At 43.9% G+C, this 144,179-nt stretch overlaps 4 protein-coding genes, 1 long non-coding RNA gene and 1 other non-coding gene across 28 annotated transcripts; 3 read left to right on the top strand and 3 right to left on the bottom strand.

The window, feature by feature from the left end:
• Positions 1 to 1,178: 1,178 nt before the first annotated feature.
• LOC103697935 (uncharacterized) lies at positions 1,179 to 3,133 on the bottom strand. The gene is made up of 2 exons (XM_039125273.3): positions 2,419 to 3,133; positions 1,179 to 2,136 (listed from the first exon to the last, which is right to left on the bottom strand). Exons 1-2 carry the CDS (start codon positions 2,566 to 2,568, stop codon positions 1,507 to 1,509), a joined length of 780 nt encoding a protein of 259 aa, XP_038981201.2. The 5' UTR covers positions 2,569 to 3,133; the 3' UTR covers positions 1,179 to 1,506.
• A 33,997-nt stretch (positions 3,134 to 37,130) lies between these two features.
• LOC120105620 (small nucleolar RNA R71) lies at positions 37,131 to 37,237 on the top strand. The gene has a single exon (XR_005507957.2). It is a non-coding gene; the product is annotated as a small nucleolar RNA R71 (small nucleolar RNA).
• Positions 37,238 to 47,456: 10,219 nt separating this feature from the next.
• On the top strand, positions 47,457 to 113,685 carry LOC120110418 (uncharacterized). Of its 5 annotated transcripts, XM_088711189.2 has the most exons (11): positions 47,457 to 47,660; positions 88,750 to 88,824; positions 91,369 to 92,609; positions 103,543 to 103,589; positions 103,715 to 103,883; positions 104,031 to 104,094; positions 105,857 to 105,965; positions 106,067 to 106,162; positions 107,033 to 107,136; positions 107,265 to 107,401; positions 112,828 to 113,290. In XM_088711189.2, exons 7-11 carry the CDS (start codon positions 105,906 to 105,908, stop codon positions 112,908 to 112,910), a joined length of 480 nt encoding a protein of 159 aa, XP_088567315.1. In that variant the 5' UTR covers positions 47,457 to 47,660; positions 88,750 to 88,824; positions 91,369 to 92,609; positions 103,543 to 103,589; positions 103,715 to 103,883; positions 104,031 to 104,094; positions 105,857 to 105,905; the 3' UTR covers positions 112,911 to 113,290. The 5 variants fall into 5 exon arrangements, 4 of the variants coding, with proteins under 4 accessions (XP_088567315.1, XP_088567311.1, XP_088567303.1 ...); XM_088711185.2 differs by having other exon boundaries at positions 47,477 to 47,660; positions 91,369 to 91,405; positions 103,715 to 104,094; XM_088711177.2 differs by lacking the exons at positions 47,457 to 47,660; positions 88,750 to 88,824; positions 91,369 to 92,609; ... (1 more) ...; positions 103,715 to 103,883; positions 104,031 to 104,094 and adding exons at positions 104,698 to 105,139; positions 113,369 to 113,685 and having other exon boundaries at positions 112,828 to 112,940.
• LOC113462322 (uncharacterized) lies at positions 111,065 to 111,837 on the bottom strand. Its single transcript, XR_003384476.4, has 2 exons — positions 111,375 to 111,837; positions 111,065 to 111,307 (listed from the first exon to the last, which is right to left on the bottom strand). It is a non-coding gene; the product is annotated as an uncharacterized LOC113462322 (long non-coding RNA).
• Positions 113,686 to 119,942: 6,257 nt separating the features above from the next.
• On the bottom strand, positions 119,943 to 126,074 carry LOC103720580 (violaxanthin de-epoxidase-like protein). 4 transcript variants are annotated; one of them, XM_088711174.2, is made up of 4 exons: positions 125,691 to 126,074; positions 122,998 to 124,631; positions 120,381 to 120,411; positions 119,943 to 120,290 (listed from the first exon to the last, which is right to left on the bottom strand). In XM_088711174.2, the coding sequence occupies exons 1-2, from the start codon at positions 125,982 to 125,984 to the stop codon at positions 123,330 to 123,332; spliced, it is 1,596 nt and encodes a 531-aa protein (XP_088567300.1). In that variant the 5' UTR covers positions 125,985 to 126,074; the 3' UTR covers positions 119,943 to 120,290; positions 120,381 to 120,411; positions 122,998 to 123,329. The 4 variants fall into 4 exon arrangements, 3 of the variants coding, with proteins under 3 accessions (XP_088567300.1, XP_088567299.1, XP_088567301.1); XM_088711173.2 differs by having other exon boundaries at positions 119,943 to 120,411; XM_088711175.2 differs by lacking the exon at positions 120,381 to 120,411.
• A 900-nt stretch (positions 126,075 to 126,974) lies between these two features.
• Positions 126,975 to 136,539, top strand: LOC103720581 (protein PIGMENT DEFECTIVE 338, chloroplastic). 16 transcript variants are annotated; one of them, XM_088711235.2, is made up of 10 exons: positions 126,975 to 127,802; positions 129,422 to 129,496; positions 129,584 to 129,655; positions 129,846 to 129,960; positions 130,105 to 130,185; positions 132,077 to 132,174; positions 134,965 to 135,046; positions 135,211 to 135,322; positions 135,706 to 135,754; positions 135,880 to 136,539. In XM_088711235.2, the coding sequence occupies exons 1-4, from the start codon at positions 127,764 to 127,766 to the stop codon at positions 129,936 to 129,938; spliced, it is 279 nt and encodes a 92-aa protein (XP_088567361.1). In that variant the 5' UTR covers positions 126,975 to 127,763; the 3' UTR covers positions 129,939 to 129,960; positions 130,105 to 130,185; positions 132,077 to 132,174; positions 134,965 to 135,046; positions 135,211 to 135,322; positions 135,706 to 135,754; positions 135,880 to 136,539. The 16 variants fall into 16 exon arrangements, with proteins under 16 accessions (XP_088567361.1, XP_088567353.1, XP_088567327.1 ...); XM_088711227.2 differs by having other exon boundaries at positions 129,846 to 129,964; XM_088711201.2 differs by lacking the exon at positions 130,105 to 130,185 and having other exon boundaries at positions 129,846 to 129,926.
• The last annotated feature ends 7,640 nt before the right edge of the window (positions 136,540 to 144,179 follow it).

Raw genomic sequence — 144,179 nt, 5'->3', positions numbered from 1 at the left:
TGATTAGCATAATTAGGTGATTAAATTTTTGCATCAAATCTTTGAATCTAGATCAGAATGCTAGACTTAAAAAATTTCCAATATTTCTGGTGTTGTAAAGGGCGTGTGTTTCTTTGTACATATGGGATAAACAAATATTTCTTGTTACTTTCCGCTTTCTATTTTTCAATAACATGCAAGTCTTGTTAAATTAAGCAATCCGCATTTCAACCATTTTGGTAGGGCCGTGGGAGCATCTTCAAAATTTTAAAAAATAAAAAATGCTATTAAGAACTGAAAATGCTATTAGAACTAGTGGTATTTGTGGGCCGGAAATGACAGTTTCAGTCAATAAGCCATCGGGAGGATAGAAAATGGCCAGGATATTTTGCCATGTGAGTAAAAATAATCAAGGTTAAACTGAGATATCGTTATTATTAACCAAGACAATATGTTTCCTTAAATCGGCCGATGTATTAAACACCTCTTAAAAACACTAAGCAGAGATAATTCAACCTAAACAGTGTCCAGCCCCATCACCTGTTTAACATTTGTACGAATCCCTCCTAAACAAGCTTCAACTCCCTCACAGGACGAGTCTCGTTCCATGTCGAGACTCACGGGATCTCCCTCAGAACACAATCCAATGCTCTGTAATGGGACACCCAAAATCTGATTTACTGATTTAAAAAGGTCCTACTAGTTGGCGAGCTGGATTTGCTATTGGCTTTGGCATTGAGGGTTCTGATTTGATGGTCGAGTCCTGGAAATAGGAAGCAAGGATTATCTTCAAAAATGGTATCAGAGAAGAGATTTTTCTTCTGAACCTTTAAAGCTGATGAAGGCAGACTCACAATCCTCCTCTGTTAGAGTTATAATGTAATTTACTCCTCAATTACCAAAACAAATGAGACCTTATCATCATTCCAAAGGGGAAAAAAAAAAGGTTTAAGCAATGGTGAAATAGGACGTGTATTTTTAAGTTTCAAAATTTGCACTCCATTAATCTCACCATAGAAATGCAAACTTGAGCTGCATTTTTTTGCTTTCCGTAGCTATCTTTTGTTTTTTTTTTTTTTGCTAAAAAACCATCTTTTATTTTCATTGTATGATCAGAGAGGCTAATGAGCCACGGAATGAAAGACTTCATATATGGTCAGTCACTTCTGAAATATACTATAAATTTAAAAGAATAAAAATTGTCTAAAGCACTCCATAACTCATTGTTTTTTAATTTTATTAGATACATCCATGTAAAAAAAAAAAAAAAAAAAAGCAGCTCATTTTCCGTGCCATCTCAATGGATCACCAATGGCTTATAATCAAAACAAAAGTGACGTACAGCTTTACTCGACAAGGCATGCATGCCCCCCGATTTATTCCAAATTCAGTCTAGTGACGATGGAGCCAGGACCAGTCTTTTGTGGACCAAAATGGAGCAGAAATCGTATACAAATCCCGACTTTATTCTCACACGGATGGAACCCAAAAAAAAAAAGAAAAGCTTCTAGGGTCAGTCTCACAGCGCTAGCCTTCCAATTTTGGCGTGCCGGCAAGCATGAAAGCCTTGTAAGTTATCTTCCTAATATCAGATCCACCCCAAGCAGTCCGGAGCTCCTTCACCACCTCTTCAGTCAGCAAATCCACTCCACGCTCCTTCGCAGTGGCTACCGCAGACCCCGTCCTCAGCGATTCCACGAAACCATCAAATGATACCTCCAGATCCATGTCGAAACTCGCAGGACTGCCTTCGGTCCCCAGTCCGATGCTTTCAAATGGGAACGGAAGGCTCCGGTACCGTTCAAAGGCGTAGCCAGGTCTCTCATCCATGTAAGGAAGGGTGGAGACGTAGAAGCGCTTCATTACGTCCTCCAAAGGATGGATGTCGTAGTTGTAGCCCCAGACAGCAATCACTCCCCCAGGCTTCCTCAAAACACGGTTCACGATGGCATAGAAGCTCGGGAGATCGAACCAGTGCACGGCCGTGGCCACCGTCACCAGGTCTACCGAGCCTTCGCCTCCGAGCATGGATACGAAATCTTGCTCCGAGTTGGACAGAGGCGTGTGAATGTATTGAACCTTCGGATGCGGGATGGCATGCTTGATCTGGGCCTCACTAACGTCCGTGGCTATCACCTTCTCATAATGTTCTGCAACCTAGTGGTGGAATCAACGTATATAACATGCCAAAGACCGATAAGACTGAAACCAAAGTTATGGATCAAAAACAATGGAAATATGAAATTAAAAACAAAATTGAAGCCCACCGAAGGCTTAGTTTAATTATTACAATAGAACTCGGGTTATTGAGTCACGCAAATACACAAACAACTGGCGTGCGGCCTGATGTTATGAAGAAGAAGCTAGTAATTGAGGCAGAGAACGGTCGCAACATGGTACGTACCATGGGATCCGAGAGAAAGAGAGAGAAAGGCTTACGTTGACGGCGGCCTGGCCGCTACCGGTGCCGGCGTCCCACGCCCGCTTGTGATGGGCGGTGAGCGAGGCGAGCTTCGAGAACCACTCTCTCGGATATTTGGGCCGAGCCTGCGCGTATATTTCCGCCTGCTTCTCGTAAAGCCCTGCCATTGTTCCGCTCTCTCGCTCTCGCCTCTCGCCTCTCGCCTCTCGCCTCGATTTATCCTTCCTCGCTGCCGTTCCCAAACAGCTTTAGCATGATTTTAGGGGAGCGTGGAAGAACACGACTCCACGAGGAAGACTAATTGAGATAATCGCAGCCGCTCGTTTTTTGTATTGATGCATTGAGATATGAGATCTGTAGAAACGACCGGCTGTAATTAGTGGCGTGCACGGCCACGCCTTTGCACATAGTATAGGGTAAAATTCCTTGATCAATATGGGCTCATGTAATGATGCAAATTTTTTTAAAAAAATTCCTACGATGTCCATGTAATGATGCAAATTTTTTTCTAAAAAAATCACTGCTTTTCATCCTCAGATAAATTCACTAAGAAAATTAACTTCGATAAAATAACACGAGCCACAGGCCGGCTTCGTCGAGGCAATGGAAATTTCCAATCTGGTTGTTAAGGTCGCGCGTCTCGTGCGGGAGGGCTGTGACGAGTTGTTAAAGTTCGCACAACCTCCATGCCACTTCATGCCATAAATTTCAAAGAAAAGAAAAGAAAATAGGCAACAAACAGGCCAAACTCGTTCTCTATTTAAACCTCTGTTTCCCCTTACTGATTTCTTCTATATTCTCTTGCCTTTTTTGTCAGCAGCAGCCTGTCGCTTGATTCATGTAGGCTCTATTCTACCATTCAGGTAGCGGAAAGCTTTTTAATATTAAATCAATTTATGGCAGCTGAGGAGGTTTGAATGACTTGAGCAGAGGAAAGAGAATGCAACATGGAGGAGGAAAGTTGGCTTCCCTTCTTCAACGGCAAACTTTGAATTGGCCAGTAAAATCTTTTTTTTAAATTTTGCTGTTGCACTTGCAACCTGCTTGCTATTATATGATGACAGCAAATACATCACCATGAGTAAAAGAGGTAGCAAGATACTCTATCTCAATAATGGACTCCATATGGATACTACACTATTACTGTATCGGTATAGTACAATACGGAGTCGATTTGGTATACTGAATTCCTGTACATCTTTTGTATCATATATCAATACCGCCCCAATATGGTATACTATACTTCGTATCAGTTCGGTATGGTACGGTGAATCTTGAGAAGTGAAATAGTCCTAGTCATTCAAAACTTGTTATCGTTACCATTCGTTGCTTTAAGAAGGTAACAGATGGGCTGTTAATTGGATCTCATCGTAATAATAGAATTCCTTGTCACAACACTCTAAATCAAGTGATCATTATTATCTGAAATAAAGTTAATAATATATTTATTTAACACATAAATATTAATTTATTTTATATTTAATAAAAATAGAAAAATATAGTTGCTAAAGGGAAAAGTGTATATGTGCAAGAGAAGATATAACTAGGGCTGCAAATGGGTCGGGTCGGGTTCTGAGTGACACCGATCCGACCCGATTTTTTGTTCAGGTCCTAATTTTGGACCCAGACCCGACCCGGTTGAAATTCGGGTTGGGTTGGATCAGGTCGATGCCGACCCCGATGGGTCATTTGGGTCGGGTCGGATCCGGGTCCGGGTCCGGGTTCGGGTCCGGTCCATGAGATGAACAAGTTTTAACCCCAGAGTAAGCAAAGTTAAACAGACTACGGATCTGTTGAGAACAATCGTATGTTGATATTTTTAATAGTTCAGCTCCATGAATAATGAAGACTGACAAATGCTATTCTTATTTATTATCAAAAACTCTTAATCACACAATGGAAGAATGGTTTTCTACATGCCGAACCTATTCACACATGCAACCAAAATGGAGCAGCAGAAGAAAGCAAACATTAGATGGGGGTGGCATGAGGGCACACTCAAAATGACATCAGAAGCAACAATCATTTGGTGATAAATGAAAAAATAGCATGCAAGAGTAACAAAAATCCAAGGCACGCTCAAACAAACATCAGAAGCAACTCCTCAGTGTTCATTTACAAATGATTTTGGCGATAAATGATTTACAAATTTCTTCAGTAGGATTTACAAATTTCATTTGCCCAGGAGTCTTACTCTCAGCTCCTCTGCCACTGCATCAATGAACTCCTCAGTGTTCAACCACTGGTCTCGAGTCACCCTGCAAGAGACGAAAAGGCTCGCATAAAATCATCTATTGTTTGATGGTTTATAACAGACGAAAGCTACCATTTTAGAAACAATAATAGTGACATGAGAGTCAGATGGTACTTTGGTCCATGATTGAGGAGAGCAAGATCCTTGGTCATCTTTCCAGACTCCACAGTTCCAATGCAAGCAGCTTCCATTTTCTCGGTAAAATCAAGTAGTCTAGCATTGTCATCTAGCTTTGCTATGTTGAAAAACAAACATTTTGGGATTCAGAATTTTCATCTAATGATGTAGGGGCTGAAACCTAGGCGACCACAGTGCTAATGAAGTAGAACACGGTTATTTAATTGGGTGACTGCTAAAATTATGGATATACAGATCGAGTTTCTCTAGAGCAGACAAAAGAAACATAAAGACCTTACAAATTCTTGAAATACAAATTGTGAAAATAAATAAACAAATTCTTGAAATACATATTAGGAAAAACAAATAAAAAGAAATATTTCCAGTTAGTGCTTGTAGTTAGAACCACTACAATAATCCAAAAGAAAGCCAAAGATACCTGTGTGCAAGCCCTCGTGACCAGGCAAAGATTGAAGCAATGCTATTTGTACTGGTTTCACCTCCTTTTTGGCGAACCCTGTAATGACGGGTTACTTTGCCAGGTGCAATGCTATCTTGCCAATTCATATTCTAAAACTACGAGGCATGCTATTCCTACCATGAATGGATTCTAATAAAACCAATGTTTAATACAGAAATATAAAGACAAATAATTTCCACAGACAAGAAACCAGATTTGCTTTAGAATATGAATACCAAATTCCAACATACCAGTACTGATGTCATCAGACCAAGGGATCCAAAAACTAGAAATACAAGGGGGGGAAATCTGGTGACTGAGACAATGTGTTAGTGGTGCCAATGTGTCATCAATCATCCCGGTAAAATGAAAAAAACTAGGGTTCATTAAAAACTAGACCTGCATGAAGAATAGCTAAGGAGAGTGCTAAAAAAGAAACAATATTTAAAAGAGCTGACAACAAGCTGACATAGTACAAAAAGGGAAAGCAGAAGATATTCATGTAGAAGGATGAAGCTCAAAAGTTGAACTGATGACCCAAAGATTGATTTAAAGATTGATTTTGATGATCACAAAACCTTGAAGTATAAATACTAATGTTTGTGTTGCAAGAAGAAAGATAATTGATTTTGCAAGGAAAAACACAAGAAGGCCTCAAAAGCTCTCAAGAAGAGTTGGAAGAAAGCCACACTTCATTGGCCCAAGTTTCAAGTTTAAAGTATTCAAGTTGGAGGAGCAAACTCTAAAGAAGAAATTCAAAAGAATAGTGCTCGAGTCGACTCCTGTACATTACGAGTCGACTCCGACTGAGGACAGACAGCCGGACAGAAAGAATCATCTCAGAACCTGTCAGCGAGTCGACTCCTGAAGAATTCGAGTCGACTCCGATGCTTGCCGAGTCGACTCCAGCGTTGTACGAGTCGACTCCGATGGTTGGCAGGTCGACTCCTAAGGAAGCAAGAGTCGACTCCCAGAGAAATACAAGGCAAAAAATCAGAGAGCCAATTTCGGACACTGAGAGCCGAGTCGACTCCCGCAAAGTCCGAGTCGACTCCGAGGCAGCGCAACCCCAAAGACAAAAGACGGTATTTTCGTCTCTGAGAGGCGAGTCGACTCCAAGACAGTTCGAGTCGACTCCAAGGCAGCGCAACTCCAAAAGACAGAAGACTGTTTTTCGGATACTGAGAGCCGAGTCGACTCCGAGACAGTTCGAGTCGACTCCGAGACGGCACAAGTCAACAGACAGAAGATCGGAATTTCGGGCTCTGATTGGCGAGTCGACTTCCAGAATATCCGAGTCGACTCGAGTGAGCAAACTTGAAAGAGAGATCTCTGGATTCCTTGGAACGAGTCGTCTCCAAAAATGCCAGGTCAGCTCCAGACATTGGCGAGTCGACTCCAGGTTCAGTCGAGTCGACTCCAAGGCAAGACTACACTTTAATTCAAATCCAGAACAGTTGCCGAACCGTCTCCAGAAAAGCATGAGTCGACTCCTGCAACAGGCGAGTCGACTCCAGATCGCGCGAGTCGACTCCGATCCCAACGAAAATATTGTCAGGAGGTACAGACTGTGTCCAACGGCTCTATTTTTGTCTCTAACGGCTAGATTTTTGTTTCCACGCCATCTAAAGCTATAAAATCAAGAGGAGAGCTAGGAGAGAAGATATGGAAGTGGGAGAGAACATTTAGGGAAGAGATTTAGAAGAGATTACAAGGAAAATCTTCCAAAAGCACAAAAGGGCCATTCAAAGCAAAATAGAGAGAAGAAGAGCATCCAAGTGAATCCCAAAGCTTCCTCTTCAACTGTGTGCTGCCTCGGTGATCCTCTACTTCGTGCAAAATCAGAAGAGGGTCAAGTGAAGAAGAAGCCGAGTTCCCCCATCTACAAATTAGTTTGAGGGCTTCTTCTCTTTACTTTACTTATTTATATTTGCTATATTTGCTTATGTGAGAAGCTTGTATTTGATTTAAACTCTTGTTCTAAGATCTTGTAACTTGATTCAATCAAGGGATTGAATCAAGGGGTTAAGGTTTGTTGGTGAGCCAAAGGAAAAACCAACGTTGTAAGGTTGTGGTTGGTGAGCCTTTGGAAAAACCAACTGGGTTGATTGTGAACCCGGAAAACAATTGTTGTAAGGTTGTGGTTGGTGAGCCTTTGGAAAAACCAACTGGGTTGGATTGTGAGCCCGTGAAAACAATCGGTTGGTTCTAGTCGGTGAGCCTGTAAAAACCGACCGAGTTCGTTGTGATCTCGCAAAACAACAAGTTGGGTTGTGAGCTTGTAAAACAACCGGCTGTAATCTGAGAAATTATAGTGAAATTTCCAAGAGGTCTTGGGGAGTGGATATAGGTGCTGGGATGCACCGAACCACTATACTTTTGTTGTGTCTGTGATGCTCTTTATTATCTAACTTCCTCACTCACTTACTTACTTAGATACATTGCTTGCTTAACTCTTCTCCGTGCATCCTTTAGTTGCAAGCATATTCAATTCACTTAATCAAGTCTCATTCAATATAACAGCATTAAGATTCATTGTATTAAATTGCATACTTGGGCAAACTTAGACTAATCTTTTATTGAGTCCACTGCTTAATAGTTGATTAGATTAGAATCATACTCTTGCTAAGATTAAATTCCACTATGCATCCATACAACTTAGCTTAATTAACTCTAAAAGATTAGAAGTAGTAGAAAAGTTCTTAAGAGACCTAATTCACCCCCCCCCCCTCCCTCTTGGGTTGTCACCTTGGGCAACAAGTGGTATCAAAGCAGGTGCTCTTTTATTAATTATAGTCTTAACCGTCTAGAGCTAAAGATTATGACAACCCCACATAACATATTATTTGCCGAGGGACTTTCCATAAACAGACCTCCACTGTTTGATGGAACTTATTATATTCAATGGAAAGCTAGAATGAAAATTTTTGTTCAATCACAAAACTATAAAATATGGAATATCATTATAGACGGACCTCACACACTCTCTCAAAATGTCAATGAAAAAGACTTAGCATAATTGAATGCTAACGCTATAAACTTTCTATATTGTGCTATCCATGAATCTATATTTCATAAGATTTCTGCATGCTTATCTGCTAAAGAAATCTGGGATACTTTAACAATTATTTATGATAAATCTCAGATTAGCTCACATGTGCTTCAATTGCGTACTAACAATGAGATTGCAGAATCCTCCACATTAGCCGAGTCGACTCCAATAAGGCCCGAGTCGACTCTGAGGCAAATCAGTTCAAAAAACAAAGAGTTCGGTGATGAAAACAAGGATCCATTCCCAAACACCGAAAGATTCAAAAGCTTCCTAAAGACAAAGAAGAAGAGGAAGCAAGAAGAAAGAAAGAAAGAGATAAAAAGGAAGAAAGTTTTGACCAAGGAAGAGTCAAGCAAGAAAATGAAAGCTAGGAGCAACAATGATGATATTAGCTCCAAAGAACTACAAGAGGTAACTAACTTTTGCTTTATGGCACAAGAAGATAAGGTAAAATCTGAATCCACTTTTACATCAACTGATTTTCAAGAAGAATTTTCTTATGATGAACTTTTAAATGCTTTTCATGATTTGTATGGTGAATGTAGAAAATTAGCTATGAAAAATAAAAATCTTAAAAAGCTAAATTTGGAAATTTCAAAAGAAAGAAATTCTATTGCTGAAATACATGACAAACTAAATTCTGAAAATAAAATTTTAAGGTTAAATTCAGAACAATTGATTCAGAAAAATCAGAATTTAATTAAAGAAAATCAAAATTTAAGTGAAGAAATTAACCAATTGAAGTCTTTTATTAACAAATTTACTGTAAGTTCAGAAAGATTAAAAATGATGTTTGAAAGCCAACATGTTGATTTTGATAAATCAAAATTTGGCTTAACTCCTTCACTTAGCAATGAATCCCTAAAGAAAAAGGTTTTAAATTCGTCAAGCAAATCATCAAAAAGGATAACGTATTTCAAACATCAAAAGAATGGACATAACAACCTTACCTATAGTTTTAGTACAATTAAATCAAATGGTAAAGTTATTACTATTAAACAGATTTGGGTTCCAAAAGGAACCATATGTCCTAACTCTCAAGAACCCAAAATGAAAATATGAGGATGTAGATGTAGGTGTGCCAAGATACCCATGAAACAAATAGAACTTTCATACAAATGGGTGTTCTAGACACACGTTAAAGAGTGAAACTTAAAATATAATCAAGAAAAATAATTAAAATAGAAGAAATAAATTCAAAGTCCTTCATCTTTCTATACTTTTCTATATTGAGGGATACTTTGTTAATGATTAATCAATTTTCTTAAATTATCTTTTTGAGTCCTCTATATGCTTGATTGAGAGTTCGTATCCAAGGCATTATCTTCTATTGATCATAGAAATAAGAATATGTACTTAATATGCTCTTAAAAAAATTATGCATTATAACTACTAATATTAAAGAATTATTTTTGGGGGGTATATAAAATTAACTTATGCTAGTATGGACTTAATTTCAAAAGACCTTGCCGTTGGGTTACTTAGATTATCTTCTGAAAGGTCAAAGTTTGCTATGCATGTTAACTAAGGAAATAAACAAAAATCAATTTCTAAATCTAAAGATGTTGTTTCCAACACTAAGTTTTCAAAAGCTTACATTAGCCTTGTTCTTGGCACTTAAATTGAAATATTTTCTGCATTGGCACAAACTCACAAAAAGCGATCAAATGACAAAGGTTTGCAAACTATGAAAGTAAAAGAAGTATCATGGCATAGTTTTGAAAACCAATTTTGTATTAAGTTGTGCACAATTGTTTCTGCACCAAGAACACCATAAGTAAAATAGGATTAATAGAATCCTTGAAGAAATGAAAAAGGCAATATTGTATGATAGTCATTTACTTAAATGATTTTTTTGTTAAAAGCTATCATCATTATTTGTCATATATATGGTTTCTATTAAATCTATTTTTGATGAAAACTCCATTTGATCTTCTGAAAAATAGAAAATGATCTATTGCATATCTTTCATATTTTTCAGTAGTAAATGTTATGCTTGATATGGTCGTTTGAAAATAATGCCAAATCTGATACAGATATTTCTATTTTTTGGATATCATTCATCAAGCAATGCATATGGAACATTTAATCAAAAGATTATAGTTGTAGAAATATCAATTCATTTTATTCTTTATGAGACTAATGATTTTTTATCAAGATACTAAAATCAAATTATATATGTATATGGTTAATCTTTTACATATAACAATCTGAAAACATGTTAATAATTAGAACCAAATTGAGTTTTTCAGAAATGCACTTAATGAAAAAAAATTGATGACTACTAAAAGACTAAATCAAGAAAAGATGAAATAGATCTTGATGAAATTCTTACATGATTAGAAGTAAAGATCACCATTATCATTTGCTTGCTTTATGAGCTTTATATTCTATCAAATGAATGTGTAGAATGCACTCCTATGTGCTTATTTTATTAAAGAAGATATATGTTAAATAACCACCATATTTGAAAACACTCATTATAAATATGATAAAGCAATATATGATTTGGAACAAGCATCAAAAGCATGATATAAAAGCTTGAGTAACCTTTTTGATAGAAAGTAATAGTGATAAATCTATGCATCAAAAAGAAGAATTTGTGATATCTTATTTGCTCAAAGTATACATTGATGACATCATTTTTGGTTCTACTAATGAAGATTTATATGAAGACTTTACTAAGCTCATGCAAGGTGAGTTTGAAATATGTATGATGAATGAATTAACATTTTCTCTCGAACTCCAAATTAAGACAAACAAGAAAGGGGATCTTCATTGACCAAAGTTAGTCCACAAGAAAACTCTTATAGAAGATTGGCATGAAGAAAGTATGTCTATGACCCCATCTTGTAGAATTTGAAAAGGATAAGCAAAGTAGATCTATTGTTTTAAAGCTGTATTGAAGCATGATAGAATAAGTATTTTATCATACAACTAGTAGACCAGATTGTATCCTCATTATGTGCCCTTGTAATGAGTCATATTTTATTGATAACAAATAAATCATAATCTGAATTTTGATAGAAACAACTGTTTAAGATAAGTTGATTAAAACTTAGCTAGCGTGTCTTATTGATAATTATCTTAAGCAAATAAAATCTAAACTAAATTGATTTTGAAAATAAGAAATTGATTTGACCTTGATAAATCTTCCTATTGCCTCACATGCTTGTCCTTGAACCATCTTGGTTAATGAAACTATCTCTTTAGTTCAATTGATATGTGCTTGCTTATATTTAGACAATCTCTTGAGTAAAGTGACTCAATATTCAACTATTGTCAATATTCAACTATTGAGTCATCTAGTTAAAAATATGTTGGATGAATGTTTTGTATCTTGAAGAAACTAATGACTTTCCTTCTAGAAAGAAAAGAATTTTGTTAATAATGCAGGATCCTTGAAAAAGAAAATGAGAGATTTCAACTTAAAGGATATCTCCATGTAAGATACGATAAACATTCGCATGCAAACAAGAGAGAGGACCTTCTTCAGCCAAAAGTTCATACATAAGAAATCTAGTAGGTTTTTGACTTGAAGAATGCAGAATGAATCGGTAATTTTAGATACCTCTCTCAAATTAGTTGAGCAAAGTCAATAACTTAAATCTTATTGTGGCATGGTTAAAATCTTTAATTATTAATTTCTTGATATCATGTCTATATATGTATTTATTGACTTATGCTTTCAGAAATTGATTCATGGTTTGCTCAAATTAAAATGCTCCTTTGCCTATATCATAACCATGAAATACATAAGTATATGCTTAAAATGCTGATTTAAATTAACTTGTGAGAAGCTATGAATTCTTGAGTAAAATGAAAATGTTGTTTGCATGATATACCTCTATATAATACATGAGATTATTTCTTTATTCTGCTCCTTCATGTAAATTACTTGAGCATAACAAAAAGAGAGAGAGATAAAGAAAAGAAAATGGATATTATTCAAGAGAAGTAAAATCTAAGTAAAGGCAAATACTTCAATCTTAAGGAAAAGCAAAACAAGCATAATACATTCGGCACATTTGTGAGACTTGTGAAAGGGATAAAATCCGTAATTAATTACACTTAAACAGGGAGAGTTTGAAGTGAACGTTTTAACCTTTCTATATTGCTCATCATAGGGATGGTGCTAATGGGGAGGCTAGTGGTAGTACCCGGCACTATTTGACCCAACTATTCGGTGTAGGGTATATTAGGGACGGCACAAGAGGGAGGCTAGTGGTAGTACCTCGTGCCCCTTCCAACTCCACCGAATAGGGAGCAAATAGAGTATAGAGCATAAGAAGGTAAAAATGAAAGACAAAGTAAATGAAAGTATATAAGAAGAATCAAGTCAAAGTTTTTAATCACTTGAAAACACACTTTAAGGATGAAATCAGTGCAAGATTATATTTAAATAGGGGGAGTTTATTTGAAATGAATTGATTTTGATCATTGACATGCTTGCTCTTAATATTTTAATGCATGACTTAACACATAATATATTTAGCATGTGGCATGATGTCATGAATTATGGGTTCTCAATATTTTGTAATGCTCCATGCTTGGACAATTTGATTGAATGTTTGAAATACTTTATAAAATTTTTGGTTGGTATTATTGAAAAGAAATTTCAGATTTGTCGTTCAATCATCGTTAAAATCTGAAAGTTGAATAAATTTGTAAAAAGGAGAAGAAAAGGATATCTCTATTTAGGCAAAATGAATTGATTTTGTTTTATCCTTCAACTTGCTTAACTTTGATATATAATGTTTTAATTTATACCAAAACTCAACATAAATACAAATATTCTGAATATGCTCTTATATGTTTGAAATATGTGTTTTTCAATCGTAATGATTTAAGATGAGCTACAATGTGGAAGATACATATCTCAAATTACAACTTTGAAAGCCTCCTTGAGAATCTTTATGAAGTTCAGAATCTGATTTTGTATAAAAGCCATAACTCAATATGATTTTTAAATGAAAATTTTAACATAAGAAAAACAGAATTAATTTTGACGCCTTGGTTGATTGTCTCGATACGCATCCGAAACATATCTTTTCTTATCGTTAAAGTGTACTAATATCGGTCTAAATGATGTGTCTTTCAATGATCTTGATTGCAAACAAATATTTTTAAATATATAATTTTATTTTGATATTAAAAAGATTTATTGTGCTTCATGTATACATTGCTGAAAAACTATGATTAAGAAATTGAGTTCTATAAATATAAATACTTCAATGATCATCTATATGTTTTTTTTTTCTCTCCTACATTATTAAAGACTTCCATCAAAATAAATATATATATTATTAAAAGAGTGAATGATCTTAAGTCTAGAAACATTTCAGCTCACTCAAATAATTTTTTTTTAAAAAAATGTAAATGCTTTTGAAAGAAATTGAGCTTCAAATGAATCATTTTCTGATTAATATTTCAGTACATTTTCTCAAAGATTAAGAGGAAGCATAACTTGTTCTTGAAAGATTAAAAAGAGTGATTACTATAAACTTTGAATAATTCTAGATCACTCTACATTCTTGATATCATAAAGTTTCAGTTTTATTCACATTTATCATTAAAATCTGAAACTCAACAAAAGAAAAGAATGATTAAAGAAGAATGCATCTTTTGAGGGGGAGCTTTAGATATTCAGTATCTTATCCTAAAGTTACTTTAATTTGATGCATACCTTGAATTTTATGGATTGATTTTGATGAACCTCCTTGTATGGACTTTCTAGCCTTAGTTACATAATAAGCCTATACCTTGAGATGAGTTCTATAAAAGTTGTCTTATCTCAAACCTTGAGTCTTATGAAAATAAGCTGAAACTTATAGAAAATATATTTTTTTTGAGATTGACAATTTTATTGAACATTATCTTCAAATTCTAAACTCTTAAATGGAATGATCAATTGAGGGAGAGAAAGAAAATTTCAGAAGGAGAGATCTTATGGAACTTAATCGCATAAATCTATAACTAAAGGAGAGAGAAAGAATACTAAATGAAAAGTGATCCTAATACTCTCCAATATGTATCATCTGAAATTTAAATCTAAAAATCTTTATGATACATCTTGAGGCTTGTTATTTGGTTAATATATCTTATGCATAAATCATGAACCAAATTGCAATTCAAACAGTTGATCTTAAGAGCCTCTAACTTAATAAAAAATGGGAAGAATAATGTGTTGAATTTTCTTGAGTATCTCTCAGAAAATCTATTTTGGAAATACAGTAATGAGTTCTAATTGGCTTGTTCTTTAGAACTTCAATTTTGTGCCAATTCATTATTATATGTACCAAAATGTGCTTCTTCTTAAAGGAATAAAGTCTTTAAAAGAGCTTTAAAAGAACCTTCAAAGTTTTGAATTTTATGTATGCTCTAAGATATATCATAAATTGTATGAATTCATGTTTTGGTATTTATGTCACAATATTTTTACACCATAAAAGAACTTTGCAATCATACCTAATATATTACTCTTATACTCTGAAAACTAGTTAAATTGCTCTCATGTTGTTAAAATACTTAATATATTGGACAAAAGATCTTAAATGAACAAGCTTTCATACTTATTATTGAAGAGAGGTTAGATTTTCATTCGTGCTTTCCTTGAATATTATTTGTGGTACTTCTTGAATTAACTTAAGAAAGATTCCACCTACACTTGAGTTGAAAACTATCCTTGGAATCATATTCGATGCTCATTAATCTTTTTCTAACATTATTGCCTTGAGTTATATGATTCATATTCTTGCAATAATTTGACATGCATTAACTTAGTGTTTCACTATCTTTTTGATGTTGTCAAAAAGGGGGAGAAATATCTAAGTATATGCTCATAATGCTTTATGTGTTGATTATGTTAAGTTGATTAAATCTAAAGCATTATCATGAAGTATATTTTAAAGATATATATTTTCTACTTCAAACAACTTAGCTATGCATTACTTCTAGAACACAATATATTTTATATTGCATATACTCCAAGTTTTGTCATCATCAAAAAGGGGGAGACTGATGACCCAAAGATTGATTTAAATATTGATTTTGATGATCACAAAATCTTAAAGTATAAATACTAATGTTTGTGTTGCAAGAAGAAAGATAATTGATTTGCAAAGAAAAACACAAGAAGGCCTCAAAAGCTCTCAAGAAGAGTTGGAAGAAAGCTACACTTCATTGGCCCAAGTTTCAAGTTTAAAGTATTCAAGTTGGAGGAGCAAACTCTAAAGAAAAATTCAAAAGAATAGTGCTCGAGCCGACTCCTGTACATTACGAGTCGACTCCGACTGAGGACAGACAGCCGGACAGAAAGAATCATCTCAGAACCTGTCAGCGAGTCGACTCCTGAAGAATTCGAGTCGACTCCGATGCTTGCCGAGTCGACTCCAGCGTTGTACGAGTCGACTCCGATGGTTGGCAGGTCGACTCCTAAGGAAGCAAAAGTCGACTCCCAGAGAAATACAAGGCAAAAAATCAGAGAGCCAATTTCGGACACTGAGAGCCGAGTCGACTCCCGCAAAGTCCGAGTCGACTCCGAGGCAGCGCAACCCCAAAGACAGAAGACGGTATTTTCGTCTCTGAGAGGCGAGTCGACTCCAAGACAGTTCGAGTCGACTCCAAGGCAGCGCAACCCCAAAAGACAGAAGACTGTTTTTCGGATACTGAGAGCCGAGTCGACTCCGAGACAGTTCGAGTCGACTCCGAGACGGCACAAGTCAACAGACAGAAGATCGGGATTTCGGGCTCTGATTGGTGAGTCGACTCCCAGAATATCCGAGTCGACTCGAGTGAGCAAACTTGAAAGAGAGATCCCTGGATTCCTTGGAACGAGTCGTCTCCAAAAATGCCAGGTCAGCTCCAGACATTGGCGAGTCGACTCCAGGTTCAGTCGAGTCGACTCCAAGGCAAGACTGCACTTTAATTCAAATCTAGAACAGTTGCCGAGCCATCTCCAGAAAAGCATGAGTCGACTTCTGCAACAGGCGAGTCGACTCCAGATCGCGCGAGTCGACTCCGATCCCAACGGAAATATTGTCAGGAGGTACAGACTGTGTCCAACGGCTCCATTTTTGTCTCTAATGGCTAGATTTTTGTTTCCACGCCATCTAAAGCTATAAAATCAAGAGGAGAGCTAGGGGAGAAGGTATGGAAGTGGGAGAGAACATTTAGGGAAGAGATTTAGAAGAGATTACAAGGAAAATCTCCCAAAAGCACAAAAGGGCCATTCAAAGCAAAATAGAGAGAAGAAGAGCATCCAAGTGAATCCCAAAGCTTCCTCTTCAACTGTGTGCTGCCTCGGTGATCCTCTACTTCGTGCGAAATCAGAAGAGGGTTAAGTGAAGAAGAAGCCGAGTTCCCCCATCTACAAATTAGTTTGAGGGCTTCTTCTCTTTACTTTACTTATTTATATTTGCTATATTTGCTTATGTGAGAAGCTTGTATTTGATTTAAACTCTTATTCTAAGATCTTGTAACTTGATTCAATCAAGGGATTGAATCAAGGGGTTAAGGTTTGTTGGTGAGCGAAAGGGAAAACCAACGTTGTAAGGTTGTGGTTGGTGAGCCTTTGGGAAAACCAACTGGGTTGATTATGAACCCGGAAAACAATCGTTGTAAGGTTGTGGTTGGTGAGCCTTTGAGAAATCCAACTGGGTTGGATTGTGAGCCCGTGAAAACAATCGGTTGGTTCTAGTCGGTGAGCCTGTGAAAACCGACCGAGTTCGTTGTGATCTCGCAAAACAACAAGTTGGGTTGTGAGCTTGTAAAACAACCGGCTGTAATCTGAGGGATTATAGTGAAATTCCCAAGAGGTCTTGGGGAGTGGATATAGGTGCTGGGATGCACCGAACCACTATACTTTTGTTGTGTCTGTGATGCTCTTTGTTATCTAACTTCCTCACTCACTTACTTACTTAGATACATTGCTTGCTTAACTCTTCTCCGTGCATCCTTTAGTTGCAAGCATATTCAATTCACTTAATCAAGTCTCATTCGATATAACAGCATTAAGATTCATTGTATTAAATTGCATACTTGGGCAAACTTAGACTAATCTTTTATTGAGTCCACTGCTTAATAGTTGATTAGATTAGAATCATACTCTTGCTAAGATTAAATTCCACTATGCATCCATACAACTTAGCTTAATTAACTCTAAAAGATTAGAAGTAGTAGAAAAGTTCTTAAGAGACCCAATTCACCCCCCCCCCCCCCCCTCTTGGGTTGTCATCTTGGGCAACATGAACCAATTTTTCATAGGATTTTTCAAAGCAAAATTCAACCTCATATGACAATCCAAAAGGATGCATCATAGCATCAGCATCATATTCAGTGAATTTTAGAATTACATAACTATTAACTAAGAACATGCATAATGAACCACAATTTGCTCCATCCATTCAACCACAGCTAAAGGATCACCCGCACGGCAGAAACAATTAAGAACATCAGTTAAGATAGATTACCACTATCCTGCATAACTGATCGTCCCTAGACTCTACCACAAGTGCATGGGTCATGACAAGTAAAATAGGGCAAAAAGAGTATCGTTTCTACAAGGAGGCAATTCAAGTACCAATTTATAAATTTTCTATATTATTTAGACGATCCAAAATTGATGTGACTGATTGCAATTTCTTAACCTGAAAAATCAAATATGAAAGGTTCCTAAGGCTTGGATTTCATCAATTGAATTCCTTCAATGAATTTAAATCTGATTGTTAATATTCTGCTAATTACAATGACTGAATCCCTTTTTTTTATGTGATATCCTCTTTCAAGGCATAACATCTATACCTATATTAATCCTATGTCTACTTTCGTTATCATAGAAATTAATATAAATTTATTATGATATGTGAAATTCTTGATTGTAGGTCACAAGGGTGTGCATTTATTTCTAAACTACACCACCAATGTTTGATAAATTCACCAACTAATATTGAACTTCAACTTTCGTTACTTCATTCAACATCTTAAGCATGCAATTCATGGCTAGTAAATTGGAAGAATGAAAACCGAAATCATCAAATTGCAATTAATAAAAGATATTCAATACAACCATACTCAATTCATATCAAAAATTCAATAACTACGTCCTAGCCCTAGGATAAGAAAACTAGCAAATCATAACTAATAAATCAATCCAATTATTTCTCAAACATAAATTTGCATTCAACATTCTTAATAACAATTCAGTAAATAAAAAAAATAAAAAAATATATATAAGAGAAAGGAAAAGAACTCTATATTTGCAAAAATCCTCCGTTCCGTTCTTTCTCCTACAATTCCAGTTTTTTTTTCCTCTCGAAATTTCTAGCTTTTCCTCCTCTCGGAATTTCAGATTCTCTACGTTTCTTTTTTTTTATCTGCTTGTTCTCCTCTTCGTATATGCTGGCCCCCCTCCTCTTCTCGGAATTTCCTTTTTTTTGAATTTTAAAACAGATTTCCTCCCTATCCGCTAGCTGAAATCCGGAATTCTAGGCTGATTTTTAGACTCGACTCCCAGCTGGATTTAGAGCACCAAAATGATATACTTTGGAGTTGTACCCTTCACAAAAGTTTTAGATCTCATTCTCAGCTTTCCAACGCACCTGGGTTTGCATTATTCTGACTTATATAACACTAGATACAAGCTGAAAACCGAAATAGGATTTGGGCCGCAGTAAAATTCTGGACAGATTCGGACTTCTCCGTTTCGGCTAAGTTTTGGACTTCAAAACAGCAGAACTTGGTTTTGTGATCTTCATAAAAGTTTTAGATCTATGTCTTATCTTTCCAAAAAGCTAAACAACATATGAAATGGAGGTTTGTAGCTCTAGTTAGAATCCAAAAACCGAACAGTATTATGTGTTGACTAGACCAGCCCAATTTCAACCGAATTCAATAATTAAACACCTGCAAAATACCAAGAATTTTCAAGAATTAAATAAATGTAAAAGATACCTAAATTCTAGACAAATGAGCTAAGATCATACAAAACACTCTAAAACAAAATAATTAAGACTAAGAAAGTGTGTAAAATAAATTTCCACATCAAATACCCCCAAACTTGAATGTTTGCTTGTCCTCAAGCAAAAGAAAAATCATAAAAACAAAGGACAATAACCATAGTCAGGCTCAACTCATCCCACCCAAAGGACCTATCATGCAAACATCAAATCTTCAACTTAGTACATAAACAATAGCAAATAAAGGAAAACTAAGCATACTCACATTCTCTAGATCAAATATCCATATATTCCAAACTCAATCATATTTATCATGCGACCAACACAATTGAATCATGTAACAACTCAACCTGCAATCACCCCTTCTCACTACTACAAACAAGGTAGCAAACTAGAGAGTTTTTTTTTTTCACCAATTATTCTTTGTCTTTAAGTTGTCACTTGCATTTTGACGTGAATACAAGCATTTGTGATGGATGCACCCGGTTACTCAACAAGTCACACACTTAAAGTGCTTTTGCATGCTCATATTTCAAGTTGCCGTTTGACGTAAAAGTAAACATTGGTGATGAATACCCCTAGTTACTAAGCAACTCAAAACATTGGCGTAGATAGAACTTCGTACACATTTATTTATTCGACTGTCTAATCATTATCACTCTATTTACTTAAACTCTGTTTAGGACTAGTTCAAAGGGGATAATCACAAGAAAAGCATCACACTCATCTTTTATGCATAATCATATAACTCATACAACTTTGCAAGGAAAGATGTACTTCAATAATCCCAAAGAAAAACAAATATGCTTACTCTTGCTTTATAAGATATTGCCTATCCTAAATCAAAATTCAATGCTTAAACATAATAAAGAACCCCAAAGTGTAATGATGATCCTAGATAAGTCTCACACAAGTGCAAATGCATGTTCATTTCTCCTAATCTTTCACATAAAAATTTGGTTTGGAAGACATGGGTATGATCACCAATTAACTTGCATGAAAGTGAACAAACCAGAATTTCGAAAAAAATTTCTTTCTCAAACAAACATAACCTGCACCAGCATTCAGCATAATCAAATATCCACTTCCCCAAACTTAATTTTCACATTGTCCTCAATGTGAAAGCAAAGAAAAATGGAAGACTAATACTCCTCTTTTAGCAAGGCTGAACACAATGAATGTCCGATTGAATTGAACATGAACTAGCTTCTTGCTTAATTTTTCCAAACCTACACAACACAATCAAAAAGAAATGGGTCACAACAATAATTATTCAAAGACTTAATAAAAACAATAATTAAAACATATAACAAAAGACAAAGAAAGGATTTTTTTTTGTGTGTGTGGTTGGGTTGCCTCCCAAGAAGCGCTAGTTTACAGTCATCAGCTTGACTTCCACACCATCAACCATAGGTAGGATTCTTCAAAGAGTAAATCACTCCTTTAGGAACCACATTACTAGCAAGATAAGGCTTCAAACGCTGCCCATTAACCTTGAATGCACTAGTGACCTCACTACGCACCTCAACAACACCATATGGATACACTTTTGTTACCGTGAATGGGCCAGACCACCTAGAACGAAGCTTGCCTGGAAATAACTTAAGTCTTGAGTTGAAGAGTAACACTTGCTGGCCAATTTCGAAGTTTCTAATCTGAAGATGTTTGTCATGCCAATGCTTTGTCTTTTTCTTGTAAATCCGAGTATTTTCATAAGCATCCAACCTAAACTCCTCCAACTCACTCAACTGTAACAATCTCTTTTCTCCCGCAGCTTTCAAATCCATGTTCAACTCCTTGATTGCCCAATAGGCCCTGTGTTCCAATTCTACTAGTAAGTGACAAGACTTTCCAAAGACAAGTCTGTAAGGAGACATACCCAAAGGTGTCTTGAAAGCTGTCCTATAGGCCCAAAGTGTATCATCTAACTTATTCGCCCAATCCTTTCTTGAACTGCTCACAGTTTTTTCCAAAATTTGCTTCAATTCTCTATTTGCAAGTTCCACTTGCCCATTTGTTTGGAAATGATAGGCAAGTGCCACCTTATGAGTAACCCCATATTTCTTCAACAAAGCCTCAAATGACCGATTACAAAAATGGAAGCCTTCATCACTAATAATAGCTCTCGGCACACTAAATCTTGAAAAAATATTTTTCTTCACAAATCTCATCACCACCCGAGAGTCATTAGTCTGAGTTGCAGTAGCTTCAACCCATTTAGACACATAATCCACTGCTACCAGAATGTACTGATTGTTAAAGGAAGAAGGAAATGGGCCCATGAAATCAATTCCCCATAAATCAAACAGTTCAACCTCCAGGATATTGGTCAAGGGCATCTCATTCTTTTTTGAAATGTTGCCAACCCTCTAACATCTATCACACATGCTCACATATTGTCTAGTATCTTGATACATGGTCGGCCAGTAAAAACCAGACTGCCATACCTTTGCAACTGTCTTAGAGGTACTAAAATGTCCACCACACTCCAAGGAATGGCAATGGTCAAGTATATCCTGCATCTCATCTTGGGGCACACATCTTCGAATCATCCTATCTGCATAGTGTTTATAGAGTAGCGGTTCTTCCCAAAAATAATGCTTCACATCCTACAAAAACTTTTTCTTCTGATGATAGCTCAAATCAGGAGGAACAATGCCACTCACCAAATAGTTCCCAAATCAGCATACCAGGGGATGATTGAAACTGCCAACAACTGCTCATCTGGAAAGCTTTCATTAATGGGCACCTCATCTGCTCTTGACTGCCCCTCTAATCTAGACAAGTGATCTGCCACCACATTCTCCATGCCTCTCTTGTCTCGAATCTCAAGATCAAATTCTTGAAGCAACAGCACCCACCGAATCAAGCGCGGTTTGGCATCTTTCTTTTTCAGCAAGTACTTGATTGATGAATGGTCTATATATACGATCACCTTGGAACCTACAAAACAAGATCGAAACTTGTCAAAAGCAAACATAACAGCAAGCAATTCTTTTTCAATAGTTGCATAATTTAACTGTGCATTATTTAAAACTCTACTAGCATAATATATAACATGCAACTTTCTATCTTTTCTCTGGCCGAGAACAGCGCCCAAAGCGAAATCACTAGCATCACACATTAGCTCAAAAGGCAAACTCCAATCTGAGGCTGCCATAATTGGTGCTGACACCAACTCTTGCTTCAACCTGTTAAAAGCATTCAAATAGTCCTTATCAAAATTAAACACAACATCCTTATTCAACAGATTACAAAGAGGTTTACAAATTTTAGAGAAATCCTTAATAAAACGCCAGTAAAATCCTGTGTGACCAAGAAAACTTCTAACTCCCTTAACATTTGTAGGTGGTGGCAATTTTGCAATAATTTCTATTTTTGCTCGGTCCACTTCAAGGCCTCTTGCTGAAATTTTGTGGCCTAAAACAATATCTTCCTGCACCATAAAATGACATTTCTCCCAATTCAAGATCAAATTGGTCTCCTCATAGCGCTGCAAAACTCGAGACAAGTTATCTAAATAACTATCAAAAGAAGTGTTCGTCCTTTCCTGTCTAACTAAAAATATGCTAGACAGATCGTTGTTAGAACCGACGAACAAAGTTAAATTTAAATTTCTACTCTTACCTGTTCTACTCGAAGGATAGCGGTTGTAAGAGGTCGATCCACAGGGAGGCGATTGGAGTTGCATAAAAATTAGAACGTTCACTCGGATTCAAAATCGATTTTTGAATGATTAAAGAAAAACATTATTTTGAGGATGTTGATGGATTCTCTAGTCTACCGGAGAATGTTTTTTTAATTGAAATTAACTAAAAGATAGGTATTTAAATTCGAAAAGCATTTATATATTTAACTAATCAAAGAAAAGCTTTAGCATAAATTAAAATGGATGAAAACAAGAAGATTGAAGTGAACACAATTTGCATAAAGGAAGATTTAATGTATTGCATAAAAAGAACAATTAAAAGATTTCATAAAAAGAAAACAGAAATTAACTTGAATTTAGAACGGGGATTGCATGAAAGAAAATTGATGGATTTCATAAAACGAAAAACTGATTACAAATAAAAATGGAGATTAGAGGCCTAATACTCCTTCTACTTTGCAAATAAAACAAAAAAAAGAAAAACAAATCTCTTCTCTCTCTCTCTCCAAAAGAAACAGAGCTCCCCTGTTCTTGGACAAAAACCAGCCGAGCTCCCTTCTTCTTCTTTTGGCCACCCTATTTATAGGCTGAGGATGCTTGGGATTCCGGGATCGCTCGCGGAAGGAAGGAGGCGCGATCCATGGAGCTCGGGCGCGGGATGATTCACGGCTGATGCTTGGATCCCGGAACCGTTGCTGGAGGAGGACGCTGCTGTGAGCGGCTGGGACGTTGGCGTTGAATGCCGACGGCTGGAATGGAGGAGACGCGGGCTGAGGCGCAACGCATGGGCCGGCTGCAAGGCGGGGATGACGCGGACGTTGAGAGTTGGTGCTCGAAATCATTTGGAGGCTGCCGCGGGATCTTGGGAAGACACCATTCACGGACGCGTGATGCTGGGAGCTTGATCCGTGGAGGGGGTGATTCACAGGCTGCTGGCAGTGGGATTGCTTGGATGCTGTGAGGAGGTGATGACCCGTGGGCTGGTCGCTAGGATTCCGGGATGAAAGCGGAAGGGAGGAGACGCGCATGGGATTTGGGGGAGAATCACGGGCGACTGAAGCGGCTTCTTGAAGGCCTGCGGGATCGCCGGAAGGAGTGCTTCACGGATGGAAGAAGATCCATCTTCTTCTTTGGCTCTCGGACGGATACGGGATCCGTGATGAACGCGGACGGCGCTTGGTTTATTCTTTTTTTTTCTCCCTTGCGCGGATGAAGCTGGGTGCGGTGACGACTGGCAGCGATCGTGGAAGGAGGGAGGAGCCGGGAGCTTTGTGATGCGTGCGGATGGCTGGGAGGATATGGGAGACATCAAGTTCCATCCGATTAGTCATATAGTATGATATGAAATTTTGCTTGTAGACGGACGGGTCATCTATTCTGGCTGGAGGTCAAGTGCAATTGGGTCACCCAGCACCTTATGGCAAATTTAGCTTTTCCCAAAATTATTTTCCAAAGGCTCAAAAGAAATGGAGCCGATTCGGACCCGAACCCGACTCGGACCCGAACCCGACTCGGACCCGATTTGAAGTCAAATTTGTACTCAATGTGCATTTTATCTCTAATTTATACTAATCTATGTTAAACCCAAATATAATATTAATCTAGTGAATTTATCATTATTAGTTAGCAATAATACTAATTTTAGTAACATGTAGGTCGCACTTTTGTGCTCTCATCACACCCCCCAACTAGCTTATTGCTAGTCTCTAGCAATTCAGTGCGAAAATGATAAAATGAGAGAGCAAAAGTGTTATTTATTATATAAATATCCTAAGATAAATACTCACTTTCGTAGAGCATTACGATTGCACTTAGCATGTGCAACAAGCCGTTAAACCCCTAGGTTACCCTAGCGGACGAGTGTTGTCTCGTGAGGGTTTGCAGTGAAGTTACCCACAAACTTCATCAGTCAGGAATTTCCAAATTTTAACTCGAAATTTGAACAAGTATTACTGTATGAAACTAGAATTGCAAGGACAATAGAGACTTGTTGTTATCATATTTAAACAGACTCTAACTCAAGTTTCATTACACCCCATCTATCTGCTAACAAGTCAAGAATGTAGTGAGGTGCAAGATAGTATTATATAAATGAGTGGCTTTCACTTACTTCCAACATGATCATTCCAATTTTCAAGACTTTCTAGAGTTAAATAGTAATGAACACCCCGGATTTATTTATTCTTTTTTTTTCAGACTGAATGCTAAGAAGAATGACTTGTGCAATATCTAGCCTTATTAAGCTTTCTAGCTAACCCATGTAGCGAGTGTTAGGCCAATGACTCCCGATCCAGATGGCTCAGGGCACTAGGTGTAGAGACACCCTAACAGGCTTAATAACTCAAGTTAACTAGGCTTCAAGGCCAAATTAGTCACTCATAGTTTAATCTCAATGTCCTCACCTTTTTACGCGAACACTCGCTGCTTGCCAGGCAGGAGGCCCGGTTACTCAGTGAGAAGACTTAAATTAAACTCATTATTTTATTTTATTTTATCTCCTTTTTTTTTTCTTTTTTTTCTTTTTTTTTGGTTAGGCTAGGGTGTTCATCACACATATAACTCTAAATTATCCCAAAAATTAAAAGTATTCATATTAGTCGTAAGTTTACATACCCCACTATTCATGTGCTTACGTGTAGGTGCTAACTCATCTTGTATCATGTTAGCAGAAGATAGGTGGGATGAAAACTTAAGCTAGAACTGCTATCATATTTCTTAACTCAAAGCTATTGTCAGAGCAATTCCTAGTTTGTACAGCCAAAAAGATTAGAGTTTCAGTTAAAAATTTGAAATCCCCTCTTTTTTTATTATTTTTTGAAATTTTAATAATTTTTTTTAATTTTTTTTTTAATTGCATAAAAAATCAAAAATATTCTCTCCCTTTTTTTTTGAAGAAAAATCAAAAATATTCTCACCCCCATACCTAAATCTAACATTGTCCTCAATGTTAAAGAAAATTTAAAGCAGTAAGAGGACAGAGGAGAAGGTACCTGATATGGGCGGGTAAATTGGGGCAAAATACCCCCAAACCTGCATTTTTTTTTTTGAGAATATTTACATGTTGGGTTGCCTCCCAAGAGCGCTAAGTTTTATGTCTTCAGCCAGACAATTTTAATTCATTCATGATAAACAGGGTCGGTCAGAAGTGTCTCCTCAACTTCTGGACTCAGATACTCAAGGTATGGTTTTAAACGATGTCCATTGACTTGAAAGGACCTACCATCCTTGGTATTGCATATTACTACTGCACCATGCGGGTGCACTTTCTCTACTGTGTATGGGCCAGTCCAGCGAGATTTAAGTTTTCCAGGGAATAGATGTAATCGAGAATCATATAGAAGGACTTTTTGTCCTTGGTGAAATTCCTTACGAATGATCATTTTATCATGCATGATCTTCATGCGATCTTTGTACTTCTTGGCACACTCGTAAGCATCGTTTCTAATTTCTTCAAGCTCATCGAGTTGAAGCTTCCTATGTTCTCCTGCTTTGTCAAGATCGAAATTTAAATGTTTAATAGCCCAATAGGCCTTGTGCTCTAACTCAATAGGTAAATGGCAGGCCTTGCCATAGACAGTTCTATATGGAGACATTCCAATTGGTGTTTTGTAAGCCGTCCGATATGCCCACAATGCATCTGTTAACCTAAGGGACCAATCCTTTCGAGATGGATTGACAGTTTTTTCAAGGATGGTCTTGATTTCTCTGTTGGAAATCTCAACTTGTCCACTTGTTTGTGGATGATATGGTGTACTGACCTTGTGATTAATGTTGTACTTTCTCATAAGGGCTTTAAAGATTTTATTACAAAAATGTTTCCCCCCATCACTAATGATAGCACGAGGGGTGCCAAAACGAGCAAAGATAGATTCTTTAAGGAACTTGATCACCACTTTGTGATCATTGGTCTTACACGCGATAGCCTCAATCCATTTTGATACATAGTCAACTGCCACAAGAATGTACTGATGCCCAAACGACATAGGAAAAGGACCCATAAAATCAATACCCCAAACATCGAAAATTTCTATAATTAAGATAGGGTTCAGGGGCATCTCATTCTTTCTCGAAAGTTTTCCTAATCGTTGACATCGATCGCAAGATTTACAATAGTCATGCGCATCTCGAAAAAGTGTGGGCCAATAAAATCCGCACTGCAAAACTTTTGCAGCAGTTTTCTTCCCACTGAAATGACCACCACAAGCATGGTCATGACAAAAGAAAAGGACATTCCTTTGATCGTGTTCAGGGATGCATCGTCTAATGATTTGATCAGGACAGTATTTGAACAAGTATGGTTCATCCCAAAAATACCACTTCACACGAGCTAGGAAGCGAAATTGTTCCTGTTTGGTCCAAGAGCTGGGCATTTGTTCAGTAACAAGGTAGTTGACTATGTCAGCATACCATGGAACATTGGTGTGGGAAATCATCATTAGTTGTTCATCCGGAAAAGTTTCGGATATAGGTAAGGATTCCGCAGATGACTCAACAATCAGTCTGGACAAGTGGTCAGCTACTACATTTTCAGATCCTTTTTTATCTCGAATTTCGAGATCAAATTCCTGGAGCAATAGGATCCAACGAATGAGCCTCGCCTTAGCATCCTTCTTTGTGAGAAGGTACTTAAGGGCGGCATGATCAGAATAAATAAGGACCTTGGATCCTATTAGATAGGGACGAAATTTGTCTAGAGCAAAGACAACAGCCAACAACTCTTTTTCAGTGGTAGAATAGTTAAGTTGGGCATCATTCAGAGTTTTGCTTGCATAGTGAATCACGTGGGGAAGCTTCCCCACTCGCTGACCTAGGACGGCACCTATTGCATAATCGGATGCATCACACATGATTTCAAATGGCAGACTCCAATCGGGGACCTTATGATGGGTGCTGAGGTTAGTTCAGACTTTAGTCTTTCGAAAGCAGTTATACAAATTGGCGAAAAATTAAAAGTAGCATCTTTCGCCAACAAATCGCATAAGGGTTTCGACAATTTACTGAAATCCTTGATAAAGCGACGGTAAAAACCCGCATGCCCTAAAAAGGATCTGACTTCCCTAACAGTCTTAGGAGGTGGCAATTTAGCAATTAATTCTACTTTGGCCTTATCCACCTCAATTCCTCTTTGTGACACAATGTGTCCCAAAACAATACCTGATTGGACCATAAAATGACATTTTTCCCAGTTAAGAACTAAATTTTTCTCTTTACATCGTTCTACAACAAGGGTCAAGTGATGCAAACATTCATTAAAGTTAGATCCGAATACAGAAAAGTCATCCATAAAAACTTCTAAAAATTTCTCCACCATGTCGGAGAAAATACTCATCATACACCGCTGGAATGTAGCCGGTGCATTACATAACCCAAAAGGCATGCGACGATAGGCAAAAGTACCGTAAGGACAGGTGAATGTGGTTTTCTCTTGATCCTCACGTGCAATTGGTACTTGGTTATATCCAGAATAACCATCAAGAAAACAGTAATGAGAGTGGCCAGCTAGACGTTCTAACATTTGATCAATGAAGGATAGTGGGAAGTGGTCTTTCCTAGTCATGGCGTTAAGCTTCCTATATTCGATGCATACTCGCCATCCCGTTTGGACTCGAGTAGGGACTAACTCATTGTGATCATTTTTCACCACAGTGATGCCAGACTTTTTAGGTACGACTTGAACTGGGCTTACCCACTGACTATCAGAAATAGGATATATAATCCCTGCATCTAACAGCTTGATGACCTCGGCTCGAACTACGTCCTTCATGATTGGATTAAGTCGCCTTTGTGGTTCTCTAGAGATTTTTGCATCTTCTTCTAGATGGATTTTATGTTGGACCACAGAAGGACTAATCCCCTTAATATCAGCTATAGACCAGCCGATCGCTTCTTGATTTTTCTGAAGGATATTTAACAACTTCTCTTCCTGTTCTTCAGTTAAATTTGATGCAATAATAACAGGTAAGGTGTTGTTGTCCCCTAGAAATGCATATTTTAAGTTTTCAGGCAGATCTTTAAGTTCGAGCTGGGGAGGTTTGACACTTGAAGGTACTAGCTGGGATTCAAGTATAGGTAATGATTCGAATTTAGTAGCCCATCTGCTAGTATCCATTACAGGAATAGAATCTAGTAATGCATTAACCTCCTGATTCGACTCTCCTTCCTCACAATCTTGACTGAATTGGGCCAAACATCTTTCTAGTGGATCAGAATAACTTGATTCCTCGAAGGACTTGCTGATTATGTTTTCAATCATGTGAATTTCTTCTAAATCGTCCATCTCAGATGGTTGATTACTACTGTGAAAGACATTGAGTTGGACGGTCAAGTTTCCAAATGCTAAGGTCATTATCCCATTTCGGCAACTGATCACAGCATTTGAAGTGGCCAAAAATGGTCTACCAAGGATTACCGGGATGTGACTACCTGGGTTTTTCACTGGTTCAGTTTCGAGGACTACAAAATCCACAGGGTAGTAAAATTCATTAACTTTTACAATCACATCCTCCACAATTCCTTTGGGATACTTCACAGTCCTATCTGCTAATGACAAAGTAATGTTTGTGGGCTTTAATTCCCCCAAACCTAGTTCGGTGTAGACAGAATAGGGTAATAGGTTTACACTTGCTCCTAAGTCTAATAGGGCTCTTCGAATGATGGTTTCTCCTATTTTAATTTCAATAATGGGGCAACCAGGGTCCTTGTATTTTGGGGCAATCTGTTGTTGAATAAGAGATGAGGCTTGTGCCGCCATCACAGCTTGCCTAGGAATACTGGTTTTCCTTTTCACCGTGGTCAAGTCTTTTAAGAATTTTGTATAGGAGGGGATCTGTTTGATTGCATCTAGGAAGGGTAAATTTATTTGAACATTTTTAAAGACCTCCATGATTTCATCGTACTGAGATTTTTTCTTTGAGTCTTGAAGTCTACTAGGAAAGGGAGCCTTGGGTGTGTATATCTCTATTGGTTTCTCCTCTATTCCTTGTGTTTTCTGTTCTTGTGCCTTTTTCTGAGTGGGATTCGGTTCATGCTTTTCTTCTTTTTCTTGTATAGGAAGTTGAACCTTGTTGTCCACTTGCTTGCCAGACCGTAAAGTGGTAATTGTCTGGACTTCATGGGTAGGATTTCCATTAGAATCAATCTGAAACTGGCCTCTCGGCCCTTGATTCTGTTGTCTACTAGGGTTAGGTACTGGCTGACTGGGCAATTCACCTCTCTTCCTATCCCCTAGAGAGTTAGCTATTTGGCTCAGACTAACCTCAAGTTTTGCAATTGCTTGCGCATGGAATTGATTAGTCTGGGTTTGAGCTATGTTGGTCTGTTGTTGCTGTTGGATGAAGTCTTGTTGCTGCTTCATCATGTTAGCCATCATGGCTTCTAATGATGTAGTTTGCTGAGGGATAGGGGCACTATAAGTAGGAATAGGTGGAGCCAATGATTGGTTTATTTGTGATGGACCTATCCTAAGAAAATTCTTCTGAAAACCTGGTGGACCACCTTGATGCTGAATAAGTTCATTTTGCTTGTATGAAAAATTTGGGTGGAACCTATTATCAGGGTGGTAGACTGGGCTGAATGAATTGGGAGTGGGCTTCTTGAAGGCACTATATGAGTTAAGAGCATTTGCCTGTTCAGCCTTAATGTTGGGTAAACTAGGACAACACTCCACTAGATGCTCAGAACTATTACACAAGATACATAAATTATGTGACTCGTGATCCACTTTCATGATAAGATTTAACTCTTTATATGAACTCGGACTAGTGGAAACAGTGAAAGCATCAAACTTTTTGCTTAAGTTGTTCATTCCAGTCACCAGATTGGACATGACATTTTTTAGTTCTGGGTCTGCTTTCATTTCATAATTACCCGGTTTTCTAGACCCGAACTCATCTATATTTGTTTCCTCACCATAGCTACTCCAATTTTGGGCGTTTTCAGCTAAGTCAACAAGAAATTCATAGGCTTGATCCGGGGTTTGGTTCATGAACCTACCCTTGTGCATGGACTCAATCATGTTTCTATGTGCTGGAGGTAGTCCTTTATAAAAGAAGTGGACCAGATCAGCCTTATCAAGCCCATGGTGTGGGCATTTGACCAACAAGTCATGGAATCTTTCCCAAAGTTGGGAAAATTCCTCCTCAGATTTTCCTCTAAAAGTTCTTATGGCATCCTTAATTTTTTCAGTTTTTACCATGGGATAGAACTTAGCCATGAACTTCCTAGATAGTTGTTCCCATGATGTGATGGAATTTGAAGCAAGGGAATACAGCCATGCAGCAGCACGATCCTCTAAAGTCATGGGAAATAACCTTAATTTAATACCCTCTTCATCTAAATTTTGATTTCTAAACGTTTGACAGATTGTCAAAAATTTGTTTAGATGAATGTAGGGTTGTTCACTCTCGAACCCATGAAACTTGGGTAACATGTTTATTGTTGCAGCCCGAATCTCGAATTGGGCTGCATTATTAATTGGTAAAACTATGCAAGTAGGGGGACTAGCGGATGCGGGTGCAAACAATTCATTTAGGGTTCTAATATGTTCACCCATTGTAGAGATCGACGGTTGGTTTACAGTTCGCAGGTTGTGATGAAAAGTTCTTTCAATCTCAGGATCAAATGGGGTTAACTTATCCCTTAATGACCTTCTACCATGCATACATTTTCCACAACTTAATTAGATTTGACTCCTACAATGAACGAAATCCTAAAAGAAGAGAAGGGCTAGACACAGATGACCACAACCAACACCACACAACAATTTGACCCTATTAGTCTTAGAACTAAGTGAGGTTTAGTAGCTTCTTAAATCTAGTTGCACAGAGATGTATCAGGTTAAAAAGTTCCTGAAATTCTCTCCTAGATTAGACAGCTCCTAATCTCCCTTTCAGATTAAGCTTGAGCTTACCAGTTAAGCAATCCAGTAATCAGTGACCAGAAAAGTCCCGGGGTGTGTGGTGGTGCCAGAAGGGATACACCGATACCACAATATCCGTAACAGTTCTCACTGTTGTAAAACTTTCCTAGACATCACCAATTACTAAATCCTCACTGGAGTGGCTTTCAGCCGCTTCTTTCCAAGAGCCTAATTGAGCTCGAAAACCCTAAGGCCAATGTCTAATTTGATTTTAATTTAATTTGGCTTAGGATAAGTATGCAAGGTGGTGATTTTTGGGCTAAGGACAGGTAATGACTTCCCGACCTTATCTTTTTAATGGGTTTTGCCCTTAAATTATTTTATGCAAATGCTTAATACTAAATGCAGCAAATAATCAATGTTTTTTTTTTTTAAAGTTTATGCAATGTCATTAGGTTGTATTGATTAAATGAGCAAGCAATTTTTTTTCACTTTTACTTTTTTTAAAATTTTTTTTTTAAATTTTTTTTAGCAATAACTTGAATGTAAACTAAACACAATCCTTATGCGTCAGTTAATCTCCGAATGCCCGTTGAATAAGCTCTGGAGATTACTCCGTGAGGAGCCCCAATAAAGGTATGATAACCTCGGGGAATTGCACCTTATCAATTACTAGCAAATATAGATTTTTTTTAATAATTTTTTATTTTATTTTATTTTTTTTGAATTTTTTTAAAATTTAAATTTCAAATTTCGAATTTCAGAATTCAAATTTTGAATTTAAATTTTTGAATTTTTTATTTTTTTTAAATTTTTTTTTTCAAATTTTTTTTACTTTTTTTAGAAAACTTTAATTTCGAATTTCAAATTTCAAAATTTAATAACTACGAAATTACTAACTGAAAATAATCAAAATAAGGAAAATTAATAAAAATAAAAACTTACTACCGGAGTGCGTTCACTCCGGGTATCTAAAATTTGATTTGATCTTCGTGATCGTTCTTGCTTCTCGATTTGCCTCCCCGGCAACGGCGCCAAAATTCTGTTCGTCCTTTCCTGTCTAACTAAAAATATGCTAGACAGATCGTTGTTAGAACCGACGAACAAAGTTAAATTTAAATTTCTACTCTTACCTGTTCTACTCGAAGGATAGCGGTTGTAAGAGGTCGATCCACAGGGAGGCGATTGGAGTTGCATAAAAATTAGAACGTTCACTCGGATTCAAAATCGATTTTTGAATGATTAAAGAAAAACATTATTTTGAGGATGTTGATGGATTCTCTAGTCTACCGGAGAATATTTTTTTAATTGAAATTAACTAAAAGATAGGTATTTAAATTCGAAAAGCATTTATATATTTAACTAATCAAAGAAAAGCTTTAGCATAAATTAAAATGGATGAAAACAAGAAGATTGAAGTGAACACAATTTGCATAAAGGAAGATTTAATGTATTGCATAAAAAGAACAATTAAAAGATTTCATAAAAAGAAAACAGAAATTAACTTGAATTTAGAACGGGGATTGCATGAAAGAAAATTGATGGATTTCATAAAACGAAAAACTGATTACAAATAAAAATGGAGATTAGAGGCCTAATACTCCTTCTACTTTGCAAATAAAACAAAAAAAAGAAAAACAAATCTCTTCTCTCTCTCTCCAAAAGAAACAGAGCTCCCCTGTTCTTGGACAAAAACCAGCCGAGCTCCCTTCTTCTTCTTTTGGCCACCCTATTTATAGGCTGAGGATGCTTGGGATTCCGGGATCGCTCGCGGAAGGAAGGAGGCGCGATCCATGGAGCTCGGGCGCGGGATGATTCACGGCTGATGCTTGGATCCCGGAACCGTTGCTGGAGGAGGACGCTGCTGTGAGCGGCTGGGACGTTGGCGTTGAATGCCGACGGCTGGAATGGAGGAGACGCGGGCTGAGGCGCAACGCATGGGCCGGCTGCAAGGCGGGGATGACGCGGACGTTGAGAGTTGGTGCTCGAAATCATTTGGAGGCTGCCGCGGGATCTTGGGAAGACACCATTCACGGACGCATGATGCTGGGAGCTTGATCCGTGGAGGGGGTGATTCACAGGCTGTTGGCAGTGGGATTGCTTGGATGCTGTGAGGAGGTGATGACCCGTGGGCTGGTCGCTAGGATTCCGGGATGAAAGCGGAAGGGAGGAGACGCGCATGGGATTTGGGGGAGAATCACGGGCGGCTGAAGCGGCTTCTTGAAGGCCTGCGGGATCGCCGGAAGGAGTGCTTCACGGATGGAAGAAGATCCATCTTCTTCTTTGGCTCTCGGACGGATACGGGATCCGTGATGAACGCGGACGGCGCTTGGTTTATTCTTTTTTTTTCTCCCTTGCGCGGATGAAGCTGGGTGCGGTGACGGCTGGCAGCGATCGTGGAAGGAGGGAGGAGCCGGGAGCTTTGTGATGCGTGCGGATGGCTGGGAGGATATGGGAGACATCAAGTTCCATCCGATTAGTCATATAGTATGATATGAAATTTTGCTTGTAGACGGACGGGTCATCTATTCTGGCTGGAGGTCAAGTGCAATTCTCACGGGTCACCCAGCACCTTATGGCAAATTTAGCTTTTCCCAAAATTATTTTCCAAAGGCTCAAAAGAAATGGAGCCGATTCGGACCCGAACCCGACTCGGACCCGATTTGAAGTCAAATTTGTACTCAATGTGCATTTTATCTCTAATTTATACTAATCTATGTTAAACCCAAATATAATATTAATCTAGTGAATTTATCATTATTAGTTAGCAATAACACTAATTTTAGTAACATGTAGGTCGCACTTTTGTGCTCTCATCAAGAAGATCTAAAAACAAAAAAATCATCCATGAAAACCTCTATGATCTTTTCAACAAAATCAGAGAAAATAGCCATCATGCAACGTTGGAATGTAGCAGGTGCATTACACAAACCAAAAGGCATTCTACGGAATGCAAAAGTACCATAAAGATAAGTGAAGGTGGTCTTTTCTTGATCTTCGGAGGATATAGAAATCTGGTTATACCCTGAATAACCATCTAAAAAACAGTAATACGCATACCCAGCAAGTCTCTCAAGTACCTGATCAAGAAAAGGTAAAGGAAAATGATCCTTATGGGTAACACTATTAAGTTTCCTATAATCTATGCAGACTCTCCACCCAGTTACTGTCCTAGTGGGAATTAATTCATTATTTTTATTATGCACCACAGTCATCCCACCCTTTTTAGGCACTACCTGCACTGGACTAATCCATGAACTAACAGATATAGGATAAATAATCCCTGAATCTAACCATTTAAGAACTTCAGCCCTAACTACTTCTTTCATGTTAGGATTTAACCGTCTCTGATTTTCAACAATAGGTTTATGGTTATCCTCCATTAAAATTCTATGCATACACAATGAAGGGCTAATTCCTCTAAGGTCTGATATAGTCCATCCTATGGCTTTTTTTCTCAATCTCAAAATACGTATCAATTTGTCAAGTTGCTCATCAGACAAAGAAGCACTCACAATCATAGGCAAAGTATTATTCTCACCTAAAAATGCATGCATGAGATGTGAGGGTAATGGCTTCAACTCCAGAACTGGTGCTTGCACATTAGAACGGGGAGGGGGTGGCTTACCTTTGCCGATATCCTCAAAATGAATACCTCTCTTCTTCGGCTTAGGACATATAGCCTCTAATGCACACGCCACTTTAGCAACCTCTAGATTATCATCTTTATTTGTCCCTGCACTCACTAAACCAGTCTCAAGAGGTTCTTTAGTATTTTCAGCCCTAAAAATCTCTCTAGTCGACTCATCTACAACATCAACTCGAAAAACATGATCAGTAAAAGAAGGATATTTAGTAGCTTCAAATAAATTAAACTCTACCTCTTCTTCACCAACCTTCAAAGTCAACCTACCATTCTTAACATCTATGATAGCTCCAGCTGTGGCTAGAAAGGACCGGCCTAAAATGATAGGGATCTCGGTGTCTTCTTCCATCTCCAAAATAATAAAATCAACTGGAATGATAAACTTCTTTACCTTGATCAGCACATTCTCAAAAACACCCAAAGGATATTTGATCGATCGATCAACTAGCTGCAAAGAGATGGTAGTAGGCTTCAACTCCTTCAATCCAAGTTTTCTAAACACAAATAAAGGCATTAGTAAAATACTAGCACCTAAATCACACAAAGCTCTAGAAAAAAATCAACATCATCTATAGTACAAGGAATAGAAAAACTTCCTAGATCTCTTAGCTTTGGTGGCAGCTTATTCTGGATAATGGCACTGCATTCCTCCGTCAAGGCAATGGTCTCGAAATCGTCCAATTTTCTCTTCTTAGACATGATCTTCTTTAAAAATTTTGTATATGCAGGAATTTGTGCTAAGGCGTCTGCAAAAGGAATATTAATGTGAAGCTGCCGAAACACTTTCAAAAATTTCTCAAACTGTTTATCAATTTTATTTCAACTTAAGCCTTTGAGGAAAAGGAATAGGAGGAACATAAGGTTCGACTGGTGGTAGTGGGGATGGTGTCTTGGCTAGGTCTTCAACTTTTTCACTGACCTTCTTGCTCACCTCTTCATAGTCTACTTCATCACCAACTATAGTCTCACCACTTACCTGACCAAGTTGCTTACCACTTCTCAAGGTGACTGCCTTGCAATGCTCCTTCGGATTGACCTCTGTCTTACTAGGCAAATTACCCTATCCACGAGAATTGATGGAATTGGCTAACTGTCCCAATTGCATCTCCACATTTCTATTGGAACTCGCCAACTGGTCAACCTTTGCTTCCAATCTCTCAAATCTCTCTGAACTGGCATTGGCTAACTTCTCAATAGCTATCTCCCAAGACTGCTTATTTTCTGGTTGGAATGGTCTTGGTTGGAAACCAGGAGGATGGAGAGGTCTAGAACTGCTACCTTGGTTACCTTGATCTTTCCATGAAAAGTTGGGATGATTCCTCCAGCCTTGGTTGTATGTATTGGAATAAGGGTTGTTCTGCTGCTGCTGCCTGTTATAATTAGACACAAATTGAACCTGCATACAATCATAACTCATGTGAGCTCCTCCACAGCAATCACAACTCAATACAGGACTAGAAATGGAATTCACATTATCCAGCTTACCGAACATTTTTACTAGAGAATCAACCTTGGCATTCAACATGTTTATGCCATCTACATCATACATACCTGGAACTTTCTTAGGCATACCTCTTTCATTAGACCACTGATAATTGTTAGAGGTCATTTCTTCTAACAACTTATATGCCTCTTCTGTTGACTTACTCATTAAAGTACCTCCTACAGCTGCATCTATGGTAATTCTGACTGAATGTGTTAATCAATTATAGAAAGTCTGTACAATCAGCCAGTCAGGAAGACCATGATGTGGACACTTCCTCTGCAAATCCTTAAACCTCTCCCAGGCTTCATACAAAGATTCACCATCAAACTGAGCAAAACTGGTAATATCATTTCTAAGTTTGGCAGTCTTACCTGGGAAAAAATACTTTCTCAGAAAAGTTTGTGACAAGGCATTCCAGGTGGTGAAAGAGTTAGGCGCTTTGGAATTTAACCAGGCCTTGGCTTTATCCTTTAGAGAAAATAAAAAAAGTCGGAGTCGAATAGCATCATCACTAACTCCATTCATCTTGATTGTATCACAAATCTCCAAGAAATTGGCAAGGTGTGCATGTGGATCCTCAACAGGTCCTCCACCAAACTGCTCCTGCTGCACCATCTGGATGAGACCAAGCTTAATCTCAAAATTATTAGCATTGACTGTAGGTCTCACAATACTGGATTGAGCACCATTGACATTCGGCACGGCATAGTCACTCAACAACCTTTTATTCTGGTTATTTTGGTTATCTGCCATTGCTACTACTTGTTTTTGCTTTAGCTCTAATCTTTATTGTTTCCTTAATGCTTGTAGGGTTCTCTCAATTTCTGGATCAAAAGGCTCAATTAGCTCACAGTTTCGTGGCATACACAAAATACAGAAAACGTAAATTAACAAAAAGAATAAAACAGTCTAAATTAATGCAGAAAATTATTTGTATTGATATTAAAAACAATCCTCCCCGGCAACGGCGCCAAAAACTTAATAGTCCCTATCCTCTACCACAAGTGCATGGATCATGACAAGTAGAATAGGACAAAAAGAGTATCGTTACCACAAGGAGGCGATTCAAGTACCAATTTATAAATTTTCTATATTATTTAGACGACCCCAAATTGATGTGACTGATTGTAATTTCTTGATCTGAAAAATCAAATATGAAGGGTTCCTAGGGCTTGGATTTCATCAATTGAATTCCTTCAATGAATTTAAATCTGATTGTTAATATTCTGCTAATTACAATGACCGAATCCCTTTTTTTTATGTGATATCCTCTTTCAAGGCATAACACCTATACCTATATTAATCCTATGTCTACTTTCGTGATCATAGAAATTAATATAAATTCATTATGATCTGTGAAATTCTTGATTGTAGGTCACAAGGGTGTGCATTTATTTCTAAACTACACCACCAATGTTTGATAAATTTACCAACTAATATTGAACTTCAACTTTCGTTACTTCATTCAACATCTTAAGCATGTAATTCATGGCCAGTAAATTGCAAGAATGAAAATCGAAATCATCAAATTGCAATTAACAAAAGATATTCAATACAACCAGACTCAATTCATATCAAAAATTCAATGACTACGTCCTAGCCCTAGGATAAGAAAACTAGCAAATCATAACTAATAAATCAATCCAATTATTTCTCAAACATAATTCGCATTCAACATTCTTAATAACAATTTAGCAAATAAAAAAATAAAAATATATATATAAGAGAAAGGAAAAGAATTTTGTATTTGCAAAAATCCTCCGTTCCGTTCTTTCTCCTACAATTCCAGCTTTTTCTTCCTCTTGGAATTTCTAGCTTTTCCTCCTCTCGAAATTTCAGATTTTCTGCGTTTTTTTTTTTATCTGCTTGTCCTCCTCTTCGTATATGCTGGCCCCCCTCCTCTTCTCGGAATTTCCTTTTTTTTGAATTTTAAAGCAGATTTCCTCCCTATCTGCTAGCTGAAATCCGGAATTCTAGGCTGATTTTTAGACTCAACTCCCAGCTGGATTGAGAGCACCAAAACGATATACTTTGGATTTGGACCTTTCACAAAAGTTTTAGATCTAATTCTCAGCTTTCCAACGCACCTGGGTTTGCATTATTCTTACTTATATAACTCCAGATACAAGCTGAAAACCGAAATAGGGTTTGGGCCGTAGTAAAATTCTGGACAGATTCGGACTTCTCCGTTTCAGCTAAGTTTTGGACTTCAAAACGGCAGAACTTGATTTTGTGATCTTCATAAAAGTTTTAGGTCTATGTCTTATCTTTCCAGCAAGCTAAACAACATATATAACGGAGGTCTGTAGCTCCAGTTAGAATCTAAAAACCGAACAGTATTCTGTGTTGACTAGACCAGCCCAATTTCAACCGAATTCAATAATTAAACACCTGCAAAATACCAAGAAATTTCAAGAATTAAATAAATATAAAAGACACCTAAATTCTAGACAAATGAGCTAAGAACATACAAAACACTCTAAAACAAAATAATTAAGACTAAGAAAATGTGTGAAATAAATTCTCACATCAATAACTCAAAGAAGCAACATGAGATGATGCAAATCAGAGTATTCAAATGTCAACATAATAAACAAGATGATTGTTACTACTTACCAGCATAAGCTAATCATGGGTATTAATATCAATAACAGTTTCGTAATCTTCAACCTTGTATTTTGTATGAGGAGGTGGAACATCTACAAATGAAAAAAAATACGAAATTAAAAATCTCAAAGTTTTTAAGCACTAGTACAACTGGTACATCATAAAATTTATGAATGTTGTAGAAATTGAACCTGCAAGATGAGGCAAGCTATCTCGAAGCCAATCTTGTGTGCATATCAATACCTAAATCGTATTCGGAGATAGACTGCTATGAAAATCATCCAAAACCCTACCAGCAGTGCTGAAGGCAGACTCAGATGCAACGATAGAAACGGAAATTGCCAAAATATTACGTACCATCCTAGACAATATTGGATATTTTGATTCATGAATTTCCAATACTGTAGAATGTCAAAATTTTGATCTTCTAATGGATGAACCTGCTCCAAAAAATTAAATGGCAAGTCATTTTTATTAGAATTGTTGACTAATATTTTTAATGTAAGCATCCAAATTAGAGATCGTAAAATACCTTCTCTTCCAAATAGATCTCTAATTCTGACTTGGATGGTTGGGTAACTTGTACTCCATGGATGAATTCTTTATAGCCATGCATAAAATGATTCTCATCTCTTCTACCTTGGGATGTGGACACCCTCTCATCCACTTGAACAAGAGAGACATTTGTGCCATATGAAATTGCATAATTATCATAAAAAGTTTGAAGAATATCGTGCACTTTGTTGATCTCAAATGAAGCACGATCACCATTACCATGGATTGTCTGAAAGCAATAAATAATAAGATTCATCTTATATCTTGGATCAAGAACAACCCCTACAGCAAGAATGTGAGAGCATTCCTTCCAATACTTGTCAAATTTTTTCTTGCATCTTTAAAGCCATCATCATCATAACTGCATTTGAACTCCTAGAGCTTTCAATCAAGAGCATATTGATTCTCCAAATTTCATAGAAATACAAAGTTGCAGTTGGATTTTTTATTTGTGAAAAAACTTCAGTTATAAGATGAAAAACCTTTAAGAAGTTACAAATAATGATGCCTTAAGACCAATCTTCCTCAGTTGGTGCATTTTCAAAATTAGGATTTCGGGCCACAAGTCGCATAAATACATCCTTGAATTCTATAACATCATTTAACATGAGATACGTAGAATTCCAACGAGTAAGTACATCTATGCATATCCTTTTCTTACCATTCATCTTCAACTATTTCACAATTCCCATAAACAATTCCAACCTTCCTTGAGATGATTTTATATATTTAACAGCCTCGCGGATCCTATGAATAGCACCCTCCACTACCTTCAACCCATCCTTCACAATCATATTAAGAATATGTGCACAGCAACGCACATGAAAAAATTTACCATCCAAAAGTAAATCTTTTCTAAATTATTTTTGAAGTTCTGTTGCTACAACTGTATTTGCTGACAAATTATCAAGAATGATTGAACCCAACCTTTTCTCAATATTCCAAGATAAAATATAGTTAGCTATAGCATCACTAATGACTAAGCCCGTATGTGGTGAAGGAACCAACTTAAAATTGATAATATGCTTTTTCAGTTTCCAATCATTAGTGATGTAATGTGCAGTGAGACACATATATCCCAATGTTTGATTTGATGTCCACATGTCCGATGTTAAGCTGATTCTTCCATAGTTCGTCTTGAACAAATCTTCAAGTCTTCGTTTTTCCTTTTCACAAGTTTTAAAGCAATCAAAAAACAATGTTGTCCTTGAAACAATATGAAATTCTGGTCTAAGGTTCCTAATGAACATCTAAAAGTCTGGATGTTCAACTATTGTAAATGGCATCTCTTGTAGAATTACCATCCTTGCAAGGTCCTCACGACTTCTTTCCTGATCAAATGAATAGGGAACTGATTCGTTCAACGGAACACCATCTTTTGAAGTCACAGTGCCTATTAATATTTTTTATTTCTTATCATGATATTTTTTTGCCTTACAAATATTTGTATGCTTATGAAGATGACTGATAAGTACTAAATAATGCATAAATAAACCTCTTTCTCATAGCACTTATCATCATTTTAATGCACATATTTTATATTTAAACATGAGAAAATATGTTCCCTTTCATCATTGCATTTTAATAAAGTGTTAAAAGTAATTCAAGTTTGATTCTTTTTATTATTATTATTATTATTATTATTATTGATCGAGTCTAATATATGCAGGTCAAGTCAAATTCATTTTGGATGATCCGTAAACCCAAGTCGTATGCACCCCGCAAATCAGATCCTCTCATATTCTGATTCGGCCATTCATCCCAACTCCCCTATATCTTTCTTAATATTCGGTTCAACATGGTTGTCCCGAATTCATGCATTTTCTCCCCCTGCTCCGCGTTGAATCCCACGTCCACGAATAAACTCCTCTGCTTCACACCCCCAGCCGTTCAACCCGCCTTCCGGATTTTCTCAACGCCTCAACCTCCTAAACCAATCCAGCTGTCCGCCCTCCCTCTTGTTCACACATCATATCTCAACATCCACGGTCTCCCCCTGCTTCGGAATAGAGCCCGGATTTTCCCAGCAAATCCAAGCATCCGCAGGCCAACCCGCCCGCGGTTCATTTCCACCTCTCCGTGATCCCCTTCTTTCGAATTTCCCCCATTCGCGATAGCCTTCAACCACCCATGGATAAGTCCCGGCTGTTTGCATGTGATTCTCCACGTCTGTTCTTCAAGCGTAATCCATCTTTGCTCTACGTCCTAGTTGTTTCTTCCGTTCTTAGCAGCTCAACCTTCCATGATCAAATCTCCAAACGTCCTTCCCACGATGCATGCCGAGTGATCACTTCTTCCATGCGTCTTCGCATCTATTCTTCAGCGTGATTCTTCCGTATCCCGTGGCCAGCCAAATCCCAGCACCTCATCCACAGACGTAATCCATCCTTATCCAACAACCGCTTATGATCTCCCATGTCCAACGAACAGAACCAAGTCCCAAGCTTCCTCTCATTTGCGTCCCGTTATGGATTTCCTCCCAACCATCTCTCAGCCATCCGAGATCCTCTCCACATCCGCCTCCATGTTGAAGCACTATTAGTTCTTCCCACGGATTCCTCCCAGCAAATCTAAGCTTCCGCATGCACCCAAGATTTCACAGAAACAGAACAAAGCCGCTTCCACCCGTGAAGGATTGCTCCCAGCTCATCTTCTCTTCTCCCGGATTCCTCATAGCCTCCTTCATCCATGGGATAAGCTCCAATCCAGCTGCAGTCGCATCCATTCTGGGATACGATCGAGTTCAGCCATCCACATATGAAGTCTCGCTTCCAAGCTCCTTCCACGTTAATCCTTATCCCCTGCTTCAGCGGAACAGAGTCCGAGTCTTCATCGATCGAGCCATCCTGCGTCGTACACGTCCTACGCAACATCCCATGCACACGTTCCCTCCTTCCACCGAATCCCAGCAGCCTGGATTTGAAGATATCCTCTGGTTAAAGTCTTGAATGAAATCGTGAAGGAGAATGGGCTATAAAAAGGCCATCAGCCTTTGACTTAGGGGGGCATCGAATGAAGTGAGTAGCCAGAGCTCCCTCTGTTATCACGCCATCTTCTTCTTCTCCTCTCTCACGCCACCTCCTCCCTCGAAAGAAGTCAGTCATGCTGTCTTCATCCTCTTGCGCTGCTTCCGTCCACCACTGCATGGAAGCCTAAGCTCTTCACTAGGGCAGGATGACGCCCTAACAAAGGCGATAATGGTTCTTGTATTTTTGTTATTTTGTTCTTGGAATTGTATGAACTTAGTTGATCTTATTGAATATCCTTTTACCTCATACTCAGGTTATGTGATTTTAAGTATGATGTTTATACCATTGTTCTTCATGATCACTAAGTAAAGATAAAATAGTTCATACTTAAGGAAGATGCGGTGTGCTGCCACTTTAGATTAGGGTAGACATCATATGCCAACTGAAGATGAATTATTTCTAAATTACTTTTGTGAACTTTTAATTGAATGCTTATAAGGCTTGTAGCCAGTTTGCATGTTAATCCAAGAACGAATTAAAATACAATTAATCTTTGTTCCTATATTAGTGGTGAATTCCTTGCTCTAGGTTCTTTTATTCATATCATTTTGCATCTCTTATTAAGTTGCTTAGTTCAATAGTCTTCACAAACTCTCTTTTTTTAAAAAATATTTCTACGAAAATAATCGTACCCCAATCCCTGTGCATCAATACCCGTAATCACTATCTTACAAGATACGTGCTATTGCGTGGTCTTTAAAATTGACCATCAATGACTTGTCCCATTTTTTGGATTAGCTGAAAAAATAAAATGACAATAATTGCATCTAGCCTTGTCTTTTTGGTTTTGTACCTCACAATAGTGATTCCATATCTCCGATCTCTTTTTTTTGTTTGTTTTAGAGCTATCTGTATTAGAAGGCTCTACAGCTTGAGAACTACTACAACAAAGTATACTTGAAACTTCAGCCATATTTTCATTGCTATCCATCGTAGACATTAATCTATTTTGCATAGAATTTAATAAAAACGTATGAGCATAAAATGCAACTTTATAGATGCATATAATCTAAGATTTATAATGTCTATCATATTACTGCATGCATAAAAAAGTCATGACCAGTTTATCTACAAAATTTAAGCTATGAACAACATTTCAGCATTCTTGAAAGCTGAAGTAAATAACATGTCATGTACTTAAGTGTTCAAAATTACTGACACTACAGACTTCATATAACTAAAGCGTACTTCATATAACTAAAGCATCTTTTAAAATAGTTATAAAATGGAGGTAAATATGATTACTAAAGCACTAAGAAACTTAAAATATAGTGCACCTAAAAATGAAGACCAGGTGAGAACCAAAATGATACTCGGCAAGCCCATGTAGTAACAATCACTCTGATTCTTTCAATTAATTCAGTAAATCATTATCTTCCCTCAAAGATACTCGTACTGTTTCGTTGAGATAATCCCATATTCAGCACTGTTGCACTAGTTCAATCCAAACCTCAAGTTCGGCCTCGTTGCCTTATTACAAGACAAGCCCCCCTCCCGGAACCTCCTCCAGGCCTATGCTAAAAAAAACTACAGAGGAGGGACATACCTTGGGACGCTGAAGAATGGGGAGAGGGAGATCCGCGGAATGGAGAAATGGAAGTCGGGAGATCTAGGGCACCGCTGCATCGAGCACAGAAGCGGTCTTCTCTTCTCCACCGCCGCAGCTCAAGATCTACTTACCCATTATCATAATAGAACAAGAATAGCATTAGCAAAATATTCTAGGAACGATCTGCAAGATATCAGGATGAAAAATATAGAGAGTAAAGAGGCCCGGACAAAGGAGACCAGCACCTGGTACAGCAAGGTCCTTGGGACATCGAAGAATGGAGAGAGGCCGAGAGAGAGATCCACGGAATGGGGAGCCAGAAGTTGGGCACGACCGCACGGCAACGGTCTACTCTTCTCCGCCGTTGCAGCTCAAGATCTAGGGCATAGGGCACCTAGGCACGACCGCACGGGATCGAAAAAGAGAGGAAGGCGCTCAAGATCTAGGGCACCTGGGCTGCTGGGCATGGCCGCACGGGATCGAAAAAGATAGGAAGGCTAGAAGACGCTCAAGATCTAGGGCATGGCCACACGGGATCGAAAAAGAGAGGAAGGCCGAAGGCCATGAAGGTAGGAATAGAGCTTTATATAGCAACGGGTCGGGTCGGATCCCAGGTCAAGATTGGGTGGACCCGATCCGACCTGAAAAATAGATCGGGTCTAAATTTAGGACCCGACCCGACCCTGCGGGTCCTAAAATTCGGGTCGGGTTGGATCTAAAGCGGGTCGGGTCAGGTCCCGGGTCGATCTGATCCATTTGCAGCCCTAGATATAACAAAACCTGAGAATGCCTAGATATGCATTACCAAACCAAACAGCCACTGAGACAATATTTCTCCCATAACTTAGGCCCTGTTTGGGGGAGCTGTTAGTAGTAGAGCTTTTGGAAGTAGAGTTGTTGGAAGTAGAGCTATCTGAAGCAGAGCATTTATAAAAAGTTATTTACTGTTTGGTAACTACATTTTTAAAGTGTTGTGACACTTTAACATATATTTGGTAAACAAACTCAGAAAGTACTTTTGTGTGACAAAATGACCATAAAGGATATTATTAGTATTATACAATAGAGCATAATAAAATATAATACGTATTGATACATAAATATATGATATAATATAATATTAATATAATGTAATATAATATTATTAAAATATAGTACTATAACATTATATATCATAGAATAATAATTTAATATAATATTAAATTATTTAATATAACATATCAATGTATTATGATATAATGTAATATCATATTATATTTATAGTATAATACAATAATAAATATATAAAATATTATAATTACTAGTATAAATTAATTTTTCATCCTTCTAATGATCATTTATCTCTCTAATAAATTTTCTAGCTAGGTGATAAAATTGCTTAAATAATTACTAATATTTTTATTATTTTTTATTTAGATCAGATTATTTGCCACTCACTCATTATTCTTCTTTTTATTTATTTTATTTAGTCATTTATTTATTTATTTATTATTTTATTTCATTGAAATATAGAAGGGTCGCTGGTCATGGGTGGTGGCCGGCATGGTGGTTGTCACCGTGGGCAGCCACGAGCTCCCAAAACAAAAAAAAAGAAAAAAAAAAAGAAGAGGAAGAAGGAACGGAGGCGGCGGCATTGAGAGTAGCCTGTTTGAGGGAGCTTTTGGAGGGCCAAAAAGCACTTTCTGGCCCTCCAAAAATACTTTTAGATAAAAAATGATGTTTGGTAAAATTTTCGGAAAGCTGTTTCAGCTTTTGCGGGAAGCTGAAAACAGCTTTTGTGGAGAAGTCCAATTTGGAGCTTTCCGAAAATGTTATTTTCAACTTTATCATGAAGCTATTTTTTGGACCAAAATACCTCCATTTAAATCACACTTTTTTCCCTCAAAATCCTTATCCCGTCTCTTTCTTTCTCCCTTTCCCTCTCAATCTTCTTCTTCCTTTCTCTCTATTAGTTGGAGAGATAAATGGTCATTAGAATGATGAAAAATTAATTTACACTAATAATTATAATATTTTATATATTTATTATTGTATTATACTATAAATATAATATTATATTATATCATAATACATTGATATATTATGTTAAATAATTTAATATTATATTAAATTATTATTCTATAATACATAATATTATAGTACTATATTATAATAATATTATATTACATTACATTAAATTATACTATATCATATATTTATGTATTAATACATATTATATTTTATTATGCTCTATTATATAATACCGGTAATGTCCTTTATGGTCATTTTGTCACACAAAAGTACTTTCTCAGTTTGTTTACCAAACACATGTTAAAATGTCACAGCATTTTAGAAATGTAGTTACCAAACAGCAAACAACTTTTTATAAACGGTCTGCTTCAAATAGCTCTACTTCCAACAGCTCTACTTCCAAAATCTCTACTACTAACAGCTCCTCCAAACAGGGCCGAAGAAGAAGATAGAGAGGGAGAGGGAGAGGATGGGTGAGAGAGGAAGAGGTGGGATGAGGGTTTTGGGGAAAAAAGTGAGATTTAAATGAGGATATTTTGGTCCAAAAAATAGTTTTCCAATAAAGCTGAAAACAGCATTTTCGGAAAGCTCGAAATTGGAGCTTCTCCCCAAAAACTGTCTTCCGCTTTCCGCAAAAGCTGAAACAACTTTTTAAAAATTTTAGTAAATACCATTTTTTATCTAAAAGTACTTTTGGAGGGCTCCAAAAGCTCGGCCTTAGTATTTTAGGCATACTTGAAGTTGCCAAACGGTTAGTTTGGCCTTAACAGCTAGTACGGAGTCCGCACAACGATTTATATGCGCATCCTAGCGCCCCTATAAATAGAGGCCGATCCCGGCCGTTTCACCCTCTTCGCCTGTCTTCTCCCTCATCCTCCATGGCCTCGTCCTTCTCCTCCTCCTCCTCCTCCTCCTCGGCCGAATACCCGAGCTCTCGACGACGAATTGAAGAAGATAAAAGGAGGAAGACGAGCAGCTGCAGCGACGTCCAGAAAGGCAAGAAAGCGCAACGAACAATTACTTCGACTCTCAGGTATGTCTTCGCCTCTCCTTCTTCTTCCTTCCTCACCCTATCTTTTTCGCCCCCATTCTATAAATCCTAGGTTGTTTTGATTTTTTTGTGTCACTTGCGTCTGGATATTGTGGGTTTAATCGATCTTGATTCGCTTTTGCTGAATATTACCAAGACGCATTCTTTACCCTGTGGCGAGAATTTTTTTTCCCCTGCTGCTTAGTTGAATTTCTCGAGTTCTTTAACGGTCGTGGACGGATGATATAAGATCCGGAATCAGGGAATTTTCTACGGCTCATTCCTACCTTCTTCTTGATCGTCTAGGGTATAGGGTTTTCTTGATTGGCTTATATTATTTTAGATAATAATGCTGGCTTATATGGTGGTAACGATCAAGAATCAGGAGCCAAGAGTGTAAACCCTCAAAAGCATGAATAAATACCAAGAATATTTCAAACTAAATAAAGAATAAAACTTGGTTATTATCATGTTCAAGCTATTGGTATCTTGATTGTAGCTTTATCACCCGATAAGAAATAGGCGCCGCCATTACATTAAATTTTTTCCTTTTGCTCTTTCAGCCTTTCACCTCTCTTTTGTAAAGAGGACCTTTTATACGAAATAGCTCTGGGAAAAAAATATTTATCAGCAGTATGTTTCCCATTAGATATGCCATCTTCATTTGTCAAAATCGTTAACTCTATTTTTTATTTCCAAATTTTTGTTCTCTTTAATTTGTAAATAAGTCAGGTTTATTTGTCGTTTCTTTTGATTCATTACAATGCAATATAAAAGATCTTATATAATTTTCTGATTTTGATATATATCCATCAGCTGATTCGGAATTTGGGCTTTGCCCTATGACCATGGAGGGGGAGTTGTACTTAGTTGAGACTCTATAGTACAATTTACAATGACTTGATATTGTTACTTCTTTTTTATTAGGCAAGTACTTTGGTTCTGGATTGGATACTTTGTTTAACCATGATAAAAAAATAGAAGCCAATCTTCTATAAATTGGATGTTTCTAGATGTTCCTTCTTTAATATTCATTCTCTAGGAACGGATAAGATAAGCTCCTCTTTCCATTAGTGTTACGGGGGAACTTAGCCACCATGCCCCACGTGACCGGCACGCGCGCCCAGGAAGACTACGGCTGCCCCTTGATCCAGCAATCCGACCTCGGGTCGGATATCTTCGGCTCCGCAGCCCGACCCCGAGTCGGCTGCCCCTTGGTCCAGCAATCCGACCTCGGGCCGGATATCTTCGGCTCCGCAGCTCGACCCCGGGTCGGCTGCCCCTTGATCCAGCAATTCGACCTCGGGTCGGATATCTTCGGCTCCGCAGCCCGACCCCGGGTCGGCTGCCCCTTGATCCAGCAATCCGACCTCGGGTCGGATATCTTCGGCTCCGCAGCCCGACCCCGGGTCGGCTGCCCCTTGATCCAGCAATCCGACCTCGGGTCGGATATCTTCGGCTCCGCAGCCCGACCCCGAGTCGGGTGCCCCTTGATCCAGCAATCCGACCCCAAGTCGGCAATCTCTTGACAACAACAGACTGTTCCCCTGAGGCACGCCGCGGCCCCCTACTCCACTACTCCCTGCAACGGCCGTATCCGGCGCTGCCCCACGATCCCCTGTAACAGCCGTACAAAGCGGAGCTCCACTACGCCCTGCCATGGCCGTACCCGGCGCTGCCCCACGACGCCCTGTAACGACCATGTCAGTGGCAACCCCATCGTGCCACACGATGACCAATCCCCAGAAAAATCCCCCAGCCTGATATATATGCGGCTGGGGGGGAAGGGGAGGGTAAGAAAGATTTTCCAGAGTATCATCTTACCTGCTACCTCTCCTTCTCCTTCTCCTTCGATCTCCCCTGACTTGATCGTCGGAGGGCCCCCACTACCCTGGAGGTGGTGCGAGGCTTGCTTGCAGGTTTCCCGGCGGAGGGCGGAGCGCAACCAAAGCAATTCAAAGGGAACCCCGTTCACACCGCTGTGCCAATCGTTCTTGGTTTGGACCCCCAGCAACAGTTGGCGCTAGAGGAAGGGCCCCGGATCTCAGAGCGATCGTAATGGCACGGCGAGGTGGTCGTGGAGCTTCCAATGCTCCCGGTCGCGGGGCCTCTCGCGCCTCTGGCCGGGAGGCCGCTGCATCTCCAACACACTCTCAGCAACACTCCACCGCCCCACCGCCCATTCAGACGGTCGAAGCCGCCCAGTTCGACCAGCTAACCCAGCAGGTTCGCACCCTCGCGGAGGCGGTGCAGAATCTGCAGGGTGCGATGTCCCGGGCGCCGCAGCGGGTTCAGGAGCCGCCGCTGCCTGAGCGTTCGCCTGTCCTCCTCAACCCGCGCTCCTTCCTCTCCCATGGGGAGGAGCGCCGGCGCGAGGAGGATTCTCGAGCACGCTCCATTCTGCCGGGACCTTCCCACCGGAGCTGCGCGGGGTACGAGAGGCGGGCCCGGGCGCGTTCCCAGACCCCCAGTCCTCGAGGAACCCGCGCTCCAGTCGGTCCCCCTCTCGCCGCTCCTTGTCTCCCACCCACCGGTCGCGCTCCCTGGACCGGCGGGTGGACGATCTCCACCGACAACTCCAGGTCCTGAAGGGCCATTCCAAAGATCCCTTCGCCGACTTAGAGATCTCCTCCCAGCCGGCGCTTGCCTCGAGGATCCTGCGGACCCCGAATCCGCCGGGGTTCAAAATGCCGGCGATCGAGCCCTATGACGGGGCGGCGGACCCGCGGGATCACGTCGAGAGTTTCAGGACCCTCATGCTCCTCCACGGAGCATCAGATCCCCTTCTCTGCAAGGCTTTCCCGGCAACCCTCCGTGGCCCGGCGAGGGCGTGGTTCGCCGGGCTGGAGGCTGACTCAATCCGGTCCTTCGACCAGTTCACCCGCCTCTTCATCACTCATTTCGCCGTCGGTAGCCGGCGGCGACTGGTCTCCGACTCCCTCTTTGATGTCCGGCAAAACGAGGGAAAAAGCCTGCGGGATTATCTTACCCGCTTCAACAGGGCTACGCTGGAGGTCCGGAACCTGAGTCAGGAGGTAGCTCTTTCAGCCCTGAAGCGTGGCTTCCGGAAGGGCAGACTCACCTTCTCCCTGGACAAACGCCTGCCGCGGAGCTTCCCAGAGCTGTTGTCCCGGGCGAACCAGTATGCGGACGCCGAGGAGGCGGCCGCCCACCGGAGCAAGGAGGCCGTCGAGATCCCTCCAAAGCTTGGGAAGAAAAGGCGGAAAGAGGCACGCCAGAGGAGGAGCCCGACGCCCCAGCGTCGGCGCAGAAGCCCGTCGCCGGCGAAGAACCACGGCGCCCCGCGCCCTCGTTCTCCGCCCCGACGTTTCAACCGGTACACCCCTCTCCTGACTCCCCGGGCCCAGATCCTTATGGAGATCAAGGGGCGGGAGGACCTCCCGGCCCCGAGACAGATGCGGAGGATACCTGGGAAGAGGCCCTCCCGGGCGTACTGTGAGTACCACCGAGACCACGGCCACGACACAGAGGACTGCTTCCAGCTTCGGGACGAGATCGAGGCTCTCATCCGTCGGGGGCGTCTCGGTCGATATGTGAGCGACCGACGTCCCCCCGCAGACCCGCGTCCGGCCGACCCGGCTCCTCCGGAGCCTCGGGAGCAGAATCGACCCGTTGCGGGCGTGATCCACACTATCACTGGGGGCTGCCCCCGGCCCGTGAGGAACGCAGGGGGCTCGACGGAAGCGTCAGGGGCGGCCGTCGCAAAGAGGCAGAGGGTCGGCAATGTAATCACCTTTTGTGATGAGGATGTAAAGGGGGTTCAGACCCCCCACGATGACGCCATGGTGATCTCCCTCACTATGGCAAACTATGATGTAAGGCGTGTTCTTGTGGATAGTGGAAGCTCAGCTGATATCTTGTTTTACGAGGCCTTCCAAAAGATGGGCTTGTCTAGACAATTGTTGCACAAAATATCCACCCCCCTCATAGGATTCACCGGTGACGCTGTCCCGGTGGAAGGTGTCGTTGAGCTGCCTGTGACTGCGGGCGTCGCACCCGCAGAAGCCACGGTGCGACTCGGGTTCTTGGTCGTCCGTGTTCCCTCAGCCTACAACGCTATCCTCGGACGACCCGGACTGAACGCCCTTCGCGCGGTGGTCTCTACGTACCACTTGCTCATGCGGTTCCCCACGGCGGTCGGGATCGGGGAGGTCCGAGGCGACCAACCGACCGCACGGCAATGTTTCCTAGCGACCCTCAAAGGGAAGAAGCCCGCAGAAGCCCTAAGCGTCAAGTCCCTTGATGCCAGAGACGAGGTGGCCTTGCGGCAGGGGGAGCCGGCCGAGGGTGTGGTCGAAGTTCCCCTCGAGGAAGGCCGCCGGGACCGGGTGGTCCGGGTCGGCGCCAATCTCGACCCGGGAGCTCGGGCCCGGTTGGTGGAATTCCTCCGAGCCAATGCCGATGTATTTGCCTGGTCGGCGGCCGATGTACCTGGGATCGGCCCGGAGGTCATTTCTCACGCCCTCAACGTCGACCCGACCCACCGGCCAGTGAAGCAGAAGAAGAGACACTGTGCCCCGGATCGGATCCGGGTGGTCGACCAGGAGGTAGACAAACTCTTGGAGGAAGGATTCATAAGGGAGGTGAGTTACCTCGAGTGGCTGGCAAATGTTGTACTTGTCCGGAAGGCGAGCGGGAAGTGGAGGATGTGCGTCGACTATACCGACCTGAACAAGGCGTGCCCTAAGGATAGCTTCCCGCTTCCGCGGATAGACCAACTGGTCGACGCGACTTCCGGATATCAGCTGCTGTCTTTCATGGACGCCTTCTCCGGTTACAACCAGATAATGATGGCCCCACAGGACGAGGAGAAAACTGCCTTTATAACGGACCGGGGGCTGTACTGCTACAAGATAATGCCCTTCGGTCTGAAGAATGCTGGCACCACTTACCAGCGCCTCGTCAACAAAATCTTCAAAGAGCAAATCGGCCGGAACATGGAGGTGTACGTGGACGATATGCTGGTGAAGAGCCGCCAGGCAGACCAGCACATCGCGGATCTGGAGGAGACTTTCACCATCTTACGGAAGTTTCGCATGAAGCTGAACCCAGCGAAGTGCGCCTTTGGTGCTTCGGCCGGGAGGTTCCTTGGTTTCATTGTCAACCAGCGGGGTATCGAAGCCAACCCGGACAAAATCAAGGCCATCCAAGGTATGTCCCCTCCGACCAAAGTAAAGGAAGTTCAGGAGCTCGCTGGAAGGGTCGCCGCGCTCGGACGATTTGTGGCAAAATCGGCCGAACGCTGCCAACCATTCTTCAAGGTGTTAAAACGCCCGAAAGACTTCCTCTGGACGGCCGAATGTCAAGCAGCGTTCGACCAGCTCAAGGAATACCTGGCGTCTCCTCCCCTGCTATCCAAGCCGCAGGAAGGGGAGATGCTCTACCTCTATCTGGCGGTCTCCCCAACCGCGGTCAGTGCGGTGCTAGTTCGGGAAGAGGCAAAGCTCCAGAAGCCTGTGTACTACATCAGCCGGGTCCTACGGGACGCCGAGACGCGGTATACGAAGGCTGAAAAGATCGCCTTCGCGCTGCTGACCGCGACCAGGAGGCTCCGCCCCTATTTTCAGGCCCATTCTGTCACCCTCTTAACTGATCAACCGTTACGACAGATCCTCAGCAACCCCGAGAATGCGGGACGGCTGGTGAAGTGGGCAGTAGAACTCGGTGAGTTCGACATCCGCTACCAGCCTCGACCCGCCATCAAGGCCCAGGTGCTCGCGGACTTCCTCGCTGAGTGCACGGTGCAGGAGGCGGAACCTAGACCGCCGGAAACGCCCAGCCTCGACCTCCCGACCTGGACGCTTCACATCGATGGGTCGTCGAACCCCGAGGGTGGAGGGGCCGGGCTGGTCCTTACCAGTCCTGATGGAGTGATAGCCGAGTATGCCTTGAGGTTTGGATTTCCAGTTACCAACAACGAGGCGGAATACGAGGCCCTAGTCACGGGACTCAAACTCACCGGGGAGCTCGGCATCCGGCGTTTGAAGGTCTTCACCAACTCCCAGCTGGTGGTCGGGCAGGTCCGTGGGGAGTTCGAGGCCCGGAGCCCGACCATGCAGAACTACGTCCGGAAGGTGCAGGCACTCATTCCCGACCTCGGCAGTGTCGACATCCAACAGGTCCCCAGAAGCGAAAATGCCAGGGCCGACAGGTTGTCCCGCTTGGTGGGCGCAGAGGCGCACAACTTGTCGAGGGCAATCTACCTGGAGACCCTGGATGCCCCGAGCATCGGCGAGGCTGGAGCGGTGATGGCGATTGATCCGGAGCCGTCTTGGATGGACCCGCTCGTCGCCTACCTCGCCGAAGGGATCCTCCCTGAAGACGAAGATCAAGCTCGGCGACTTGTCAAGAAGTCCGCCCACTACGTACTCTATGAAAGGAGGCTGTATCGGACCTCGTTTACCGCCCCCCTCTTAAGGTGCCTCCGTCCCTCGGAGGCGGCCTACGTCCTCGGCGAAGTCCACGAGGGCGTCTGCGGATCCCACTCGGGGGCTAGGTCCTTGGCGCACAAGATCATGAGGCAAGGCTATTATTGGCCTACCTTGTTGGAGGACTCAAAGGATTATGTACGGAAATGCGACGCCTGCCAGCGCCACGCCAACGTCCAGAGAGTCCCTTCTGTCCCCTTGGCACCAATCACCGCACCCTGGCCCTTCGCACAGTGGGGAATGGATATCCTCGGACCATTCCCCGTCGCTTCAGCCCAGCGGAAATTCTTGATTGTTGCAATCGACTACTTCACCAAGTGGGTGGAGGCAGAGCCGCTGGCCACTATCACGGAGGCGCAAGTCCGGAAGTTCGTGAAGAAAAACATCATTGTCCGATTTGGGGTACCCCGGGTCCTCATCTCGGATAATAGTCGACAGTTCGACAACAAGCATTTCCGTGACTTCTGCGAGGAGTTCGGGATCGAGCATCGGTTCACATCTGTGTCGCATCCCCAAACCAACGGTGAGGCCGAGGTGACAAACCGGACAATCCTCCAAGGAATTAAGGCGCGAATCGGTCGGACGGGGCAAGCTTGGGTCGAAGAACTCGAGAACGTCCTTTGGGCGTATCGGACCACGCATCGGACCCCTACCGGGGAGACGCCTTTCAGCCTAACCTATGGCACGGAAGCGGTTGTCCCCGTGGAGCTCGGACTCCCCTCGCCCCGGGTGGCTACGCACCGACCCGAGGCCAATTCGGAGCAACTCCGAGGAAACCTGGACCTCTTGGAAGAAGCGAGGGAAATGGCGCAGGTTCGGATGGCGATGTATCAGCGGAGGGTGGCCCGATATTATAACTCCAAGGTCCGACCAAAACTTTTCAGAATCGGAGATCTGGTGCTAAGGCGAGCCAAAGCATCTCAACCCGCGGAAGGTGGGAAGTTGGCGCCAAATTGGGAAGGCCCGTATAGGGTTCGCTGGGTAAACCGACCTGGCTCCTACCAGTTGGAGGCCCTAGATGGTCGAGAAATTCCAAGGAGCTGGAATTTCGCTAACCTACGGGTGTATTACCAGTAGAAAGACAAAGCCAGAAAGACAGTTCAAAAAATGTATAGTCCTTTTCATCTCAATAATTCCTAGTTACAATGGCGTGTTCGTGTGATTACAAAGAATTCCCAGAGGGGAATTGGGGAGTAAAGAAAGTAAGGAAGAGGTGGGGACTCCGTTAAGCTGAAGATCTGGGATCCCGAACCCTCCATCCGAAGCAGCTGCAATCCCACCGGGCGTGGGTGCTTCCCCCCGGAGGCGCCATCGACGCCTCACGCAAAAGACGAAGAGCCGGCGCGGACGAAGAAGAAGTTCGCACTGCTTCTAGAGGAACGCCACCTCCAAGGGATATTCCGGTCCTCCCCAGGAGAAGGGGAGGAAAGGAATACAAGGGAGAAGAGCGCGAGGAGGCGCGATCCCGGATGAAGCGTCTAGCGCAGAGCTCAATCGGGAGGTGGGACTGAAAAGAGGGGGGATGTGATCCCGGATGAAACGCCTAGAGCGGAGTTCCACCGGAGAGAATCTCCCTGTTGATCCCAGATGAAACGACTAGTTGGCGGAAGTTGCGAGGGGCGCGCCTCCCGTTCCTCCGGCGGGGGTTTCCCAGCCACGCGCCGGAGAGGAGGTCCACGATCCATGGCAACCTGAACAGCTCCGGCTTGGCAGGCTCCACCGCACCTGCGCTTATATTTATAGCCAAACTGTGGCCCCCTGGTCGTTCCGATGCGGGTGGCTCCAATAAATGCGGGCACATCGAATCAGGAGCCGTTCCGGCTCTCGAGGTTTATCCCCCCACGATCTCCTAAGCGTCGTTCTCCTTAATTGCATTCTTCGTGCAGGACACTCCGGGCGGCGTGTATCCCGCGGCCCACATATCTCCGCACGCGTCCAGGCTGCATCCGCCTCGAAGAACGCGCGTATCGCGGCCGCTTAACTGGCACTCCTCGCAAGCGGCAACTGGCCGGTCCGATTTCCCAGGTAACGCCTCAATTAGCATTTAATGGCCTTCTGGTGTTCCCCAGGCGACGCTTCGAGAGGAGGAGAAACACGATCGCAGCTGGCCACGGAGAAACCCCGTCGAGCGGCAAGTGATAGGGGCGCGACCAACGAGCGGAATTCCCCGAGGCTTGGCCCTCGGATGCCAGGCTAACCCGATGATCATCCCGGGAGCAGACTAGCCTGAAGCCCCGACCGGTCGCCTCGGCTTGCGCCAGCCTTGGCCGACCAACGAGCGGAATTCCCCGAGACTCGGTCCTCGGATGCCAGGCTAACCCGATGACCATCCCGGGAGCAGACTAGCCTGAAGCCCCGACCGGTCGCCTCGGCTTGCGCCAGCCTTGGCCGACCAACGAGCGGAATTCCCCGAGGCTCGGCCCTCGGATGCCAGGCTAACCCGATGATCATCCCGGGAGCAGACTAGCCTGAAGCCCCGACCGGTCGCCTCGGCTTGCGCCAGCCTTGGCCGACCAACGAGCGGAATTCTCCGAGGCTCGGCCCTCGGATGCCAGGCTAACCCGATGATCATCCTGGGAGCAGACTAGCCTGAAGCCCCGACCGGTCGCCTCGGCTTGCGCCAGCCTTGGCCGACCAACGAGCGGAATTTTCCGAGGCTCGGCCCTCGGATGCCAGGCTAACCCGATGATCATCCCGGGAGCAGACTAGCCTGAAGCTCCGACCGGTCGCCTCGGCTTGCGCCAGCCTTGGCCGACCAACGAGCGGAATTCCCCGAGGCTCGGTCCTCGGATGCCAGGCTAACCCGATGATCATCCCGGGAGCAGACTAGCCTGAAGCCCCGACCGGTCGCCTCGGCTTGCGCCAGCCTTGGCCGACCAACGAGCGGAATTCCCCGAGGCTCGGTCCTCGGATGCCAGGCTAACCCGATGACCATTCCGGGAGCAGACTAGCCTGAAGCCCCGACCGGTCGCCTCGGCTTGCGCCAGCCTTGGCCGACCAACGAGCGGAATTTCCTGAGGCCTAACCCTCGGTCGCCTAGCCTAGTGCCGGAAGAATTTTCTGAGGCCTAACCCTCGGATGCCCGGCCTAGCGCCGGAAGAATTTTCTGAGGCCTAACCCTCGGATGCCCGGCCTAGCGCCGGAAGAATTTCCTGAGGCCTAACCCTCGGATGCCCGGCCTAGCGCCGGAAGAATTTCCTGAGGCCTAACCCTTGGATGCCCGGCCTAGCGCCGGAAGAATTTCCTGAGGCCTAACCCTCGGATGCCCGGCCTAGCGCCGGAAGAATTTCCTGAGGCCTAACCCTCGGATGCCTGGCCTAGCGCCGGAAGAACTTCAAGAGTCAGGAGTCGGCGAGGCGCTACCAGGAGTTAAAAAGAGGAAGGACGAAAGTGAAATGAGGAAACACTTTGTTTGCATTAACTTTCGTTGCATCAGGGTCGAGACCCATACAATGTGGCAAAACGCCAACATACAAAGAAAAGAACAAAGAAAAGTACAGAGAGTCAGCTTGGAGGAACCCCTGGGTCGGGAACGGCGAGCGCGTCCGCAAAGGGTAGGGAGACGGTTGGAGAATCGGCAGGCAATGGCATCGGAGGGGAGTCGAGGAGGGAGACCCCACTCAGGTCAATTCCGGGGTATTTAGCGGACACCCTTGCCAGGCCTTCATCGAAGCCTAAGGCAAAGGAGTCGGACCCCGCGTCCGACATGTCACGGATGAACTCGGCGGACTGACGATAGGCCTGTACCGCCTGACGCCCGATTTCCGCGCTCTTCTCGGCCAGCGCCGCCTCCGCTCGCTCCGTAATCTGAGCTTTCGCTTCCATGACCTTCGCCACAATCCGGTCGTCCGCCTCGGAGGAGACCCTCAGCAGATCGGCCCGAGCCTCCATGCGCTTCGCCTCGGCAGCGACGCGAGCAGCCTCAGCCTCCTCCAGGCGCGAATGAAGCTCCTGGTTGCTCGCACGAGTCCCCTCAAAGGCCGACTCCAATTCGGCCAGCTTGGCTTCAAGAGATCGGGCTCGGTTGCGGGCGTTGTCGGCCGACTGCTGGGCCTTCTCCCACCTCTCCCGGAAGTCGGCAGCCTTCCGGGACTGCTTTTCGGCCCGCTCCTCCGCCTTCCTGATCTCGCTTTCGAGACCCGAGGCAACCTTGAGTTGCTCCTGAGCCTCCAACAGTTGCCTCTCGAGGGCGGCGAAGCCGAGTGCCCGCTCTTCGGCCACCTGGAGCCTCGTCTCGAGGTCCCTGGTCGTCCTCCCCGCCGCAGCCCGGCCTCCCTCCTCTACAGCTTTCAATCGGCTCTCGGCCCTCGCCAGAAGCCTCGCCTGTTCCTCGTGGCTCTCCTCCAGGCGGATCATGTATTGGGCGAGCTAAGAGGTAGGAAAAATGAGAGCGTCAGACGGGGATCAATAGAGCCTATAAATGACGAAAGCGACCAAAAGAACACTCACCGACATGAGACAGACGCAGCTGGCAGCTCCAACTTCAGGGATACCCATCTGCCGGACCTGCCTACGGTCCCTCTCCAGCAGCACCGTCTCGACGAGGTTTCGGGCGCCGGCGAAAGTGAAGGCCGACCCCGACTTCGCCCCGGAGCCGGATGGTGGTTCTGCAGCCTTACCCTTACCCATCGCTTGGGGGAGAGTCATGCCGACCGTGCTCGGGGCGGGGGCCGCGCCAGAAATCGACAGGGTCCCGCTCGGCCGGGGCCTCGGCGCGCCCCTCCTTCCCGTATCATCCGAAGCCGACCGAGTCGAAGGCCGGGCTGGGGACCGACCGCGTCCGACCCGGCCGTCTCGGGCGCGCCCGGATGACACTTCCAGAAAAACGGTAGTCTCATCACCGGAGGGCTGATGCGGCGTCAACTGTCGGTCCGAGCCCGCGGCGTCCCCCTGATCGGTGGGCCCGGACCCGTCTGTCGGCGTCGGAGTCGCCTGCTGGCGGGGCTTCTTCGCCGGTGGGACCCCGCTCGGAGGAGTCCGTTTCTTCCTCCGGACCGCTTCCAGTAGGGACGCCCTACTAACAGCCATTGCCTTGTCCGACTGCATGACGTCGTCGATTTCTGCAAAAAGGACGAGATGGTTAGAAACCGAGAAACTGATGGAAAGAAGAAATGAAAGAGGAGAAAAGAGCTAAAAAGAAGAAGTAGTGGCGGGCTCACGGTCGGCGGGGACCGAGCTCAGACCGACGTTCACCAAGGCATCCTCGGAAATAAGGCGAGCCACCGGGGGGAGCCGGCCCTCGGCAACCAACCCCCTCAAGACGGCGACGCCATCGGACTCCTCCCTCGACAACCTCGATAGGCCGATCGGGGACTTCATCGGCGTCTCCCAGGTTGTCCCGATTCCCCAAGAGGGATCTACGTCGATGAAAAAGAAACGCTCCTTCCAGCCATGAATGGAGGAAGGAGCCTCCTTGACGAGGCCGCACCCTCGCCGCGCCGCAAAACACCACCACCCTCTGTCCCGGGGGTGGCCGTTCAGGCCGTAGCATTCCCAAAAGACGTTCAGGGTGGCGGGAACCTCGTGCATGCGGCAGAGAACCTGGAAGGCCGTCAGGGTACGCCATGAGTTCGGCACCAGTTGCGTCGGCGCCACTCTTAAACCTCGAAGCACCTGCACGACTAAGTCCGAGAGGGGAAAGCGGAACCCAGCCCGAAGGATGTCCTCATTGATGGCGACCTTCCCTGGAGGAGGATGGGACATCCTCTCCTCAGGCTCCGGAAGCGTAACGTTGCAGGCTTCGGGAAGGTGGTACCGGGCCACGAACCTATCTAGGTCTTCGGGGACCAGCTCCGACTGAATGCGGTCCGCTCTTACTTCGTCCATCCCTAACGGCCAGTGAATCTACGGTCAGGACGGGGTCAAGAGGGGAGAAGGGACCGGAACGACTGGGGTACACTAATACGAAAGGAGAAAGTACGGAAAGCCCTAAATCGAAGAGTGGGGCAACTCACCGGAAGGGAAGGAAGAACGGCTCCGAGAGCGTCAAAGGAGGAGCGAACGAACAGTCCGACGGCAACGGCAGCAGCACAAGGGAGAAACTCGAGGATGCCTGTGAAGAGAAAGGCGGACGGGGGAGGGCCCCCGGTTAAATAGGCAGAAAGGCGGGTGACGCCTCGGTGACGCTAGAGAACGCCTGGCTACCGAAGGATCGTTCGCGCCCCAAAGGCGAATCGACGCCATTAAGGAAGGATGTCCGCCGAAATCCGCAGACCGCCAGATCAGCGACAACCGCCATACGCCATAAAGAAGGCGGGGAGATCGGAGCGCGCGCGCCTTTCCGAGGGATGGCGGCAATCTCGAAGCATCACTCCCTTCACCCGTTCCCCTCCTGGTTCCAGGCTCGGAAGTGGGGGGCTACTGTTACGGGGGAACTTAGCCACCATGCCCCACGTGACCGGCACGCGCGCCTAGGAAGACTACGGCTGCCCCTTGATCCAGCAATCCGACCTCGGGTCGGATATCTTCGGCTTCGCAGCCCGACCCCGAGTCGGCTGCCCCTTGGTCCAGCAATCCGACCCCGGGCCGGATATCTTCGGCTCCGCAGCCCGACCCCGGGTCGGCTGCCCCTTGATCCAGCAATCCGACCTCGGGTTGGATATCTTCGGCTCCGCAGCCCGACCCTGGGTCGGCTGCCCCTTGATCCAGCAATCCGACCTCGGGTCGGATATCTTCGGCTCCGCAGCCCGACCCCGGGTCGGCTGCCCCTTGATCCAGCAATCCGACCTCGGGTCGGATATCTTCGGCTCCGCAGCCCGACCCCGAGTCGGGTGCCCCTTGATCCAGCAATCCGACCCCAAGTCGGCAATCTCTTGACAACAACAGACTGTTCCCCTGAGGCACGCCGCGGCCCCCTGCTCCACTACTCCCTGCAACGACCGTATCCGGCGCTGCCCCACAATCCCCTGTAACAGCCGTACAAAGCGGAGCTCCACTACGCCCTGCCATGGCCGTATCCGGCGCTGCCCCACGACGCCCTGTAACGACCATGTCAGTGGCAACTCCATCGTGCCACACGATGACCAATCCCCAGAAAAACCCCCCAGCCTGATATATATGCGGCTGGGGGGAAGGGGAGGGTAAGAAAGATTTTCCAGAGTATCATCTTACCTGCTACCTCTCCTTCTCCTTCTCCTTCGATCTCCCCTGACTTGATCGTCGGAGGGCCCCCACTACCCTGGAGGTGGTGCGAGGCTTGCTTGCAGGTTTTCCGGCGGAGGGCGGAGCGCAACCAAAGCAATTCAAAGGAAACCCCGTTCACACCGCTGTGCCAATCGTTCTCGGTTTGGACCCCCAGCAACAATTAGCATGTCTCAATTGAACAGTTTGATCTCTCACTCATTCTTCTCTTTCTTTATCATTGATTGCCTTTTCTTCTTCATCCTTAAACACTCTTTAGAATTCTGGGAAAGGTTGTGTCATAGAGTATAAGTAAGCTTCTCATAATGATGAGAAATGATTATAGTGTATTTTTTTATAGCTTTAGAATATCTCCACTTCAATTGCTTCTTATGCTAGAATTAGGCTTGCATATTATCGCCCCTTTTCAATTTTTGTAGCTGTTGCTGGGGGTCCAAACCGAGAACGATTGGCACAGCGGTGTGAACGGGGTTCCCTTTGAATTGCTTTGGTTGCGCTCCGCCCTCCGCCGGGAAACCTGCAAGCAAGCCTCGCACCACCTCCAGGGTAGTGGGGGCCCTCCGACGATCAAGTCAGGGGAGATCGAAGGAGAAGGAGAAGGAGAGGTAGCAGGTAAGATGATACTCTGGAAAATTTTTCTTACCCTCCCCTTCCCCCCCAGCCGCATATATATCAGGCTGGGGGGTTTTTCTGGGGATTGGTCATCGTGTGGCACGATGGGGTTGCCACTGACATGGTCGTTACAGGGCGTCGTGGGGCAGCGCCGGGTACGGCCATGGCAGGGCGTAGTGGAGCTCCGCTTTGTACGGCTGTTACAGGGGATCGTGGGGCAGCGCCGGATACGGCCGTTGCAGGGAGTAGTGGAGCAGGGGGCCGCGGCGTGCCTCAGGGGAACAGTCTGTTGTTGTCAAGAGATTGCCGACTTGGGGTCGGATTGCTGGATCAAGGGGCACCCGACTCGGGGTCGGGCTGCGGAGCCGAAGATATCCGACCCGAGGTCGGATTGCTGGATCAAGGGGCAGCCGACCCGGGGTCGGGCTGCGGAGCCGAAGATATCCGACCCGAGGTCGGATTGCTGGATCAAGGGGCACCCGACTCGGGGTCGGGCTGCGGAGCCGAAGATATCCGACCCGAGGTCGGATTGCTGGATCAAGGGGCAGCCGACCCGGGGTCGGGCTGCGAAGTCGAAGATATCCGGCCCGGGGTCGGATTGCTGGACCAAGGGGCAGCCGACTCGGGGTCGGGCTGCGGAGCTGAAGATATCCGACCCGAGGTCGGATTGCTGGATCAAGGGGCAGCCGTAGTCTTCCTGGGCGCGCGTGCCGGTCACGTGGGGCATGGTGGCTAAGTTCCCCCGTAACAGTAGCCCCCCACTTCCGAGCCTGGAACCAGGAGGGGAACGGGTGAAGGGAGTGATGCTTCGAGATTGCCGCCATCCCTCGGAAAGGCGCGCGCACTCCGATCTCCCCGCCTTCTTTATGGCGTATGGCGGTTGTCGCTGATCTGGCGGTCTGCGGATTTCGGCGGACATCCTTCCTTAATGGCGTCGATTCGCCTTTGGGGCGCGAACGATCCTTCGGTAGCCAGGCGTCCTCTGGCGTCACCGAGGCGTCACCCGCCTTTCTGCCTATTTAACCGGGGGCCCTCCCCCGTCCGCCTTTCTCTTCACAGGCATCCTCGAGTTTCTCCCTTGTGCTGCTGCCGTTGCCGTCGGACTGTTCGTTCACTCCTCCTTTGACGCTCTCGGAGCCGTTCTTCCTTCCCTTCCGGTGAGTTGCCCCACTCTTCAATTTAGGGCTCTCCGTACTTTCTCTTTTCGTATTAGTGTACCCCAGTCGTTCCGGTCCCTTCTCCCCTCTTGACCCCGTCCTGACCGTAGATTCACTGGCCGTTAGGGATGGACGAAGTAAGAGCGGACCGCATTCAGTCGAGCTGGTCCCCGAAGACCTAGATAGGTTCGTGGCCCGGTACCACCTTCCCGAAGCCTGCAACGTTACGCTTCCGGGGCCTGAGGAGAGGATGTCCCATCCTCCTCCAGGGAAGGTCGCCATCAATGAGGACATCCTTCGGGCTGGGTTCCGCTTTCCCCTCTCGGACTTAGTCGTGCAGGTGCTTCGAGGTTTAAGAGTGGCGCCGACGCAACTGGTGCCGAACTCATGGCGTACCCTGACGGCCTTCCAGGTTCTCTGCCGCATGCACGAGGTTCCCGCCACCCTGAACGTCTTTTGGGAATGCTACGGTCTGAACGGCCACCCCCGGGACAGAGGGTGGTGGTGCTTTGCGGCGCGGCGAGGGTGCGGCCTCGTCAAGGAGGCTCCTTCCTCCATTCATGGCTGGAAGGAGCGTTTCTTTTTCATCGACGTAGATCCCTCTTGGGGAATCGGGACAACCTGGGAGACGCCGATGAAGTCCCCGATCGGCCTATCGAGGTTGTCGAGGGAGGAGTCCGATGGCGTCGCCGTCTTGAGGGGGTTGGTTGCCGAGGGCCGGCTCCCCCCGGTGGCTCGCCTTATTTCCGAGGATGCCTTGGTGAACGTCGGTCTGAGCTCGGTCCCCGCCGACCGTGAGCCCGCCACTACTTCTTCTTTTTAGCTCTTTTCTCCTCTTTCATTTCTTCTTTCCATCAGTTTCTCGGTTTCTAACCATCTCGTCCTTTTTGCAGAAATCGACGACGTCATGCAGTCGGACAAGGCAATGGCTGTTAGTAGGGCGTCCCTACTGGAAGCGGTCCGGAGGAAGAAACGGACTCCTCCGAGCGGGGTCCCACCGGCGAAGAAGCCCCGCCAGCAGGCGACTCCGACGCCGACAGACGGGTCCGGGCCCACCGATCAGGGGGACGCCGCGGGCTCGGACCGACAGTTGACGCCGCATCAGCCCTCCGGTGATGAGACTACCGTTTTTCTGGAGGTGTCATCCGGGCGCGCCCGAGACGGCCGGGTCGGACGCGGTCGGTCCCCAGCCCGGCCTTCGACTCGGTCGGCTTCGGATGATACGGGAAGGAGGGGCGCGCCGAGGCCCCGGCCGAGCGGGACCCTGTCGATTTCTGGCGCGGCCCCCGCCCCGAGCACGGTCGGCATGACTCTCCCCCAAGCGATGGGTAAGGGTAAGGCTGCAGAACCACCATCCGGCTCCGGGGCGAAGTCGGGGTCGGCCTTCACTTTCGCCGGCGCCCGAAACCTCGTCGAGACGGTGCTGCTGGAGAGGGACCGTAGGCAGGTCCGGCAGATGGGTATCCCTGAAGTTGGAGCTGCCAGCTGCGTCTGTCTCATGTCGGTGAGTGTTCTTTTGGTCGCTTTCGTCATTTATAGGCTCTATTGATCCCCGTCTGACGCTCTCATTTTTCCTACCTCTTAGCTCGCCCAATACATGATCCGCCTGGAGGAGAGCCACGAGGAACAGGCGAGGCTTCTGGCGAGGGCCGAGAGCCGATTGAAAGCTGTAGAGGAGGGAGGCCGGGCTGCGGCGGGGAGGACGACCAGGGACCTCGAGACGAGGCTCCAGGTGGCCGAAGAGCGGGCACTCGGCTTCGCCGCCCTCGAGAGGCAACTGTTGGAGGCTCAGGAGCAACTCAAGGTTGCCTCGGGTCTCGAAAGCGAGATCAGGAAGGCGGAGGAGCGGGCCGAAAAGCAGTCCCGGAAGGCTGCCGACTTCCGGGAGAGGTGGAAGAAGGCCCAGCAGTCGGCCGACAACGCCCGCAACCGAGCCCGATCTCTTGAAGCCAAGCTGGCCGAATTGGAGTCGGCCTTTGAGGGGACTCGTGCGAGCAACCAGGAGCTTCATTCGCGCCTGGAGGAGGCTGAGGCTGCTCGCGTCGCTGCCGAGGCGAAGCGCATGGAGGCTCGGGCCGATCTGCTGAGGGTCTCCTCCGAGGCGGACGACCGGATTGTGGCGAAGGTCATGGAAGCGAAAGCTCAGATTACGGAGCGAGCGGAGGCGGCGCTGGCCGAGAAGAGCGCGGAAATCGGGCGTCAGGCGGTACAGGCCTATCGTCAGTCCGCCGAGTTCATCCGTGACATGTCGGACGCGGGGTCCGACTCCTTTGCCTTAGGCTTCGATGAAGGCCTGGCAAGGGTGTCCGCTAAATACCCCGGAATTGACCTGAGTGGGGTCTCCCTCCTCGACTCCCCTCCGATGCCATTGCCTGCCGATTCTCCAACCGTCTCCCTACCCTTTGCGGACGCGCTCGCCGTTCCCGACCCAGGGGTTCCTCCAAGCTGACTCTCTGTACTTTTCTTTGTTCTTTTCTTTGTATGTTGGCGTTTTGCCACATTGTATGGGTCTCGACCCTGATGCAACGAAAGTTAATGCAAACAAAGTGTTTCCTCATTTCACTTTCGTCCTTCCTCTTTTTAACTCCTGCTAGCGCCTCGCCGACTCCTGACTCTTGAAGAAGGAAATTCTTCCGGCGCTAGGCCGGGCATCCGAGGGTTAGGCCTCAGGAAATTCTTCCGGCGCTAGGCCGGGCATCCGAGGGTTAGGCCTCAGGAAATTCTTCCGGCGCTAGGCCGGGCATCCGAGGGTTAGGCCTCAGGAAATTCTTCCGGCACTAGGCCAGGCGTCCGAGGGTTAGGCCTTAGGAAATTTCGCTCGTTGGTCGGCCAAGGCTGGCGCAAGCCGAGGCGACCGGTCGGGGCTTCAGGCTAGTCTGCTCCCGGGATGGTCATCGGGTTAGCCTGGCATCCGAGGACCGAGCCTCGGAGAATTCCGCTCGTTGGTCGGCCAAGGCTGGCGCAAGCCGAGGCGACCGGTCGGGGCTTCAGGCTAGTCTGCTCCCGGGATGATCATCGGGTTAGCCTGGCATCCGAGGACCGAGCCTCGGAGAATTCCGCTCGTTGGTCGGCCAAGGCTGGCGCAAGCCGAGGCGACCGGTCGGGGCTTCAGGCTAGTCTGCTCCCGGGATGATCATCGGGTTAGCCTGGCATCCGAGGGCCGAGCCTCGGGGAATTCCGCTCGTTGGTCGGCCAAGGCTGGCGCAAGCCGAGGCGACCGATCGGGGCTTCAGGCTAGTCTGCTCCCGGGATGATCATCGGGTTAGCCTGGCATCCGAGGGCCGAGCCTCGGGGAATTCCGCTCGTTGGTCGGCCAAGGCTGGCGCAAGCCGAGGCGACCGGTCGGGGCTTCAGGCTAGTCTGCTCCCGGGATGATCATCGGGTTAGCCTGGCATCCGAGGGCCGAGCCTCGGGGAATTCCGCTCGTTGGTCGGCCAAGGCTGGCGCAAGCCGAGGCGACCGGTCGGGGCTTCAGGCTAGTCTGCTCCCGGGATGGTCATCGGGTTAGCCTGGCATCCGAGGACCGAGTCTCGGGGAATTCCGCTCGTTGGTCGGCCAAGGCTGGCGCAAGCCGAGGCGACCGGTCGGGGCTTCAGGCTAGTCTGCTCCCGGGATGATCATCGGGTTAGCCTGGCATCCGAGGGCCAAGCCTCGGAGAATTCCGCTCGTTGGTCGGCCAAGGCTGGCGCAAGCCGAGGCGACCGGTCGGGGCTTCAGGCTAGTCTGCTCCCGGGATGATCATCGGGTTAGCCTGGCATTCGAGGGCCGAGCCTCGGGGAATTCCGCTCGTTGGTCGGCCAAGGCTGGCGCAAGCCGAGGCGACCGGTCGGGGCTTCAGGCTAGTCTGCTCCCGGGATGATCATCGGGTTAGCCTGGCATCCGAGGGCCGAGCCTCGGGGAATTCCGCTCGTTGGTCGGCCAAGGCTGGCGCAAGCCGAGGCGACCGGTCGGGGCTTCAGGCTAGTCTGCTCCCGGGATGGTCATCGGGTTAGCCTGGCATCCGAGGACCGAGTCTCGGGGAATTCCGCTCGTTGGTCGGCCAAGGCTGGCGCAAGCCTAGGCGACCGGTCGGGGCTTCAGGCTAGTCTGCTCCCGGGATGATCATCGGGTTAGCCTGGCATCCGAGGACCAAGCCTCGGGGAATTCCGCTCGTTGGTCGCGCCCCTATCACTTGCCGCTCGACGGGGTTTCTCCGTGGCCAGCTGCGATCGTGTTTCTCCTCCTCTCGAAGCGTCGCCTGGGGAACACCAGAAGGCCATTAAATGCTAATTGAGGCGTTACCTGGGAAATCGGACCGGCCAGTTGCCGCTTGCGAGGAGTGCCAGTTAAGCGGCCGCGATACGCGCGTTCTTCGAGGCGGATGCGGCCCGGACGCGTGCGGAGATATGTGGGCCGCGGGATACACGCCGTCCGGAGTGTCCTGCACGAAGAATGCAATTAAGGAGAACGACGCTTAGGAGATCGTGGGGGGATAAACCTCGAGAGCCGGAACGGCTCCTGATTCGATGTGCCCGCATTTATTGGAGCCACCCGCATCGGAACGACCAGGGGGCCACAGTTTGGCTATAAATATAAGCGCAGGTGCGGTGGAGCCTGCCAAGCCGGAGCTGTTCAGGTTGCCATGGATCGTGGACCTCCTCTCCGGCGCGTGGCTGGGAAACCCCCGCCGGAGGAACGGGAGGCGCGCCCCTCGCAACTTCCGCCAACTAGTCGTTTCATCTGGGATCAACAGGGAGATTCTCTCCGGTGGAACTCCGCTCTAGGCGTTTCATCCGGGATCACATCCCCCCTCTTTTCAGTCCCACCTCCCGATTGAGCTCTGCGCTAGACGCTTCATCCGGGATCGCACCTCCTCGCGCTCTTCTCCCTTGTATTCCTTTCCTCCCCTTCTTCTGGGGAGGACCGGAATATCCCTTGGAGGTGGCGTTCCTCTAGAAGCAGTGCGAACTTCTTCTTCGTCCGCGCCGGCTCTTCGTCTTTTGCGTGAGGCGTCGATGGCGCCTCCGGGGGGAAGCACCCACGCCCGGTGGGATTGCAGCTGCTTCGGATGGAGGGTTCGGGATCCCAGATCTTCAGCTTAACGGAGTCCCCACCTCTTCCTTACTTTCTTTACTCCCCAATTCCCCTCTGGAAATTCTTTGTAATCACACGAACACGTCATTGTAACCAGGAATTATTGAGATGAAAAGGACTATACATCTTTTGAACTGTCTTTCTGGCTTTGTCTTTCTACTGGTAATACACCCGTAGGTTAGCGGAATTCCAGCTCCTTGGAATTTCTCGACCATCTAGGGCCTCCAACTGGTAGGAGCCAGGTCGGTTTACCCAGCGAACCCTATACGGGCCTTCCCAATTTGGCGCCAACTTTCCACCTTCCGCGGGTTGAGATGCTTTGGCTCGCCTTAGCACCAGATCTCCGATTCTGAAAAGTTTTGGTCGGACCTTGGAGTTATAATATCGGGCCACCCTCCGCTGATACATCGCCATCCGAACCTGCGCCATTTCCCTCGCTTCTTCCAAGAGGTCCAGGTTTCCTCGGAGTTGCTCCGAATTGGTCTCGGGTCGGTGCGTAGCCACCCGGGGCGAGGGGAGTCCGAGCTCCACGGGGACAACCGCTTCCGTGCTAGAGTTGGGCAACGGGCCGTGCCGGGCCGGCCCGGCCCAGGCCCCCCGGGCCCAAATTCTAAGCGGGTCGTGCCTGGCACGGCCCACTTATGAAGCGGGCCGTGCCTGGCACGGCCCGTGAGGCACGGAAGGCCAGCCCGGCCCGGCCCCCGGCCCCTCTATTGGTGGGCCGGGCCGGGCACGGCACGGCACGGGCCGTGCCAGGCACGGCCCGCAACGAGCGCAAACGGGCCGTGCCAGGCACGGCCCGCAACGTCTCCAGACGGGCCGTGCCTGGCACGGCCCGTAACGGCTCCAGACGGGCCGTGCCTGGCACGGCCCGTCTGGAGAGGGGGAGGGAAAATAGCCGTTTCCAACGGCTATTTTCGGGAAAAAGTCGATTTTACCCCTCCCAACAGTCCAATAACGGCTGAATGGAGGGGTATTTTGGGAAAAAAAATTTTTGGGCTTCTATAAATAGCCCATTCCTCCCTCATTCTCACCACACCAAATCTCTCATTCTCTCCTTCTCTACTGCTATTATTTCTCTCCTCTAAAGTGCTCTTCTAGCAATTTAATTTTTAGTTTGTTCAAGTGCTACACAAGAGGAGGTTCCTGTTGAGAAGAGAAGGTCGCTTCTGTTGAGAGCACAAGAGGAAGCTCGGAATCTCGGCTCTGCCTCTGCCCTCCGACCCTCTACTCAATTCCTCCTTGCGGTTAGTTTTTATTTTTTGAATTAATCATAGATATGTCATCTTTTGAGGAAAGTCAGTTTGGCATTCCTGTTTCTGAGGGAGAAGAAACTAATCCCCAACCCCCTGTTCCTAGTTCCTCTAGAACTGGTGAACCGAGTGAAGGTCAAACCTCTTCTCGTAAAAGGACTAGTACTGTATGGAATGAATTTGATAGAGTTATGGTTGAGGGAGTCTGGAAAGCTAAATGTAAAAAATGTGCCAAACTTTATAGTTGTAGTAGTAGTGGGGGAACAGGGCATTTAAAAAGACATCAAGAGAGTCATAGGATGCATGATTCTCATGCTCAAACTCAAAGTAGCCTTAATATACAAGGGGGATTACTTGTAGGTAATTTTGCATATAATCATGAAAATCAAAGAAAAGCACTTGTAAAATGGATAGTTAAGGATGAATTACATTTTAGTTTATGTGAATCTTTTAATTTTGAAGAATATGTTCAATTAAACCTACAACCTGCTTACAAAAGAACTAGTAGGCGTACATTTAGAAGAGTAGCTATGACCAATTTTTTAGCAATGAAACAAAATTTAATTGAAACACTTTCTACTTTAAATGTAAAAATTTCATTAACTTCTGATATTTGGTCAGCATCTGTAGGTAGTAATTGTTTTATTGCCATTACTGCTCATTATATTGATAATGATTGGCAATTAAATAAACGTATTCTTGCTTTTCGTGCTTTTGATTTTCCACATTCTGGGCAACAAATTTCAAATATAATTTATCAAACTGCATGTTCATATAATATTAATGATAAAATTATGTCTATTACTTTTGATAATGCATCTAATAATAATTCTGCTGTTGTATTATTAAAAGACTCATTGCATCCCATATTAGATGGAAATTTACTGCATATTAGATGTGCATGTCATATCTTAAATCTTTCTGTTCAAGCTGGCATGGGCATGATTCAAGATGTGATTTCAAAAATTAGAAATGCAGTTTCTTTTATTCATGCTTCTAGATCAAGACTTCAAGAATTTAAGGAATTATGCATAAATCATGGTAAACGTTTTAAAAAATTTAAACTTGATGTAATTACTCGTTGGAACTCCACATATAGCATGATACATGATGCATACCCATATAAAAATTTATTAAGTGCATATATTAATGATCGTGGATTAGGATTTACATTGACTGAAACTGATTGGAATAAAGGAAAAATTTTGGAAGATTTTTTGCTTAGTTTTTATAATGCTACCAATGTTCTTTCTGGTATTTATTACCCTACTTCATGTTCATTTTTACAACAAGCATATATAATTAGTCAAAAATTTGCAGAACATAGATATGATGATGTTTTAATGCCTATTATTCACCTAATGGAATCTAAATGGAATGAGTATTGGGACAGGATATGTCCTATGCATAACTTAGCTGCTGTATTTGATCCTAGAGTTAAATTAAATGGCGTGCTAATTTTACTTGATGCATACGCTGAAAATATGAATCAAGATGCTGAATCTGCTAAAGATGAGGTAAGACAACTTCTTTATGATATTTATGCTATATATGATGAAAAAATTCGTGGATCTAGAACACAAATACAAACCTCTATTCCTCCTTCTAGTAGTTCTCGTTCGTCATCTATTTTTTCATTCATTGCACAGAGAAGACACACACATGCTTCAAGTTCCTCTTCATCTTCTTCATCTTTAAGTAGTGAACTAGAATTTTATTTACGAAATGATCTTCAGTCTGCATATGATGAAAATCAAATAGAGAATCTAGATGTATTATCTTGGTGGAAGAGTGTTAGAAATCAATATCATGTTATGTCTGCAATTGCACGCGATATTTTAGCTGTGCCGATGTCCACGGTAGCATCGGAATCCGCTTTTAGTGCAGGTCGGCGTGTTCTTGACGAAAAGAGAAGTAGGATGACGGGCGAAACGGTGGAGATGCTTCTCTGCTTCAAGGATTGGCTGGATGCTGAGGCAAGACTTCAAGATAAAGGTGGACATAATACAACATCCTCTGATGATGATACAAACACTACTGAAGACTGAAGACTGAAGACTGAAGACTGAAGACTGAAGATTGAAGACTGAAGACTGAAGACTGAAGAGTGAATACTGATTCACTGAATCACTGATGATTAGTAAGATTTCTTAATTTTTTATAATTGTACATTTTTATTGTATTCTGGAGGTCAGACCAAGGTCCAAACCTCGGCCCTTTCTTAGTTTCTTATTGTATTCTAGAATCTAGAGGTCAGACTAAGGTCCAAACCTCCCTTCATGTACCATTTTGATTTAAATTAATAAACTGGTAGGGGTCTATGCCAAACCCCCCACCATTAAGGTGGCTTTATATTCATAAATCAAGATTTCTTAGTGTTCAATATTTATTAATTTATTAAAAAAATTTTATCGGGCCGAGCCGGGCCCAGGCCCGGACCGTGCCAGGCTCGCGTGCCAGCCCGGCCCAGGCCCTTATGGGCCGTGCCGTGCTGGCCTGCGGGCCGTGCCGTGCTTGGCCCGCGGGCCTAGACCGGGCCGTGCCGGCCCAGGCCCGAAGCGGGCCGTGCCTGGCACGGCCCGCTGGCCAGGAACCTCTAGCCCAGCACGGCCCTATCAAAGGGGCCGTGCCAGGCACGGCCCGGCACTGTAGCTGGCGGGCCGTGCCAGGCACGGCCCGCTTCATGCCGTGCCGGGCCGTGGGCGGCCCGGCCCAGTGCCCATCTCTATTCCGTGCCATAGGTTAGGCTGAAAGGCGTCTCCCCGGTAGGGGTCCGATGCGTGGTCCGATACGCCCAAAGGACGTTCTCGAGTTCTTCGACCCAAGCTTGCCCCGTCCGACCGATTCGCGCCTTAATTCCTTGGAGGATTGTCCGGTTTGTCACCTCGGCCTCACCGTTGGTTTGGGGATGCGACACAGATGTGAACCGATGCTCGATCCCGAACTCCTCGCAGAAGTCACGGAAATGCTTGTTGTCGAACTGTCGACCATTATCCGAGATGAGGACCCGGGGTACCCCAAATCGGACAATGATGTTTTTCTTCACGAACTTCCGGACTTGCGCCTCCGTGATAGTGGCCAGCGGCTCTGCCTCCACCCACTTGGTGAAGTAGTCGATTGCAACAATCAAGAATTTCCGCTGGGCTGAAGCGACGGGGAATGGTCCGAGGATATCCATTCCCCACTGTGCGAAGGGCCAGGGTGCGGTGATTGGTGCCAAGGGGACAGAAGGGACTCTCTGGACGTTGGCGTGGCGCTGGCAGGCGTCGCATTTCCGTACATAATCCTTTGAGTCCTCCAACAAGGTAGGCCAATAATAGCCTTGCCTCATGATCTTGTGCGCCAAGGACCTAGCCCCCGAGTGGGATCCGCAGACGCCCTCGTGGACTTCGCCGAGGACGTAGGCCGCCTCCGAGGGGCGGAGGCACCTTAAGAGGGGGGCGGTAAACGAGGTCCGATACAGCCTCCCTTCATAGAGTACGTAGTGGGCGGACTTCTTGACAAGTCGCCGAGCTTGATCTTCGTCTTCAGGGAGGATCCCTTCGGCGAGGTAGGCGACGAGCGGGTCCATCCAAGACGGCTCCGGATCAATCGCCATCACCGCTCCAGCCTCGCCGATGCTCGGGGCATCCAGGGTCTCCAGGTAGATTGCCCTCGACAAGTTGTGCGCCTCTGCGCCCACCAAGCGGGACAACCTGTCGGCCCGGGCATTTTCGCTTCTGGGGACCTGCTGGATGTCGACACTGCCGAGGTCGGAAATGAGTGCCTGCACCTTCCGGACGTAGTTCTGCATGGTCGGGCTCCGGGCCTCGAACTCCCCACGGACCTACCCGACCACCAGCTGGGAGTCAGTGAAGACCTTCAAACGCCGGATGCCGAGCTCTCCGGTGAGTTTGAGTCCCGTGACTAGGGCCTCGTATTCCGCCTCGTTGTTGGTAACTGGAAATCCAAACCTCAAGGCATACTCGGCTATCACTCCATCAGGACTGGTAAGGACCAGCCCGGCCCCTCCACCCTCAGGGTTCGACGACCCATCGATGTGAAGCGTCCAGGTCGGGAGGTCGAGGCTGGGCGTTTCCGGCGGTCTAGGTTCCGCCTCCTGCACCGTGCACTCAGCGAGGAAGTCCGCGAGCACCTGGGCCTTGATGACGGGTCGAGGCTGGTAGCGGATGTCGAACTCACCGAGTTCTACTGCCCACTTCACCAGCCGTCCCGCATTCTCGGGGTTGCTGAGGATCTGTCGTAACGGTTGATCAGTTAAGAGGGTGACAGAATGGGCCTGGAAATAGGGGCGGAGCCTCCTGGTCGCGGTCAGCAGCGCGAAGGCGATCTTTTCAGCCTTCGTATACCGCGTCTCGGCGTCCCGTAGGACCCGGCTGATGTAGTACACAGGCTTCTGGAGCTTTGCCTCTTCCCGAACCAGCACCGCACTGACCGCGGTTGGGGAGACCGCCAGATAGAGGTAGAGCATCTCCCCTTCCTGCGGCTTGGATAGCAGGGGAGGAGACGCCAGGTATTCCTTGAGCTGGTCGAACGCTGCTTGACATTCGGCCGTCCAGAGGAAGTCTTTAGGGCGTTTTAACACCTTGAAGAATGGTTGGCAGCGTTCGGCCGATTTTGCCACAAATCGTCCGAGCGCGGCGACCCTTCCAGCGAGCTCCTGAACTTCCTTTACTTTGGTCGGAGGGGACATACCTTGGATGGCCTTGATTTTGTCCGGGTTGGCTTCGATACCCCGCTGGTTGACAATGAAACCAAGGAACCTCTCGGCCGAAGCGCCAAAGGCGCACTTCGCTGGGTTCAGCTTCATGCGAAACTTCCGTAAGATGGTGAAAGTCTCCTCCAGATCCGTGATGTGCTGGTCTGCCTGGCGGCTCTTCACCAGCATATCGTCCACGTACACCTCCATGTTCCGGCCGATTTGCTCTTTGAAGATTTTGTTGACGAGGCGCTGGTAAGTGGCGCCAGCATTCTTCAGACCGAAGGGCATTACCTTGTAGCAGTACAGCCCCCGGTCCGTTATAAAGGCAGTTTTCTCCTCGTCCTGTGGGGCCATCATTATCTGGTTGTAACCGGAGAAGGCGTCCATGAAAGACAGCAGCTGATATCCGGAAGTCGCATCGACCAGTTGGTCTATCCGCGGAAGCGGGAAGCTATCCTTAGAGCACGCCTTGTTCAGGTCGGTATAGTCGACGCACATCCTCCACTTCCCGCTCGCCTTCCGGACAAGTACAACATTTGCCAGCCACTCGGGGTAACTCACCTCCCTTATGAATCCTGCCTCCAAGAGTTTGTCTACCTCCTGGTCGACCACTCGGATCCGATCCGGGGCACAGTGTCTCTTCTTCTGCTTCACTGGCCGGTGGGTCGGGTCGACGTTGAGGGCGTGAGAAATGACCTCCGGGCCGATCCCAGGTACATCGGCCGCCGACTAGGCAAATACATCGGCATTGGCTCGGAGGAATTCCACCAACCGGGCCCGAGCTCCCGGGTCGAGATTGGCGCCGACCCGGACCACCCGGTCCCGGCGGCCTTCCTCGAGGGGAACTTCGACCACACCCTCGGCCGGCTCCTCCTGCCGCAAGGCCACCTCGTCTCTGGCATCAAGGGACTCGACGCTTAGGGCTTCTGCGGGCTTCTTCCCTTTGAGGGTCGCTAGGAAACATTGCCGTGCGGTCGGTTGGTCGCCTCGGACCTCCCCGATCCCGACCGCCGTGGGGAACCGCATGAGCAAGTGGTACGTAGAGACCACCGCGCGAAGGGCGTTCAGTCCGGGTCGTCCGAGGATAGCGTTGTAGGCTGAGGGAACACGGACGACCAAGAACCCGAGTCGCACCGTGGCTTCTGCGGGTGCGACGCCCGCAGTCACAGGCAGCTCAACGACACCTTCCACCGGGACAGCGTCACCGGTGAATCCTATGAGGGGGGTGGATATTTTGTGCAACAATTGTCTGGACAAGCCCATCTTTTGGAAGGCCTCGTAAAACAAGATATCAGCTGAGCTTCCACTATCCACAAGAACACGCCTTACATCATAGTTTGCCATAGTGAGGGAGATCACCATGGCGTCATCGTGGGGGGTCTGAACCCCCTTTACATCCTCATCACAAAAGGTGATTACATTGCCGACCCTCTGCCTCTTTGCGACGGCCGCCCCTGACGCTTCCGTCGAGCCCCCTGCGTTCCTCACGGGCCGGGGGCAGCCCCCAGTGATAGTGTGGATCACGCCCGCAACGGGTCGATTCTGCTCCCGAGGCTCCGGAGGAGCCGGGTCGGCCGGACGCGGGTCTGCGGGGGGACGTCGGTCGCTCACATATCGACCGAGACGCCCCCGACGGATGAGAGCCTCGATCTCGTCCCGAAGCTGGAAGCAGTCCTCTGTGTCGTGGCCGTGGTCTCGGTGGTACTCACAGTACGCCCGGGAGGGCCTCTTCCCAGGTATCCTCCGCATCTGTCTCGGGGCCGGGAGGTCCTCCCGCCCCTTGATCTCCATAAGGATCTGGGCCCGGGGAGTCAGGAGAGGGGTGTACCGGTTGAAACGTCGGGGCGGAGAACGAGGGCGCGGGGCGCCGTGGTTCTTCGCCGGCGACGGGCTTCTGCGCCGACGCTGGGGCGTCGGGCTCCTCCTCTGGCGTGCCTCTTTCCGCCTTTTCTTCCCAAGCTTTGGAGGGATCTCGACGGCCTCCTTGCTCCGGTGGGCGGCCGCCTCCTCGGCGTCCGCATACTGGTTCGCCCGGGACAACAGCTCTGAGAAGCTCCGTGGCAGGCGTTTGTCCAGGGAGAAGGTGAGTCTGCCCTTCCGGAAGCCACGCTTCAGGGCTGAAAGAGCTACCTCCTGACTCAGGTTCCGGACCTCCAGCGTAGCCCTGTTGAAGCGGGTAAGATAATCCCGCAGGCTTTCTCCCTCGTTTTGCCGGACATCAAAGAGGGAGTCGGAGACCAGTCGCCGCCGGCTACTGACGGCGAAATGAGTGATGAAGAGGCGGGTGAACTGGTCGAAGGACCGGATTGAGTCAGCCTCCAGCCCGGCGAACCACGCCCTCGCCGGGCCACGGAGGGTTGCCGGGAAAGCCTTGCAGAGAAGGGGATCTGATGCTCCGTGGAGGAGCATGAGGGTCCTGAAACTCTCGACGTGATCCCGCGGGTCCGCCGTCCCGTCATAGGGCTCGATCGCCGGCATTTTGAACCCCGGCGGATTCGGGGTCCGCAGGATCCTCGAGGCAAGCGCCGGCTGGGAGGAGATCTCTAAGTCGGCGAAGGGATCTTTGGAATGGCCCTTCAGGACCTGGAGTTGTCGGTGGAGATCGTCCACCCGCCGGTCCAGGGAGCGCGACCGGTGGGTGGGAGACAAGGAGCGGCGAGAGGGGGACCGACTAGAGCGCGGGTTCCTCGAGGACTGGGGGGTCTGGGAACGCGCCCGGGCCCGCCTCTCGTACCCCGCGCAGCTCCGGTGGGAAGGTCCCGGCAGAATGGAGCGTGCTCGAGAATCCTCCTCGCGCCGGCGCTCCTCCCCATGGGAGAGGAAGGAGCGCGGGTTGAGGAGGACAGGCGAACGCTCAGGCAGCGGCGGCTCCTGAGCCCGCTGCGGCGCCCGGGACATTGCACCCTGCAGATTCTGCACCGCCTCCGCGAGGGTGCGAACCTGCTGGGTTAGCTGGTCGAACTGGGCGGCTTCGACCGTCTGAATGGGCGGTGGGGCGGTGGAGTGTTGCTGAGAGTGTGTTGGAGATGCAGTGGCCTCCCGGCCAGAGGCGCGAGAGGCCCCGCGACCGGGAGCATTGGAAGCTCCACGACCACCTCGCCGTGCCATTACGATCGCTCTGAGATCCGGTGCCCTTCCTCTAGCGCCAACTGTTGCTGGGGGTCCAAACCGAGAACGATTGGCACAGCGGTGTGAACGGGGTTCCCTTTGAATTGCTTTGGTTGCTCTCCGCCCTCCGCCGAAAAACCTGCAAGCAAGCCTCGCACCACCTCCAGGGTAGTGGGGGCCCTCCGACGATCAAGTCAGGGGAGATCGAAGGAGAAGGAGAAGGAGAGGTAGCAGGTAAGATGATACTCTGGAAAATCTTTCTTACCCTCCCCTTCCCCCCCAGCCGCATATATATCAGGCTGGGGGGTTTTTCTGGGGATTGGTCATCGTGTGGCACGATGGGGTTACCACTGACATGGTCGTTACAGGGCGTCGTGGGGCAGCGCCGGGTACGGCCATGGCAGAGCGTAGTGGAGCTCCGCTTTGTACGGCTGTTACAGGGGATCGTGGGGCAGCGCCGGATACGGCCGTTGTAGGGAGTAGTGGAGCAGGGGGCCGCAGCGTGCCTCAGGGGAACAGTCTGTTGTTGTCAAGAGATTGCCGACTTGGGGTCGGATTGCTGGATCAAGGGGCACCCGACTCGGAGTCGGGCTGCGGAGCCGAAGATATCCGACCCGAGGTCGGATTGCTGGATCAAGGGGCACCCGACTCGGGGTCGGGCTGCGGAGCCGAAGATATCCGACCCGAGGTCGGATTGCTGGATCAAGGGGCAGCCGACCCGGGGTCGGGCTGCGGAGCCGAAGATATCCGGCCCAGGGTCGGATTGCTGGACCAAGGGGCAGCCGACTCGGGGTCGGGCTGCGGAGCCGAAGATATCCGACCCGAGGTCGGATTGCTGGATTAAGGGGCAGCCGTAGTCTTCCTGGGCGCGCGTGCCGGTCACATGGGGCATGGTGGCTAAGTTCCCCCGTAACAGTAGCATTAAATTTTATTTTCCTATAACTATTGCTTTTCAAATTTGCCTATATATCATGGATTTATACCTGTTTAAGATTCTCGTTTTCAATTATGATGCTGTTTTGCTTAGTTTAGAAGTCATTGCTCAGCATATAGTTGATTCTATAATTCCTTGTTTATCAGCATTTTCCCGTATATTTTTTATATGTAAGCTTTTAGTTTTTTTTCTTCTTACATTTTGTTTTTGATTGAGTTTTGTAGAGCCCATAATTTTGTTTTTTTTAAAAAAATTAGGTTTCTGGCTTCACTATAGAATTAATATTCTTTGATGATTATAGTTTACATTTTTGAGAAAAAAAATTATATGGTTGCTTTTCAGCTATAACTTTCTTTTCTTTACTTTTAATCTTTAATATTTTCTACTTTTTCTTATTTGAAATTTGTGGAATTTGTTTTTTTTGTTAGATTTTTAGCTTTTCTTGTTTATATATTTTAGAATATACTACTTTTCACCAGTATTTGTTAAATGTTTGTCAACTTTAACTTTTGTAATAAAAAAGTATTCTTTGATTTTTTATTTTTTTTAATTTAGGTTTTTGTCTTCATTATAGAATTAATATTCTTTGATGACTATAGTTTACACTTTTTAGAAAAAAATTATATAGTTGCTTTTCAGCTATAACTTTCTTTTCTTTACTTTTTTAATCTTTAATATTTTCTACTTTTTCTTATTTGAAATTTGTGGAATTTGTTTTTTTTGTTAGATATTTAGCTTTTCTTGTTTATATATTTTAGAATTTACTACTTTTCACTAGTATTTGTTAAATGTTTGTGAACTTTAAATTTTGTAGTAAAAAAGTATTCGTATTTTTAACATATTCAACTTCTCTTTCTTAATATTAGTTACATATTTTTAATTTTACTATTTCCTTTTGTTTCCTTCATAAAAACTAGAATGTGAATTTTATGATTTTTAATATTTTTTAATCTTTTCTGAGTCTTATTTATTATTTGAATTCTCAAATTTTTCACAGCTCCGAGTGTCTATTTTCTTTTGTTATTAGTATTTGTATTTGCAGATATATTCTCTAATTAGTTTGCCTTGCTGGGATTATTTATTTTATTTTAGTCTATATTTTTTAGAATAATATATAGATATCAGAGGGAGTCTGTAATTTATTTTGTTTGTTTTGATCCATGTTAGAACTTATCAAGGTGAACAATTGACAATCTTGATAAATGATCATTCTAAGGTTTATAGAGTTTATAACTTTATATCTATTTTAATTTTAAATTTCTGTATTTTGTACAAACTTTCATTTTTTTTGTTTGATTATAGTCTAATTATTTCTGATCTTCTCTATTTGATATTTTTTTCTTTCACCTTCTCTTGATTAGTAATTCTTTTTCATATATTTGATTTTTTTTTGATGTGTTCCTCTCTTACTCATTTTTTATTGTTGCAATGTTGTGTAATTTGGATTTCTTTCATATGTTTTTATTCTTTACTTTTTATCTGCTTCTATTTAATTTTAACATGTATACTATAATATATAAAATATCAACATGGGTTGCTTACCCAAGTAATTAAAGTCATGGAATCTCCTTCAAGACAAATTTATGTGGCACTGAGAACCATAATAACAAATACTAGACCTTCCCAAGTGCTGCCCAAGGTGACAAGCCAAGAGGGGGGGGGTGAATTGGTTTCTCTAAATTTTTTACTATCTTAATTGAGTCAATTGATAAGTGAGTGAAGTTAAAGCAATACACAATGCAAACACACAAGAAGTATAGTGGTTCGGTGCTCTCCTAAGCACCTACATCCACTCCCCAAGCGACCCCTTGGGAATTCACTATAATCCCGCAGATTACAGTTGGATTGTTTTCCGGGCTCACAATCTAAAAACCTTTACACTTTGGTTTTTCGGGATCACCAAGAACCTATGTTGGTTTTACGGGCTCATCAACGAACCTTCACAATTGGTTTTACGGATTCACCAACAAACCTACACCATTGGTTTTACGGGCTCACCAACAAATCTTCACCGTTGGTTTTACGGGCTCACCAACAAACCTTCACCGTTGGTTTTACGGATTCACCAACAAACCTTTACAAGGTGATTAAAAAAAAGAAGAAAGTTGAAACTCCTAGATGAGCAAATATAACAAATATAAGCTACAAAGAAGAGTTTAGAATATAATTATCGCTTGATGAGACTTCTCTCTTCTTAGCCAAGATTGCTTCACTCTTTAAGGATTGATGGAGCTCTTAATGTTCCTCAGAATCTGCTCTACCACTTTCTTTTGACTCTTTGAGTGAAGCACTTGGATGAAGAAAATTAGGGCTCTTGTTTTTTTTGTGTGAGCTTTGATATTTTGCAAAAGGATGTTTTCTCTAATGAATAGTGTCACTTTAAATAGTTTTCTTCATCCATTGGACACCCCCCATTGGTTAGATTTCAAAAACTAGCCGTTACTTACTGTTGGAAGGACAAAAAGTACTTCTGCAGAACTAGCCGTTATGCTTCTGCCCGTGCTGGGGTCGACCCAAACTTTTCTGGGGTCAACTCAAACCACTGTTCATCAGACTTGGGATCGACTCAACTTTCACTGGGGTTGACCCAACTTTCACTGGGGTTGACTCCTGCTGCATTGGGGTCGGCCCTCTCAGGAAATACAGAACCTTATATTTCAGCCGTTTTTTACTGGTGGGGTCGACTCAATACTTTTTGGGGTCGACTCAAGGTACAGTGGGTTCGACTCAAGTTCCATTGGGGTCGACCCTCTCAGAGTTTTCAGAGAGACAACATTGAACGACACTGCCTTGAGGTCGACTCATGTTCAGTTGGGGTCGACTCAATCTTGGGTCGACCCAAGGAAGGTTGGGGTCGGCCCTCTCAGTAAATTTCAGAGACTTGTTTTCTTAAGGCTTCAAGATGGGGTCGACTCAAGTAAGCTTGGGATCGACTCAACTACTGTTCATCCGTGCCATTTTTGCAGAAGTGTGCCTGATGGTTCCAAGATGTGCCGGGGTCGACTCCACCAATCTTGGGGTCGACTCATTCCACATTTTGCTGCAACTTAAGGTTAGATTCATCCATATAATCAATGAAATATACTTCAAGCAATTTTGAATGTATGCCATGGTAGCGCTACATACTCTTAACAATGAAAATTACTATTGTCCCCTTAAGAGTACGTTTCACTTGAAACTTTGCCGAATTAGAATTTAGAATTCACTATCTCTTTTCTATCGCAAATTTTATCTCATTGTTAATCATTGAAATACATCTTGATCTCATTCTTCTAATGTACCGAGAGTGACGAACTCAGTAATGATATATCATGTTAACTTGTAGTATTTAATTAGATATTCCCTCAATGGTTATGTTAATCATCAAAATACCACTATCATCCTCAATCTTCCCCTTTTTGATGATTACAAAATATTGAGTATGAGTAAATTGATACTTATCTTCAAATTAGTTTTAGAAGAGCTCAAGTTGCTGAATTTCAGCTTTTCAAATTTGAGAGTGAAGTCTCCCTCTTTTTCATCCAAATATTGCCAATTTGAACTTTTGATTTTCTCGCCCTTTCTTTTATATTTGGTTAAAGATGAAACTTCAAAAATTTGGGATAAAGCAAGAGTTTCGGTTATGTATCGAGGTATGAGAGGTATGTGCCAAATTCTAAAATTTGATTAAATGTTTAGACTTTAACATCTTCATTGTTACATATCGCTCTCCCTTAAGTGTATATTATCTCCTATTATAATTTTCAAACTTGTTTGTCAACTTATTGCAACTTCTTTCTTTCCTTACTTCTCCCCCTTTTTGTTATCAGCAAACAGGTGTATGGCAATAGATAAGTAGAGACAGTAAATAATAAACAGTCAAGTTTCATTGATCAAAATGGAACATTGTAGTACATTAATGCCAAAAATACAATGTTCTTCAATCAAAGTGCAAAGTACATCAACAAGGCAAAATACATATGATAGCTAGATAAATCCTAGGCACTAATCATAATGCTACCATCAGCCTAGGGGGTATCTAAGGGCTGTGATCTAGTCCTCATCCTCCTAGTATAAGTGGCGAGAGGAGGTCGAGCCTGATGGAACTGAGTCTGGCGTGGACCTCGCTGAGCTGGATGACTCTGTGCCGAAACCTCCGACTCAGCTGCTCGGGGCACAGATGGACCATGAGCCTCTCTCTCTCTCCGTAATGCTCCTACCTGCTCTCTGAGATCGCTAATCTCAGCAGTCATAATGTCCATCCTGTCCGTCAATCCGTCAGAGAGGGTCCTCACCTGAGCTGACACAAGCTCAGTCATCCTACTCGAAAACTCCTCTGTGCACTCCGTGGGTACGGATGATGATGGGCCAGCCTCTGAAGGTGCCATAGGATGATCCTCAGGTACCTCAGCCTCAGGGATGGGGTCTCCAACCTCTGGTACATCACCCTCTGGTGCAGGTATCCCTGCTCCTCCACGCACCCACTGCCCGTTCACCTTTTCATAACCCATGCGAACTAGGGATCGTGCAGTGTAAGTGTCGGTAAATAATAGATGCCTGGAGATCTCTCCCTCCACTGATATGTCATGCTGTCGGAAGACCAGGGTGAGTATCATACCATAGGGCAGGGAGACTCTCAGTTAATGTCCATACATTACTTCTTTTGAATTGATTTAATTCTTCTGACATAGCGTTTATCCAATTTATGTCTTTTTCAGCTTCTTCATAAGTCTTAGGTTCTAATTGTGAAACAAAAGCAAGATAGTCATTTAAATTTCTAAGAGAGGATCGAGTTCTTACCCCTTGAGATGGATCACCAACGACTAAGTCTTTAGGATGTCCATGTGCATACCTCCATTCCTTTAGCAAGTCTTGAGATTGTGGTGGCACGTGATCATTTTTCTTTTCTTGATTTGGCACGTCATCAAGATTCAATTTTTTAAAGTCAATAATTCCTGTATCATCATCAAGAATATTCTCTCCTAGGAGACTCACTATCAGACTCATCAAAAATGATATTAATTGACTCTTCAACTACAAGAGTTCTTTTGTTGAATATTCTGTATGCCCTGCTAGATGTAGAGTATCCTAAGAAGATACCTTCATCTGACTTGGTATCAAATTTACTTAGATCCTCCTTGCCATTGTTTAAAATGAAACATCTACATCCAAATACTCTAAGATATTTAGCAGTTAGTTTCTTATTCTTCCAAAGTTCATAAGGAGTTTGCTTGGTTATAGGTCGTATTAAGACCCGATTTAGAATATGGCAAGCAGTACTTATAGCTTCAACCCAAAAGTATTTTGGAAGATTTGACTCGCACAACATTGTGCGTGCCATTTCTGCCAAGGTCCTATTTTTCCTTTCAACAACCCCATTTTGTTGAGGCGTTCTAGGTGCTGAAAATTGATGTGAGATACCATTTTTCATTACAAAATTCTTCAAAGTGTTGATTTTCAAATTCAGTTCCATGATCACTTCGAATTGCTATTAAGGTGAGCTTTTTTTCAGTTATGATATTTTTATAATATTTCAAGAATGCTGAAAATACTTCATTGTTATGTGCAAGAAATGAAACCCATGTATATCTTAAAAAATCATCTACTATAACTAGTCCATACTTCTTCCCTCCTAAACTCGCGGCTCTAGTAAGTCCAAATAGATCCATGTGTATGAGTTCAAAAGGCCTAGTGGTTGATACTATATTCTTTGATTTGAAGAATGATTTTGTTTGCTTTCCTAATGAGCATGGACCACAGATCTTGTCCTTTTCAAAGATCAATTTTGGCACATCCTTTATCAAATCCTTCTTGACTAGTTTTGATATTAAGTCCATTACTAGCATGTCCTAGTTTTCGATGCTAAAGCCAACTTGTTTCATTTTTCCTTTCTTCATTAGTAATTAAACATAATCCATTTTTCTTGCCTAACTCATGAAGATCTACCATGTAAATATTTCTCAGCCTTTGTCCTATAAGTACAATGCTATTATCTATAGGATTTGTGATTATGCATACTGAAGCTTCAAATGTGACTTTAAGACCTTTATCACAAAATTGACTTATGCTAAGTAGGTTATGTTTCAGACCATTAACTAATCAAACATTTTCTATAAAGGTGGATGGAGTAATGTAAATTTTACCCTTTCCAATGATAAATCCTTTTCCATTGTCTCCATGGGTTATCACTCCACCCTTCTTAGATTCCAAGGTGACAAATTGTTCTACGTCACCTGTCATGTATCTTGAACAGTCGCTATCTAGATACCATCGTTTGTCCATCTTATTAGCTGCAAGACACCCCTGCAATCAAGATCAAGAATATGCTTTAGGTACCCAAACTATGTTGGGTCCTTTAGGGTTAGTACTTGATGTTCCTTTTGGAATCCAAATTTTCTTGGATTTTAGCTTATAATTATTACTTAATTTGTTGTAACTAGACTTTCTATAATTACATTCATATGCTTTATGTCCTAATTTATTGCAGCAATGACAAATTATATTTTCATTTTTGGCTTTCACAAATATGTTCTTTAAGTATTTTTGTTTCCTATTTGTTTTATATCCTAAACCAGCTTTATCATACACAGTTTTTTGACTATCAAGAATTATATTTAATTTAGTTGAGCTAAGTGTAAACTTGTCCACTAAGGATTTGTATTTTTCAGCATCTTCTTTTAACTTGACATTTTCAGCAATTTGACTTTTGGTTTCATTGGTGAATCTCCTACTTAATGTTTCATAGTCATTAGATAGTTTTAGCTTTTCTTTGATAAGAGATTGATTTTCATCTTTTAGAACTTTATTTTTGTTGATTAATTTCTTGTGTTCTTCCATGAGTTCTAAAAATGCATCATGTAACTCTTCTACTGTAAAATCACATTCAAGTTCAGAATCTACCTCATCGTCATTGGCCATGTAGCAGATTTGGGCCGTCTCTTGTTGATCTTTCTCTTCCGAACTTGACTCCTCACTTTCACTCCATTCAGCCATGAAATTCCTCTTCTTAAGTTTTCTTGCCATCCATTTCAATTCCGGACAATCTATCTTGAAATGTTCGGGCTTGTTACACTCATAGCAAATTGGTGTTTTCTTTTTCTTTTCTTTGTCCTTACCCTTTTCCTTGCTTGAGCTACCTTTGAGGAAAGGCTTCCTTTTATGAAATTTCTTCTTTCCTCTCATGAACTTTCTGAATTTTCTTGCAAGCATAGCCATTCCTTCTTCATCATATTCCTCCTCATTATCAGATTCTTCTGATTCAGTTTCCTGTTTTGGAGTAATAGACTTCAAGGCAATGGTTTTTCTTTTCTTGACCTCATCTTCTGAATTTTGCCTCATGGTCAACTCATGGGTCATAAGTGATCCTAGAAGTTCTTCCAATTGCAGTGTATTGAGGTCCTTTGCTTCTTGAATTGCTGTTACCTTGGCCTCCCAAACTCTTGGTAGAGACCTGAGAATTTTTCGCACTAGTTCAGAGTTAGTATAAGACTTTTCTAAGCTCTTTAGCCCATTTATGATTTCCGTGAATCGAGTAAACATTTCAGTTATGGATTCAATGGATTCCATTTTAAACAACTCATACTTATGTACTAATATATTTATTTTTGACTCCTTGACCTGATTAGTTCCTTCATGTGTGACCTCCAGTTTATCCTAAATTTCTTTCGCGGAGATGCATGTAGATATTCTATTGAATTCACTTACATCTAATGAACAATAAAGTACATTAATTGCTTTAGCATTTAGTTGTGCTAGTCTTCTATCACTCTTATTCTAATCCATTTCTGGTTTGGGAATGATTGTGCCCTCTATACTAATTGTGGGTGTGTGTGGTCCTCTAGTTATGATATTCCACAATTCATAATCTAGAGCTTGAATGAATATCCTATATGCTTAAATATCGAAACTACCATATATGCTTGTAAAGGCCCGTTACTTGTCGAGTGAAGGTTAGCTTCATTTGGACAATAAAAAGTTTTTTTTTCTTGATAAATTATGTAAATTAAACCAGTTCAGTGTAAAAACATCCATGGGAGTCGATAAACAAAATATTTAACAATGGGTCAGAAGACATGACATCAATGCGATTAGTTGGGATCCTCTTGAATCACGAAACATGTCCAATTCAATCACTAGCGGTCCAGCAGTGGGTGATCAGATAAGGCATGACATTTACCGTCATGATGGCAATTTTGAACTTGACTCCTTTAATTTAAACATGAAAAGGAGAGGTTCCAAACCCTAGTGCGATATACCTACTGGCATATTATGAGGATATCTATATGAGCTTCCTTTTCATTGTTCTAATCTCATTAAACTATTTAGTTTTTAACTCAATCTCCAAGAAAAGCCTCACCAGGTAAACTCTTATCGGGTGACAAAATCTTCCAGCATCCAAACAACCTCAGTTTTCAATTCTACCACTGTAGCAATTACTGAAAACGTATATAGCGCATAAGTTATGCTGGTGAAAATTTTATGACTGCAAGCGTGACATAGTAAAATCCTTGATTCATGCATGTCTTGTGATGACTAACCGATGCATCTAGAAGTGGATAGCTTTACTTGCGTCCACGTGTATAGTATGCATTCTTCCTCTTGCCTTCTAGTTGAAACGACCCTGTCATGCTTCTGTCCAATTGATGCCACCCAGCAGATGCGGCCACCACGGTAATGCTCTCGTTGGAACCATAGTTGTCATTGAAGAGAATGGAAATAATTTAATCAGTCAACCCAGTCAATTCACACCTGAGCTTGCTTATGATTCCTCTCTCAGTCTCTCTTGCAGGTTGTGGAATGATTTCGAGAGCTTGAATAAATAACAATAGGAGGATGGCAATGATGAGGAAAACAGAGAGAGCACTGCAGAGGAGAGGGGAAAAAAAAGGAGCACCATCTCTTTCTTTTTTTCTTTCATAGGATATGGGATAAATCCAGCAGCAGTATCACTAGAAATGCAATTGAAAATGAGAAACAAGATAATGGTAACCATACCTTTGGAGATTGGTTCTCACCTGCTTCAACAGGATTGTTGGACAATGAGAGAAGCTCTACAATCTTGTGAAATCACACATGTTTATAGAGAGGCATAAGGTGCTGCAGATTAAATGGTGACATGTATGGCTAATCATATGGGACCTACATTATGAACGACATTGTCAGATATTCCTTCTGAATTTTTCAATATTTTATTTACTGATTTCTATGGAAGTTTTTACTCTAGATTGGTTTAATAAATTTACTTGGTCAATATCTATATTTTGGACATTATGGTATGCCTTGAAAGTTGTTAGTATGCATTAAGGTTGACAGTGGGGCTTCTATCGAAGTTCAACTTTGGAATACAGAGTTAGGAATGTTTATCTGAACTGCTGGTGGTCTTTACTAAGTCACTATTCCGGTGGTACTCATTGTCGTAGGGAAAAAAGTCCTAGTAATTCAACCGTTACCCAGAAAAAAAAAAGTTCTCTCTTATGTTTCACTCTCAAGCACCAGCTAACTCTACAAGGACTCTGCCAATAGAGTAGTTACCTCATAATTTAAAGCCCGTAAAGATTCTTTTAGTGGAAAGGCTTTAAATGATTCGAACCATGGGACAGACATGCTTGAGCATGTAGGAGCTTTCCACAGAGAGAGAGTTTGCTTAAGAAGAAAATCTTGAGAATGAAGTGGCGACAAAGAGATCAGTTTCCAGATTCATTTCATTTTTCTGGGGTTGCAATTAAAATAGGGTTATGCTGGGGATATGTTTGTTTTTGTAATGCGTTTAATGATTCTTATGATTGTGCTTCTTTTGTTTGCCCTCTTATTCTTCCTTTCTTTTACTTTTAATTCTGAAATGGGTACTTAGAACAGGTTGGCCCCGGGATCCTTGCACTTGAGCTTAGTTTTTGTATGTAGGGGCACTATTGTACTACTTTGGTTCTTTTTGACTAGCTTCTTGAGTTCTGTAATCAAAGTTACAGGTTGGTATTTTGGCTGTTGAGCGCAAGTTATACTTCAAGAGGAATAAAACTATCTGTTGAGTGCAACTTATACTTCAAGAGAAATAAAACTATCTTGGCGTCACCTGGATATGAGGAACAAAAGGTAGTGCTACTTATTTTCCAAGACATAATAAAATTTAGCATTAGAATGACATTAAATTCAAGAAGTACTTTCTGAGGTCTTGGAAATCATCACTCGTTTCCATTGTGGATATGCACACACATGTAGGCGAAATTGTTGCTGTGTAGAACACAAATGACGTTGTTGTGTGGGTTCATCTGGAGTATTGGCATGGGACACATATGGTGTCTTGGGAGGTATGTAATGTGCATTAGAGTTGTTTTCTTGCATGTCCATAGTTCTAGCAGACTTATACTAGATTGTGATGTCATATGTATCATTCCCATCATAGCTAGGTTGCCCTAGTCAAAAAAATTGGCCTTGCATATTGCTATTAAGCTGGAATTGTAGTGACTTGGTTCAAAAAAGTTGCCCTTGGAAGAAGAAGGTTTCACTTTATCGCTATATCGCTATAACTGATGGTATGTTCTTTACCAAAACAAAAAGATGATGCTTTATATGCAACTTCTAGATATGGTTCTTACAATATGAAAGATGATGCCTTTACTGTGGATGAGATCTACATTTTGTAGCTGATCTTGGCCATTTAGAGATAAGTTTGTACTTCATGTTTGCAGATAAAGCAACTCAGTGAGCCGGCAGAGTTTAAAATTTTTGAGTGGAATAATGGAGGGCTTCTCATCAGAATTGAGGTGTGATTTTTTTTATTATTATATCCCAAATTACGGGAGTGCTTTAGTGCAGTTTCATGTTTTGCTTATTTGGTACTCGGTCTGCGAGCGTGCCTTCCTGAAGCTGAGTTGATGAACAGAATTAATAGTTTCACCAGTTTGAAAGATAATGTAAATCTTTTACCAGGATTTTTTTCCCCCCAAAGATTAGCTATTTGCTTGCATCCTTTATTGCATGGTCTTGCATGTCTAATTTTTATGTTTTTTTCCCTATTGACTTGTTATTATTGTTGATATGTAAAGCTTGATTTGTGAATGGCAGATATATTTATTGAATATTTTTTTGGTTCATACTTATTTATACAGGGCGGTTGCCGGATATATATGTGTATTAGCAAGATTGGTGAAGCAACTAATGACCTAATAATTAGGGAGAAAGGGGCTTGGGTTCGTGCATATATATACATATATATGGCCACCCTTCTATGTTTGTAATGTTCTACAAGCTAAACCTGCCATTTTAGTTGACTACAAAATTTTGTAGCTGCTGCCTCAAAATTCAGTTATTCTTCCAACACATAAGGATATGTATGCCTTGAAACATAAATAAGTGAAGTTAGACTTTTTGCGGGTCATATAAGTGGAAACCTGAAGATTCTTATAAGTAAAGGTCATGAATCATGCGTCTTTAATCATTTATAGTAATGAAGAGGTATGTATTTATATAAGGCTTTAAATCTCGGTGTGTGTTTTGATTTTGATCCTTTACATAGAGTTTTGATTTCGATAATTTCACTCAAGATTCACAGTTTCGGTCAAAAAAAGTCAAGAAAATTTTGAGTTATTACTATTTCTTTGTATTGTGAGTTGTTGAGGTTTATAATTTGTGATTTTGGGTAGTGTCAAGTTGGAACTGAATTCCTTTGAAGCTTAATGCGTTAGATATATTATACTTTTCTCTAATTTTTGTAGTTTCCTTACACTTGTCTCTATTTTCTATAATTTTTATATTTGTTCTACTTTATTTGATTAAACTTTTTTTTAAGCATAGTTCATTTTAATAACTCATCTAAGAAAGAAAACCAATCGAAGATATTTCATTACATTGTTTTAGAAAAGATAAAAACTCATATTCTATTTTGATACATCGTTTATTCTAAAAGAAGAGATAAAAACTTATTTAAATAATAATAAGAAGAAAATGCTTCACTGCACCACTCCATTCCCCCCTCAAGTCCCTGCTGTGTGGTGATTGGTAGGATGACCAGCATGGGGCATGCGATGTGCGGCGTGCCTATCACCCATTTGAACCCATGTGACTGCACCAATCCCCAACTGCCACAGGGAACTGGTGCTCTCAGTTGGGAATAGAGTAGTGCTAGGAAGCAGCACCCTAAAAAGAAAGCATGGGAACATGTAACACTTTCTAATTAGTAAGATACATGTCGAATTTTGTATCTTGCCCATTAATATAACAAAATTTATGCAAAAAATTAAAAAAAAAAATCAGACAATTAGATCCTTGGATAAATGTGATGTTCAAAAATATGGGAAAAATTCTAGAAAACATTAGAATGCATTGAACATATATGCTTGTTAAATCAAAAAAGGATTGAAAAATATCATTTTTGGTGAGATTCAGCTCAAATTGCCGAAATTGGCTGTTACTAGCTGAAACCAAAAATTTTAGTCAATTTAGGACTGGTCTCAGCCAAAACTTCAAAAACTTGACATATATACATGCATACATATAGGTGCACATGTGCTTGCGTGGGGTTCATGCATCTGTTTGTTATTGTATACAGATGTACACTTCCATGTCTTTATATCTGGATTTTGATGTTGGATTCTCTTATTCATATCTCCATGTGGCACCCAATTAATTCATTTGTGGTCTCTTCCAGTATTGTCTGACAACCTAGTGGTTGTGCCAGTTTAAATTGTCTATTGTTGAAGATCACATATGTTTCAAAATAGTCGCATACAGGTTCTTCATAATGAATCCATGATGGAAATGTAAATGAACTGAAGAGAGGCAGAGGGTTGGTGTTCAATTTTGCTCCCCGAACAACATCTACCCAATCATGAAGAACTCATTCTTGTATGTTACATCAACAATCGTTAGTTGCTTCACCTTATATAATTTCTTGGTTGTCTCTCAACCTTCCCTTATGCAAGCGGCAGTGGAAGGATGGTGTTGCTTATCTTCATTTCCTCATGTAATCAATCATAGGCTCCTGGCAGAAACCAAACCTAGTCCATATGAAGTTCATTGCCTGCTGTTGAATTACATAATTATTGCATATAGTCGCTATATTCCATCTGTCAAATGAAGGTCATACAGGCTGTCCAATCTGTAGCAGTGCTTCTTGGTTAAACGCTCATCTTCAGAACTATTAGGAAATCACAGATAGAATTGGCATTAAAGCTTGTTTTTGGATTTGCCTGTATTTTTCAGATATGAATTTTTTTAAGATTTATATTACTTTTTGCTGCAATTTTTTAGCTTCAGTTTTATCCTTTTCCTTCCTCATTACATATTCTGTCTAATTTGTTCTTCTGCAGGACATTTTATGCTTAAAGAAGGAAACTCTTTTAGGAGGTACTGTTTGCAAAATTTTTACATATTGAGCACAAGATAGGATAGGTGGGAACCTTCCTATTGCACAAGCCAGGTAAAATGTTTGGAACCTTCCCATTGCATTTATATCAGGGTTTGCGAAACCGAGTCGGTTTGGTAATCCTATTCGGTTCCGGCCGGAATCGCTATTGGATCGGCCGAAACCACTATTGGACCGGCCAAAACCGGTCCTTTACCGACCAGAATCGGTCTATTCAGTGCCGACTTGGTACGAACCAACCGGTTCGCATCGAGTCAACCCGATTTCGAACCAGGTTAGGTATGGCATTATTGTCACTGCCACCTGATGCGCTGGGAAGGCTCGAGAAAGCCTTTCCAACGCAATTTGAAAGCGGCTCCGCCGCTTTTCTATTCCAAAAAAATTACAAACACCGATTTAGGTTATCAGAAGGAAGATCCAAGGCTATCAGAAGTACACTAAAAAGAGAAAACAAAAGCACCTGCAGTCCCAATGGAGAGTGTGGAGGAGTTAGTACACTTAGATTTAGAGATCAGGAGCAGCAACGATGATAGTTTTGGTAGACATAGATCTGCTGATCAGAAAAAAAGTGGAGGACAAAAGACCACTGTTTATAAGACAGTCGCAGGATGGTCTTCGATTTACCCGTGAGTTCCAGTTTATGCATGCTACATAGGATAGGGACCATGGTGCACGATTTGGTAGAGCTCGTGAGAATACATTGTATATAGGAGATGGGCTCCTCGAGGTCATTCAGGAGGACACGATACAGCTGTTGATAACCTCGCACATGAAGTAGGATCCATAAACGTATTAGGTTCTTAGTCATATACTAGATTCTATTATCCGTAGCCACAACCAGCCTATAACCCATATAGATACAGATATAGATATGGTGCGTCTGAGGCATCTTCCAGTAGCTACTATCCTATGCAACCTGGAGCATCTTATGGGTTGGATTTTGCTACTGGTATTTTTGGATGGGCCCCTCCATAGCCATATTATCAACAAGAGTATACCTCTCAGAGCCAGAGCTTCAGTAAGAGGTCCGAGAGTGCTTATAACCCGGCGTGTGTTCCTTATGGAATGAACGTACAAGACTACAATGCTGCTTGGTTAGAGGAGTGGACCGATGTGCCTCCTGACTATGCTGATGATTCAGATATCTACAAGAAGTATCGTCACTCAACCCGATTTTAGATATCGGTATGTATGTTGGATTTTAAATATATGTAATTGATTGTATTATTTTTAAATTTTCACATCACTACTTGATTTGAGGATATTTTATGCTGTTTATTTTATGATTTGTATCATTTTAAAGCAATAAAATACATCATCTAGGTTAAATCAGATCATAGAAATATCAAAAAATATCAAAAAAAAATCAAGAAAACATCAAAAAAACGTCATATTAGATTTAAATTCATTGAAAAATTAAAAAAAGAGTGATTACCAAACTAGTTCGGCAGATCTTGATTTATACCCTCTATATATATTGATTGCATAGCTTTTGAAGTAAACTTGATGCTATGTTTACCATCATAAATAAATTATCTTCTTGCATATTATTCTAGATAGATTTTGCGGAAGCTTTCTTGCTCTTGTTATTCCTTTTTTTTTCGGATGATGATGATTAACATGACAATACCTTGCATTGCATATGAAATACTTTAAATAAGCTGTAGGATTATAGTATGTAATGCTTGCTTCCAGAGTTGCAAAGACTCAGAATTTGTTCTTTTCTATTCCTAGCTGCATAGAGTAAAGCTTTTTAGTAATGTGTTACTGCCATAAGCAACTCTCATTCTTTGAAGGAAAAAGCCAGTGATTCTAGCAAAGTTAGCCTTAACAGTTGTGGCCCTTTATTTTCAGTGGGAAGCTACCAAGTATTGTAGGGAAAGATTTGCAAGATAACTACATTTTGCTTATCTCTGAATAGGGGATTTGTTGGTTTGCATACTCATAACATCTATTTGTGTTATGGTTTGAAAACTTGGTTTTGGCTTTTGCTTCGGCCAAGTTTGTGGAGTTTCAGATTTGGCACATTAGATGGTTTTGGAAGTTTTGCTTCAAGTTTCGGAGTTTCAGTCAAAAAATCAAGAAAAAAACTAAAGATTCAAAACAATGTAAAAAAATATAAGTCAAAAAAGTTTTTTTTTTTTTTTTGTACATAAGTTAAAAAAGTTATTAGACAACATTTTTAGTATTTTGAGCTAATACTGGCTCTTTATTTGCATAGTTTCAACAGTGTTAGGCTGAGATAGGTATTGTAACGAGTGAAAGTATATTGCTAGTTTTTCCTTCCCAACATCAGGGTCATATGTCCTATTATTCAGATAAGCATTCCGATGGGACGGCTTTTCCCAACTTTTCCATCACATGCCATAGCACGTTAAATCACCTCCAGCACTGCCCATGCTTCTTGACATGTGTCGCAGCCAGTGATTCATAAAATGCGTAGGGTAGGCTTTAAAGATTAACATATGTCCAAATCATTTGTATGTTTATAGGCTTCTTTAACCAGACAACAATTTGAAAAATACATTTGATCAGAATTTATATGGATGTGTCTGCACATAAAATGCTTCGTTAAGCTTAGACAACATCTACAGCTACAAGAAAAGTTTTAAGGGATCTGATTATGATCCTGATTTTCTGTACTTCATATAATTAACTTTGAACTGGAGTTCGATCCTCTATTGTTCCTGCTTGATATTTAGCTAGGTAGTTTTGTGTAAATGAAGGGCCGGCTATAATAAGCCAAGAAAATTGATCATGAAGCAAGTTTTACTGGAAAGTTAGCACATTCTATGGTTTAGACTCGTGCAATTTGGGTCCAATCTCCTAGATCCTCTGATCATGGAAAAATGTCTGGATGAAAAAAGAAAACAGCAAGGATTATTTTGCTTCTCAAATAGTTAACCAAATGCCAAAACTGAATCACGATATGTTGTTTACTAGCTTAAATTTCTTTTGGATGCTGATTAGCATCATTCTGGTTTAGTATAAAATAATCATATTCACTTCTATATAATTATATTGAGCTTATTCACTGGAGGGGCACTCACTCTTTGGAGGGTGCGGATCAAGTCAGACAGCTGGAACTCTTCAGTCAATCTAACACACGACTTGTACAATTTAACAGTGGAACTTGAAGCCCAATATTAGACAGCTGCATAGAAGATAATAAGCATAACTTGTTGATTAATATTTTTGCCTTGCTTCTTTATTGGTTGTCGGACTTGTGTGCAAGCATGCATGACATGCGCGCACAGAGATATACTGCATTCAACTCGATTTATATGTTTGATCTGTCAAAATTGTCTCAACTAAATTTCCATACAAGTTGTGTCAGTATTTCTTCTGTGTCAGGGATCAAGTGCAGTAGAGATTACATTTTATTGGATAGTTGCAACTTAAGAGAACCTATTATTGGATACCTTGAAATGAAAAGGTGATACCATAATTATCAATTCTTTTTTTTTTTTGCTAGGACGGGTGGACCATACCTAACGGGTATGGATACACCTAATAAAGTCAAAAAATAAGATACCTCGGAGTGCCGAGGGCAACTTTCCATCTCCAGTCCACAAGGTGCCTCCGGAATGATAAGCTACATACGCAGCCACCCAATCGGCAGCACTATTGGCTTCACGGTAAATATGCTTGGCCTGAAAGGCCCATCCATCCCTCACCATAGCCCAAATGTCACGGAGCAAGGGATGGTCACTACCGTTATCCCTTGGACCCCCTCCAGATCTAACTGATAACGGTGGCTGAATCATCCTCCAGGATGATGGACCTGGCCTGTAACACGCACCGGACATGGCGAAGGCCCGCCCAGGCAGCTCTCAGCTCCACACTTGGAACCGAAGTGTCAAATAACTGACTATCCCCAGCAGCCACAACCCTGGCAGACGAGTTTCGAATAACAAAATCCGCGCCTCCCCTCGTACCCCCATCCATGACTGATCCATCAAAGTTGACCTTGAGGAAGCTCGGGGGTGGGGGCTCCCAGGTGAAAAACACCGTACGGAATACTGCCGAAGCAGAGTAGGAACCCCAGATGTCTCGAGCTATCAAGATCCCTCCAACGGGGATGGTGTGACACAGCTCTGCCGTCTGAACACGGGCACTCTCGACCACAAGTCTCGGCGACATACGTCGTTCGCCGAATGTACAAGCATTTCTGGCCAACCAGATCTGGTAGACAGTACAGCTCGCTCGAACCGCCTCCTGACGAAGCATCGGAGACTCCGAGCCCAGACGCATGGCCGGTAAAAACTGGTCCCTACGGCTCCACACCACCTGTGGGACCCCTGCTAGATGCCAAGTATCCCTAGCCCATGTGCACTGAAATAGGGCATGGTCCACCGTTTCGACCACATCGCAAACCCCACACTCCCATGGGATCCTCAATCCTCGTCCTCCAAGTACAACTCTCGTAGGAAGACGGTCCCAGACCACCTTCTAGAGGAACAACGCGACCTTCGGGTGGAGTCCCAATCGCTAGATCCAGGCACAATCCGGACCAGGCTCGTACTTCCGCCTAAGAATGCGGGAAAGATCGCCCATCCTGATCCTGGATCTGGTTAAGAAACTCCACACTCGTACATCTGGTCCACCACTCCGTGGTAAAGAGAGGTGTTGCCCAAGGAGACAACCCAAGAGGGGGAGGTGAATTGGGTTTTAATTAATTATTGACAAATTAAAAACTTAATGAGTAATTAATTAAATCTATTGCAAGCAGGTTAAATAGATTACTAGATGTAGTGAATGGAGAGAGTGGAAGAGACAATTACTCAATACAAATACAAGAAACTTTATAGTGGTTTGGAGCCAACTCTTGCTCCTACGTCCACTCCCCAAGCCGCACTTGGGAGTTCACTATAATCCCTAGGATTACAGCCGGTTGTTTTACAAGTTTACAACCCAACTTATTGTTTTCGCGAGATCACAACGAACTCGGTCGGTTTTCACAGGCTCACCGACTAGAACCATCCGATTGTTTTTCCGGGATCACAATCAAACCCAGTTGGTTTTTTCTGGTTCACCAACCACAACCTTACACCGTTGGTTTTTCCTTTGGCTCACCAACAAACCTTACAACCCTTGATTCAATCCCCTGATTGAATCAAGTAAGAAAAAACAGTTTGGGAAAGTCACAAGGAAAGCTTCTAAAAAGCAAATGTGAACAATATTAATAGAGAAAGGTTAGAAGCCCTCAAACAGATTTCAGAAGGGGAAGTAGGGGCTTCTCAATTTCAGAGTCTTCTCTTGAATGCACAGAAGATTGAATGACAGTAGTAGAGCCTTGATTGCGAAGGAAGCTCTTGTCGGGTTGAGTTGAATGCACTTCTTCCTTCTTTTGCTTGTATTTTCTCTCTAGAGGATCTTGGTAGTTGAAAAGCTTTAATGCGGACAATGGAATAGCTCAATCTCACTCTACTACTATTTACTCTGGCTATTTAAATTGTTCCCTACGAAAAATAGTCGTTAGACACTGATTTGTAGCTGTTCTGTACAGTCTGCACATCCTGACAATGTATCCGTTGGGGTCGGAGTCGACTCGGCTGTTGTTGGAGTCGACTCATGCTTCACTGGAGACGACTCGCTCACTGTTCAGGATTTGAATTAAAGTGTTGTCCCGTCCTGGAGTCGACTCGGACTAAACTTGGAGTCGACTCGGACTAAACCTGGAGTCGACTCATCAATATCTGGAGATGACTCGGCACTTTTGGAGACGGCTCGTTCTCAAGGTTCCAGAAATCCATTTTTCTGCTTTTCTCTCTCGAGTCGACTCGGGTTCTCTTGGAGTCGACTCGGCTCTCAGAGTCCGAAAAGTCGATCCTCTGTCTGTTGATCTGAACTGCCTCGGAGTCGACTCGCACTTTGTTGGAGTCGACTCGGCTGACTTGGGAGTCGATTCTGGAGCACTTGGAGTCGACTCGTTCACAGGGTCTCTGAAAATGGTTCTCTGCCTCTCAGTCTGCTTTCTTCTGAGAGTCGACTCGGGCATAATTAGGAGTCGACTCGTCAAACGTCGGAGTCGACTCGCATCTTTCTAGAGTCGACTCGGTAACAGGGTCTAAAACTCATCGCTCTGTCTTTCTGTCTGTTACTCCTTGGAGTCGACTTGGAACCGTCGGGAGTCGACTCGGCAAGCATCGGAGTCGACTCGAAACCTGTTGGAGTCGACTCGGTGATTGGGTCTGAAATTCATCTTTCTATCCTTCTGTCTGTTCTCAGTCGAGTCGACTCGTAGTGTACCAGAGTCGATTCGAGCTTGTGCCAGAATCTCTGAAACACTTGGAGTCGATTCGTAATCTTCCAGAGTCGACTCGAGCTTCAGACTTTGATTCAAATTGAGTCCAACACTTAGCCAAATTACTTTGAGCCAAATCTCGAGGCACTTAAACATAAATTCACATATATTTGCCTGAAACACTGGATTGAATTCATTAGTACAACATGAAATATACTCAAATGCTTTGAGCTCATCAAAATCAAATAGGGGTATAATCAATCACTCCACAAGAAGGATCGGACCCGCTCCGCCAGCTGCTCCCTAAAGAAATGGGCCATTCGAATCTCATCCCAATCGGCCTCCTCGGGGGTCATAAAATCACAGACATGTAGACCCCAGCCTCGACACTAACTGTAGTCGGCCAAAGGCGCATAGGGAGGCCATCGACCCATGGGTCCCCGGCCATATCGATGCTACGCTCGTCGCCTATCAGCCATTGGGTGTGACCCGACACCATAGGCAAGTACCTCGCTATCTCATGCCACAGAAAGGAACATTTCTGCCCTCCTTGAGCCCAGCCCTCCGGGCATGCCCCCCATAATAGACAGTCATGATCCGGCTCCAAAACCCCTGCGGCTCCAAGATGAAGCGGGTAGCATGCCGGGCGAGGAGCAGCTCTCGTCTCTCCAGGAGAGACAACACCCCTAAACCACCCTCACTGAGAGGAAGGCAGATACTCTCCCATGCCACCAGGTACACCCCACGGCCCCCTCCGTGCGAGCCCCATAAGAAGCTCCGAAGAAATCGCTCGATCTTCAGTAGAACTGACCTTGGCACCACCATGTTTGCCATGAGATAGATGGGCATAGAACCCAATACAGATCTAATCAGCGTTACTCTACCCATCATAGATAGAGACGCTGCCCGCCAACCCTCTAGCCTGCTCTGGACCCGTTGCACCAGCCCGGTACACTCGGATACTCGCAATCTCCTACCTGAGATCGGAACACCTAGATAGGTCCAGGTTCCGTCCTCCTCAGACATCTCCATAATCCTCCGAATCCTCCATCGAACCTCGGATGACATACTCGGGCTGAAGGAGATGGCGAATTTCTGAGTATTCACTCTCTGACCGGATACAATGCAGTAGGTGGCCAAAACCCTCCTGATAGCCTGAGCATCCGCTACGCGAGCTCGAGTCAGGAGGAGACAGTCATCGGCAAAAAGTAAATGTGATATCGGCTGGGCCCCTGGAGCTGGAACGTAAGCCTCCAGCTCTCCGGCGGCGCACGCAGCCCGCAATGACCGTGACAAGACATCAAAACAAATGATGAACAGGTATAGGGATAACGAGAATCCCTGTCGAAGCCCCATAGTAGATCTGAAAAATGGGGACAGAGAACCGTTAACCAAGATAGAAAACCTCGGTTTCCGGACACACCCCAGAACCCAACCAATCCAGGTCTTATGGAAACCCAGACTCTCCAAAGCTAGCCTAAGAAAACTCCACCTGATTCTATCATAAGCTCGTTCCATATCCAGCTTGACAGCTATTAGGCTTCGCCGCTTTGAGGTCCGTCAAAGATTCCACATCATCTCTTGGGCCACCATGACATTATCGGAAATACTCCTATCTCCCACAAAAGCACCTTACTCCTGACAGATAATGCCGGAGAGGAAGGGCTTCATACGATCCATCAGTATTCTTGCCATAACTTTGTATAAAGTTGTGCACAAACTGATCAGCCTAAAGTGGCTCGGCTCAGCCGCGTCCTGATGCTTTGGTATTAGCGTAACAAATGTGGCCTTCCAGTCGTCAGGCATCCCTGCCCGACTGAAAAAACACAAGACCGCTTCCACCACCGCAATCCGAACAATACCCCAGTATCTTCGAAAGAAGAAAGGTGGGAAGCCATCTGAACCAGGAGCCCTATCCTCACCCAGTGCCCAGATCGCCTCTCGCACCTCCCCCTCCATCACCGGTCGAACCAACAGTGCATTTTCAGCAGCACCAATTTGAGAATCAGCCCTCGGGAGCTGGCCGGCGGCGTCAAACCCACTATCCTCCGTCCAACGAGAGCGAAAGAAATCGAGTAGGACAATACCCCAGTATCTCCGGAAGAAGAAAGGTGGGAAGCCATCTGGACTAGGCGCCCTATCCTCACCCAGTGCCCAGATCGCCTCTCGCACCTCCCCCTCCGTCACCGGTCGAACCAACAGTGCATTCTCAGCAGCACCAATTTGAGAATCAGCCCTTGGGAGCTGGCCGGCGGCGTCAGACCCACTATCCTCCGTCCAGCGAGAGCGAAGAAAATCGATTAGGATATGGCTGATCGTCGAATCACCCTCCACCCGGTGGCTCCGCTCATCCCGCAAGGATCGAATCATATTCCTCTGCCTTTTGATAACCGTAGATCAGTGAAAGAAACTAGTGTTCCGATCACCCTCTCTGACCCACTGAATTCTGAATTTTTGTCTCCAGAAGATCTCATGTTGATGCAGGATCGAGTGGTGAGTGGCGAGTCCCCGGAGGCCCACCATGTCGGCCTCGGGGAGCGCGCCCACCTGATCTTCTCTTCTTTGGAGGTTAGCAATCGTGGCCTCCACATCCTCCAACATCCTAAAGATATCGCCCACTACCTCACGGTTCCAACGACGTAGCCGTCGCTTAGTCAACTCCAATTTGCGTGAAACCCTCTGCATGGCGTCACCGCGAACTGGCAAACTCCAAGCTTCTCGGACAATGTCCTAGGATTGAGGGAAAGACAGCCAAACCTTCTCGAAGCGGAAGGGGCACTGGTGACTAGAACCTGATGCCGTCAAAATCAGCAAAGGACAGTGATCCGAAGCAATCCGGGGTAGATGACTAACCCTGTGGGAGGGAAATCTGATGAGCCAGTCAGTAGAAGCAACAGCCCTATCAAGCCGCTCCCACATCCTGGCTCGTCCGAACTAGTTATTACACCAAGTGAACTGCGGACCGAAGAAACCCAGATCTACTAGGCTGTTACGCGAGAGAAAATCGCGGAACTCCCTCCTATCCACAGTGTCAGTGAAAGCCCTACCTCGATTCTCACTCCCCTCCAAGATGCAATTGAAATCACCCACCATCGCAGTCGGAAGACCCCGAGCGATTAAGTGGGTGAGCTCATCCCACAAAATCCTCCTGATCCGATGGTCAGTACTAGCATACACTCCGCTCAAGACCCACGGTGCTGCATTAGGTTCTAAGATAATCATAAGGACCTGTTGGGAGCAGTTATGGAATATGTCAACTGTTGCCACACCCTGCTTCCACAGAGCCACAATGCCCCCGGACAACTCCTGGGATTCTACTACATATGACTCCCAGTCAACCTCAAACCGCCGTAATACACGACAGAGTCCTCTACCAGATAGTCGTGTTTCATATAGTAGGCAGATCTTTGGACTATGGATCTGAACCAACCTCCTAAAGGATGACATGAAAGCCGGCTTTGCCGCCCTCTACAATTCCACGCAAGAATCCTCATGGGGAAAAGTCCGAGAGGTCGGCCACAGGCACATCAACCCTTTGGGCTGCAGGATCCATCACCACCTCGTGATAAGGATCGTCCCGCTGACCCTCATCCACACTAGCCCCGAACGACTCGCAACACTGCCGCCTTCACCCGTTGTACGACCGTCGAGTGATCCACGGCCCTGCTAGCAGCCCCCTCATAACCACTCAGTCACCTACCCCCGGCTTCACAAGTGCAGGCGTGTCCCACCCCACCAGAGAGTCACTCATAGGGCAGTCTACGCAGACTGGGCCCTCACGAGTCCTAGTCGCATCGCCCAGATCGGGCCCACCTAAGGCACCATCCTCTTGCCCCACATCTACCTCTAGAGGGCCTAGAGTAGTAAGGATCTCGGACGGCGGATCCACCCCCGGGGCCTGGGCCCTAAACTGGAAACCACAAGCACTGGGCCCCACAGACTCGGCCAGCAGATCAGGCCTGATGGCTGGCCTCATAGGGCCCAATTGGGCCGTGAACAGTGGAAGGCCCCCGCCCACAGGGGCCTTCCCAGAATACTTCGCGTGTGGCCCAGCCAATTTGGGCCACGCGCTGACCAACGCACGACGGGCCTGGGAACCCGTCGCGCGGTTCACCGCGCGAACCACGCGGGGCACACGTGCCCCACGAGTCACTGGCATGGCCGAGCCACCCCTGTGGCCCGCCCGACCCCGGCCCAGGGATTGGCCCACATCCAGAGCAGCCCAGAGTTTCTAGACCGCTTCTTGGACTGGTCTGCGGGCTGGCCCACCGACCCAGCGCTCGGCCCGGCCTAATCCGACTGACCGGCCCGAATCTCCGGCGGCCCGGTCATACCCAGCGCGGGCACCGAGTCAACACGTCCCACGAGCGCGTCGCCAGCCGTGTCAACTTAGAAGCCTTTATCTTGCCCGCCGGAGGCCAGGGCCCCCACCACCACCGACGGGGAGTGGCGACGAGCCACCTTGGTAGGCTTTTGCCAGCCCTCTAAGTCCGGCGGGGACACCGAAGGGCTAGGCGAAGCAACTGGCGAGGAGGGCCGAAAAGGGGGCGACCCAGCTGAGGGCTCGGTCACCTTCCCCAGCTGCGGCGGTCCTTTCTCCCGCAGCTACCGGGCGCGGGATGTCACCAACCACGGGCCGTAGATCGGTCCGGTAACCTCCTCCCCTGGTGAACTCACTCCGGTCGGTGCCAGAGCCCCGAACCGGCACGCAAGCTCGAGATGCCTGATTCTTCCACACCGAACGTAGAGATCCGAGATACTCTCGAAGACAAAAGGCTGCCAGAGAGCCTTCGTCCTTCCGAGTATTTGGATTTCTAGGAGGAGGGGTTCGGAGGCGTCAATCGCTACCTTAACACGAGCGAAGCCCATGGCTCATCGCCCCTCTATGACTCCATCCACGGCCATAGGCTATCCTGCCTTGGCTGCGATATCAAGAATAGTCGAGGTCGACCAATACTCTGGGGGAAGCCCAGGTAGCCGGAGCCAGACCACCACGGTCTTTACTGGGGTTTCCCTAGGTAGGAAATCCGGAGTCCACGGCTCCATAGCTAAGAGTTGCCCCGCCACCACCCAAGGCCCCTCCAACAGGGCACGGTTCCGGACTTCCGACGACCGGAACCGTAGCGCAAAGTAGTCTTCGGCGAGGGTAACCGCCACCACCTCCCCTGTTTTCTTCAAACGGGCAGCCACATCCTTGGCCACCCACTCGACTTTAAGTGAATCATTTTTTCCTCAAATTCAGATGAGAAGAATAATGTGATGCTTTTAATTGTTTCAGAAACTGGCAAGCAGTCATGCATTGTAATTGCCCTTGTTGATGAATATCTAATTCTTTTTGAAATTTCTATTGCAGTGGGTTACTGCATATCTCAAACATAATTCATTCCCATGTCTGTAGTAAAAATTGATGAGAAGGTGAAAGTTCTCCTTGTGAAGTCAACTCTTCCTGACAAAATTTCCCTTTGGTGAGCATAAAATGAAATCCCAGGTGACCATATTATCTTTTTGAGAATTGTGGGATATTGTATATGCTCACACTTTATGGAACATCACAAATAATCTCTCTCTCTCTCTCTCTCTCTCTCTCTCTCTCTCCTAATCTCTCTGAGATTAGGAGAGGCTCATCCCCACCTTATGCCCTATACCCACCCTACCCCTCAAGGGCCAACGCCATCGAGAATCGAACCCCTGCCCCAAATAATCAATTGGAATAATAGTAAAAGTAATCATTCTGAACAAATATTACGTATACCAACTTTGGTTGCAAATGAAGATCGTAAACACAAAGTAATTCCTTGCAAATTATATAGTGCCATATTAACCTGTAATAGACCTCTAAATGTTTTTTTTTAATGATGTGATGACTAACAGCATTGCAGATCTTGAGAGTGAGCCTGGATTGTCTTTGAAACAAAGAGGTAATGCCCCTTTAATATTTACCCATTTTGTTTTTACTTGATGTGATATTGCATCATGGCTTCTTTTCCTTTGCCTTCTACATATATCTTTAAGTTTTCCCTCTCTTATTCTTTTTTCACAACAGAAAGTGTTTTCTGAGATTGAAGAGAGGGCCAAAAGATATTCACCAGGTTACCAGTCATTTCTGCAACTCGTTGCACATGCTTCCAGCTGATGCATTCCCCTTGAAGATGAAGCTAGATTATACTGAAACTGGAAATGATTCAAATTTGAACAAAACGATGAATTGAGTGGTAATGACAATGCTGTGTCGTGATGATAATGTTAAGACATTTTGCCACCATTTTAGATGAGATCATTCAGATCTTTGGTCAAATTGGAGCCTATATGCTTTGCAACTGAGAAAGGACTAAAGCGCAGTTTCATCCTCTGACATTCAGAGATGCAGGAATGAATTGTTCTTGATGTTGTGTTATACAGAACTAGAAGGGGGCTGAGCAAAAGGTCAGAATTATTCTCCAACTATGAAAGGAAGATGTTCTCTTCCTCACTATTTGTTCAGCCTGTTATTGATTTCACGTAGGAATTCTATCACCACTCTTGTTGTATGAGCAGTGTAACATCTTCCCAAGTATGAGTACCGATCTATTATGTTATGGATCTTTGCATCTAGGCCTCTGAGCAGATGTTTTAACTGTTAAGAACCATGAGTATAGTTGAGTTAACGCATGCTTTGTACATAGAGATGTTCTCAGATAAAAGTAATCTTGCATGGACTTGGCACTTTGCATCTCTCACCAAAGATCGTGGGCTACGTCTCCATAACTTCGTGTAGATAGAAACAGCTAATTATGTCCAGGTGTATCATTGAGGTATAAACTCTTATATATATCCTAGTGTCCAGGTGAAGTCTATTAGAAAAAGAAAAATGTTTGTCCAGGTGCATCACTCTATTCCCCCCCGCTCTGCTGTGTTTGTCCAGCGAATGGGCCCAACCCATGATTCCAACCCCACCCCCCACCCCCCACCCCCCCTTCTCTTCTCTCCTCTTCTCCCCATTCTCCCTCTCCTTTCGCCTCCTCTTCCACCCTTCCTCGCTCTATCTCCGTCCTCTCTCGTCTTACCTCATCTCTGAGTTCTCTCTCGGCTCCGAAATTGGGAGGGGTTGGGATTTGGGAGGCCAGTCGCCGTACTGGTATCGGGTCCGGCCTGGCCGTGGGGCCTGGTCGGTAACAACTTTACCCGATAAGGATATCGGATTCATTTGCTGGGCTCATCTCTTAACGGGTCCCCAATATCCTGACATTCTATTATTTTATGGTTTCCTCCCACCGTCCCCGTCGCTGCCATCGCCGCCTTCTTTCGGTCCGGCGGCTTCCTCTTCCTCTCTTCTCTCCCTCTCCTTCCCTTCCTCTCCGTTTCTCCGGTGATCTGTGGCGGTCTCAAGTTCGGTGCCTGGCGGTTGGAGTGCTGTGAGTTGAGTGGCTCGCCCTGCTGTGCCGAGTCAGGCCGCCCCTTCCCGTCCACTACGGCTGGAGATAGCTGATTGGTACCAGACCATCTTTCCTCTGGGTGTTCCTTTCTCGCACTGATCTTGAAGTATTTTTTTCTTTTTTCTATTTTTACTACTCTGGGTTTCTCTGGGTGGTTTATCGGTGTTAGGGTTTTGGCATTGGTTCTTGGATCTGTGCTAATTGAGAGGCGACGGTTGGGTTCGCTAATCGGCATCGCTATTCGCTACCTCTCTTATTCGGTCTATTCCCCCGATTCCGAACTCCCACGTACGGATTCCCGATCGCTTCCTAGGGCTAGGGTTCTCCTCCTTCACCGTTCTCCAGCTCTCCTCGTCCTCGATTCTCCTTCTCTAATTTTTTAGATCTTCTCCCATTAAGTTAGACATCAATGCACAAACTGATTGGAAAAAGTTATCCCATTTGCAATTCTCATAATAAGTCCATTGTTACACTAGTACATGCGTGGGAAAAAGATACTATTGCCAAAAACAGAAAAAAAGAGTGCTTTTATGTTTTGGGTTACTATTATGATAGATAATTTTAAAATAGCATATGATGCTTATGTAGAGGTTGTAGCAGAAATAACATGTACTGGAAGTAGGATTTGGAACAATTATTTTCACTAGAGATGACAGAAAAATTCTAATGAAAAGGTTAAAATTGCAAATGGTTCATTTAATGTTATTTATTTTCTTATGTGTTATAAATGCCGAACTCTCAAATAATGAAAAAGGAACATAACTTGAATCCAGACCTCCGGAGAGGAAGAAGTGTGCAAAGAACTAAGAGGGAAAGAGAGAGATGGGGTGGAAGGCAGCTGAGAAGATAATCCAACGCTGGAAGATCCTCAGAGGAGATAATGTATAACCTATTGATCTCTCTTTCTCCCTCTCCCTCCACCCCCCTCCCCTCCCTTTCAATATGTTTTTTTTCCCCTTGAAATGATGGTTTCTTTTTTGTAGGTAATGATCATAAGAGGGAAAGATAAGGGTGAGACAGGTGCCATCAAACGCGTTATCCGATCCCAGAATCGAGTCATCATTGAGGGAAAGAATCTGGTTTGTCCCATTTACTAGTTCCAGATGTTTGTCAATTTTTTTGTTTCTTTCCCTTTATTTTTTTAGTGAGAATCAAGTTTTTTATAGAGTTTTGTTGATCTCATTTTTGTTTAATGAGACCCCATCAGCATTCTTGAATTTACAATATTGAGAAGGAATTGCTAAATGCTTTGTATCAGTGGTAATGTTACTTATGCGAATTCTGGACTTTTGCTCCATAATGTGATTGAGTCAGAATAATTGGGACATTGCCGCCCTTTTCTGATTTTTATCTTATTATGGTTAATTCTTGGCATTGGATCAGGGACATTCTTTTGGTCCAAGACTCCCATTAATGGAGATAACCCTCATTCTCCTATGAAATATCATGGACTTAAATGGCCATTTTTTGGATTCTGTTGATATGATACAGATCCTGGTGGGAAATTTATTGAATAATAGAAATGTTATCCAAGTTGTCAGTTTCTTCTCTATTTTATTGGAGGTTTTGTTGATTAACATTTTTTCTGAATATTAATTACTCCATGAATAGATTAGAAGCTCTTAGCAAAATTTTAAGAATTATATCAAACTTTTCTGTTACTTGTTAAATCCTGCCTTGCTATCAAGATGTTTCTAATATCCCTTGGATTAGTTCTCATTGTCATATCTGCAGTGTCTTGCATTTCTGCACTTTTTTTCTGAATTTGTTATCTTTTTTATTGTCCTGTTCACTGTTTTTAAAATCATAGTTTAGTTAGTGTTGGTGTTGAGATTAAACTACCATGAATTCCGTAATTTATAGACTTAGTCTGTTATCTCAGTCTTCAACATTGTAAATTATGTGATTTTAGGCGTAATAAGTGTGATAACAAGGATCCGTGTTTGCAGGTGAAGAAACACATCAAGCAAGGACAAGGACATGAGGGTGGGATCTTTTCAATTGAAGCTCCTCTTCATGTCTCAAATGTTCAAGTTCTTGACCCAGTTACTGGGTATGATGCAGATGGATTTTGTTGATTGCCTTTTAGTCACAGGAAAATACCTAATAAAGGCAATTTCCCCTTTTGTCTTCATTTAATTGAAGCAGAAGTAAATTGTTTACTGTAATATGCTCATGCAGGAGACCTTGTAAGATTGGATACAAGTATCTGGAAGATGGAATGAAGGTAAGAGTCTCGAGAGGGCAACAAGCATCTGGAGCCATAATTCCTCGTCCAGAGATCTTAAAACAAAGGAGAAAACCAAGACCTACTGAACGTATGTTTTTCTTTTCCCTGCAACTTTATGTCTATCTGTTTGTTGAAGCACTAGCATCGGTTTTTTCTTGCAGTTCTTCTGAACTAGTCCATTCTGTACTCATCACTTGTTCTCTTAGATGTCTGAATTGTAGTTTTTCTTGCTACGTAGCTGGTTTTGCTGTCTTAAAAAGTTCAATAGAGAGCATATTTGTGCATGCACAATCTGTTTTATGTCACATAGTTGACACTGCGTATCTCTTGATTGGAATATTGCTAGTTCTTAGCCATTCTAATCAAATGATACAATGTGATAAAGTAGTAAACCTATGATCTAGATTTGCATTTTAATTGAATAACTTTTTCTACTTCATGGATGAACTACCTCTTGGCCCTATTTATCTTTGAAGAGTAGTTTTATTGTTGTAGAGAAGGCTTGCCGCTTAGTTATGCCTATGATAGTGTCATCCACCAACCATTTGTTTGCAATCATTTTCCAAGTTTTGTATTTCTTGGAGGGTTAATCAGATGATACTTAGGAAGAGCAGGTTGAAATGTTTGGACAGAATTCAGGAAGAAAAAACTCATAATGCAAGAGGTAGTATGCAGCATAAGATGGAAATGGAGGTGGCAGTTCGGAAACCAAAGGTACCTTGTAGGCTACGCCTTTGGACTTGCATTTTTATGGTTAGAACATGAAAGGATTGCTGATTAGGCTATGTGAATTATCTCTAGGACGTAGGTCTTGAGAAAGGAGGGTCATTCTTCCATTCACCAACATTGAAGAATTATTTATTTATCAACTCTTCCAAGCATGGTCTGCCGTACCGGCCCGTACCGATACAGACCTGTATGTACCGGTCCGGTCTGGGACCGGTACCGGATCAACATGGAATCCGGTACCGATAGTTTATTATACGGGATCCGGTGCGGACCGGTACGCGACCGGTTCGGGCCACCACCGGTACGCCGACCGGTACCGGTACGGCGGACCTCGCTTCCAAGTTTCTATCTCAACAAAGTCACTAAAACTTTGCAAGACTATGTATGAAGGCAATGAAGAAAACAGTAAATAAAAATGGGAGATATAGATTATTCTCACTATAAATGTTTGCATTTGATCCGAATCCGGTGGTATATTTGGAAATTGTTTAAGATTCACCCCCAGACGGCCAAAGTCAATAGGCTCTTGCATGATGATAACAAGTTGTGGCATTAATACTTGATAGGGGTTGATGATAACAAGTAGGGCTTCTTCAATTTCAATTGGACTAGTTATTTCTTGACATGGCTTATGAAATCACTTGGTAAGTCATCTCTTCACAATGGTAGGATGAAAATGGTTGTTGCACTTATTTATTTAACATGGTCTGTATTCGTGCAATGACAGTGAGAATCCTCTAATCTTATCTCAAACACAACTCCTTTTGATGATGAGAAGAATGCCCAGGTTGTAATAGTTTTATTTGATGTTTTTAATTACTTATAAAAGCTTTTTTAACATATGTTTAATCTAGATGCAAATGACAGCTTTGGTATCTGCTTCGGTTGCAACACTAACCATACATAAATATATTTCAACACCAGAACATTTTGTTTCATCTCGAATACTACGTTAGAGCCTTAAATTTTGAATAAATATAGAAATAATTCAGAAAAAGGATTAAGAATAAAAAATTTAAATTATATAGGAGGATTCTACCAAAAAAAATCATGGAGGAGGAAAAATTGGAAGGACAAAATCATAAGGAAATGAAGGAAAAATTTAAACAAATGTTTTTTTAATTAAATAAAAGATCTGTAATAGGAAGGTTGGAAATTATGTTTCAGACTTTACCATGGACAGTTACAAATAGGATTGATGTGACATAGAAAGTTATCAGAATAAAAAGTTTGAATTGCCTTGCATGGGTTGTCAAAGAGTCAAAAAACATAGGAAATGAGGAACTACAAAGTAATAGTTAAAGAAATTAAATCATTGGATGCATTTGATATACCTAATGTAAGTTGTATCATTGGCAGTGGATAGTTTATATTCATCAGGTGCTATATATGTCCTCCTCAAATTTAGTTGGAATTGGATCCATTTGGTACAAATCCTATCAAAATCTTTCGTATAGTGAAATTGGTTCAATTGAAGGGGTGACAATTCATCCATAATTGTCTTTATGTTGCTCAAGTCTCCAAATGGTTAGAGCAAAATAAGCAACTACCGTGAGACACACACATGCACGCACACAGAGAGAGAGAGAGAGAGAGAGTCAAGGTTCTTCTTTTCAGCCTAAATTATGCATATATTTGTTGGAAAATATATAAATATCATTTTGGATACAGATATTGCCGTATCAGTACCTAAACAATCCAAGAAGATGCACGCACAGAGAGAGAGAGAGAGAGAGAGAGAGAGAGAGAGTCAAGGTTCTTCTTTTCAGCCTAAATTATGCATATATTTGTTGGAAAATATATAAATATCATTTTGGATACAGATATTGCGGTATCAGTACCTAAACAATCCAAGAAGGATTAATCTGAACTTTTATAGCATCTATGCATTTATTATTATTTTCTATCATTTATTATTATTCTCTAACATGTTTCTTAAAACCTTAAGCTTTTTGAGAACCACAAAATGACATAATGCATACTTGATAATCTAATAAATGAACATAGGTTTGGTATATCTAGAGATCGTCCACCAATATGCTGAGACTCTAACTAGAAAAGTTGCCTATTAAAAACATTCCAAAGTAAAGGTATCCATGATTGTTATGACTATTGTTGCGAGGAAGACATGTATTGACGATAATAAGACCAAAAAGCTTTGTAGCAGTAGTTAATTTGATCGTTCTTCATTAAAACTAATACCTTATGCATGATGTATCTTGATGAGTAGTTTACAAATAATTTGCTTTTTAGGCTTGCTAGCATTAACTTTTACCAAGAATAAGATGCATGTTCCAGGACTTTTAACAAACAGGTTCTTAACACCTTAACACTTCTGAGATACCAGGTTCTTTGTTCACTATTAAACACATTATTTAAGGCTTTTACCTAGGGACGTGTTATTGACAGTTAGAAACTGTTGTTCTAAGAGCTAGCAAATTGTAATATGAACTTCTTGACCTTTGTAAAGCTCCTGCCTTCCATTTCTAATATTCCTATTCCATAAAGAAAGATTGTGTTTAGTTTTAAGTGTACTAGTTGCTTCCTAGTTGCTAGACATCGAAGTAAATTTAGGATGTAGAGAATGGTTGGGAAACTTCTTCCCTGAGCTTGGATTCAAACCCTGGAAGCTGGGAACAGTAGGCCATCAGAACTAGAGCTGATCAAACCCCGGGTCGGGCCGGGCTCGGGCCGGGCTCTACAGCAGAAATTAGGCCCGATGGCTATGCCCAGACCCGGCCCGGCCCGACTGTCGGGCTTAAATTTTTGTCCAGGCCCGACCCAACCTTATAAATCTGGTCCCAGGCCCGACCAGACAGGCCCGACCCGACAGGCCCGATTTTTTTTTTTTTTGTTTGGAATCTAGAAATGGGCAAAAATGGCCCAACAGCTTATTGGGCTCTCTAAATTGGTTAATTAGTTAATGTTAAGGATTCCAAATTAAATAGATAGTGTTGGTGGTGGTTTCAAACTTTGGAATTTGGATATATCTACAAATATTAAAAAAGAAAAAATTTGCAGCTTCAAGCCAATAGAAAGAAAATAAAATGTATGAAACACTGTTGTCCAGCTGAAAATTACAACCCAACAATAAAAACTGCAAACTTAGACAATTACATATTTAGACAAAATACAAATTACATTGTCCCATTAACATTATAACAAACATGCATCTTTGTGCATTCAAAAGTTCATAATTTTTTGAAGCCACTTCCATAATAGAAAACTGTAGAAGAACATCCTTGCATCTTCTAACTCTCAAAACCTACAAACACAAAATTGAAACATTAGCAATTGTTAGAGTTATTAGTAGAATATCTAAATGACCGAACCATATTATCAGGGAAGAAGAAACTGAGAGGAGAAAATTCAAAGAATCTCCACCCTCCAAGAAGTCCATCTCCAATCCCCCGATCTTTCTTCCTGCTGGCCCAGCTGGAACTGGAGCAATGTGAGGGAAGGAAAACCAAGACCAAAACCAAAAAAGAGAAGGGATGAAAGATCACATTGCTCAAGCCAACCAAATCCCTCCTCCCTCTTTCTCTGTCTCCCGTCTCCACCCAAAACAAAACCACTGTCCCCAACTTCCCAAATTTCTCTCCAAGCTCCCTTCCATCAAGGGGGAAGACTCGTAGCCACCTCCCTCTCCCCCCCCCACCTCTCTCTCTCTCTCTCTCCCCCCATCCTGGCTCGAAGCTCCGGAATCCGGAATTTGCTTCCGAGTTCCTCTCTCTCTCGCTCCCCCCCCCACCTCTCTCTCTCTCTCTTTCTCTCTCTCCGGGCTTGGGCAAAATCTACCGGGATCGAGCTCGAAGAGGAGGAGGAGAAAACTCTTACCGGTGACTGTGAGTCGGTGACCGGAGCCGCGGAGGTTGCCGTCTGGGGGAGAAGGACGCGAAGAGCCGCCGGTTGGTCGTTGAAGAGGCGACGACACGAGAGGAGGCGACGGCTACAGGGAAACCGGCGGCTACAGGGAGCGGCTATCAGGCTCTCAGCGAGGGAAAAGGGGGGGCGGGGGCGGCGGTGGCTCTCAGCGAGGGACGGGGGGGGGGGGGGGGGGGGGGGGGGGGTTGGGGGGGTGCAGCGGCGGCTCTCAGCGAGGGAAGGGAAGGGAAGGGAAAGGGGTAGGGTTTCTTAAAAAAAATTTTAATATATTATAACAGGATTTTATAGCCGGGCCGAACCGGACCATTTTTAAAAGTGTCCAGGCCCGGCCCGATTTTTTTGGTCGGGCCGCTTTTCCTGCCCAGGCCCGACCAATGGGCCCTTTTTCAATGCCCAAGCCCGAAAAATTTCGGGCCGGGCTGGGCGGGCCAGAAGGCCCGTGATCACCTCTAATCAGAACTATACGATCGAGACTCATTATTAGTAAGGATTGTGAAGACAATGAGTGCCCCCCGTTAGAGTTCCAGCTAATCTTTCAGTTTCTTGCCAGGACATCGATCTGTTTTTGATAAAACAAAACCTATTCCTTTTAATATTTCTAGTAACCTTAGAAATTCTTTGGCCTTTTTACCGATCCTAAAACAAAGGCTTACATTCTGTGAATATCTAAAAGAACTATAATTTCAGACTGTCTTAAACCCTAACTCTTTCTCTCTCTATATTTTTTTCTGGGTCCCCTTTGTAAGGTTGCATATGTATTTTTACCCCCCCCCCCCCCCCCCCCCTCTCCCTTCTTCTTGAAATCTACCAAACTTATTTGTAAATGGGTTGTATTATAAGCTGTTGCTTGATTTGTTTGGTCAACTATAGAGATATCTTATTTTGCCAATGCATGTGCAGCTGGTCCCAAGGATACACCAATTGACCTCGTATTGGAGAAAACATATGATGCGAAAGCTGGAATCGGCATGCCTGACCTTTGAACAAAGATCTATACAAAGTTTTTGTTACAGGTTGGCAGAATTTTGCTGTCAGAACATATTTCATCTACAATCGTGTCAGCTAACTTGGAGTTTCTAAATTCTTGTTCAACTCTAGGTATCATATGACCCGTTTAACTTATGTTTTATAACTGCAAACTGGTATTCACTTTGCCGATCCTATTGCATGTTTTACTGGAATATATTAGCTTTTAGTTACGATTTGTGGGTTTACCCCCCTCACCAAACAAATCAAATAGGTGTCGGCCAATAAAGTGGAAGAAGGCAAGTTGGATTTGTCACTAGTTACAAAATGTTCATGTTTCAGTACTCTTACCATCAAGTAGGAACTCCTTTTAATATGCAACAGATAATTTACTTGATGTGTACCTTTCTTGCATTATACTTACTGTGTACCTGCTCATGAAGCATATGGATTGGACACTTTGGTGCCCCTGCAGTTTGCATCTGTCCAGGAGATTCAAACGTTCCATTCTTCAGCTCCGTAATATCCCACGGTGCAAAGTTCTGGAGTGATCAGAAAGACAAATCAAAATCATATACTTATTACAGTAAATTAGATATCAATTTGCGAAAGTTGCTTCCAAGTGGGGTCACCATGAAATGTAAAATAGTCTGATTTTTTTTTTTTGTGAAATTAACAATTTGGTGGTCTTAATATAGTGGTGATCAGGTGTCAGATAAACTCTCTTTTACATCCCAAAAACATTGAAATTATCATGGGGTCGATTAAATCTCTATTATCCTGTCTTTTCAAGTTATTGTGACCATTTCCTCGCCAATTCTTCCTCTCTTTGCATGCATGGTGTTAGGCATCTGATGGTCCCTTGAGTCGGTGTTCGGATGCTCCGCATTTTGCCTTTTTTTTTGGGCTTTTTATTTGGGGTGGGGGGTTGACGTTCAGATGATTTTGAAACGTGAGGGATATTTAGTTTTAAACGCTAGGAGCTTGATGGCGATAAGAGATCACATGTTATCATGGCACATTCTTATTCAACATGGATAAGAAATGAAAATCAAAAGGGAAAATTTTAGTGGAAAAGCTTGATTTTGTTTGGATGAAAATTTGTTCATCCTCTCTAAAATTTTCAGAGCAAATGAAAAATATACAGAAAATCCTCAAAACTTTATTCTTTCATGAAAAGGGAAGTTTTTCGAAAATCTGAAATAAGCTCTGTAAATTTCTAATTGTCTATAGAAACAAACAAATAAAGAGACTAGATTTTCCAAACAGAATAACTTATCACAGTGTTCCTTGCATGTAAACCAATCCTTAATATAATAATCAAACATTTTTTGGAAATTTCCTGTAATCAACTGTTTCTTTTAAATTAAGTTGTAAAATCTTTGAAGCTTTTGGAAGCAAAGATTTATTGTGTTCGGAAAAGAGTGCAACTGAGCAATCATAAGTTTCTGCAAAAACTTTTTCCAGCATCAATTTTGATATAATATTTGACTAATTTATATAAAAAATACAAAAAATATAACAGTGCTAAACAGGATCTAAAAGCTTTTGATCTTTCATGGAAGGGAGGCAAGCCTCTCAATGTCCTTAAATAAGGACAACTTGCAGCATGAAGTTCTAGGTGAGGGAAGATAGAATGAGGGATGGATCCGGGAGGCTTTTGGGGGATAGTTGATAGAGGATTTTGGCCTTACCGATCCCCTCATGGACAGAGCTTGACAGACTATTTTGGATGCCGTTGGGACGGACAAGAGTGCGTACCAGAGACCTGCTTGCATGGACTAGTAGGAAGCTAGACGGGCGGATTGACGGAGGATTGGTTTGGAGGATGAGAGTGCATCCTCGGGTGGTGGTTTTTCTTTGGAAGGTGGCTTGGGGTTGCCTACCTACCAAGAATATGCTTGCTAGACGAGGGATGTGGATGACCACGATGTGTGAGGTATGCTCGGAGATTGAGGAGACTATCAATCACGCTCTCTTTCGGTGCCCTACAGCCATGCAGATCTGGAGATGTTCACAGGTGCCAGTCCATTTGGAGTGGATTCGGTGGAGGACCTGCTTTAGTATCTGAGAGATTCCCTCCGGAGGCCGAGTACTGCAGAGATGGGGATCGTGGTGGTTACTTGGCTTATTATATCTGGTTGACAGCAACGACTGATTGTTTGAGGGCATAAGGTCGTCTTCACAGGTCGTGATAGACCAAGCCATGCAGTATGTGGCAGAGGTTACTAGTTTGGCCACGTTGTCCTCATTGGGAGAGTCAGGGATATCTGGGGTACCTGCTCCGCTGTCTCAGCGTCCAGGTTCATCTATTTCTCTTGGGTACCCCCACATTCTGGTTATCTTAAGGTGAATTCCAATGGCGGCATGGCGGGGGATGACACTTCTGGAGGCATGGGTTTTGTGATCAGGGATCATGGGGGCAGATTTATTGCAGCCGGAAGGAGGAGCACACCTGGTCTAACAGTAGTGGGGGCGGAACTCCGGACAGCATGGGACGGTATTATGTATGCAAGACGAGTGTTGGGGGCTGACAGCTTATTTCTTGAGGGTGATTCATTCATTGTGATTGACTGGATCCGGAGAGCGGACAGGTATGGGATGGCCATCCATTGATACGGAACACCCGCACATTGGTGAGGAAGTTGACCTCCTTCCGAATAGCTCATATGTATCGGAAGGCGAATAGTGCAGCTGACTATGTCGTCTGGTACTCCGGAAAGGTTCTTTGGACAAGCTTAGCCAGTATTCCACAGTATCTGTACTGCTTACTTTCATGAGATTTGGCTGATTGTACTCACATTAGAGCTCTATGAATGGAAAGTCGTTTTGATGAGGGGAAAAAAAAAAACAAAGAGAGTACAAGGCATGCAGATGCACCACCTTCTCTCCCATGGTATAAGCAAACTTAGAATGAGATGAAGCCAATGGATCAGCTGGTTGGCCTACTCCTTTGGAGATTATGACCAACATGGAATCGGTGAACAGCCTTGGCAATTCATTTAATATGCAGCAGAAGAGACCGTGAAAACTGTGATCACCATCGACTTTGAAACACCTCGCATCGAAAGATTGGTAGCCTTTAGATCCCAGTAGCTGCATTGTTACTCTTCCACATACTGAGTTCTGCTTCAGGGGCTGAACCATGGACCAAGCTTCCTAGAACCGGCTAACAGCACCCTTGCACTATAATCTCTTATAATGAATCCAGTACCAGCACTTCCATCTTTTTTCGTCAAAAGTTGGTCGCACTGACGCAAAGAGGTGAGGAAATCTAAGTCGCAGTTGAGGGGTTCCAGAGGATCACCAGTGTTTCGTGCCGGGGTTATCGATTGAAGAAATGGTAGCCTTCGAGCGCTAGCCGGAGTGCCATCTTCGCTATGGAAGGAAGGACAGTGAATTTTCAGATAGAAAGACACTTGAATTCCCTTCCATTAGACAGCATCCAACCCATATACATGATGATAGATTTATCAGCATCAGTGACCAAGTGGTTGGGTAAGTGCAGAGTCCTTTCAAGTTTGTAATATCCAACTCACGATCAAAGGTCACAACAAAATTTCTGATCCTCTTGGAGCAAGAAGGGACTTGCATTCTGTTAATCTATTCCAAATTGCCAATCCATCCACCAGAGGAACATTGCGCGAGTCGCTACCTTGGATTTCCCCATCCAGCTGAAAGCTCGAGAATAATTATCCATGCTGTTAGTTCATTGCGTGGAAACCCATTTATAAACATCTTTTGGCTTCACTTCAGTCTTCAGATAGCCAATTGAATCCCCAGCAAAGTTTGGCACTGTAACGACCTATCGATATTGGCATTTATGATATATTATTCTGTACCATCTCAGATGCGAAAATATAACCAAGAGCCCGAGTTGTTCCACCGAGGTTCATTGGATACAAAATCAGAAACTTTCATGCCAGATCTGCAGCTATCAACATCAATCACAATGGGAAGCTTATTATTCAGTGGAGCCGTGGAAAGCCATGGATAGATTTCTGCATCTACCAGCATCCATCTAAAATTGTGTTTGATGACCTAAACACTTTCTGTTGTAGCTTTCCAGATAGCAGAAGACTGTCTACCAACTCTCTATGCATTTCATTCACCATTTGAATCAATGCTCAGAATCAAGGTCCGCCGTACCGGTACCGGTCGGCGTACCGGTGGCCGGCCGGACCGGTACGGTACCGGTCCGGTCCGGTCCGTACCGGCCGGTACCGGTCCTGTACCGGCCGGTACTCGGTGGTTTCAAAAACCACAGCGCGCGGCGCTGTGGTTCTAAAAAAATAAAAAAAAAATCATACTGGTGCGAACCGGCTGGTTCGCACCGGTACGAGGCCGGTACCGGCCGGTACGGGCGCCGAACCGGCCGGTACGGGCGCCGAACCGGCCGGTACGGGCGCCGAACCGGCCGGTACGCACCCGTACCGGCCGGTTCGGATAAAAAACCGGGAAATACCGGTTTTTTATCCGTTCCGGTACCGGTCCACGGCCGGACCGGTACGTACCGGCCCGTACCGGCCGGTACGGCATTCCATGCTCAGAATAGTTAACCTTACACCATACTGATTCCGGTTGGAGCAGTAGGTGTCCAGCAGCTTTGCTGAGTAATATTGTGCACCTAGATTCTCTCTTCCTGTCGGCAGGACAAGTTGATAACTTGAGCTTGCATCCAAATAGGGACTTAATATTACTATCACTTCGCACACAATGGCAGCGAATTTCTTTGGAAGAAAAATGCTAAAGATCGCCTGCCAGCGCTCGGTTCACAAGTCATGATGTGGAAATCCATGATCGGCTTAGCAGCAGGCGGAGCCTGATTAATGGATTCAAGAAAAAGAATGAAGATTATAATCACATTGAGGAAGAATTGATTGATATAATCCCATTTGATACTCGTAAGTAAATTCCTAATATCTATTTCTTCTCCCTTTTAGGTAATGGATGAATTAAGTGAAGCTCAATATTTACATTTTTTTCACAATATTTTATTTTTTAAAATATTTAATGAACATATTTATGAGGTGATAAATATGCATGGTGTCCATGAGACAGGATAAAAGCGTTTGAAAATTCCAAAAACCATACCATTAGAGGCATGAAAGTTGTCTGAATCTGCCAAAGTGAACACAAAGTAGGATGTTTTTGACAAATCTTTGATAAGCAAATAAAAAGTCTCTGAAGGGCATATATGCAAAAGTGTCTAGAATCTATTGCTTTCTCGAGAAGAAGACGACCAGTGCCGTCAAGGCTATCAGCCCAAATTACCTACTATACTATCCCGCCTGGGCCGCTCAATTCTTGCAGGCTAACCAAGCCCAGCCCATGTAATTAGAGCCCACGACCCGACCCATTCGACCGGCAACTAAAATTAAAAAGAAAAAAAATAGAAAAGAGTAAGCCTTTAGATGGCTCAGGCCGGCACGAAAAATTTCAAGCCAAATTCAAGTTTAATTACATAGCCCATTTATTTTTCGGGCCGGGCTCGAATACATCATTAGCCCGGGCCTAAACCCGAGCTTCAATAAGGCCAGATTTAGAGCCCCAATGCAAGCCCAAACCCAACCCAGCCACTACTCCGTGACATCTGGGCTATGGCGAGGGAGGGAAGAGCCTTCCAAGCCAAGGATGTCTTCCGAGAAGCCAATAGGGCCGCGAATTGGGTAGCTGCTTATGCAGCCAGTCATTTCGGGGGTACTCTGTAGGTTGGGGACGGTGAGGTACCTCGAGCACTTCGGAGCATTTTATTTTTTGATTTTATTGGATGCATTCATACTCATCATGTATGAGTTTACCTACTCTAGAAAAAGAAAAAAAACCGACCTAGTTCGCTACTTCTTTTATTCTGTCTATTCCTTCAACTTCGAACTCCCAAATACAGATTTCTTATCACTTTCTAGGGCTAGGGTTCTCCTCCTTCACCGTTCTCCACCTCTCCTCGTCCTCAATTCCTCTTATTTCTGCTAGTCCCTCTTCGTCATCTACCGGTTGGTCTTTTGTCAATCTTCCTTAAAGTTTGTCCATTATCTCTGTTCGCTAGTCACTGGTTGTCGGCCATCCAATCAAGACAAAGTCACAAAGAGGAGCCCCCGACCCTCCTACGCCGACCGACTGCAGTTCCATTGAAGACCAGAGGACTTGAGATACCGTGATCTCTCTTCCCACTCACTTTCATCTTCATTTTCACCATAATTAGGGAAGTACTCATTTGGTCATTCCTCAGTCTAAATCTTCATTTTCTCTAGACAAAGCAAGAATTAGCTATAGTATCTTTGCTTCCTTAGTTTAGATCTGATTAGCGATTAAATAGGGCAGTGATAGATTATAGGCAAATGTCTAAATCTATATGTTCGGTCTGGGGAGGTTACTGGTTAGGCAAACTATATTCTTTTTGTTTTGGGGTGTTTATCGATGCCGCTGTTTTCCTCTTCAGGGCAGATTCCGTTTTTATTAGCTTCAGGGGAAAAAGAGAACCCAGATTGGATGCCTTTTGCAGACCGAACGTCTGAAACAGAAAGTTTAATACTATTTAGTTTTTGTGAAAGCTTGATATCTAACTCTGTTTTTATTAGATTGATGATTTTGTGAATACCAAACTGAAAGTTTAATACTATTTAATTTTAGTGGTTTTAGTATAATTTACATCTCAAAAATATCTGAGATCAAGAGAACACACAAACATATATATATATATATATATATATATATATATATATATATATAGAGAGAGAGAGAGAGAGAGAGAGAGAGAGAGAGATCTTAGCACAAGGATGGACAAGATGTTATTCAAGCATAATGCTGAGTTCCATCAGGCTGGGCCAATTGGACTCAGTCCAGGCTCAGGCCTGAAGTTTTATAAAATTTTCGAGCCTAAGCCCAGCCTGAAATCCGGTAAAAGATTCAGACCGGGCTTGGATAGGGGTGTGGCCCGGCCCATTTCCAGCCCTACTAAGGCCCAGTGCTGGCCTAGAACACAGCACTTACATAGCACACTTGCCTGGTTACTGGTTAGGGAAGCATTTCAGCTTAAGATGACATGGTGCTGATGAAAGACAAATTCTTTAACATTGAAATTTTTCAGTGCATAGCATGCCTTCACTACAATTTGTTAAGAATTAACTAAGCAACGTAAACCTGGAGGGCAATTCAAGATATTAAACCTGCCAACCATGACAGGAAGACTAATACATAAACCCGGAGGGCAAGGTGCCAACTTATCCAACTGGTAAAGTTCTTGGCAGTTGGACCAAGTTACCTGGGATCAAATCCTGCCTTCACTAGGACTTGGGGGTTAGGGGTACTTCTGGGACAGCCATCCCTGTTGTGTAGCTCCAATGGAGGGAGATAACCAAGGCCTCAATGCTTAGTCAGTATTATGCAGCTGATCCCACCTGCCAGGCGTGCTCGAATCAAATTCTTCCTTAAAAATTCAAATCCAGAGAGAACAGATTTTCTTTTATTATGAAATGCATTTCTGGTACCATGTTTTGGTGTTGATTGGTGTTACCCTACCTGCATTAACAGAGTACAGACAAACTAATTTCAGAACATTTCCACTAATATCAACATTTTATAAGGACGATGTAAATTGTTATAATTAAAGCATTAGATCAAGAGAGGCAACAATCATAATCCTGAAAACCCCCTCCCCCAACAAAATAAAATAAAATAAAAGTAATCATGCACTCTATGATACCAACAAAGAGAAAATTTAAGCATGTTGCAGATTAATTCAATATGGGCTCGTTTGGTTCGCAGGAAGCATTTTTCCTCCTAGGAATATGATTCCTGGGAAGTAGATTCCTAGGAAGAAGATGCCTAGGAAAATACTTTTGGCATGTTTGGTTGACCATGGAAAAATGATAAATTTCCAAAGTGCTTATGTTTGGTTGACCATCCACTTTCCTGGGAAAATTATGTATAATTCCTATTATACATTTAATAAAAATTAGGTCTTTAATGCCTCTTTAATGCTTCTTTAATGCTGAAGGGTATTTTTAAAAAAAAATAAAAATGGAGTGATTCCCACCTCATGGGAAAGTAACTTTCCCATGTTTCTCATGGGAAAAAACTTTCCCATGAAATGTGGGAATCATATTCCCATGGGAATACAACTTTCCCATCTCTCTCCTTTAAAAACTATTTTCATAAAGATTGGGCTATGGTGTCTATGAAAACCACCTGAATAAAGTGGCCCACTTTCACATTGGCCCAGGAGGATTCGAGTTGCGGGAGGGCTTCTTTATGTATCTTGTGTGGGCCAATGGGTTGGGTCTCCTTTGGTTTGTGCTGGGTTGGTTGGGTCCCTGCCTGCCTTTCTTTTTTTGCTCTCTCTCTCTTGTATTTTCTCTCTTTCCTGCTCTGTGCTCCTTCAAACTTTCTCCTTTTCATTCATGCCTATTTCGTCTCTAATGAAATGTATAGTGACTCCCCCCCATCCACTGGTGCTTTGCTTAAAAAAAAATGCTGACCTTAAAGAAATTAAGAGAAAAACATCAATCTAAAGGAGTGGGGTGGGGGACTATAGTTATTCTAGCAAGCATGAATCAACAAACCTGAATAGAGACACACGTGGGACACACATACTATACATAGTAGTGGGACTTCTTTAGTTGATAGTTGAATGTTCAAGCAAGCAGAACGAATAGGGGGCAGTCTAAAAACTTCCAGATATCATGCAAGCATAGATTAATTATGAAATGACAAATATACTATATAGTCTTGTAGTCCATTTCTCATTGCACAGAGCATCTTGGTATTAGTAATGATGAGCATGATGAATAACAATTATTTGCATAATTAACTAACAGCTACTACTTACCTTCCTTCAAAGCAACAGACATGTAGCATACTGTTAGCCTTATCACCTTTATGACCATCAAGATTATAATCAGAGGGATGGTGCAAAAATAATCTAAAGCCATTTTGGCTAGGTACCATACAATTGTCATCAAGGAACATTCAATCTATGACATTGTTTTGCAATTCTTTTTTCTTACTTCTCGTCAAAACCAATCAACCTGTGGAAGCCATATCATACATACTATTGATTTAACTTGATCTCAAGGCCGGCCCAACCCTTAGGCGACTGAGGCGGTCGCCTAAGGCCCCGGCCCAAAGAAGGCCCACCGTAGGGAAGGCCTCAAAGACAAAACATAAAGAAAAAAAAGCCCCCCTTAGTGAGTTCGCCTTAGGCCGGCCCAGGAAAAGCCTCAAAGACATAACAGAAAAAAAAGAGCCCCCCCTTAGTGAGTTCGCCTTAGGCCTCCAAATGCATTGGGCAGCTCCTGCTTGATCTTATCTTTTTATTTTTTTTATTTTAATCTTCAATAATCTGCATTACAAAATTATAGAAGTTATTTATGGTTTTGCCCTAAACAAGAAAAAAATTTTGACCCTAGCAGAACCATCATGGTCATCAGCTAGCTGAAATGATTCAAATGAAACAATTTCAGTTATAAGCTACCTGAATGAAAAATTAAATTTGAAACAATAATCCAAAGACTCCTTAGTATACCGGTAAAAACATCAGGAATTCACCAGCACATAAGAAAGCCTAAGAGACTTATGCCCAAGAGCTCTTGTAGATATGCTGGCGAGTGAGGGAGCCAGTTCCAGCTGATCAGAATCTCAGTATTCGTAAGTAAATCCTCAAAGCCTATATATGCTACTTTGCATTGCTGCCCAAGTGCTCTAACCAGTCCAACATTTGTATTTTTAATAAAGAATAGATCCATCAAACCCAAAATTAATAAATGAAAGACAATGAGAAACAAGATCATGAAGGCAGCTTTAACACACAATCAATATCGGTAACCATGCAATTCCATAACCAAGAGTTTAAGCATCTTGAATGCCAGCTTAGAAAGATCCAAACCAATTCGTAAGCGTCTGGTACTACTCCCAGAGAAGTCTGATTACACTTGTAGCAAACAACCTTTTTTTCACATCATTATACTTTAGTCTGATGGTTATGGTTTATCTCTTTAGCAATATCACACCACCTTTAAATAAGACGCATAGACTGTGTGCACTTTCAATGCAGTCAGCTTCCATACATAAAAAAGCACTAGATTCAAGATAAGATTGAAGAGATACCTTTAAGGAAACCAATATTAGAATGGCTCCTCTGAAAACCTCAGAGATGATTATCGAATTCCCATCTTTATCTTCGTCAATCTCATATGTTATCAGATAAATTCATCTATATGTCAGCAATGAGACAAATGTATTAATGGAGAGCAGAATGTCCGGGGGTTCCAAGAAAGGCACACAGGTATGTCTGAGTACTTGTCAAAATCCATGATAAAAGGCTACCAAGTCCTTACAGTTCTGATGTCAGCATTATAAACTAAGTTGGCTTAGAAACTGAAAACATCTCCCGACCAGCTCTTCTTATCTTATAATATACTAGCAAATTATGCATTTTATCAACTGTGCAAAGCCCTGGCTTCAATCTTACAATGCAGATTGGAACCCTCAGGAAGTCCTAATGGTGCGTTGTTACATGAGCAGTTATCAACCGTATAGAGCTCCCAGTCTTTTATGCTGCATTTCTCCAAAGCAGCAACCAACCTCTGTCCTCCCATCTCCGGTGGATACATCCCATCTGGGCTAACAAGCACTGCTCCAGTATAAGACAGCCCAGCAGCCTGAGCAGCACCACGATAATGAAACAAACCCCAGCTGAGATCATCGCAGACATCTATTATGGTCCAAAACTCTTTTGAAACTACACCATTATCCAACACGCTGAAGTAAAATGTGCCTGGAACATTTGCTCTCCTCACTCGATACCTTCTTCTCCTCCACACCAGTTTCCCTTCAAGGGTCCTGACTTGAAAAACTGGCTCATACCAAAATGACCCCTTAGCCTTTCCCCTATAGAAGAGTTGATACTGACAAGGAAATTGGTCATATGCCGGATTTTGGCCCGCTATGACCCGCCAACTCCAATCCAGATCACCCAACCAACCAATAAAGAGGTCTTCTGCAATTTCATGGGTCAAAGCCTCTCCCCTGAACATGGATAAAGGAGCTACTGAGGGCTTGCTTGGGATCTCAGCATCCAATTCAAGACAATTGTTCTTTTGCAACACACACAGAGAAAAGGCCTCTAGAGTTGGACTCTCATAAGAGGCAACACAGAGATAATTGCATACCTGATCTGTTGGAGAACAGGTATTTAAACATTGAAGAGCCTTCCTGCAGTTGGGATCAAGCAGACAGTTTAGTATCTTCGAGCCACAATTTTTTATCATGCAATTAAGAGTGGAGAGTCCCTTGGCCCTTAAGTTCTTCAGTATTGGAATAGGTTTTATGTAAGTGTTAATAATGACAAGTAAACAAAATCTAATATCATCAGAATTATGCCTCTCCCAAGCATCTGATACAGTTCTAACAACTTCTAAGGATTCTTTTCTGCTTCTTGGTTCTACAATGTCGCCTAGTTTGCTAAACATGTTTTCTTCTCCTTTTGTTCTAGCATATGATCCTCCTAGTTTGTTTCTCATGGATGGAGATGATTCAAAGCAGATGACATTTGGAATGCTTGCGCTATTTGTCTGCAGCCATTCAACTGATTCCTGATTCTTGATTGCAACATTGACCAACATATCTGAACGGGCTAATTCTTTTCTGAGATTTTCACAATTTGTATCATTAGAATGAATAGATTTATCGCTAAATACAAGCATTTCAAATCCTTCATCCACCCACTTTAGCCTATTTGCCTGCAACAAGATGCAAGATAAAAAGAGGCAGTGATCAGCAAATTGAATTCCGTCCTTGCTTCAGCTGCTGTCTTTAGGTCCATATCACAGAAAGAAAGATACTCTTTTTAGGTAGCATGGAATACCAAATATATCTTTATATTCGCCATCACTGAATACAAGCAGACTATGTTAAATGTATGAAAACATCCCCCATAACAATGAATTGCAACAAAAGCACACAGATTTATGGAATATTACATATTTGTGGCAAAAGATAAAGTAAAACACATCCATGAGTTAACAATGCATCCGTTGTCATGACAAAGGTCCAAAAACAGGTCAGAGGACCAAAATTACAGTATATAGTTTTTATGACATCAAGGTGTCATGCATTATGAGGTCCTTTAATTTTTTTTCTCAACACTTCATGGGATTCAGTCGATGTTGTTTAAAAGTATTCAGTTGTTAGATTTCAGGCATGTGACTTAGGTTCATTGGGAAATTAGTTAGTCCAAGATCAAATAATATCGGGTTTTGCTAAATTCCTAATCAAAGGAAAAACTAATTTCATCTGGTTGAAGTTGTAAAAGCTAGGAATTTAGTTCTAAAACTAAGTATAAAGTCTTCCCCACGTGGCTATAGAATTGCTGAATTCTTTACCGTTCCAACAATTTATACTCAAATTCCAGGCAATACCTTTGTGAACTATTATTGTTTTCTTCTTGATTCAAGGTACAAATTCTTTAGCTGAAATTATATTCGGAGACAGTTGATAATGTTAAACAACCCATGCCTCCGAAACCCAAAAAGGATGCCTTGCCTGGCCTTTAATGATATTCCCAATACCGTTCCTACTCTAATATAACAACTAATGGTCCACTAACTGTAGCATCAATGGGTGAAGCAACCTTTGAGTTCCATATGGGCTGCTTCCGAACTCCCCAATAAATTCCAAATCACATGGCTTCAACAGAAAAACAAAAACAAAAATAAACATAAAATCACAAATTTTAAAACTTTACGATCAATTTAATCTTTGATAAGTGTAGCATCGAATCGAATGAAGCGTTCACTCACCGTGTGAAGCATGACCTGCTCCCAGGGAGCATTCTTCAGCGGGCTGACGCTTCCTTCCCCCACCACCGCGACGATCCTCACCGATGCAGTTGGAATCTTCTCCTCTCCCATAAGGGCTCGAATTGGCTCCCGGATCCGAGCCCGGAGGGCCGATTTCCGGCGAGGAGACTGAGAAGCGGTTCCCCGGCCACCCAGAACCTCGTTGGCGGTGGTCCAATTGATCCAGATGGAGGAAGGGATTCGTCGGCGGGGAGGGTGGAGAAGGCAAGCATCGAGGACCAGCGGAGTCGCCATTTGCGAATAGCTTGGAAGTGTCGAGAACTCGGTTTCTCGGTGCGACGATGTTCTTCTTTCTTTGGATAGGTTTTAGGTCACGACACCACCCGGTTATCGTGTCTCGCGTTCCTCTCCTTTTCTTGCAGCAGAACGACAAGGTTGTACTAAAAAAATTTCATTTCTTAATTTTTATTTAAAGAGAAAAGGGATAACTCCCACCTAGTTCACTGAGATAGCGAAAAAACACACACGCAAGAAAAAATAATAAAAATAAAAAGCCTCGGAACCTGAATTACATCAAAACAAGATGAAAATTATTTTACTAAAATTAAAGAATAAAACATTTGTGAAAGAACAAGTAACAATTCAAGTCAGCACTAATTCTGCAAGGACAACGAAGCTTTCATATCCAAGATAAGCCCTTCATCAGTTCAAAAAATGTTTAAATTTTTCAGAATTCGGGCCACTATAGCTAAAATAATATAAACTAGGTTTTTTGTTATTTTTCGTTCCAGCCTCTGGTGTAAATACCCAGATAGCAGCTACGACACAAAGAAACTTGAACAATAGAATTAACTTTTAATATTTTTGATGCCAACCTTTAAAATGAATGTCAAGTAGCTGTTTCAAAGTTTAAAGCAATATAGAGTAATAAAATCAATTTTAACATTATTCAAATGAAATACATAAATCTCCTCACAATTCTTCTTAATCTGAACATTCTAAACATTTTAAACAATCCACGACTACTCTTTTTCTTTCTTCTTTACTTCTTCACCCAACACCTTAAATCCAACCTATAGAAGCCCATCAGATGCCTTGACAAAATGCAACTAGACTACATTCCACTTTATTCTGAGACTTCATCAATTCTTTTTTTACTCTTGTTTTTTTTTCCGAGCATTAATTATTTATTAGGTAGATTTTAAATATTTATATAGGATAAAAAAACTTAAATAATATAAAAAATAAAAAAATAGCCGACTTTACAAGAATTAGTAATGCGACAAAGAGGGCGACACAAGAAAAGAGGGATGCAAACCCTGTTCCTCTCTCCACTCTTCTGCCCCTTAAACCTCTGCTCTCCCTCTCCCTCCCCCTCCCATTGCCATCAACCCAAGCAAGCTCCAAAGCCTAAAGTTCCCATCATTCCCCATCTCTCCCTCGTCTTCTCCCCGAAATCCCCCTTCTTGAGGCGAACACATGTTCCCTTCACTTCGCCTGTCGATGGTCTCGGCAAGGAAGCCAAGCTCGAGCTCCTCGGCAAGCCGTCCCCGATCCCAACGCCGACGATAAAAAACTTTCCACCCCCGGAAATGGAAGGGGCCTTAGCCCCGTTCTCGAAGTTCTTTAAACCATGGGGCTCCGACTCCGAAGCCAAGGTCGGAGAAGAGAGCGATCCGGAGGGCACCAGAGAATCCGCCGAGGAGGAGAAAGAAAACGAAAGGGTCGTCGGCGTTCGGGTTTAGGACTATGATCCGAAGTCTGGTGATTTGCTGGTCGGGGAATGAGAACAAGCTCGACGAAAATATCGGCGCAGATATGTTGGGCACGATGAGGAATCTGCTGTGAAGGATGCTGTGGTGTCCTTGAGTGGTGCCGGCAAAGATGGGGATTGTGATATGAGGAAGGTTGCTCGGGAGTTCTTGGTTCTTTGCCGGCAAAGCCGGGGATTGTGAAGGATGAGGAGGTCTTGAGTGGTGGGAGGGTGCTGGGAAGCCCGGTTGTCGAGGTGGGAACGGTTCTTTTTGCCGAGATGCTCCGTCGGACATTGAGCGGGCGGCCGCTGTTGTCAACATGAAGGATGTTCCGGAGGGTCGCGTCGCACCAACGCAGGTAAAATTCATTTCTTGAATAGTTTCTTGATTAGATATTGTTTCCGTACCAACGACTCTTCTATATTTACCTAGGAACAATGTTGGGGTAAAATCCAGTTGCACTTTTGATCACTATATGTCTTGTTATTATGTCAATGAGTTTATGTTGTTCAAGTCCGGACCTTTACTCCAGAATCTAAACTCTAGTGTTCTTAAATGTTCCGTTTATATCTATCCTCTTGTTGACTATTTAGTTGGCGAATTTCTAAATTTTGGATGATATGGTATGCCTTGAAAGTTGTTAGTATGCATTAAGGTTCACAGTGGGGCTTCTATCGTAGTTCAGTTTTGGAATACGGAGTTAGGAATAATTATCTGATCTGCTGGTGATCTTACTATATCACTATTCCGGCGGTACTCATCGTCATAGGGAAAAAAGTCCTAGTAATTCAACCGTCACCCAGAAAAAAAAAGTTCCCTCTTATGTTTCACTCTCAAGCACCAGCTACTCTACAAGGACTCTGCCAATAAAGTAGTTACCTCATAATTTATAGCCTGTAAAGATTCTTGTAATGGAAAGGCTTTAGATGATTCCGACCATGGAACAGACATGCTTGAGCATGTAGGAGCTTTCCACAGAAAGAAGTTTTGCTTGAGAAGAAGCTCTTGAGAATGAAGTGGCTAAAAACAGAGCAGTTTCCAGATTCATTTCATTTTCCTGGGCAGCAATTAAAATAGGGTTATGCTGGGGATATGCTTGTTTTTGAATGTGTTTAACGATTCTTATGATTGTGCTTCTTTTGTTTGCTCCCTTATGCTTCCTTTCTGTTACTTTTAATTCTGAAGGAAGTAGGAACTTAGAACAGGTTGGCCCCAGGATCCTTGCACTTGAGGTTAGTTTTTGTATGCAGGGGCATTATTGTACTAGTCTGGTGCTTTTTGACTAGCTTCTTGAGTTCTGTAATCAAAGGTACAGGTTGGTATTTTGGCTGTTGAGCCCAAGTTATACTTCAAGAGAAATAAAACTATCTGTTGAGCGCAACTTATACTTCAAGAGAAATAAAACTATCTTGGCGTCACATGGAGATGAGGAACAAAAGGTAGTGCTACTTACTTCCCAGGTCATAATAAAATTTAGCATTAGAATGACATTTAATTCAAGTACTTTCCGTGGTCTGGGAAATCATCATTGCTGTGTAGAACACAAATGACGTTGTTGTGTGGGTTCATCTGGAGTGTTGGCATGGGGTCCATATGGTGTCTTGGGAGGTGTGTAATGTGCATTAGAGTTGTTTTCCTGCACGTCCGTAGTTCTAGCAGACTTTTATTACATTATGATGTTATATGTATCATCCCCATCATAGCTGGGTTGCCCTAGTCAAAAAAATTGGCCTTGCATCTTGCTATTAAGCTGGAATTGTAGTGACTTGGTTCAAAAAAGGTGCCCTTGGAAGAAGATTTCACTTTATCGGTATAACTGATGGTATGTTCTTTACCAAATAAAAATATGATGCTTTATATGCAACTTCTATTTATGGTTCTTACGATATGAAAGATGATGCCTTTATTGTGGATGAGATCTACATTTTGTAGCTGATCTTGGCCACTTAAAGATAAGTTTGTACTTCATGTTTGCAGATAGAGCAACTCAGTGAGCCGATAGAGTCTAAAATTTTTGAGTGGAATAATGGATGGCTTCTCATCAGAATGGAGGTGCGATATTTTATTATCATTATTATTATATCCAAAATTATGGGAGTGCTTTAGTGCAGTGTCATATTTTGCTTATTTGGAACTCAGGGTCTGCGAGCGTTGCTTCCTAAAGCTGAGTTGATGAACGGAATTAATAGTTTCACCAGTTTGAAAGATAATGTAAGTCTTTTACCATGATTTTCTTTCCCCAAAGATTAGCTATTTGCTTGCATCGTTTATTGCATGGTATTGCATGTTTAATTTTTATGCTTTTTTCCCTTATTGACTTGTTATTATTGTTGATGTGTAAAGTTTGATTTGTGAATGGCAGATATATTCGTTGAATATTTTTTGGTTCATATTTATGCAGGGCGGTTGCCTGATATATATGTGTATTAGCAAGATTGGTGAAGCAACTAATGACCTGATAATTAGGGAGAAAGAGGCTTGGGTTCGTGCATAGATATATATGGCCACCCTTCTATGTTTGTAACGTTCTACAAGCTAAACCTGCCATTTTAGTTGATTGCAAAATTTTGTAGCTGCTGCCTCAAAAGTCAGATATTCTTCCAACACATAAGGATATGTATGCCTTGAAATGTAAATAAATGAAGTTAGACTTTTTGCAGGTCACATAAGTGGAAACCTGAAGATCCTTATAAGTAAAGGTTATGAATCATGCATCTTTAATCATTTATAGTAATGAAGAGGTATGTACTTATATAAGGCTTTAAATCCCTTACATAGAGTTTTGATTTTGATCCCTTACATAGAGTTTTGATTTTGATAATTTCACTCAAGATTCACAGTTTCGGTCAAAAAAAGTCAAGAAAATTTGCGTTATTACTATTTTTTTTGTATTTTGAGTTATTTAGGTTTATAATTTGTGATTTTGGGTAGTTTCAAGTTGGAACTGAATTGCTTTGAAGCTTAATGCATTAGATATATTATACTTTTCTCTAATTTTGTAGTTTCCTTACACTTGTCTCCATTTTCTATAATTTTTATATTTGCTCTATTTTATTCAATTAAACTTTTTTCTAAGCATATTTCATTTTAATAACTCATCTAAGCAAGAAAACCGTTCGAAGATATGCCATTACATTGTTTTAGAAATCCATTTAGCAAGAAAAGATTCTTCTAATTAGAAAACTATTTTTTTTTGATATCATATTCTATTTTGATACATCATTTAATCTAAAAGAAGAGATAAAAACTTATTTCAATGATAATAAGAAGAAAATGCTTCACTGCACCACTCCATTCCCTCCTCAAGTCCCTGCTGCATGGTGATTGGGAGGATGGTACATGGGGCGTGCAGCTTGCCTACACCCACTTGAGCCCGTGTTACTGCATCAATCCCCAACTGCCACAGGGGACTGGTGCTCTTGGTTGGGAATAAAGTCGTGCTGGGAAGCAGCACCCTAAAAAGAAAGCATGGGAACATGTAACGCTTTCTAATTAGTAAGATACATGTCAAATTTTGTATCTTGCCCGTTATCATAACAATCATTATTTAGCCAAAAATATAAAAAAAATAGGACAATTAGATGCTTAGATAAATGTGATGTTCAAAAATATGGAAAAAATTCTAGAAAACATTAGAATACATTGAACATATATGCTTGTTAAACCAAAAAAGGATTGAAAAATATCATTTTTGGTCAGATTCAGCTCAAACTTCTGAAATTGGCTGGAACTAGCTGAAACCGAAGATTTTAGTCAATTTAGGACTGGTCTCAGCCAAAACTTCAAAACTTGACATATATACATCCATACATATAGGCGCACATGTGCATGTATGGGGTCCAGGCATCTGTCTGTTATTGTATACAGATGTACACTTCCATCTCTTTATATCTGGATTTTGATGTTGGATTCTTTTATTCATATCTCCATGTGGCACCCAATTAATTCATTTGTGGTCTCTTCATATTGTCTGACAACATAATGGTTGTGCCAGTTTAAATTGTCTATTGATTAAGATTCAATCATAACACCTTTGTTTCAAAATAGTCGCATAGAGGTTCTTCATAATGAATCCATGATGGAAGTGTAAATGAACTGAAGAGAGGCAGAGGGTTGGTGTTCAATTTTGCTCCCCGAACAACATCTGCCCAATCATCAAGAACTCATGCTTGTATGTTACATCAACAATCCTTAGTTGCTTCACCTTGTATAATTTCTTGGTTATCTCTCAACCTTCCCTTATGCAAGTGGCAGTGGAAGGGTGGTGTTGCTTGTCTTCATTTCCTCATGCAATCAATCATAGGCTCCTGGCAAAACCAAACCTAGTCCATATGAAGTTCATTGCCTGCTGTTGAGTTACATAATTATTGCATATACTTGCTATATTCCATCTGTCAAATGAAGTTCGTATAGGCTGTCCAATCTGTGGCGCTGCTTCTTGGTTAATCGTGCATCTTCAGAACTATTAGGAAATCACAGATAGAATTGGCATTAAAGCTTGTTTTTGGATTTGCCTGTATTTTCAGATATGAATTTTGTAAGATTTATTTTATTTTCTGCTGCAAATTTTTAACTTGAGTTTTGTCCTTTTCCTTCGTCATTGCATATTCTGTCTAATTTGTTCCTTTGCAGGACATGTTATGCTTAAAGAAGGAAACTCTTTTAAAAGGTACCGTTCGCTAATTTTTTACATATTGAGCACAAGCAAGGATAGGTGAGACTAACAGAAGGTAAAAATGTTTGGAACCTTCCTATTGCATTTATACCCTTTATATATATTGTTTGCGTAGCTTTGGAAGTGAATTGGATGCTAAGTTTACTATCATAAATAAATTAGCTTCTCACATATTATTCTAGATAGATTCTGCAGAAGCTTTCTTGCTTTTTTTTTCTTTTTTTTCTTTTGAATGATGATGATTAACATGGCAATACCTTGCATTGCATACGAATTACTTTAAATAAACCACATCAGCAGCTCATGCTTTATGGTTTAAAAGAGCTATAGGATAATAGTATGTAATGCTTGCTTATGGAGTTCCAAAGACTCAGACGATGTTCTTTTCTATTCCTAGCTGCATAGACTAAAGCTTTTTAGTAATGCACTAAATCTAAGTAACACTCATTCTTTAAAGGAAAAGGCCAATGATTCTGGTAATGTTTGCCTTGACAGTTGTGTGGCCCTTTATTCTCAGAGTGGGAAGCTACCAAGTGTTATAGGAAAAATTTTGCAAGATAACTACATTTTGCTTATCTCTGAGTAGGGGATTTGTTGGTTTGCATGCTCATAACATCTATTTTTGTTATGGTTCGAAAACTTGGTTTTGGCTTTCGCTTCGGCCTTTGTGGAGTTTTGGTTTTGGCATGTTCAATGATTTTGGAAGTTTTGCTTCAAGTTTCGGAGTTTCGGTCAAAAAATCGAGAAAAAGTCTAAAAATTCAAAAAAAAATGGAACAAAAGATGAGTCAAAAAAGTTATCAGACAATATATTTGAGTATTTTGTGCTATACTAGCTCTTTATTTGCATGGTTTCGACGGTGTTAGGCTGACGTAGGTATTGTAACAGGTGAAAGTATATTGCCAGTTTTTGCTAGGAACATATTATGTACATAAAATATGCAGTATTTTCTCCATGAATTTCAGATGGTAGAAAGGTCATTATGTTTACCAATTTTAAAACCTTTTTGTACATTCAAATCTTCTCCTATTTTCCAGTAGAAGTCACAAACACATTGAATTCTTATGTTTTTGAAGTTAAGTGGCATTTAATCATTTGCACGCAGTTAAAGAATGTTATTTACTATAATAAGAATGTCATATCTTTGAAATGTCTCATGTCTCGTTGTTTTAACTAATCTTTTTAATATGTTGTCAAAAGGGTCATATTTTGGATGCCTCAACCCATCAAGATTATATTCATTATCTACCCTGTCTTTTAACCTAAGAGAAAGAAATAAAATCATTGATAAGTAATATTATATAGGCTATGTGCTTAAATGCATAAAGAAATGATCCAAATATAGTTGTAAACACCAAAATAATACTTAAAATATCCTACATTAAATGCAGAGATCTTCACAATGATGGTCTCAGGCCTTTCCATCGCACATTTCTCAATTGCCGACATGTCAAATGGCCCTGCAGTTGGCTTGTTGCTTCCTCTGCCATCGAGATGCTAACGATACCATCATTAAGTGCTCTTCTTTGAGGTTCGGGAGCCAGAGAAACATGCTTAGCTAACCATGCCTTCTTTAATGAAACCTTGTTTTTGTACACCTGGATAGTTCCCTGCATCGCATTGGTATTTGGTGGTTGACACATTGCCCCTTGATTGATCAGCTCCTGTGAGTATCTTGGTGCTCTCTAACTTGATTGGCATCAGAGTTCAATGCAACATGTCCTCTCAGCCTCTTTTGGCAATTAATGGGCATTTCCTTCCCTACGTCAGGGTCATATGTCCTGTTATTCAGATAAGCATTCTGATGAGACGGCTTTTCCCAACTATTCCATCACATGCCATAGCGCGTTAAATCACCTCCAGCACTGCCCATGCCTCTTGACATGTGTCGCAGCCAGTGATTCATAAAATACGTAGGGTAGGGTTTAAAGATTAAAATATGTCCTAATCATTTGTATGTCTATAGGCGTCTTTAACCAGACAACAATATGAAAAGTACATTTGATCAGAATTTATATGGATGTGTCTGCACATAAAATGCTTCATTAAGCTTAGACAACATCTACAGCTGCAAGAAAAGTTTTAATGGATCTGATTATGATCCTGATTTTCTGTACTTCATATAACCAACTTTGAACTGGAGTTGGATCCTCTATTTGTTCCTGCTTGATATCTAGCTAGGTAGTTTTGTGTAAATGAAGGGCCGGCTATAATAAGCCAAGAAAATTGATCATGAAGCAAGTTCTACCGGAAAGTTAGCACATTCTACGGTTTAAACTCTTGCAATTTGGGTCCAATCTCCTAGATCCTTTGAGCATGGAAAAATGTCTGGATGAAAAAGGAAAACAGCAAGGATTATTTTGCTTCTCTCTGGGACCCAAATAATTAACCAAATGCCAAAACTGAATCACGATATGTTGTTTACTGGCTTAAATTTTTTCTGTATGCTGATTAGCATCATTCTGGTTTTGTATAAAATAATCATATTCACTTCTATAGAATTATATTGATCTTATTCACTGGAGGGGCACTCAATCTTTGGAGGGTGCGGATCAAGTCAGACAGCTGGAACTCTTCAAGCAATCTAACACACGACTTGTACAATTTAACAGCAGAACTTGAAGCCCAATATTAGACAGCTGCGTAGAAGATAATAAGCATAATTTGTCGATTAATATTTTTGCATTGCTTCTTCTTTATTGGTTGTCGGACTCAGTGTGCAAGCATGCATGACATGCGCACACAGAGATATACTGCATTCAACTTGATTTATATTTTTGATCTGTCAAAATCGTCTCGACTGAATTTCCATTCAAGTTGTGTCAGTATTTCTTCTCTATGTCAGGGATCAAGAGCAGCAGAGATTACATTTTATTGGATAGTTGCAACTTAAGAGAACCTGTTATTGGATACCTTGAAATGCAAAGGTGATACCATAATTATCAATTCTTTAAGTGAATCATTTTTTCCTCAAATTCAGATGAGAAGAATAATGTGATGCTTTTAATTGTTTCAGAAACTGGCAAGCAGTGATGCATTGTAATTGCCCTTGTTGATGAATATCTAATTCTTTTTGAAATTTCTATTGCAGTGGGTTCCTGCATATCTCAAACATAATTCATTCCCATGTCTGTAGTAAAAATTGATGAGAAGGTGAAAGTTCTCCTTGTGAAGTCAACGCTTCCTGACAAAATTTCCCTTAGGTGAGCATAAAATGAAATCCCAGGTGAGCATATTATCTTTTTGAGAATTGTGGGATATTGTATATTGCTCACACTTTATGGAACATCGCAAATAATCTCTCTGTCTCCCTCTCTCTCTCTGAGATTAGGAGAGGCTAATCCCCACCTTATGCCCTATACCCACCCTGCCCTTCAAGGGCCAACGCCATCGAGAATCGAACCCCTGCCCCAAATAATCTATTGGAATAATAGTAAAAGTAATCATTCTGAACAAATATTATGTATACCAACTCTGGTAGCAAATGAAGATCGAAAACACAAAGTAATTCCTTACAAATTATATAGTGTCATATTAACCTGTAATAGACCTCTAAATGTTTTTTTTATGATGTGATGACTAACAGCATTGCAGATCTTGAGAGTGAGCCTGGATTATGTCTTTGAAACAAAGAGGTAATGCCCCTTTAATCTTTACCCATTTTGTTTTTACTTGATGTTATATTGCTTCATGACTTCTTTTCCTTTGCCTTCTACATGTATCTTTAATGTTTCCCTCTCTTATTCTTTTTTCGCAACAGAAAGTGTTTTCTGAGGTTGAAGAGAGGGCTAAAAGATATTCACTAGGTTACCAGTCATTTCTGCAACTCGTTGCACATGCTTCCAGCTGATGCATTCCCCTTGAGGATGAAGCTTAATTATACTGAAACTGGAAATGATTCAAATCTGAACAAAATGATGAATTGAGTGGCAATGACAATGCTGTGTCGTGATGATAATGTTAAGATATTTTGCCACCATTTTAGATGAGATCATTCAGATCTTTGGTCAAATCGGAGCCTAAATGCTTTGCAACTGAGAAAGGAGTAAAGCGCAGTTTCATCCTCTGACATTCAGAGATGCAGGAATGAATTGTTCTTGGTATTGTGTTATACAGAACTAGAAGGGGGCTGAGCAAAAGCTCAGAATTATTGTCCAACCATGAAAGGAAGATGTTCTTCCTCACTATTTGTTCAGCCTATTATTGATTTCATGTAGGAATTCTATCACCACCTATCATGTTGTATCAACAGTGTAACATCTTCCCTAGTATGAGTACCGATCTATTATGTTATGGATCTTTGCGTCTAGGCCTCTGAGCAGATGTTTTAGCTGTTTAAGAACCATGAGTTAGTTGAGTTGGCGAATGCTTTGTACAAAGAGATGTTCTCAGATAAAAGTAATCTTGCATCGACTTGGCACTCTGCATCTCTCACCAAAGATCATGGGTTACTGTCTCCATAACTACGTGTAGATATATACAGCTATTTATGTCCAGGTGTTTCATTGAGGTATACACTGCTATGTATATCCGGGTGTCCTGGTGAAGTCTATCAGAAAAAGGAAAATGTTTGTCCAGGTGCACCACTCTATTTCCCCCCTTCCCCCACTCTGCTGTGTTTGTCCAGCGAATGGGCCCAACCCAACCATTTTGTGCTGCACCTATCCATGAAAATGCACGAGATTGGGAGCCGAGAAGAGAATAATTTGGTGGCGAAACTGTTTGCACATCTGGCTCTTTTCACAGTAAGCCACCCAAAAAACTGTTTGCGCATCAATAGTAGATTTTAGACTTTTTTATAACTTTCGAATATGAATAATAGATTTGAGGCTTTTTAATGCTTGTATTCGTATTAAGATACGTCATCTTAGTACCGAACTCTGTACAGGTGCCAAATTATTACTGTTGGTACCAAGTATCAATACATCTTTCATTGGTACTGAACTGATATGGTATAGTATGGTTAATCTTAATTGGTATAATTAGTTACGAATAGACATGGAGCCTTGGGTTTGAACTACTTTAGAGTTTAGGCCATGCTTCCGCGCCTTTCCCCAACCAATCATGCTGGATCCGGCAGGGAGTTTTCCGAATACACCTTCTAACATGGGGTAACGCTTCTAAAGTCCTCAACCTCCTTCAATCCTAATAAAGGCCCAAAAAAAGTGGGATTCTCCAATCCAATTAAAGGCCCTGAACAAGGTGAGACCAATCTAAGCCATCATCAGCGAGCAAAGCTCGCGCTCATGAATTATTTTTTAGTTCATGTTATTTTTTAGCTCATCCTAAGTGATCGGGCTCTTCCGCTCTCGAGCTCATAGACCAGAGAGCCGAGACCAGAGAGCCGAGACCAGAAGGCCGAGACCAGAGAGCCGAGACCAGAAGGCCGAGCACAGCAGGCCAAGCCCATGCCTTAGCCAAATATCCAATTTCCACCTAACCCTCTAAGGGACCTGACAACTCCACTACAACCTGCCGCTATCTCCAAGCCATCAAGGCATAAGATCTCCGCAGGTATTCGGCACGACCTGCCATTAATGCATGAGACCCCCTCAAGTCTCCGATGCATTCAGTCATTTAATGAACACGGCTCAAGGCGATCTCCGGATCACTGAACCATCAAAGCGTATGGCTCTCCCTGACCGCCGGTTCACTCGGTAATAAATGCACTTACCATCCACGGACCCCAGGCCCACCACGGCCGGCGGTTCAACCACCCCAACAGGTCCGATCGACCGTGACAACTCCCTGGTTCCGGTCTGATTCGGCCTTATTTTCCACCACGCCATTAATGGGCCAAATCGTGCCCAATTATTACAAAACAGGACAAACCTCCTGTCACCTCCCAGGTAACAAAAATCCTCCTATAAAAGGAAACCTGGGGGGAAAAGGGAGGGGGGACTGGGACTGGGACTGGACTCTGAGGACTCTCAGGACCCTTGGGACTGAACCCTCTTGGACAGCACAGATACAATGGATGACATCATCTTCTTCATCTTCTTGATCTAATCTAAATATTCTGGCTGTCTTCTCCACGTACGGGCTTCCCTGCTCTCTCCACATATTGGCCCCCTCTAACTTAAGCATCGGAGGGCCGGCGCCGGGGAGCCCGGCCACCGGTCTTCCTGCAGGACTCGCACCCCACAGTGGAGGACGCCACCAGTCGGCGCACCGTCGACCACCCTTCCAGCGGCGGAGCTCTGCCCCTCCAGGAGGACGCCACCAGCCGGCGCACCGTCGACCACCCTTCCAGTGGCGGAGCTCTGCCCCTCCAGGAGGACGCCACCAGCCGGCGCACCGTCGACCACCCTCCCGGCGGCGGAGCTCTGCCCCTCCAGGAGGACGCCACCAGCCGGCGCACCGTCGACCACCCTCCCAGCGGCGGAGCTCAGCCCCTCCAGGAGGACGCCACCAGTCGGCACGCCGTCGATCGCCGCCCCTGCGGCGGAAGCCCCTCCTTCCCCGGCTTCGCGGCGGCCCCCGGGTCCAATTTCCAGCAACAATTGGCGCTAGAGGAAGGGCCCGAGTTCGCTGCCATGAAGCTAAGAAGCAAAGGGGCTTCCAATGCCTCTCGACGTCCTCCACCCAGTCTTGAGCATTCCGTCTGGAACTCACCACCTCCGGCTGAGTCAGTTCATCAAGTTCGGCCGGAGCAGTTTGATGCCCTGGTGCAACAAGTGCAAGCCTTGGCTACCGCTGTCCAAAGCTTGCAACCCAGGGGCATCCCAACGGCACCGCCTCCTCCGGCTCCAGTTCAACCGGATCCCCCTACAAGCGGATTTCCCCTTCGAGTATCATGCTCCAAGTCCCAAACGCTCAGTCCAAAATTCACCATCAAGATCTCCGGTAGATCAAGTTCCACAAGTCCAACTCGAGCACTTCGATGCGCTTGTGCAGCAAGTCCAAGCGCTAGCTATTTGCAGCCCAAAGCCTGCAACAAGTGGAGGCCCCTCCTGTGCCGCCTCCACGGAATCATGTTAAGCAGAGGAAGAAACTTTCTCCTGACTCCCGAGCCATCTCGAATCAGGCATGGCTCCCGCTGCAACGACGTATGTGGGGGCAACCAGTGAGAAGTAGTAGTCCAAGTCTCACGTCAACGAGTTGGGGGAAAAGAGAAATAAAAGCTGAGGTCTGGAGAAGGAGAGTTATGGAGCTTTAAAATGGGATTGTAAGCCTCTGTGACAAAGGGTACAGCCCCATTAAATCCCATTATCCTTCCAAGTCTTCTGTCTTCCGGCAGCAAGCAAGAAACCAGCATGTACTCCCTCCTTACGGGCGTAAGTCCTTGGGACGGCGCCCGCGACATTGCTCCCCTTTCAGAGCGTCGCCATCACTGAAGCCCCCGCCAAGCTCATGCAGACCGAGCTCAGAAACCCGAGCGCAAAACACCTAAAAAATCAAGCCAAAGAAGGCCGGTGCCGAACCAAGTCCTGAGGGACTTCGAAGCTCGAGAGCTATCAAAATATCTTCAAAAGGTACAGGACGCCACTTTGGCTTCAAATAAATTCAATATTTTATCTATTTTCAGGTTAGCCAACGAGCTCGGCTCGTTCTCCTATCCTGACCACGGTCAGGATGCCCTGCCACAACGGGATGCCCCGATTCGTCGGGATGGCCCGAGACGTCGGGGTGCGGTCTTAAGTGACCAGACGAGCTCGGCTCGTTCTCCATCGGCTTCCACCGTCGAGCTCGGCTCGTGCTCCCCGACTATGAGTTGCGGTCCTCTCTGACCAGACGAGCTCGGCTCGTTCTCCTACCCTGACCACGGTCAAGATGCCCCGATCCGTCGGGATGCCCTGAGACGTCAGGATGCCCCAATATATTGGGATGCCCTGCCACAACGGGATGCCCCGATTCGTCGGGATGGCCCGAGACGTCGGGGTACGGTCTTAAGTGACCAGACGAGCTCGGCTCGTTCTCCATCGGCTTCCACCGTCGAGCTCGGCTCGTGTTCCCCGACTATGAGTTGCGGTCCTCTCTGACCAGACGAGCTCGGCTCGTTCTCCTACCCTGACCACGGTCAGGATGCCCCGAGACGTCGGGATGCCCCGATCCGTCGGGATGCCCTGAGACGTCAGGATGCCCCAATATATTGGGATGCCCTGCCACAACGGGATGCCCCGATTCGTCGGGATGGCCCGAGACGTCGGGGTACGGTCTTAAGTGTCCAGACGAGCTCGGCTCGTTCTCCATCGGCTTCCACCGTCGAGCTCGGCTCGTGCTCCCCGACTATGAGTTGCGGTCCTCTCTGACCAGACGAGCTCGGCTCGTTCGCCTACCCTGACCACGGTCGGGATGCCCCGAGACGTCGGGATGCCCCGAGACGTCGGGATGCCCCGATCCGTCAGGATGCCCCGAGACGTCGGGATGCCCCGGCTATAGGGAAGCTCGAGACGTCGAGATGAGTTGCGGTCCTCTCTGACCAGACGAGCTCGGCTCGTTCTCCATCAGCTTCCACCGACGAGCTCGGCTCGTGCTCCATCGGCTATGAGTAGCGGTCCTCTCTGACCGGACGAGCTCGGCTCGTGCTCCTATCCCGGCCTCGGCCGGGATGCCCCGAGACGTCGGGATGCCCCGGCTATAGGGACGCCCGAGACGTCGGGATATAAGTTAGCGGTCCTCTCTGACCGGACGAGCTCGGCTCGTGCTCCATCGGCTATGAGTTAGCGGTCCTCTCTGACCGGACGAGCTCGGCTCGTGCTCCATCGGCTATGAGTTAGCGGTCCTCTCTGACCGGACGAGCTCGACTCGTGCTCCATCGGCTATGAGTTAGCGGTCCTCTCTGACCGGACGAGCTCGGCTCGTGCTCCTACCCTGACCACGGTCAGGATGCCCCGAGACGTCGGGATGCCCCGGCTATAGGGATGCTCGAGACATCGAGATGAGTAGCGGTCCTCTCTGACCGGACGAGCTCGGCTCGTGCTCCATCGTCTTCAGCCAACGAGCTCAGCCCGCTATTCTATTTTTGGATTTCTCTGCCGACGTCCCCAAAGAACGGAGTCCGAGCAGAGAAGCGTCTTCAGTCGCCTCGGCGCAAGGACGCACACGGTACAAGGTACCCATTCATTTAATGTCTTTACATTATTTTATTCTTGGACTTTTCTCTGCCGACGTCCCCAAAGAACGGAGTCCGAGCAGAGAAGCGTCTTCAGTCGCCTCGGCGCAAGGACGCACACGGTACAAGGTACCCATTCATTTAATGTCTTTACATTCTCATTTATCTTTACTTGGACTTTTCTCTGCCGACGTCCCCAAAGAACGGAGTCCGAGCAGAGAAGCGTCTTCAGTCGCCTCGGCGCAAGGACGCACACGGTACAAGGTACCCATTTATTTAATGTCTTTACATTATTTTCGGATTTTTTCTCTGCCGACGTCCCCAAAGAACGGAGTCCGAGCAGAGAAGTGTCTTCAGTCGCCTCGGCGCAAGGACACATGGTACAAGAGAAGCGTCTTCAGTCGCCTCGGCGCAAGGACGCACACGGTACAAGGTACCCATTTATGTAATGCTTTTACATTATTCTATCTATTTTCGGATTTCTTCTCTGCCGACGTCCCCAAAGAACGGACTCCGAGCAGAAAAAGCGTCTTCAGTCGCCTTAGTGTAAGAACGCTCACAGCACCAGGACGATCGATGACTGAACTACTTCCTTCACCCGAGCCAAAAAGCAGCTCGGACTCGGAAGTCGGGGGGTAGTGTTGGTGGAAAAATGGACCACCCCACAAATGTAATTATAGCACCCAAATCCATCAGCAAGCTCGAGCTCATCCTAAGTGATCGGGCTCTTCCGCTCTCGAGCTCATCCTAAGTGATCGGGCTCTTCCGCTCTCGAGCTCATCCTAAGTGATCGGGCTCTTCCGCCCTCGAGCTCATCCTAAGTGATCGGGCTCTTCCGCCCTCGAGCTCATCCTAAGTGATCGGGCTCTTCCGCCCTCGAGCTCATCCTAAGTGATCGGGCTCTTCCGCCCTCGAGCTCATCCTAAGTGATCGGGCTCTTCCGCCCTCGAGCTCATCCTAAGTGATCGGGCTCTTCCGCCCTCGAGCTCATCCTAAGTGATCGGGCTCTTCCGCCCTCGAGCTCATCCTAAGTGATCGAGCTCTTCCGCTCTCGAGCTCATCCTAAGTGATCGGGCTCTTCCGCTCTCGAGCTCATCCTAAGTGATCGAGCTCTTCCGCTCTCGAGCTCATAGACCAGAGAGCCGAGACCAGATAGCCGAGACCAGAAGGCCGAGACCAGAGAGCCGAGACCAGAGAGCCGAGACCAGAAGGCGGAGACCAGAGAGCCGAGACCAGAAGGCCGAGACCAGAGAGCCGAGACCAGAGACCCGAGACCAGAAGGCCGAGACCAGAGAGCCGAGACCAGAGAGCCGAGACCAGAAGGCCGAGACCAGAAGGCCGAGCCCATGCCTTAGCCAAATATCCAATTTCCACCTAACCCTCTAAGGGACCTGACAACTCCACTACAACCTGCCGCTATCTCCAAGCCATCAAGGCATAAGATCTCCGCAGGTATTCGGCACGACCTGCCATTAATGCATGAGACCCCCTCAAGTCTCCGATGCATTCAGTCATTTAATGAACACGGCTCAAGGCGATCTCCGGATCACTGAACCATCAAAGCGTATGGCTCTCCCTGACCGCCGGTTCACTCGGTAATAAATGCACTTACCATCCACGGACCCCAGGCCCACCACGGCCGGCGGTTCAACCACCCCAACAGGTCCGATCGACCGTGACAACTCCCTGGTTCCGGTCTGATTCGGCCTTATTTTCCACCATGCCATTAATGGGCCAAATCGTGCCCAATTATTACAAAATAGGACAAACCTCCTGTCACCTCCCAGGTAACAAAAATCCTCCTATAAAAGGAAACCTGGGGGGAAAAGGGAGGGGGGACTGGGACTGGGACTGGACTCTGAGGACTCTCAGGACCCTTGGGACTGAACCCTCTTGGACAGCACAGATACAATGGATGACATCATCTTCTTCATCTTCTTGATCTAATCTAAATATTCTGGCTGTCTTCTCCACGTACGGGCTTCCCTGCTCTCTCCACATATTGGCCCCCTCTGACTTAAGCATCGGAGGGCCGGCGCCGGGGAGCCCGGCCACCGGTCTTCCTGCAGGACTCGCACCCCACAGTGGAGGACGCCACCAGTCGGCGCACCGTCGACCACCCTTCCAGCGGCGGAGCTCTGCCCCTCCAGGAGGACGCCACCAGCCGGCGCACCGTCGACCACCCTTCCAGTGGCGGAGCTCTGCCCCTCCAGGAGGACGCCACCAGCCGGCGCACCGTCGACCACCCTCCCGGCGGCGGAGCTCTGCCCCTCCAGGAGGATGCCACCAGCCGGCGCATCGTCGACCACCCTCCCGGCGGCGGAGCTCAGCCCCTCCAGGAGGACGCCACCAGTCGGCACGCCGTCGATCGCCGCCCCTGCGGCGGAAGCCCCTCCTTCCCCGGCTTCGCGGCGGCCCCCGGGTCCAATTTCCAGCAACAGGTTCAATCCTAATATGGTATCAGAGCGAATTCAGCGATCGTTCATGTTCGTCCATCTCCAAAATAACCTTCCCTCCCACTTTTGGAATTAGCTTCAAAACTAAGCCTCATTCAGTGTACTGCTGCTTGGGGACCTTGGCATCATCAAACCATCATGCTTTTGTTCGAATATTAATTAAACCGACATTAGTAGCATTATTTGGTATTATTTTCAAACAAGTGTTTGGCCCATGCCTTGCATCTGCTTTAGTCGAAAAAAGGAAAGTTGGGATAATGACCTGCGTAAATTATTTTATTCTAATTATAATAAAAATGTAAAAACATCACAAGGAGATTTTGGAGTCCAATACTAACACTTGCCAATTGTACAATGAGAGATATTACGTCTTGTTTTAAAAGTATCAATTGATAACATTAGTTGCTAGTAATGAATGATGAGATCATTGAAGCATCTATTTTATTCTTAACCTCCATCCCTACCCCTCGGAAAAAAAAAAAGGAAACACATATACCATATTCAATCGATCACTAAGCAATCGAGATGACTATTTTCTTTTTAATTGAT

This window comes from Phoenix dactylifera, chromosome 1, assembly GCF_051530095.1.
Source record: "Phoenix dactylifera cultivar Ajwa chromosome 1, Ajwa_hap1_PhDact_Kaust_v1.1, whole genome shotgun sequence".
NCBI lineage: Eukaryota > Viridiplantae > Streptophyta > Magnoliopsida > Arecales > Arecaceae > Phoenix > Phoenix dactylifera.
This window is presented reverse-complemented; position numbering and strand designations above follow the sequence as displayed.

Bases quoted from the DNA above. Each gene is read 5' to 3' on its own strand.
- LOC103697935 (XM_039125273.3), bottom strand. From the start codon at position 2,568: ATGGCAGGGCTTTACGAGAAGCAGGCGGAAATATACGCGCAGGCTCGG. The intron at 2,137-2,418 runs GTAAGCCTTTCT...TTCCACCACTAG, and splicing joins GCGGCCAGGCCGCCGTCAAC to GTTGCAGAACATTATGAGAA.
- LOC120110418 (XM_088711177.2), top strand. From the start codon at position 105,906: ATGGGGTGGAAGGCAGCTGAGAAGATAATCCAACGCTGGAAGATCCTC. The intron at 107,137-107,264 runs GTATGATGCAGA...ATGCTCATGCAG, and splicing joins GTTCTTGACCCAGTTACTGG to GAGACCTTGTAAGATTGGAT. The intron at 107,402-112,827 runs GTATGTTTTTCT...ATGCATGTGCAG, and splicing joins AAAACCAAGACCTACTGAAC to CTGGTCCCAAGGATACACCA.
- LOC103720580 (XM_088711173.2), bottom strand. From the start codon at position 125,984: ATGGCGACTCCGCTGGTCCTCGATGCTTGCCTTCTCCACCCTCCCCGC. The intron at 124,632-125,690 runs GTGAGTGAACGC...ATCTTGTTGCAG, and splicing joins AGCAGGTCATGCTTCACACG to GCAAATAGGCTAAAGTGGGT.
- LOC103720581 (XM_088711201.2), top strand. From the start codon at position 127,764: ATGAAGGATGTTCCGGAGGGTCGCGTCGCACCAACGCAG. The intron at 129,497-129,583 runs GTGCGATATTTT...TTTGGAACTCAG, and splicing joins GGCTTCTCATCAGAATGGAG to GGTCTGCGAGCGTTGCTTCC. The intron at 129,656-129,845 runs GTAAGTCTTTTA...ATATTTATGCAG, and splicing joins TCACCAGTTTGAAAGATAAT to GGCGGTTGCCTGATATATAT.